The sequence below is a fragment of the Cupressus sempervirens genome, chromosome 3 (genome assembly GCF_028749045.1).
Source record: "Cupressus sempervirens isolate cs-2001-9-10 chromosome 3, ASM2874904v1, whole genome shotgun sequence".
NCBI lineage: Eukaryota > Viridiplantae > Streptophyta > Pinopsida > Cupressales > Cupressaceae > Cupressus > Cupressus sempervirens.
In genome coordinates, this window is record NC_143120.1 from 323,085,747 (window position 1) to 323,225,508 (window position 139,762).

The following is a 139,762-nucleotide window of genomic DNA, read 5'->3' on the forward strand; positions in this document are numbered from 1 at the left end:
CATCCTTATCATCCTTGGGTGTTAGCAGGGGACTTCAATTCAGTTTTAAGTCTGGAAGAGAAGCATGATGGTTTGGCTAGATTTGGGCCTTCTTCTTCTCTTCTTCGGAAACACATATCTCTTTTGCATCTCTACGATGTTAAGCTTTCTAATGGCCTCTATACTTGGAATAATCGCAAGACTGGTGTTGCTGCTATCTCAGAACGTCTAGATAGATTCTTGTTTCTTGTTTCTGGCTTAGTGGCACCCTTACTATCTCTTCAGAAATCCTTGATTGGAGGGGTTCAGATCATTGGCCAATCAAATTTTTCGCTATAGGGGCTTATGTTCTGAAGCATCCTCCTTTTAAGTTCCAGTTGATGTGGCTTCGTGACTCCTCTCTTCATGATTTTGTTTTTTGTTGGTGGAAAGATGGTGCTCCTGCATATGGTACTGCAATGTTCTCATTTTCTAAAAGGCTTCAATATGGTAAAAGGCAGCTCAAGATATGGAATAGGGAATGCTTTGGGAACCTTCACTTTATGAAGAGGCTTTCTCAAGAAAATCTTGATGTCATCACAAGGGAGATTAGAGATCGAGGTTTCTCAAAGGATCTTGGCCAGGCTGAATCCCTTGCTTCTAGAGCTCTAGAAGAATGGGAACTTTGAGAGGAAATTTTTTGGAAGCAAAAGGCTCGAGTTGATTGGCTCCAGGAAGGTGATCGAAACACTGCCTTTTTCCATAAAACAATGCAATCTCGCCGGAATCAAAACACTATCTCTTCTTTGGTTAATTCTCAAGGTATCCAACTGAATTCCTTGCCAGCTTTTTTCCAGGAGGCTATTTCGTACTTCTCTACCCTCTTCTCTGAGGACTCTCCTCCTGCTGATAATGAAGAAAATATTATTTTGTCCTGTATTCCTTCCCTTATCACTCAAGAAATGAATGATTATCTCATGCGTCCTATCTCTTTGGAAGAGCTGGAGGAGGTGGTCTTTGACATGCCTAAGGGGAAGGCTCCTGGTCCTGATGGCTTTCCAGTTGAACTCTTTTAGGAATTTTAGGACATCATTAATCATGATTTTTTGGAGGTGGTTAAAGAATCCTATGCTAGCAAGTAGATGCTTCGAGCTTTGAACTCTACATTCTTGACTCTTATTCCTAAGAGAAAGGGTGCTAATCAATTGGAGGTTTTTAGACCAATTGCCTTATGTAATGTGGTTTACAAAGTTATTACTAAGCTAATTGCTGAGAGACTGAAGTGGTGGCTTCCCATTATTATCTCAGAAGAACAAGGTGGTTTTGTTGTTGGCAGACAAATTTTGGATGGGGTGGTTATTGCTACTGAGGCTATTCACTATATGGCTACTTCAAGGGAGAGAGCCATGTTTGTTAAGCTAGATATGGCTAAGGCCTACGATAGAGTTAAATGGAGCTTCCTAAGGAGTATTCTTCTTTCTTTTGGATTTAGCTCTGACTGGGTGAGTTGGATTATGAGTTGTGTTACTTCTGCCTCTTTTTCTGTTCTTACTAATGGTCAACCTTCACAACTATTTGGTGCTTCTAGAGGCCTCCGCCAGGGTGACCCTCTCTCCCCATATCTATTCATCATCATGGTTGAAGGCTTGGGCAGATTCATTAAGCATCAGGTGTCCCAGAATTCTATTCAAGGCTGGCGGTGGGGTAATGGCTTACCTTCTCTTTCCCATCTTCAATTTGTTGATGATTCTGCTCTTGCCGATCTTGCTAGGATCAAGGAAGCTGAAGCCTTTTGACATGCTTTGGACGTTTATTTGGCAGCTTCAGGCCAGAAAGTTAATGAGCACAAATCTTTCATTTACTTTTTTAACACTCCTGATTCTATTCAGCACAGGATTGTTGGTATCCTACGGTTTTAGATAGGTTCACTTCCTTTGACTTATCTTGGCATCCCTATTGCTATTTCCAGGCAGCCACATCTCTTCTGGAAAAATTTGATTACAAAGCTTCAGGATAAGGTAAATCATTGGACTCATAGATGGCTTTCTACTGTTGCTCGGGTTACTCTTCTTCAAGCTGTTATCCAAGCTCTTCCTACTTATAGAAGCATGGTTCATGGTGCACCTATTTACTTTCTCAAGGAGTTTGATGCTCTTTCTCGACAATTCCTTTGGAGTGGTAATTTGCATAGTACTAAATGGAGCTTGGTTAATTGGGCAACTGTTTGTAGGCCTAAAAAGGAGGGTGATCTTGGTCTTCGATCTTCTCTATTGAGTAGTCAAGCTTTGGTTGCTAAACTTTATTGGCGATGGTGCTCTGGACAACATCAACTTTGGGCTCGTATTATCACTCATAAATATTTTCATGGTGTTGATCCTTGCTCTGTTTCTGCACTTCCTCTTGAAGGTTGTGGCTCAATGGTTTGGCATACTTTGAAGACAGGTGCGATGTTGGTGAAGAGGGGTCTGTTCTGCATATGTAAAGGAGGTTCTCAAGCTTTGTTTTGGTCTGATGCTTCGGATGGATTCCCTTCCATTTTATCCATATACCCTCATCTTCAGCCTCTTTGTGACTCTTTTCTTGCCACTGGATGGGATAAAGTGGCTCATTACAAGACTCCTTATCAATTGGGACCTGTTGTCGGTTACAGATGGAAGCATTCCTCTGATTGGCCTCCTGGAGGTACAGACATGGATCGTCAGGAGCTTTCTCAAATTCTGGCCTCTAGAGAGTGTTCTTCTTTGCTTGGTCTAGATGTTTTGGCTTGGGGCGGTACCTTGTCTGGTAAATATCATGTCTCTGCTGGGTATTAGGAGATAACTAGACAATTATTTGGGGATGTTGAGGTCCCTTGGTGGAAGCAAGTTTGGAATAAAGTTTCTTGGTCCAAGTGCAATTTTTTCATGTGGCTAGTGGCTCACAACCGTTGTCTTACCTGGGATAATCTTTGTAAACGTGGATTTTAGGGCCCCTCTTATTGTGTTTTGTGTGGTAATGGAGAGGATTTTGTCTCCCATCTGTTCTTCCATTGCTCCTATTCTACTCAGATATGGCACCTTTGGTGGAGTGCTTGGGGTTTCTCTTGTCAGCATGCTTCCTCTTTGCCTGAGTTCTGGGCCCACTTGGGTAGTGCTCCCTCCAAGTCTTCTTCTCTCCATGCTGCTTGGATTGCTGGCCCATATTTCATGCTTTGGCATATCTGGTTGGAGAGGAATCGTCACATATTCCAAGATGTTTGGCTTGGTGTTTTGCATCTTTGGTGGAACATATCACATTCTCTTCAGGAAACTAGTCTTCTGAAGTGTGAGCTTGATGGGGGTATGGATCTGGTTGATCTTGCTATCTGTAATCGCCTCAATTTTCATCTGCAGGATGGGGTTGCAGCTCATAGGTTTCCTTCTATGTCCAGGCAGCTTCACCATCAGAGGAAGGGTCGGGTTAATCGGGATGGGCACTAGACTCCTCCTCCCTGTGGAGTTCTAAAAATTAACACTGATGGTTCTTCCCGTGGGAATCCTGGTCCGGCTGGTATTGGCGGAGTGGCTCGTTGTAGTTCTGGGGATGTTAAATTTTTCTTCTCAGTTCATAAGGGTGATTATACTAACAATCTCATGGAAGCTCAGGCTATTTTATATGTTGTGGAACAATGTTGCTTGCGGGGATGGAGTAAGATTATTTGTGAGTCTGATTCCTAGGTGGTGGTGAACATGCTTTCTTCGCAAGAGCTTGAGGATGTTAGTTAGCAGCTGGCCACTGTTGATAAGCAGATTCTTTTCTTCTCTTCCTCTTTTCAGTTCATTAGGTTCATGTATATTCCTCGTGAATGGAATAGAACTGCTGATTGTTTAGCCAAATGGGCTTCTAGTCATGATCCGAGTTGGAATATTAGGGATAGGGGGCAACTGTCCTTTGAGATGGTGCAAGAATTTGATGATCTTGTTGCTCAGGATCGAGCTCCTTGTTGAGATCTCCTTGTTGTATTCCTTTCTGTCTTAATAAATTTTTACCCCTCTTTTTGCAAACCAATGAAACTCTAGAACTCCAAAATACTTACACATCATCAACAAACTTGACAACAATCAAGAGGCTGGTAATAAGAAGCCTGCACACATTCAAATAAGTGATACACAAAGTTAATGATAATAAAATGAGTGCAAAAGTAAGCATACTTTATACTTAAAAATGTTTTTACATACTTCATACTTAAAAAGGTTTTTCATAATTTTTTCTATCCTCAAATCAAGGTTTGAACTCAAAATACAGGAAAAGGATAAATCTGTAAAAATGTTTGGCTTCCAAATAGAAATTAAAGACAAGATTAGAAATATAAAGCATGCATGATAACTAGAAAGTGAACAAGGTAAAAGTTTTTTCAAAGAATATAAAATGAATAAAAATAAGTAACTTGCCAAAATGATAGTTATATTTTCTTTGGCCGGAAATTTTTTTTTTATCAAGAAGAAGGACTAACAATTTTTCGGTGCAAATTTATAAAATTCAGGAGGAAAGCTCCCACATATAAGCCTATCGGCTTAAAAACTTCTCTCGTATAAAAAAATCAATGTATAAAACTACTTAAATAACCTTGCAACTCAAAATAGAATAAATTTGAAAACTCAAACTATTTATATGGAAACTTTCTAAAATATCTAGTTTCTAAAAATATTTATCATTTTTTAAGGATAAATATTAATTAAAGATTTTTTAAGGATAAATCTCAATTAAAGATTTACATGGTTGAAAAATTAAAAAATCAGTGAGAGGTCTTACAAATTTTCTGGCAAAAAGTTAACTTTTAGGGAGCAAAGCTCCCACAAATAGCCTATAGACTAAATTACATTCTTATGACCCAAACTAAACAATAGAAGACAATGAAATTAAATCATGTGACTGAAATTATGTGTTTCTCTATGTTGTGTTTATAGTCTTGTGATATCTTTGGTCAACTAGGACGTGCACCAAAGGTGTCTATTGAGATTTATTTTATGATGTTTATTTGACTGGATGTCATGATGCACTTTATGATCCAAAGTGAGAATTATGTTTATGAGATCTATTTTGTTGAGTATTTATAAGAACTTGGGTTTGAGAACGAATATATTGTCAAGTTACCTATTAAGGAACCAAATTTGATCATTTTTTCTTTTGTGGTATGGGATACAATTGTGGTTTGTGAGTTTTTGAAAGGTAGTCTAAGTGCATTCTATGGGAGTGACTTGCAATGAAGGCTAGGGTCCAAAGTGGTTGCTAGGGTAACTCATTGTAAGCTAAGTTTAATAAGTGATAATCTAGTAATTAATATTTGAGAAACACATTAAAAATATAATTAGAGATCTTGCCTCACCCATGCCTTGAGTGCTTTACTTAGCTAAGGATGGAAATGGGATGATATCTAGTGAGAGGTATGACTAGTTTGCCTCATTTTCATGAGAAGGTATTCTAGTCCTGCATGTCTCATGTTGAGGGTCCAAGGTCCAGAATAATTAGTCTAATGTAACTCAATGCTTGAGGGTTTGAGGTCTACTGAGAGACTAGTCCAAGGTAACTCAAGTAGTCTGACCACATGATGAAACTCCCTAGTATGTAGCATGAGTCTCCTCCATAGACTTTATATTTTCCTATGATGGTGTATTTATTGTGAGTTGTTACTTATTGATTGGATGTCATTTATTGTTGGCAACTGACTTTTATTGATGATTATCACTTATTCATTGGTGGTGTATTTATTGTTGGAGTTATTGTCAATGATTTACTCTCCTTGATGACAATTTTTTATATGTTGGCTATTGTGCTTTTGTCATTCTGCAATTTGATTTCGAAGTGGATATTCTTTCAGTGTTGTATCTCTTTGGTTTTGATACTTGTTTTGTACTTCGTATCTGGTTGTTGACTTTGGTATGTGATGTTAGTATTGGTTAATTTTCTTTTCTACTTTGATTATTCTTTCTTTATGAGTTGTTGTGTTACCCTTGAGGTAGATTGAGCTATCAAGATTCTTTGCTTAGGATTTCATTTTGTGATTTGATATCCATGTGTGAATTGTCCATTATCTCCCATCCACGATGGGAGTGGGTCTGACTATGTTAATACGAGTTTAGAGGTGGTGACTTCTTCCCATATGGGTTCCCCCACAATTTGGAACTAATGTTGGATGTTCCTTTAATTCCGTTGTATCATCATCATCATTATCTCTTGGAGACTTTCTATTCAGTGATGTATCCATATATACATGTATCATGTATCTTGAGATCCTACAGGATCATGTATTGTATTCTATTGTACTTGTGTGATTACTGCATACCTTATGACATGTGCAGTAGAGTTCATGTATTGGATGTACTTCATTATATCAATTGTACTTATGTATTTTCTTATGAGATTATGTATTTGTTTTCATCATGGCTATGGACATTGCACTTGAGATTAAACTAATTATAAAACTTTATTAACGTGACTCAATGTGAAGGAACCTTGAGGAATGGAATTATAATTGTAATGGTTTATGTGTAATTGGTGTGTATGTGTATATTGCTTCCACATTGTTACTTTGATGTTCTATAAACCTTTTTTTAAAATGCTTCTGTAAACATTGTGACATATTAGACTAATTTCTCTTGAGTTCCAGAGCAAGGCATTACACATTGAATCTTGTTCCCTAGGTAATCAAGCACAAGGGGTATTAGAAAGTCATGTTTATCCTATCCCAACCCTTCAAAAATTTTCTTAGTAGATTTAAAAATTAGTAAGATTGTTTCATGATTTAAATTTAATCTCACTTTGTAGATTATGCAAATGAAAATAATTTATAGTGTGGAATTAGGAAGCTCCTATGGGGAAACTCCTATCCAAAAAAAAGTTATATGCAATGGAATGGTTCTTCCCCTGGGCTAATATCACAATGTTCAATGAACATGGGTGTGCCAAGAACGGACAAAAGACTCAACATGTGTAAAGTGAGCTCTTTTGGAGGAAAATAAGTAGGAAATATTTCTGACAATTATAGTTTTGGTTGTGGGAATGTTCTACAAGGGTACACTTTAAAATCCTATGTTGGTTCATGAGATGATGCAACCACATCTACCAAAAAATGTTGGCATGAAAAGTGGTACATGCTCGGTAGCAAGAAAGAGTTCAAGTGAATTGAACAATAAAAGGATTATGCAAGATTAAAATTTTGACGTGTAAATGGTTGTCAAATTTAACTTGAAAATATAAATATTAACATTAACATGCTCACACTATCCCACTCCAATCGTTCTTCCATTGTAGAATGTCTTTCGACATTAATTATAGTAACTAAAACTGAAACTATATAATAGTTTGTTAATATTTACAAACTAAAGCGACCAATATAAATGGACATGGTGTGTTGAACAAAATTAAAAGCAATGATTAAAGAAGAGGATAAATGAAAAGGCTCTACTAGAGGTATTAGTTTTAAAAGGGTGTCTCTTTTTACAATAAAATAAGCATATAAAGAAGAATCAAAGAAATATGTGAAAAGGATGTGAAATAGAAGAGATAATTGGTGGAGTGTAGTACAAGTGAGACTAATAATATATTCAGATTTATCAAATTTGATATATCTATGTCTGTGTTAGAATAATATGAGAGATTTAATATTTTTTCTGTAAATTAAAAGATAAAAATTATATGTAAAAAGGGCTATTGATTAGAAAGAAACTTGTAGTTTTATTGAAGAAAATAGAAGAAGAATATATGTATAGTGTGAAGAAATACTTTTGCGGATATAAATATCAAATTGAGAAAAAAATGTGCATGGAAAGACAATGTCCATCATCAGTTGAGTAAGCAACATTGACAAGGTGCAAAAGAAGTTTGTGTGTAGTGGGTTGGTGCTCACTAAGATGGTAGAGGGAGTTGGAGCCTCCTATAGGTCGATGGCTGTGAAGTGTGGGAGTTCAAGCCTCTAGTAGGTTAGAGCCTAAAAAATATTGTAAAATAAAAGGTTTACATAGAAGCATTTATTTTTCCAACTTACATTGGGTTTCCCCATAAACATTGTGTCATTGTGCTCATGTGCATAATTTTTTATTTTAGTTGTTGAAGCTAATTGTTTGGATAAAAAAATTAAATTGGCAAAGTTGTCACTATACTAATTCACTCCCCCTTCTTAGTTTAACTATGTGATCTTTAGCTTTATCCATTTGAAGGTTTATTTAGAAATATCTTTAGGTTTGAAATTAGTTTTGATTAGATAAGAATAATTGTTCTGATTTTTTGAGTCTGAACAAAATGTGATCAACTTCATTCATTGACATCACACAAGCCCTCTATAGAATGGAACTTTCAAGAGTCAAGGGATTACAAATTGTATCAACTACAAAAAAAATTTAAGTCTAAAATAGAGTGAGATAGATTGCAATTTTTAAGTTTAAACAAAGTGGGATAGTAAGAAGAAGTGGTCCTTACAGTTTATTTTCTTTGTCTAAAATGATCGCCATATTATTTAACAAAACTTTTACATTTGTTGGCCATCTCTTTTAGCATGATACTAGATTGTGATCAACAAAAGTAACAACATTTTAAATTTTAAATTTTTCTCTTTTTCTTTTAAGATGCTTATATTATAAATCCATGTGTACTTGAAGTTGTTAAGTAATCAATTCAAAATTTAAATGAAAATTGGGAGAACTTGAAAGTAGTTAAATGAAGTATTGGAAGTGGTGAATTAATTCATAATAAAGAATTAAAATATCAAATATGGAATTCATTACCCTAGAATCTAACCTCAATAGAAAATAATGTGAAAGATAATCCAAATGTATTGTGCATGGAGAGTTTATTTCATTGATTTCTCAACATGGTTATGGCATAGAGAGCACTTGATAAGTTAACTTCTTTTTTTAGGATACCGAGTTTCTCTATAATCTCTATCTGAGGAATAAAAATGTAAGTTGATGTTACATTCTTTTGTAAGTAAAACAATTAGTCATCTAGTATATTTTACTATTTTTTTGGCTTGCATATCATTTTAATTTTCTTGTTTGGAATCAAAGACATTTCTCTCAAGCTTGGACATGTAAATTTTGTAACTAAATTATACTCTTTCCTAGCCTGTTTTGAAAATAAATCACTATGACAATGTGTAAGTAGGGACAAGTATTGCAGAGCTTATTGCACTAGAAATAGCCATAAAGATATTACACAATAGGTACATTTAATAAAAAAATTTACAATGGCATTTTGTCATCACACTAGTGTTGGATTTTCTTACAATGTCATTTTGTCATCACACTAATGTTGGATGAACTATTTTCTATTATGCCTATGAATTTAACACATAATTGCTTCTTTTCAGGGAAAAAAAAATATTGAGTGAAACTTGCAAGAGGATATGACAAGTACATTCTAAGGTCTCTCTCAGTCTCTCCACAAAACCCTCCTTCAAAATGCCTTTGGATGCATGCACATGAATAAATGAATCATCTATAATCTTAATTAGTTTAGTGCACAAATACTTTAGATGTCATATCAAACTATCAAATTGGAGAATCATTGGAATGAAATCATTGATTTTATTGTAAACTCTATAACGAAGTCCCTTGAACACTTGAAAAAGCATTGGCCACATGAGCACAATCACGCCCAACTACCATGATCATGTGTAACCACTCTAACTATCATCATTACATATGTAAATTAGGCCATACTTTAAGGCCATCTTTTTAGATTTCACATTTTCTTAAAATACAAAATCATTAAAATTTCAACATTCAAATCCATGGTGTAGTTTCTATTCATGATCCATCTTCTCCATATGATTCATTAATCAAGTGTACAATTCAAATGTATTATTTTTAGGATTCAATTTTGTATTATTTTTCTCTTGCCAACTTTCTCATTATAATAATGATTCATTTCATTCTATTAAGATAAATCAAATTAAATATTAAACCTCTTAAGAATGTTATTAAAGACTTGATTAAATCAATAAATTTCCATTGTACTTTTCTTGACTAGTGATTAAAAAAGAAATTGAACCAAATTAGAAAAATCGTGACCAAAAACCAATGAACAACAAACCAACAAAAAAACTAACAACCGTCAAACCTCAGCAACCGAACACCCAACAACCACCACTAGAGACAAAGAAACAAAAGACCACCCAACTAGCTCTACAACTCCTTGACCCGGTCTCACCCATCTCCTAAGAAACATACAACTTAACCTCCTGTTTACTTAGAACCTCCTCCTTTCTTTTCCTCTTTTCTTTCTTGTCCTCTAGCTCCATTATGATACACCAATGATAGACTCTGTCTTAATTTGGGCAGCATTGTGTTGAGAGGCCAAATCCTTAAGTTGTTGATCGAGGTTATCCTAGGCCTTTTTCATAGAGCTAAGGGTCATGAGTATTTCATTTTTCTCCTCCTCTGATGGCAACTTGTTATGAACTTTTGACACTTGCTCCTCCAACTGCTCCCAATTATGCAATTTTTTACCCAACTCTCTCTCCAAATTCCACTAGGCTTTGTCATGTCTACCAGTGATCTAATCCTTGACTTTCTTTTCCACCTCCATAATAGCTTCCAGCTTATTGATTTTCCTACAAAAAAATTACATGTGAAACAACAACCATCTAGCAAGAGCCTTAAGCTTGTTATAGCAAATGGCTAACTCATTCGAGTGTAAAGCAATAATTTCCAGGTCCACAAAGTCATCCTCTCTTTTAGGGAAAGGACCAGGTGAATTTTTGTGAGATAGTTGGGGATCTTCAGGGTAGCTCAGATCAATTATAGGAGAGGGAGGAAAATGAGTAGAGCCAGGAGAGAGAGGGGTAAAAAGTTGGGTGGAGTTATCAGTGGTCCAAGCCGACTCAATAGCCTGGGAAGAACCCTTAGTAGAATCGTCCATGACCTCAACCATTTTTTCTTGTTGATCAGGGAGCTCATCTTTTTGTGCTTAGCCTTACAGTTTGGGAGGATACACATACCAAAAATAGGGGAGGTTTTAGGAGTAACAATGGGGCTGGACATTTGTTTCATAGAGGATGAAATACGAGGGAAAACTAGCTTATTCAACTCAACCACCAAATAAGGGGAATTCTAGGCCACTAGGCTCCTATAATAATTATAAAGCCTATACAAGAAGTTCTAATGTTTAGGGGGGGAACCTTTAACTTTGAATTTTTCCACATAAATGGAAAGAGAGGAAAAATACTAGTAAGGAGAACTGTTTGATTCCTTTCTCCTAAAGTGATTAAGCATTAAAAAATAGTTGAGAATGAAAACGCTTATACCTCCCTTCACAAGCGACAAACTGAATGACCTCCATCCTTCACCTTTTTCTTCCACACACTTATAACAACATCCCATTAAAGCCAATTATAAATTATAGTTAATGTAAATAATAATACTTTATTTTTTATTTTTACATTTTAATACAAAATAAATGAAATTGTGTCATATGTGTGCGTGTGTGTGTGATTTGATAGTATTATACATTATTAAAATATTCAAAAAAAACTTTACAATAATTATTAAATTTTAATTGGTGAGTTGAATGCAAATCAATCATCTAAATTACATGTTTAATTAAAACCAAAGGAATCTTTTATTACTTGTTTATTATTATATTAATACCATATTATATTATTTAAAATCAATGCTTTAAATTGAATTATACAAAGTTTCATTTGAGTTGCAAATCACTAAAAACAAACTTAGGCATATTGCTAGTGTAAAATTTGAAAAGACAGTTGGGGTCCCATGGGCATCCACTTCCTAAAAAATAGAGCAGGTGCCAATGAGAATTTTAAGGAATATTTAAAAGGAAGGGATCCCATGAATTTTATATGTGAATCAACTTTAAAAAATCAACTCCTAAATTCAAGGAAGCTTGTGGTGTATTTTTAAAATAAAAATTTAATTTCTTCATAAAAAATTGTGGGAAAATAAATAGTAGGTTATGACAAGTGGTAGATTTTTGCCATAAGCTAGTGGGGTTATTTCTAGCCCCACCCCATTTTCACCTGCTCAAATTGAGGGGGCTAAAAAGTTGAGCTCCTATTTTATAGGAGTAGATTCCAGATAAACTTGTAGCCCCCCTTAAAAATTATCATGGGGTCACCCGCTCCACAAAAATAGAGCCCCTCTTAAGGGACCCCTACCTAAGATGGATTCAAAACAATAAAATAGAGACATCAAACAAGGACACAAAGATTTAGGGGAGAGGACCCACTACTTGAACACTCTAAATTTGCACTTATCAAAATCTTAAGTGAAAATTTCAAATTGCTCCCTTTTTTGATAGCAACTTACTTGGTGAGTTGCCTACTTATAACTAAGGTTTGAAGTCCACATCACCCATTATGATGCTATATCAACATGTTTTTTGCCAAGTTGTTCAAAATAGCCCAAATAAAAAGTGGGACCAATGGTCGTGCATAAAGGGTACCCATACTTGAACAACTGATGTGGCATCACATCATTGGTTAATTTTTATAGCTAGGGTACATTTTATTCAATTTTGGATAGTTAACATTGTACTAACAACTTTAAAGTCACAAGTATTAGTACAATATTGTCAAAAAAATTGGCATTAAGTTAAAAGTGTAGATATCAATTCAACAACTCCTGTCACAACTATTGGAACGCATTCAAGTACTAGGTCTTCTCCCCTATCATACGAAAACCTTTTGAATAAAAACCATAGTTCAGTAAATGGAAAAAGAACTTCACCCTATACAATAATTGAACTCCAACTCAACTAAAACAATTGTGCCCTATCTACCAATGAGCCACAGCTCTCACATCCAAAATGGCTAGAACAATTTAAACACTAACTTTTCGGTGAAGAATCGATCTGATCTTCTCTAGCACAAGAATGTAAAGGAGATTTCAGAGACTACATAGTGGTGATTAGAGACAGACTCCCCTCCAAATCTGCATCCAGTTTCACAGATTAATGGAGTTGTTAAGTGGGAGATATTTCCCACAGCAAGTCAAATTGTAATGTTGCATAGTACAAGATGCAAATGTATTTGAACCTACAACTCACAGAAACATATTCAAACATGCACCAAAACACATATCCTTTCAGCGTGGCAGCTTGGTACTTCTCCATTGTGTTAGAGATAACCAAAGCATGGATAACCTTGGAATGTTTTAGCAATGATAAAGGTTGTCTATCAAAACTCCATCGTTTCATCACCAACATCTCTCCATAACACTCACTCACAACACTTATCTTGTTTGACATTAATAAGGCAAAGTTTACTTCTAACTACTAGCCAACAAAAACCTTCAAGAAAATAAAAAATGCCTATACAAATAATTGCATAGGCAATACAACTACGAGCTAGTAGGACCTCCAAAGTGGGATGATCAACAACTTCAATGAAAACAAATTGTTGACAATGTTTCACAATCATAGGTTAGAACAAATTAGGAGCATTGACAATAGGAGAAAGAATCAAATCCTCAGAGGGGACCTAATAAAAAAAGGAGAGGTGGAGATAGTTGGACCACTTACGTAAATGAGGCATCAACATGAAGAGAGTCATTTAGACGAAGGGTTGGAGGTCAAAATAGTCAAATGATCATTTTCATGCTTCTACCAATTGGAAATATTTTTACAACATGAAAGAAACAATCAATAGAGAGAAGTCACCTACATCTAAACGATAAGCTCCTAAAATCTAATGATTGGGTCCATGACCTATCCCTGACCATTAGATCCACATCCCCCAAAAGGGATGCAAAGATGTCAGGGCCCGTTTGGTTGCTGGATTAGGAATAGAAAATTAGGAATATGTTTGGTGTGCTAAATCGGAAAAGGGAATAGAGATACATATTCTCATTTTGCCCCTAAAATGAACATATGTCCATTCCAAAAAATAGGTGTTATTGGAATGAGCCATTCTTTTTCTCAATAATACTTTTCCAAAATATATAATTATTTGGATTCCATTGTTAGAATAAAACCAATTTCATTTTGGTGCTTATATTACAAGGCATCATTTTCTCTGTAAACAATGCATTGGGCTTTATAAGTTGGACGAGGGTTTATGATATTGAGTGCTTGGGAGGAGGAAAAACTATCAAACTTTGTGGGTTTCATTCACATCTCCTACCGGAATATCTTATCTTGCCGCAACAATTTGTGAATGGGCGGTCGTTAATCTGTAGGTTTTGAGTTGCTATCGATCCTTTCCATTATGCCAATTTTTTCTACAGTTGCATAGGGTTTTAAGAAGTGAAGGTATGCTTTTTTTTTGTGATCTACCAATAGTCACAAAATAAGTTGCCCCTCAATCTAATGCGAATGTAGTGAATGTGTGCTTTGTTGTTTTCTTTAATTTTTCTATCTGATTCACACAACACCAAGTGCTTACCCTCTATGCTAGCCTGGGATACATGATTTTCATTTACTTGGACTCACAACTATATCACAAGTTCAAGCATGCTCTATTATGGTATAACAATGCTTCAAAACATATGTTTCCCTTGTGATAATCTATCTCTCATGTCAATGCATTTGAAATGGTATCCATTGCACTTGGGAAAAACACCTGCCTAGATACAATAGAATTATCGACTTGTATTTTATTCACAAAATGTAACCAAATGATGTCCAAATGATGTCATTTGTGTGGTAGCAACAACTTTGTTGATTCTGTCACTTACAGCCCTACCTCCACACCTCTCGCTTGATGCCCAGATCTTTATGTGCAAGAACTTTTGAGGGCCAAGAGGAGGTTGGAACTCCTAGAGGCTAAGGAGCAAGAAAGTTACCATAATATGCAGGTGTTAATTGCAACAAATAAAACTCTTGCAGATAATAACAACATTTTAAAAGCTCAAATCTCAACACTGCAAGAAACACTTTTAGCAAGGAAGCTTGAATGGCAGAACATGAAGGATGAATGGAAAAACCTGAATGCTACATTGGAAACAAACAAGGTCACAGCAAATACTGAGTCATCTCATTATAAGGAGAGAACGATTCTTCACACTAATTCGCTGGGAAAGACAGAGGTTGAAGAGGAGAGAAGTTTTTCAGAAGTCACCAAAACTTGGGACAAAAACAACAAACACCTTGATATGGAAAGAGAAGAGGCAAATATTTGTGTGAACACACAAGACGAAGAGGTCAAGGAAAGGCACGTAGGGCATCCAATTTAATTATCAAAGGGATAAAAGATTATGGGGAAGGCGAACACACCCTCGACTTAACAAGGGATTTCCTACAAGATGTGTTGTTGTGGAAAGGAAAAATCTGTCAAGCTTGGAGGGTTGGCAAACCACACGTTGAGAGAAATAGGCCAATTAAGGTAGTCATGCCTAGCATTAGTGACAAATAAAATATACTTAACAAAAAATAGCTCTTGAGGGGTTCTCGCTTTGTTTTAGAGGAGGATTTAACCATGAGACAACAAGTAGAAATAAGAATGGAAATGGAAAAAATCAGAACAGTTAGAAATGAAGGCAAAAGAGCTTGGATGTTCAAGGGAAAAGCAATTATTGCTCATTTTGGCCACCGCTCCAATGAAGGGCAGCAAGAAGGCAACAAAGGTGTGACAACAAACACTTTAGCATGCAGCAATACAACAAGATCAGCAATCGCGCTTATCGATAATAACTCAACTTCGAGTCTTTCGCATCAAAACAAATAGCAATCAAGCTTAACCCAGGCATCCTTAAGTTTAGTTTTTTGGAATTGCAGAGGTTATTCGTGGAGACGTGGGCTTGGGTTAGGGCCTATCACAAAAGGCAAAGACATTATTCGTCTCATAGAGACACATGAGCATGAGGGATGTAAGAACCCATTGTTTGAAGGCTACTAGAAGATGGCAGTGTGGAATGAGGCAACGAGAAATGGTAAAGGTCATGGAGGTATAATGGTTCTAGTAAAAGAAAGAGAAGGCCGTGCCATTCAATTGGAAAAGACTGATTCTAATAAACAATTTATATGGCTCAAAATCATGGAAAATAACACTCTCCTCAGGATTGCAGCTTGTTACTTTGCTCCGGAAGTATCTAAAACTTATAAAAAGTGTGGCTTAGATCACAATGACCCCTATGCTGCGTTAAAGAAAGATGTTGCTTTTTTTCGTAGCGTGGGGATGTTCTTCTTGTTGGAGATTTCAATGCTAGGACAACAAATTGGCAAGCAAGTATTTTCAGCTCCAAAGTAAATGATAACCCTATTTGGCTCACAAAAGAAAGAAATCATCAATGGGAAAGAATATCCAAAGATGCTAAAGGTTGCAATCATTTTGGGGAAGAATTGATCACTCTATGTGGCACATTTGATCTCATAATTTATAATGGTTTGACTAGATGAGCTAAGTTTGGCAATTTCACTTGCAACACATACAATGGGGCAAGTGTGGTAGATTATGTAATTTGTTCGCAGAATTTGTATGAAAATATTGAAGAAGTTGAAATTGGAGAGCACATTTGGGATCTCAAATCAGATCATAGACCGCTATACATAAATTTGTATTGGGCAAAGAATAGGCGGATTGGGGCAAAAATCCAAGGCCCTCAATACCCCCCTTCTCAGGGCAGAATTTTGTTAACTTCAGAAAACAGTAACACTTTCAGAGCTACTCTTGAGGAACTTTGTATGGGATACCCTATGTATAAACATGGTGTTAACAGTCATGATTTATTAAATCTGATTCATGAGGCTCTTTCAAAATGCAAGAGAGCAAAAAATAGAAAATCTGAAACTAATTGTTTTCCAACCAATACTTGGTTTGATAAGGAATGCAAGAGGGCTAGGAGGTACCTAAGGGAGTCAAATAAAACTAACCTTGACATTAAGGCCTACAAACAAATCCTAAAGAAGAAAAAAATTGATTTTATGTTCACAAGGAGAGAGGAGCTAATTTTCTTAGGCAAAAATAACCCCAAATGTTTTTGGAAAGAACTCCAACCAAGGAGAAAGCAAACTGAAAATAATATTACTGCCACCCAATGGTTTGAATATGCTAAGAAACTTTATGAACAAGAGGGTGGAGTGGGACAACCACCTTTGGTCAACGATGATACAAATCTTTTCACTGTCCAAGAGATAGAGACAACGATTAAGAAGTTAGGTGGAGGTAAAGCAAAAGATCTTGGTGCGCTCCAAAAAGAATATCTGAAGTGGGGTATGAAAACTCTTGCACCGCACATCACTGAAATTTTCAACAAAATCTGCCAAGAAGGGTTTCCAAAAGATTGGATAATCAGCCTTGCAATACCACTTTTTAAGAGTGGTGATGTTAACAATCCCTCCAACTACAGGACTATAATGATCAATCCCCTCTTTGCTAAACTTTTTGGTAGCATGATAGAAACTAGGATCAGCAAATGGGCAAAAGAAAACCATAAACGTGCTAAAGGGCAATCTGGTTTTAGGCCAAAGCACTCGACAGTGGATCACTATGTCACTTTGAGACACATTATTAAAAAAGAGTGGGAGACAAAGGAAGAGGTTTTTTGTTGCTTTGTTGACTTTAAAAAGGCTTTTGACACCATCTCGAGAGACAAGCTTTGGTTCAGGATGGAAGAATTGGGGATTCCTATGCATCTCAGAGCTGCTGCTCATAGGATGTACGAAGAGGTGAAAGTCAAAATCAGTACTTCAGATGGCATTTCAAAATATTTTAGGAGCGATATTGGGGTCAAACAGGGATGTCCTTTATCTCCTACTTTGTTTGCTTTATATATTGACAAACTAGAAGACTGGTTAAACATGCAAAAGGGTGAAGGCATTCAGCTAGGTGAATTTGTTATAAAGCTGCTCTTATATGCGGACAATCTCATTTTAATTGCCAAATCTGTCGGTGGTTTGCAAGATCATCTATCTTCTCTTGAGTGCTTTTGTGGAATGGTGGGGATGCAGGTCAATATCAGCAAGACTAAGGTTATGATTTTCTCTAATAATAAAAAACAACATCAACATGAATCTCATTAAAATGGAAGTGTTCTTAAAGAAATTGCGAAGTATAAAACCTTGACATCGATTTCAACAAAAAACTAAGCTAGTCTAGTTGCATGTATAAAAGGATATTAGGTGGGTGGAAGGCTTTTTATGCTCTTCAGAATAGGTGTCGTGAAGCGGAGTTGTGGGATTGAAAAACTATTCAAACCTTGTTCGGTCTTCTTGTGCTGCCAGTTGTTCTTTACGGGTGTGAATTATGGACCAACAACACTACTATAGCACAATGGAAACAAATCGAAGGAATCTAAAAGTGCTTGATCACAAGCAAGTTTAAAATCAAAAGCATTGTTTCGTACGATATCATGCTAAGTGAAATGGGGGCTACTCCTATTGAGGCACTTGCTATGGTTCGCCTTCTAAGCTATTGAAGAAGAATAAAAAAAATGGAAGAGGATAGATGGCCTAAAGTTGTCTTTAGTGACACACTATGTAAGCGAAAAAGGACATGGATGTAATAAAACATCAAATGGATGAGTAAATGGAATATTCAATTCAATATGTGCCCCACAAATAATAAAGAAATAAAGGTCTTTGTTATGGAGAAATTCTACAAGATAAATTGGGGAAGCGAGATCGAGAGGAAGAAACTATATTATATAAATGAGCTCAACCCCACTTGTGATCAACTCCAAAAAGCATACATAGGAGCCAACATTTCTTAGAGGGCTAAAATTCTTATTGCTCAGCTAAGAATCAACTCTCACCAACTTCGGTGTGAGACCGGACGTTGGAAGAAGCCAAAGGAGGCTTGGGAAGAGAGAATCTGCAGATTCTACAACTTTGGGAAAGTGGAAATTGAACAGCACTTTATTTTAGAATGTGAGGCCTACAAGAGTAGCAGAGATAAATTTGTGGATACTATATGTGACAGTTCTTGGCATAACTTATTCAACGAAGAGAACATTGAGCAATTGGGTGGACTCATCATCATCCTGCACAAGAAGCGAACAGTGCTACTTAAGTCTGCTTGAGTTGTCTGGCTGTCCCATAGGCTATTTTTAGCCTCGTGGACATTAAAATTTTATCTATCTATCTTATTCACAATGAAAACCAATGCCCTTTTTTTTGCAAAAAGAGGGGTAAAAATTTATTAAGACAGAAAGGAATACAACAAGGAGAGCTCAACAAGGAGCTCGATCCTGAGCAACAAGATCATCAAATTCTTGCACCATCTCAAAGGACAGTTGCCCCCTATCCCTAATATTCCAACTTGGATCATGACTAGAAGCCCATTTGGCTAAACAATCAGCAGGTCTATTCCATTCTCGCGGAATATACTTGAACCTAATGAACTGAAAAGAGGAAGAGAAGAAAAGAATCTGCTTAACAACAGTGGCCAGCTGCCAACTAACATCCTCAAGCTCTTGCAAAGAAAGCATGTTCACCACCACCTGGGAATCAGACTCACAAATAATCTTACTCCATCCCCACAAGCAACACTGTTCCACAGCATATAAAATAGCCTAAGCTTCCATGAGATTGCTAGTATAATCACCCTTATGAATTGAGAAGAAAAATTTAACATTCCCAGAACTACAACGAGCCACTCCGCTAATACCAGTTGGACCAGGATTCCCACGAGAAGAACCATCAGTGTTAATTTTCAGAACTCCACAGGGAGGAGGAGTCCAGTGCCCATCTCGGTTAACCCGACCCTTCCTCTGATGGTGAAGCTGCCTGGACATAGAAGGAAACCTATGAGCCGCAACCCCATCCTGCAGATGAAAATTTAGGCGATTACAGATAGCAAGATCAACCGGATCCATACCCCCATCAAGCTCACAATTCACAAGAATAGTTTCCTGGAGAGAATGTGATATTTTCCACCAAAGATGCAAAACACCAAGCCGAACATCTTGGAATATGCGACGATTCCTCTCCAACCAGATATGCCAAAGCATGAAAGATGGGCCAGCAATCCAAGCAGCATGGAGAGAAGAACACTTGGAGGGAGCACTACCCAAGCGAGCCCAGAACTCAGGAAAAGAGGAAGCATGCTGACAAGAGCAACCCCAAGCGCTCCACCAAAGGTGCCATATCTGAGTAGAATAGGAGCAATGGAAGAACAAATGGGAGACAGACTCCTCTCCATTACCACACAAAACACAAAAAGAGGGGCCCTGAAATCCACGTTTACAAAGATTATCCTAGGTAAGACAACGGTTGTGAGCCACTAGCCACATGAAAAAATTGCACTTGGACCAAGAAACTTTATTCCAGACTTGCTTCCACCAAGGGACCTCAGCATCCCCAAATAATTGTCTAGTTATCTCCTGATACCCAGCAGAGACATGATATTTACCAGACAAGGTACCGCCCCAAGCCAATACATCTGGACCAAGCAAAGAGGAACACTCTCTAGAGGCCAAAATTTGAGAAAGCTCCTGACGATCCATGTCTGTACCTCCAGGAGGCCAATCAGAGGAATGCTTCCATCTATAACCAACAACAGGTCCCAATTGATAAGGAGTCTTGTAATGAGCGACTTTATCCCATCCAGCGGCAAGAAAAGAGTCACAAAGAGGCTAAAAATGAGGGTATATGGATAAAATGGAAGGGAATCCATCCCAAGCATCAGACCAAAACAAAGCCTGAGAACCTCCTTTACATATCCAGAACAGACCCCTCTTCACCAACATCGCACCTGTCTTCAAAGTATGCCAAACCATTGAGCCACGACCTTCAAGAGGAAGTGCAGAAACAGAGCAAGGATCAACACCATGAAAATATTTATGAGTGATAATACGAGCCCAAAGTTGATGCTGTCCAGAGCACCATCGCCAATAAAGTTTAGCAGCCAAAGCTTGTCTACTCAATAGAGCAGAATGAAGACCAAGACCACCCTCCTTTTTAGGCCTACAAACAGTTGCCCAATTAACCAAGCTCCATTTAGTACTACACAAATTACCACTCCAAAGGAATTGTCGAGAAAGAGCATCAAACTCCTTGAGAAAGTAAATAGGTGCAGCATGAACCATGCTTCTATAAGTAGGAAGAGCTTGGATAACAGCTTGAAGAAGAGTAACCCGGGCAGCAGTAGAAAGCCATCTATGAGTCCAATGATTTACCTTATCCTGAAGCTTGGTAATCAAATTTTACCAGAAGAGACGTGGCTACCTAGAAACAGCAATAGGAATGCCAAGATAAGTCAGAGGAAGTGAACCTATCTGAAACCGTAGGATACCAACAATCTTGTGCTGAATAGAATCAGGAGTGTTAAAAAACTAAATGAAAGATTTGTGCTCATTAACTTTCTGGCCTGAAGCTGCCAAATAAACGTCCAAAGCATGTCAAAAGGCTTCAGCTTCCTTGATCCTAGCAAGACCGGCAAGAGCAGAATCATCAACAAATTGAAGATGGAAAAGAGAAGGTAAGCCATTACCCCACCGCCAGCCTTGAATAGAATTATGGGACACCTGATGCTTAATGAATCTGCCCAAACCTTCAACCATGATGATGAATAGATATGGGGAGAGAGGGTCACCCTGGCGGAGGCCTCTAGAAGCACCAAATAGTTGTGAAGGTTGACCATTAATAAGAATAGAAAAAGAGGCAAAAGTAACGCAACTCATAATCCAACTCACCCAGTCAGAGCTAAATCCACAAGAAAGAAGAATACTCCTTAGGAAGCTCCATTTAACTCTATCGTAGGCCTTAGCCATATCCAGCTTAACAAACATGGCTCTCTCCCTTGAAGTAGCCATAGAGTGAATAGCCTCAGTAGCAATAACCACCCCATCCAAAATTTGTCTTCCAGCAACAAAACCACCTTGTTCTTCTGAGATAATAACGAGAAGCCACCTTTTCAGTCTCTCAGCAATCAGCTTAGTAATAACTTTGTAGACCACATTACATAAGGCAATTGGTCTAAAAAACTCCAATTGATTAGCACCCTCTCTCTTAGGAATAAGAGTCAAGAATGTAGAGTTCAAAGCTCGAAGCATCTACTTGCTAGCATAGGATTCTTTAACCACCTCCAACAAATCATGATTAATGATGTCCCAAAATTCTTGAAAGAATTCAACTGGAAAACCATCAGGACCAGGAGCCTTCCCCTTAGGCATGCCAAAGACCACCGCCTCCAACTCTTCCAAAGAGATAGGACGCATGAGATAATCATTCATTTCCTGAGTGATAAGGGAAGGAATACAGGACAAAATAATATTTTCTTCATTATCAGCAGGAGGATAGTCCTCAGAGAAGAGGGTAGAGAAGTACGAAATAGCCTCCTAGAACAAAGCTGGCAAGGAATTCAGTTGGATACCTTGAGAATTAACCAAAGAAGAGATAGTGCTCTAATTCCAGCGAGATTGCACTATTTTATGGAAAAAGGCAGTGTTTCGATCACCTTCCTAGAGCCAATCAACTCGAGCCGTTTGCTTCCAAAAAATTTCCTCTCGAAGTTCCCATTCTTCTAGAGCTCTAGAAGCAAGGGATTCAGCCTGGCCAAGATCCTCCGAGAAACCTCGATCTCTAATCTCCCTTGTGATGACATCAAGATTTTCTTGAGCAAGCCTCTTCATAAAGTGAAGATTCCCAAAGCATTCCCTATTCCATATCTTGAGCTGCCTTTTAACATATTGAAGCCTTTTAGAAAATGAGAACATTGCAGTACCATATGCAGGGGCACCATCTTTCCACCAACAAAAAACAAAATCATGAAGAGAGGAGTCACAGAGCCACATCAACTGGAACTTAAAAGGAGGATGCTTCGGAACATAAGCCCCTATAGCGGAAAATTTGATTGGCCAATGATCTGAACCCCTCCAATCAAGGATTTTTGAAGAGATAGTAAGGGTGCCACTAAGCCAGAAGCAAGAAACAAGAAATCTATCCAGGCGTTCTGAGATAGCAGCAGCACCAGTCCTACGATTATTCCAGGTATAGAGGCCATTAGAAGGCTTAACATCAGAGAGATGCAAAAGAGATATGTGTTGCTGAAGAAGAGCAGAAGAAGGCCCCAATCTAGCCAAACCACCATGCTTCTCTTCCAGACTTAAAACTCTATTGAAGTCCCCTGCTAACACCCAAGGATGATAAGGATGACAATTTCTAACATATTGAATATGTTCCCAAAGTTCCTCCTTTCCCACAAGATCAGTAGGTGCATACACATTAGTAACCATGATTACCTCTCCTGAGTCTAGAGCAGAAGCTACCATAGAGAGAGCTGAGCGAGAAGACATCCAGCCAAGAGGAGAAATTTTTTGAGGATCCCAAAATATAGCTAAACCACTAGCACTACCTGTTGCCCCAACACACTGGCATTGGCCACGAGACCAAATACTAGAGGCATGTTGGACCATAGACTCCATAGAGAGCTTAGTCTCTTGGATACAAAAAACATCAGGACTATGATCAACCACCAAGTTATGAATAGCCTTTTGTCTAGGGATGCTATTCAACCCCCTTACATTCCATGAGAGAATAATCATCATTGGGTAGATTTGGAAAAATGAGAATCCAAAGGTTTCACTGAACCAGACTCAATCAATATATCTCCTGTGAGTTTAATCTTCTCTTGGTCTGTTTTGCGCCCACTCCTTAGAGGGGGAGAAGAAGAAGCCCGCTTAAAGGGTCGAGGCAACAACCCCAAGGGGAGAGGAGATCCCTTGCCCTTACCTGATGGTAGCACATCCTTAACCAAGTCAACCAAAACAACATCATCATCTTCCAACACTGCAGGAGTCACCAGAGCCGCCGTCACAGGAGCTACAAGAACCTCACAATTCTGATATACTACAACTTGAGATGCCCCACAAGCATCATTAGGAACAGATCTCTCATCTGGGCAAGCTGGATCAGAAGAGATAGGAGGAGGAATACCCTCCTCTAGAACCATACTATCCAGCACCTCAAAACGGTTAAAACCTGAATCAGATAATCTTTCTTTCAAAGGCCTCTTTTGACCGCGTCCCTTAGCTCGAGGACAAACAGGGGTAAATCCATCCTTATCCTGCATTGGAGCCTTACCCTTACCTGTAGCATCTTGTGGATTCATCCCCTTGGTAGTATTAACCATTTGAGATTGTCCTTTCCTTGTAGTATCTGCCAAACCACCAGCATTTCCAGCTGTAGACCGATCCACTCCTTTGAAACTCGAGTTACAGGGGCACTGCCGCAGTAAATGACCATACTCATGACAAATCCGGCAACAGAAAGGGAGGGATTCATAATCTAACTGCTGCACCCAAGAAGAATCCCCCAGACAAATTTCCAAAGAATCTGGTAATGGGTTAATCAAATTAATTTCAACACAAATTCTAGCAAAAGAAATAACCTTTTTATCGAGGGTTTGATGTGCGATCGCAGCTGGCTTCCCCAACAAAGCAGCAATTTGTCGAAGGATGTCTTCACGCCAAAATTCCAAGGGAAGACGAGGCAAGCGAACCCAAACTGGCACTGTTGAAGGGAGATCCTCAGCAGAATTAAAACCTGAATGCCAAGGTTTGACAAATAAACCCACATTGTTGTAGAAATAAGGGCCTCCTTCAAAAACACGATCATGATCAGACATGCAAGAGAATACAACAAAAAAATAACTATTCCCTGCCAACATAATCTCCATATCGCCTTCCACCTGCCAAGAGCGGCGGATCCATGCCTCAAGAGCGGATAGGGAAATTCGGATTCCAAGAAATTTGCATATCAAAGCATGCTTGGTCCAATAATCAATGTCCTCCATTACAGTCGTTGGAGGAATAACCAGAACAGGGCGATCATGGCTACGCGGAAGACAACCATTAACTTTTTTCAGCTTGGAGCTCTCCCCTGAATAAAATGATTCAGATCGCATTGCATGCATAGTTGGAGTAGAACCATCTGTTCTCACCAACGGAGAAGAAATCCCAGGCCCTGCCATGCAAACAATAAAACCCCCAATCCAAAATTGACTGCAGAAGATCTCCAAAAACACCAACACAAATTATGTCCAGTAGCTAACAATCCAAACAGAACAGAAAAATAGTAAAGATCAAACACCAAGAATAGGCTAGGGGAAAAACTCTAGCCCAGTCGGCAGCCAACGCTTCTCAGAGACTCCATCGCACCTTTTTTCTCCAAAACCAATGCCCTTGTTGCTAAAGTGGCACAATCTGGAAATTTGGACCACAGTTCATAGAGTTGAGAAAAGGGTACTCAAAATCACTATATATTTAAATCCATTCAAAATCATAAATTTTCCTATTATGTAGGCCCTTCATCACTTGGGTGCAGCTACACTCTTTACACACATCGATATTTACATTATTTGCTAGTTCCTTATTAAGAAAACGAGGCTCTTGTATATTTAATTTGAAACAAGTTCTAATTAGAATCAAGTGCAATTGCACTTTAAAAAATAACGCTTATTGATCAATTGATTTTTCAAAATGATAATAGTGCCCCTTGATTTCATCACATCCAAAAATCTCTGAAAATGTTGGGTGTAGAATCATTATGTAATAAACACCAAACATCTTAATAAATAGCCCAACAATGGAAGATGTAGATTCATTTCAAGAACCCAAACTTGTCACACGAACAACTGGTCAAGATTAATTGATTTCAAATTAACTTATTTACAATTTTTTAAATAATTAAGCAAAAATAATTATATAATTAAACAAATTAAATAATTTTAAAAATAAAAAATGTAAACTTAATCTTATTGCAATTCCAATTGTGACCAAACAAGGGATTAAAATATTCCCTATCAAATTCTAGGTGAACCAAATGAGATTGGAATATTTTTCATCTCCCTTCCCCATTCCCATTCATGTTCCCATTTGGTATTCTAATTTTCATTTCCTATACCTGCAACCAAACAGGCCCTCAATGTCTATAAAAATGCAAACAATTGCAAAATATACAAGGCTCTAGAAATAAGTTTCCCTTCTTGTTTCAATATTTTGTTTCTATTTCTTTCTTAGATTTTTAGTCCACAATTTATTATTAGTACTATAACCTCATTGTATAATGCAAGAGAATTGAAATTCTAAATAGTGGTCACTCCATTTAAATAGCAAGAGATTGTAGAACATAATGCATTTAAGCACCTATACATGAACATAATGTTAAAATACTTAATTTCACATTTATATACAATTTCTTATTAAATGATTTATTTTCTTCTTTTTTTTTTTTGATCGGTAAAAGGTCAAAGCCAAGATTAATTATTATGTATTATTATTAATTATTATTTTATTAAGCACGAGTAGATTCAAACCCAAGATCTCTTCGATAAGAAGCTCACAATTTACCATTGTGTTGTAGGTTCTTGACTGTTTTCATTTTATATTTATCATTGTCATTAAATGTAAATAAAACTAATATCAAACATTATCAATGATGTTTTTAAATAATATTACTTATATTATTAAATAAAATTATATATTGAATTTCTTTAGAGTTCTTAAGACAATCAATTTAAGATAGGATTACAATTAGATTGTAGTTACGATTTGGATGAATAAGAATTTTGTCTCTTATATTTTAATTTAAAAATATAAGGTATATGTATTTAGTCCTTAAATTAATTCAAGATATATATGCATCTGACATTTACATTTTATGTTTTGAATAAAAAAATTTATTTCAATTTAATATTTTAATTTTGACATATTTTAAATCATTGTTATGATCTCGATCAATAAGAAATATGATTGGGATTATCTTCAATCTTATATGTAATTGAATATCAAACTAAAAATAGAAACCTTATCTTGAATTATAACTACCTTAATTTTAATAAAAATATAAATCAAACTGAATCATAACCCTAGTCTTTTGGAAAGCCATGTAACATTAGTGTTAGAAATATTATAGGTTGGTAAAATTAATATATGCCATGATTTATGATTTCAAATGTTTAAATACCATTTACACATTTATTATTATGAAACTGCATTGTATTGCAGTGTTTAATAAGTGTCTCACATTTAGAATTATGAAACTGCATTCTATTGCCATGTTTAATAAGTGTCTCCTTAGTATTTAAGGATGATTTATTTATTTATTTATGAACGATTTCTCCCTTGGACAGTGGTGGTTTTAAATAAAATAGATGAAAGTTTGTACACCTAGAGGCCAGAAAAAAAAACCCTTCTATTTAATTAATACTTTCTATTCTACATTAGCAATAATAATATGATAATAATATCATAATAATATAATCCTTGATAATAGACATTTAAACAAGAATGCAAACCATGACTATTGCTATTGCCTCTTGCCAATTGCTAGGGACTAAGCAAAAGGACGAATATAGTTTTCAGCATGGACTTACGATAACACCATGCAATATTACCTCTTCGACAACGCTGAGAAACATAACATACCCGGATTTTTTACGCAAAACCTACATGAGTGTGTGTTAAGATGAAGATGGCAATCATTTGACCGTAAACAATATCTATACACCTCTATCAGTTATGCTTTCCCTATCCATCTGTGAGGGCAAAATTGTTAGTGCATTCCACTAAGAAAGCCATCACAACGGTTATTTGTTAATAGTCTTGTTATCATTATTATTAATCAAAAGTAATGATTATAACAATTCTCTGATCCTTTAAAAATACGTTCATATTGCTTTATGTTTTTATCTAGACGTCGAATTTTAAGTGGAATCATCCATTCTTATGAAAAGTAACTGGAAATCGAAATCTGGGTTGTGCCCATCAGTGGTAAGGCAGCAAACTAATTCAAAACTTTCACGCCACATCTCAATTCAATAGACATTTTTATGGTCTTCTATGTCTTCTGATACAGGTACAAAATAGAATTGCAAATATAATGCCAAAGCGTATTCTCTGAAGGCACTGGCAAACTAATTGTCAACAGATGAGTGGGCTCTTCATGATCAAGTATCAAGATTATAATCAAACGAATTACTCAAATATGATTGATTATATAATTGCTGTCTCAAAAGGTTCTGCGCAAAAAATTTGTTGCTTAGTTGCATAATAAAAGTTTATATTTTTTATTTTTATCAACATTATCCTGAACTTGATTTCAGATCAACCAAAATGTAACTCTGTTATTATTTAATCAATTTACATTCAAATGTTGACAATTTACTACAAAAACATCAATTTCATTACATACATGGATTATTTTACAGATTACACGCATTCTATGCCCCACTGCATCTCCAAGAAAATCACTAGTAAAGAATTGCATACTCCAATACATTTCAATGATGTTACCGATGTAATGCCCCAAGCAAATCAGTGGCTTGGCTTCCACATGCTCCTCAAGGATGAAATGGGTCCTTCAAACAAGCATTCGTTGGTCTTTATATTGAGAGAGTACCACTTCTAGCTTGTTGGTTTTTAGAAACTGATGGTTCTCAGAGATCAAATCTCTTTGAAACATAGATCTCCAAAACTTTTAAGGTCTCTCCATTGGCAGCTTCTCTGCAAAAGCCGACATAAATAGATCCTTAGTTCTGCAGTATATTTGTCTATCACATTTTGACCAATGAGGGTTTCCAATTGATTGACTGGAGTTCTACAACCATTATTCCTCTACAACCCTTAAATGTAAAATAAACACCCTCTTTGATTTTGATAAACAACCTCAAAATCCAGTGTTAGTATTGATGGCCTTTTAATTTTGACATAAGTGAAAATATTCTGTTGCACCGGATATCCAAATTACCATTAGCTACACAGCTCCATCGGTTTAACAAATGTAAACAACCTGCTCCCATAAGTAAACCTATTACACAGAACGTAAAAATTGTGCTGTTGTCCAGGTTATGATAGTAGCCACCCTACAAAACACAAAAGCAATCATTATAATATCCAAACTCAATGAATTTTCAGATTCTATTTAACATGAACGAATGTTTTAACTACTCAGAGAACATACCTTGATCAGAACAAATACAATGACTGCATTTGCTGGCACACGGGATAAGCTTATCATGCTACCACGCAGATCATTAGGAACATATCTGTCTTGACAAAAAAAATTGAAACAGATTAAGCATTCGGTTTCTTGGCATTCATGTGTCTCCAGTTATATTAACATTTTTGCAAGAACTACAAAAGAAATGCTTGTATACTTCTTTCTTTTATGAATTGGATTGCACCTTTAACTTATTAGACAAATCACAGCGGTAGTATGAAATGCCTGTATACTTATTTCATTTATGAATAGGATTAAACCTTTAATTTATTAAAGAAACCATGCAGCAGTAGTATACATTGAGTAATTATTTATCTAAGCAGCAAAACTTACATGCTTCTCAATCGTGCAAGTGAAGGAGAAATGATCCCAACACAGACATTGAAGAGACAAAATAATGCCACCAGCAGTCCAATCTCCTACAAATAACGGTCATCTTCAATATTAAAAAATACATTCTTTCTCATAAACTACTTCATCATTTCCATCCTAATTTAGTCTCAGTATGACAAATTTAAATATAAATTGTACATTTGATTACAAACAAAAAAATATATCTTAACTCAAAACAATTTTAAAAATGAACACTAATAAATTCTTTCTCACATGGCCATGTCAGTTAAAAATGAAAGCAATTTGTAAAGCCGACAGTAACCTGGTAGTCATAAGCAGGTATTGCTAACGAGAAACTTGCAGTAACAAACACTGCAGTAAGGTATATTTCTGGCCTGAAAAAATATGGTCCGCAAAGTAGCCATGAGGCTGCCACACTTCCAATCATTATAGAGCCCATCAAGCAAGGATAGATCATACTGATGTAAACCTCTCGACCATCTGCCTGCAGTTCATAATTTGTTCACAGGAATTAACAATGCATGTAATCTCCATTCCATATTAGGAAAAATAGTTTATGACATACCTAACAAGTATTATGTCAAGAAGTCATATCAGTTAAATTAAACAGCACTGCTAGAGACCAGATTGGGAAAGATAGGTAGTTAAATTAAATAGCTTGCATTAAAAAGCATACAAGCAATCTGCAGTAGGTTATCTGCCTGTAGAAAATAAAATGTTTTATGCCACAAGGGTTATAATCTACTTAAAAAGTACACAGACAGTATTAAAAAAAGGCCGAATAAACTTGACTTTGAGTTACCAAAGCATGCAGGAAATTTTCCATGCAAGTAAGATCTTAAATGAAAAAGTAATCAAAATCATGCAGATAAGATCCTGCATGAGACCGAGTCTTTTCCTTGTAGATAAGGTCTTACATAAGCTCAATTATTGCAATGCAAATAAGTTACTACCTGAGACTAACTACTTGCTTGCAAATGATATAATAGGTAAAACCTTGTCTTTTTCACTAGCATATAATCTAACGAACAACCATCCAACCCTTACAAGACTACTTAGTGATTATGCCAAGAAGGGGTGTGTTCATGTGCAACAGTGGACAAAGCCCAAATATCTATTCCAACTATTAAAAATTATCTTCTCTCGAATAGTTGGACATGGCCAAATCCTTGACAAATTCATCTTTGAGTTCCCACCTAGAATCTTCTTCTTATACCAACTGCACCATAGTAGACTTATTTATTTTTTAATTTCTTTTTCTTTTTCCACAAGCTTGACTTTTTATTTTATTTGTTTATTTTCCACAAACTCCTCCATTAGATTGGAAACATGAAATGCATAATGGCCTTTTTACCCCACTGAGAATTTTTGAGATGCAAATAACCTGTTCTACAATACCAAGGGCTTAATGAAGACCATACAAACAAAGAAAATACCGTCCCATCTTGCTTCTTAACCTGGACACTCAGTAAGCTTCCAACCTGATGTATATCAAGCTTACTTTCATTCCTACTTTTATCAACTTGTTACTTCATGGAATTCTACTTATCCCTAGATTCTCCTTCAGCAGTCTAGTACCTAGTTAAGCTCATCTACAAGATTTCTAGCAGCAGAATCTGATGAAACATAATTCTATCACATTTTTCGCACATGGTGATTCATACCCATCAAACCCATTAAGGGAAACATGGCAATGTGTGGCAACTGATATTATTGCAGAAACTTTTGGCTATTTTAGCCACTTAACCAAAATGAACAAACTATATACTAACAGATAATTGGCCACTTTGCAAAGTATCTATTAGCTTGAACTGGAAATTTTAGTAAATGCACTAACATGATATAATTATAAAATATCAATTCAGATACCAATATTCACAATGACTTTTCAAACATTAGTCCCAAGTAATCATTCTACTTAAACCTTAGGGCAATTTTATAGCTGTTGGACTCAAACTCAAACTCAAATTTTATAGCTGTCCACCTCGAACTCGAACCTGTGATGTAGCCTAATTCCAAGGTGATCTAACTACAGGCTATTGACCTGAACATAACTGCACCTACAAAGCCAAACTAAGGAACTGTCATCATTACATCAGAATAACAGATCCACATCAAAATATAGCCCATAACCCCATAAATAGAATAAACTAGAAATATTTCATCCAAATTATTTTTAAGCATTTACTGAAATCAATTTGACTATTTGGAGAGAAATACTAGTCCTAGAGCCACTCCCAAAACTCTCTCTTAACATTTTGTATGTCACTTAAATTAACTTCAAATGCCCATGTATTGATAGAACTTCCTCAAGAGTATATATAACAACTAAGTTACAGAGTACACCCCCAGCCCTGTGCACTCAAACCAGCTATGCCCATGTATGGGTACACTCAGGTGTGCCTAGGGCAGATGCACTAAGTAGACTGTGTGTGTAACAACTAAATTTATTATATCGAGTAAAAGTATACTAGCTACTCATTCACTTGAAGAGAACTAACAAAAATAACTGACTAACTGCATTTTCATGAGAAGCCTTAACCACAAACTGAAAGATTAAGTAACTTTAGTAGAAACGACCCAGTTAGATTAACCAAATATATTACATGTGAAATTGAAACAATATATAACTGCAACATTATAACCACCATTCAATATAAACAGAAAAGTAACTACATAAGATATATAGCTGAAACAGAAATAAGATGCTGATGAAATGCTAGCAAGGTTCAGACCAAACCATATCAAGTGAAGTAGAATCCAACTTGTTCTATACAAGTCTTGGCATTTCGAGAAGACAAGAAGCATTGTCAAAGGCTTAACGTCCCAACCATTCATCTAGTGTAATCCCCACTCATTTTGAACTAAGAATGGCCCTACCCTGCATGGGATATGTACACCATCTTGTCTCGCCCCCTGAGCATCCTGGTGTTAGAGTTATCAACTACATAGTCAGCTAGATTGTGAAATCTTCTGAACTGACTATCCATTTGACTATGAGTTATCCTGACCTCTAGTGATCATAGCAGCATCATTCGCCACTAAACCTAGCCTACCTAGGGATTTCAAGGACACTATCTACCCAATCTCCCACTGCTCAACTTGACAAACCAGACAATACCCTTTTTCCCCACCATAAGCTTACTAGATTATCGATTTTCAATGTGTGATTCGTCTCAAATTCCGATAAATTTCTTTGTTTTCTACAGGCTATTTGTTCTATCCACTTGATAGGGACTACACCATTCATCTCTGCCGTTCTTGGCTATCCTTGATGACTTCCGGTGTACTTTCTAGCTTTCATTATGTTTGTAATGATATAATTTCATCCTTCGCCTTCAAGAGGTCTATGAATGATAAGAGAAAAGAGCTATGGTTTCAATGCAACTAGTCACCTTTCAGCCATGGATAGGCTTCCACAATCTCAAAGACATATGAATCGATGTCTTTGTATTGGGGAGCTCACAACATATACATAGGATTCTTTCCATTACATTTCATAAGCTTTCAGAAGATGAAATATAGTAAAACTAGAATCAAATATAAGTTGCATGGGCTCCTTGCATGACTGATATGACAATCCAATTGTAGTTCAAACTGGCTTGCATATATATTTACGGGGTTTGACTGGACCATCATGAGGAATTATTGGACCCGTTGGTTCCCAAAACCGCAGATTGGAATCCTACAAGTCTTACCCACTCGATGCTGGGATATCCAACCAGTTATGGCCAACTTGACAAGACCAATCAATTCAATTCAAGTCTTCTGCACTTCTGGCTCTACAAGGCAAAGGTGGGTGCACCTGATCCTGAACAAATCACTTAAGCCCAAGATGCTTACAGCAGATTTGTTAGAATGCGAATGCAATGAAAGTTTCCCAAGTGGCAAGGATTACAGAAAACTTCAAACTTGCAAATTACACATTAAGAACAAAAGTGAATGTTTATGTAAATGTGAGAATGTTTTAAATAAAGGATAATTATTATGGATTATTGCAACAAATGAATATATTAATTCTTCAAAGGAAAAATATGAACTAATAGCCAGCATATGGATTATGAATCATGAATAATATAATGACCAATGCCAAGATTTAAGGGCAAACAAAGTTACTATTATAAGTTATTACGTACAACTTAATAAAGTTCTATGCACCTTAACCATAAACAATTTAGTAATCAAAATGTGAGGGATCAAATATATAGACGCAATTTTAAATTAGTCTACAATGCACTTTAACTCCTAAGATTGGGAGACAAACCAGACATAGATTCAAAAGCAATTAAATATTTCATAATATCTGCGATAATTGAATTTAAAATGCTATAATTGACTATCATATAAATCATTTATAGAATGTAAAAAATAATTATAAAGGACAACTTAATAATATTTCAACTCTAGAATTTAAAATAAATAATTATGCTTACAAACTATGCTGGAAATAAAAATGCAATAAAGACACTCTATACAGATGATCCATCCACTACAAATTTATCCCAGAATCACATAAAATTATATCCAGTAATCCAAATCCACAAGCTTTGCTCAATCATTCAATCGTTGCCAATAGAAGAACATAACACATTGAATGTGCAATAATAGCTTGAGTATGTAAAATTTTTAGGAAATTATTTCAAATTGTTTCCTTCATTTTGGTTTACACCATAATTTATAAATGTATAGAATCACTCAGTTAGCGCCAATTGATGTGACTTTTCAGAACAAAACCTAATAACATAATTCCCATTAAATATAATGTATTTGGGCCAACAAATTGAAACTATTGCCTCAAGTAAGGCATGGATTATAAATATATTTTGGAACAGCCCTCATTCACCAAATTGACGAGACTATTAACTTCGAATGCAAATCCACTTAATCCTTCTCTTTCTCGGGACAAAGATGAGGATGTTATCCTTTATTCAACTCCATATTCAAGGGCCTCCATTTTTTTAGAAAATCCTCCACTCCTCATCCACATATGAGTTTTACATGAACCTATGACAAAAACAAAATTTAGATTTTCTAGTAGTTGGATAACAACAAGAATCCTTTGTTCAGGGACTTCATCTTTCCCTGTCTCCTTGGTAACATATTAGCAACCCCGTAACAAGGTTCGTCACCGCTCTTGTCGTTAATCTCTGCTTCATATTGGTGGTCGCTGCTATACTCATACGCTCAAAATCATCTCTTACTTTGCATACTTATCACATCTTACTATTTGGTCTTGGCATCTCCGATACATCAAGAATTAACAAGTCTTGTAATATTCACACACTTTGCAAGCATGTCTACCAATTTTAATGGCACCAGAGTGTAATATTTTCTTGTTTGCGCACTTCCAAGCTATTGTCGTTTGTACTAAGTAGTATATCTATCCAATGTTCTTCAAACCAGTAAGTTCCAGACTTGTTGCCTTTCTATATTCATATGGTTCTGAGTCCACAAGGGAGGTGCCCTTTTCCCAATTCAATCACCAAATGGTTCTTTAGACTTGCGTTGTATTTAATACAATGAGTGTTCAAGGATGACGGACTACCAAGACGAAGATGTATTTAAGTTCAACTTGTACAGGATTATAAGTGCTTGACTATCCTTCTCAAGCATAGATAAGTAACTCGAGTATCCTGGATGATCGCATATCCACAGATTTTAATATGTATTCAACTTGGTAATGGTTAAGTTTTTATTCGCAGTATTTTCATATGACTGAGAATCAAATTCCTAGATCTCTATCTTGTGCATCATCGATTTCAATCCATCATTGCTGTCTAGAGTATACTCATGTGTATGAGATGACATTTGAATCCTTTATGGTCTTTATGTTCATCTTTTATTGTTATTTCCTTTCTTACATAGACTTAGTGGCCTCTGGCCATTGAAAACTTAAATGATACAAGGCATGATTCTCTTTTTACTTTAGTTCTCAATTCAACAAATCTCGTCTCTAGCAACAAAACTTCATTTAAACACAAATAAAATGTTTTCATTTCCTTTCTCCAATTCATTTGCTACATCTTTGATATTTGAAGGATATGCTTTGAAGGAATGCATTAAATTTCTGAGGATTTCAGCAGTGGCTATGGAAGATTCAATTGAACAACCAAGAGTGGCACTGTGTAATACTGCAATAATCTCCTCAATAATTTTATCATCTATCTCATTGTTGTTGGTTGTTCTAACCATCGTATGAACATGAACATCAATTCTATGCCTTGTGATAGGCGCCTAAAAGCCATAAATATATCAACTCCAAGGATGATCAAAGGTTTCGGTCTATCATAGCTAGACTGAATGAAGATTGCGAACTCCTTGTATAGTTAAGGCTAAATATGCTTTTATTTGTTGAACTACCTTAGTCAAGATATTATCAAGATATTTCCCATACTGGAAGCATGTCATGTTGCCTTGTAGGATTTCATATTTCCTTTGATGCTCACATCTTTTCCTTAACTCTAATGAATGATACCTCCTTTAATATGCCACTCTTCACCATAAAAAATGGAGACTAAAATTGGGCTCCATCAAGACCGTGACCAAATATCGTTTAAGCATGACATAACATGGGAAAATTTAGGAGAAAACAACCTTGCAAGAGGGCTGCAATGTATTTATACTTCACTTTCTTTTCTTTTATTGCCCAAGCTGCAAGCTCCAATGGTACTCAATCAATCACACTGACCAGCAAACGCTAGCAGAGAAATCAATTGTATGTGTATTTAAAACTATTACTGTAGATTGACTATAAAGGATGAACGAACTGATAACCAGCCCCTGCGTGATTGACATTGTAAAATATATAGAAGGAAGGTTCAGCTAACATAAGAACGAGAGGCACAAGGAGGAGGCATGTGCATGAGGCACGCAAGGTGGCAAGACATGCGTTTGCAATCTTGATAAACTATGAAAAATGTAAGGCCAAAAAAATTAAAAGAATCATAGAGGCCGAAATATTAAAGGGATTAATAAGAGGCCGATAGATTTTCATGCATTAAGTTAAACTAACATGAAAAAGAAAAATACAATCTTAACTGAATGAAAGGAGTAACAATTATAACAATTACTCTACACATTCAAAAGAAGGGGAATTACGAGTTTAACTATAACTTTCAATTCATATAACTCAGAAAATAAACTAACATTCATATTCTAGGTTCACATGAAATACAGATAAACATCTAATACATTTCCATCTTACAGTTAATCCATGTACTTGATTCCCGGCATCTAATATAAAGAAATAAAAGAATTTAAATACATGACGATATATAAATATATATCAAATAAAAATGCAGAAACATGAAATAAGTACCCAAGAAAATGCAAATAATGTCCCTGTGTTGTGCAAGCCTTGGCATCTGGAAGAGAGGAGAAGCATTTCCATGGGCTTAGCGGCCAAACCACGGACCCAAGTATCCCCACACAATCTCTAACAAGAAAGGCCCTCCCTACCTTGGGATTAGGCTTGGGACACCACTGTCCTACCACTGAGCATCTTAGTGTTAGAGTGTAGGCTAGTCAACTAGCGAGGCTCTAAACACCTTCCATCAACCTATCTTCTAAATGCTAGCACTCTGACCTCTAGTGATCACAGCAGCAATCATGTCACTTACCCACCTTGGCCAAGGATTTTGGATGGGCATTATAAGCCTGATCACCCACCACTCAACATGAAAACAAGAAAATATACAATGGACTACCATGAACTGACTTGGTTATATAGATATGAGTATTGTTACTGATTTATGTTTACTTTTCTTGCAGGGGTATTCTCATTCACACCCTTCATCTCGACCATGCTGGTCCTCGTGGATGAATTTCTAGGTGATTCCTTAAGTGATCTCTGGTTTTTGAGAATAGACACTACCATCTCATTATGCGCAAACTGGCCTTTGGCATTACAAATAAGAAATATAATTCTTTTCAAATTGTTCCAATATCATATAGGTGTTGCACTCATCTCAGAGCTATATTGACAATACCCCTATGCGAGTTGGCACTCTTGACAAAGAATCATTAACTATTCTAATCATATTCAAAAAAATATCATGGACATATTCTTTCCATCAACATGATGGCTCCTTCTTATATCAATACATGAGAAAACAAATGAATGAATACACCGGCTGTAGATCATTCCAAACTATAAATTAAAGAAAGATATCCATGCCTTCTTTGATAGGCTAATCATGTAATTCTTTTGTTTGATTTATGAAAAACATAAAGATGAACAAAGTATAAATCATGACTTGAGGAAATGTAAAGCTCAACTTGGGCATTGTATGCAAACAATCAATGCTGATTATGGTCGACACTCCCATCCAAGAATAATCACATGTCTTTGTCCTATAGATGGACGTTGGTAGTCTTAGCCCATAACTGGCTCACTTAAAGAAATCAATGGAAATGAATGCGCACTAGCTTTGATATAAGAACAAAAGCTATGGGTGGAGAGATGATTCATGGCAAGGAGCGAAAGTAGAAATCGAACTATAGACCGAAATGGGATAAGTAATAATAATAACCCATCGTTGAGAGGTGAGCATTTAATGCAAAGGCTCACTGAAAACATGCTCAATTAGGCAAGAAGTCTAAGGCAGCAAGGCACTCAACAAGGCCATCGGTTCAAAAATATAAAAAAATTATGACAAACCATTAAACAATTATAAGGCTCGATGGAAAAGAATTATGAAAGCTACACATGAAATAATATTAATCCTTAGCTTCACCCTCATAATGTTTTAATATAAGGACATCATTGTACTTACCTATACTCATATGTGTATGTACACATACATGCATATATGCGTAAATTCTAAACATAAGTATTTTATGTATACGTTCAAAATAGGCATATACATCTTAATTGACTTACGTATATATACATATATATGCATGTACATGTATGAGTATACACAGGTATCATGGTGTCATTATATTATAACATGCTTTACACAACAGAAGGTTCTCAAATTATAAAGGTAACAAATTTATTAATGCTTGGTGGTTTTCCTTTATTATTTAATGATATATGATAATTGGTTAGCTCATGGTAGTCCAGGGTTTACTCTTGCTTGCCAAGTCATCTATCCTTAGTTAAGGTGGTTAGATTCCATGCCTGATGGTTTGTCAGTAGATTTGGTGCCCCATTCCTAACTTCCATTTTGGCAATATTTCCCCCCTCATCGTGCTCCTACAAATAGGAAAGGTCCCAGAGTAATAACATATTTCCATGATTTCAAAATATCAAATAAATTTCAAAATGTCACAATCATTTTCAATTTCCATAATATTCATTTTTGATTTCAAGCATAACGATTAACTAACATTTCATATGAAATTCAAGTATAACAATTAACTAACATGTCATCTGAAATAATAACAAACAACCCATATTCCATTTCACACGATCAAATATTTCAACAACTTTACCGGTCAACTGACTTCATATGAATTCTCAACAGCTATGAGATTATTTTAAATTAGGCAAAAATTTGGGATGTAACATACCCTTACCCTTGTGTTTCATCGTCCTCGATTAACTTTGCAAGACAAAGAAAACATTCTAACTAAAACATATATAAATCCATAATGCATTTTAATTTAGAGTTCTTTCATAGTTCAAATTCTTGGAAGAAGATGTGGGAACTTTTGGAAGATCTCATCATAATCTTCCCAAGTGGCATTCTCCTTAGTTTACTGATCCCACTAGACCTTGCACTGGGTTATATCCCATTTCTGCAAGTGAAGCTTACGCACCTCAAGTATTTTGAGTGACTATTTTCAACAACCCTGGGTCTTGCACCTACAAGAGATTCCAATCAATAGCATGCTCATGTTGGGTTATATATTTCTTAAGGTATGACACATGGAATACATTATCCATTCTGGCAAGGGTTGGAGGTAGAGCAATTTTATAGGCTCTCAGGTTTATGACTTCTAACACCTCAAATAGTCCCACATATCTTGGGGCTAATTTGGAGATTATACCAAACTTGATAGTGTAATTTTGTGGTTTAACTTTCAAGAGGACCTCCTCTCCTACTAAGAACTCTCTAGCGATCCTCTTTGCATCTACATAACTCTTTTGTCAATCATTTGCCTCCTTCAATCTCTAACGAATCTGAACTACCCATTCCTCCATCTCTATAAGCATCTCAGGCCCGATGATGATTCAGTCCTCAATTCTATTCCAACTCACAAGGGTTTTGCACTTACACCCATATAGAGCCTTGAAGGGTGTCATCTTAATAGAAAATTGATAAGAATTGTTATAGGCAAGTTCCACCAATGAAAGATACATTTCCCATTGATAATGACGATCCATACAATATACACTTAAGAGATCTTCTAGTACTTGGTTTACCCTTTGAGTTTGACCATCGATCTCAAAATGGTAGGCAGAACTAATATTCAATTTGGTTCCAAGGCTGAGAATAAGGTTTGCAAAATCTAGATGTTCTCCTAGTATCTCTATTAGATATAATCTTCTCTAGGACTCCATCGAGTCTGAAAATTTCTCACAACTTGTGAGTAATTTTTGGTGCTCCAAATATTAGGTTACCTAGTTTAAAATGAGTAAAATGAGCCACCTTGGTTAGCCTATTCACAACCACCGAGATGGTATTATGTGTGTTTTGGGTCATGGGTAGCCCTTGAATAAAGGCCATGGGGATTATTTGCCATTTCCATTGTGGAACCTGATTTGGGTGTAATAACCTAGCTGTGTAATGATGCTTTGCCTTGACCCTCTGACACTTGAGGCATCCTACCACGTATTTCGTTGTTTCTTTCTTCATTCCTTTCCAAAAGTACAAGGGTTTCATTTCGGACAACATCTTAGTCACCCCAAGTGTCCTGAGTATAGGGCAGCATGAATTTCTCCTAAGATCATTCTTCGAATTTCTCGATCCTTAGGTATATACATCCTACCTTTATATCTCAAGAGCCCATCTTTTTCTAGTTGGTATCCTCCATATTTGGGGTCTTGAGGATCCCTTTGAAGAGCTTGACAGATCTCGTTATAAAGATCATCTCTTGGAAAACACAGTACTAATTGCTTCTTGCACCCAGTATTTATTGCCACCCTAGCTGATATATGCCTTTTCCGGCTCAAGGCGTTTGCTAGCTTATTGTCTTTACCTTTGACATAACTTATCTCAAAGTCGTAATCTGCTAGAAACTCTAACCATCTTTGACGAGCATTGAGGTTAGGTTGGAAGAATATCTACTTTAGTCCATGATGATCCAACCAGAGTTCAAATGGTTTTCCAATTAGATAATGTCTCTACATCTATAAAGCATGAACAATGGCCACTACTTCCAAATAATGCAGTGCATAATTATGTCCATAATTTTAATTTCTTGGATTCATAGACAATGGCCCAGTCTTCTTGCATCAATATGCCTCCCAATCGTTCTCCTGATGCATCTGTTATAACCATGAATTGACCCTTGAGATCAGGTACCCTAAGTACTGGTGCGGTAGTTAATTTATCCTTCAAGTATTCACAGGTTGGTTGGCATTTTTCAGACCAAATAAACTTCTTCCCTTTTCTTTGAAGCGAGGTCATGGGGTATGCAATTCTGGAGAAATCACTGACAAGCTTTCTGTAAAAAAATCCTACTAAGCCCATGAAGCTCTTGACCTTCGACACATTCTTAGGCATTAGCCATTCTCTAATTGCCTTGATCTTGGTAGGATCTACTACTATTTCTTGGGTAGACACAATATGCCCCAAATACTAGATTTCCCTCTAATAAAAAATGAACACTTGGATAGTTTCCCATACTACTTATGTTCCCGTAGTCTCTGCAAGACTATCTCTAGATGTCTTTGGTGTTCTTGATTTCGGGAATAGATAAGAATATCATCAATAAAAACTAACATAAATTCATCCAAACAGTCCTAAAATATACTATTCATGAGATTCATAGAAGTCATCAGGGCATTAGTTAGCCCAATGGGTAATTCTATGAACTCGTAGTGGCCATAATAGGTTCTGAAAGCAGTTTCTCTTCTTTGATCCAAAGCTAGTGATAACCCGATCTTTAGTCGATCTTCGAAAATACTATTGTTCCCCTCATCTGATCGAATTGATTGTCAATTCGAGGAAGTGGGTACCTATTCTTGATGGTGACCTTGTTAAGCATCCACAATCTATGTGCAACCTCATAGTTCCATCCTTTTTGACAAACAACACTGGAGCTCCCCAAGGCAAGACACTTCATCGAATGAGTTTCTTGTCCACTAAATCTTGCAACTGCAATTGTAACTCCAATAATTTGGTAGTGGTCATTCGATAGGGTGCTCTTGATATGGGCTCTACTCTAGGCACCATGTCTATGGCAATATCAAATACCCTGGAACCCTGGAAAGGGGTAGGCCAAACAGTTCTTCTGGAAATACATCCTAAAAACTCTTAAGATATGGATACTTTTACTCTAAGGATTCATTCAAATTTTCTCTAATTTCTCCCTCAAAAAATTTGATCATCCTGATAAGTGGTCTCTAAAGGCTCCTTTAGATCTTCATTCTTACGGCAAAAATTTCACACCTATTTCTTCTGCATCTTTTAAGCTGCATCGCTGAGATCTGACAAGATTTTATCTCATGCATTATTCCTTGAATGTTTATGGGGTTTCCCTAATCATCTAGACACTGTACTATCTTGGCAAGACAATCTACTTTTGCTTTGTGTTCACTGAGCCAATTTATCCCCATGATGATATCGTCTAACACTAGAGGTGCTACGCACAGATTAACCTCAATAGAGAAGTTTGAAAAGTCTACCCTGTTCTGATTTGCATACTCGACAGTCCAAGGTTTTGCCATAAATCCAATTCTCTTGGGAAATCTACTCAGCAATTTTGTCAATAAAAAGCATTATGTTGCTCCTATATCAATTATTATAGAGATGGGGTTTCCATAAATCTTACCTGAGTTTCTATAGGGCCCAGTTGATGTTCGCCCTGACAGTTGTCTCGTGTTGCATGTATCCTTTGTTGATAGGTTGCCTACTATGGAGGCAGTGGGAGTCATGGTTGTTGGTTGTTGGTTGGTACTAAACTTGTTGGGGCATTGATTGGTGTAATGGTCCCCACCACGTGTAAAACATCCCTTAGGTGGTCCCTTCTCATTTCCTTTGTTGCCGTCATTATTACTAGAGTTACCCTTAAACTCCTTACCGTTGTTTCCCTTGAATTCTCGTTTGTTGGCTTGAAGTTCTTAAAACTCTTTTTAGGAGGCCCTATGTCTGAACTATCAGTGTTCTAGCTGATCCTTCCTCTTATTATCTCGGATAGAATCATCCCTTTTGATTTTGTGCTCTTGTTGGATGGTTCTCTCGCGAGCTTCCTCCATGGTTCACAAAGAAAGACATCCACAGTGCCCTCAATCCTATTGTTTAAGCCCATGATGAACTTTCTAATTTTCAGGTTTATGTTTTGTTGATAAGGGGGAACGTACTCTAGCAAATAGGTGAACTTCTCCCAGTACTTGTGCAATCGAATCCCCTTGCTTGAGATTTTGGAAATCTAGCATTTTTTGGTCGTAGAAGGTTTGGGGCAGCCATCGGTTTTTGAAAATGGAAACGAACTTGTCCCAAGTGATTTCAGCAGTCTTAATGTTGAGCTCTACTTTGGTGTTTCCCTACCAAGTGGCTACTTTTCCTGAGAAATAGTAAGTTCCCCACTATGTTTTGGATGTCCAAAAAAACTCCCAATTTTGAAATATTGTTCCATTTCAGTTAACTAGACCTCAGCGTGTCTTCACCAGAATCGGAGCCTGAGAACATTGGGGGTTCGATCTTCTTAATAGCGTTATATAAGTCACTGATTATCTCATGTTTCTTTTTTTTTCAAATGGGGTTAACGAAGCTTGATTTTCTTTTTCACTGTGGCCAAAATTCTCAGGTTTAGTCCTAGGAGGAAGCAAGGAGTGAGTCTCCTCCTAGCCTCGCCCAATTTGAGTTGCCATTTCGTTCATTCTCTTTTCCATATTTTCTAATTTTGTTTGTGTATCTCGCAAAACCTGGACCAACAAATCCAACGAATTTTGAGGGTTGGCCACGTTGGTCACCTCATTCTCTATAATGTTTCCATTGCCGACCATGGTTTAAGATTGAGTTTCCTGAAATATACAATTGTTTTCTAATCAATATCATGCTCACATTTGTTTTCAAAACAAAAAAGTATGTAATTGCTTAGAGAGATTTAGTACAACAAAAGAACAGAATTTGCCAATTGCTCATTTTTGTTGTTTTAGAATATTCAAGGAATTATGAAGGTTGGCCGCGCTGGTCACCTCATTCTCTATAATGTTTCTGTTGCTGACCATGGTTTAAGATTTAGCTTCCTGAAATATACAATTGTTTTCTAATCAATATCATGCTCACATTTGTTTTCAAAACAAAAAAGTATCTAATTGCTTAGAGAGATTTAGTACAACAAAAGAAAAGAATTTGCCAATTGCTCATTTTTGTTGTTTTAGAATATTCAAGGAATTATGAAGGTTGGCCGCGCTGGTCACTCATTCTCTATAATGTTTCCGTTGCTGACCATGGTTTAAGATTTAGCTTCCTGAAATATACAATTGTTTTCTAATCAATATCATGCTCACATTTGTTTTCAAAACAAAAAAGTATCTAATTGCTTAGAGAGATTTAGTACAACAAAAGAATAGAATTTGCCAATTGCTCATTTTTGTTGTTTTAGAATAATTTTGCTTGTTGCAACTGCACCTACATTATTTACAAAATTTTCTATTCTAAGGACACAACAAAAAGAAAATCTTAACATAAATTAAACACCCTATTCCTGGGTATTCTGTCCATTTTCTATCTTTGGGCTTAATCTGCCCCTTTACATTGTTTATGATAGATCATAAGAGACTTGGTTTGCATGGCATTCCATGCCTCAATAAGTTTGTTTCTCATTATTGCCTTCCTGGCAGGAGTCCACTTGACCCTCTCTTTCTTGATTCGCCGCAATGCTTGAGCTAAGGTTTAATTATCCTTGCGTGTGGAGCAGTAGGAGTAATCATGTTTCGACATGTTCTTAATCAGGTAGAAGAATATGAGGTGTCAGGGTTTCTTTTGTGGACATCTTGCTTAACATTTAAATCTATACTTTTAGTTTCCTTGGTTAAAAGAGGGATGAGCCTCAGGCTCAGAGTTGAATCCAACACTCTAATACCATATGTAACATGCTAATTTCTAGTAGTCAATTTATCCATTACTATAATGAAATACCTTTATAATCTTAACCAAATGAAAGGAGTGAAAGTTATAATAATTACTCTACACATTCACAAGAAGGGGAATTACGAGTTTAACTATAACCAAGGTTGCACGGGTACGTGGGTACGGGAACGGGGACGGGTATGGGAACGGGTACGGGTACGGGTACGCATATTTTTCAAAACAGGGGACGGGGGTACGTGTGTATGCCTATTTTTTCTATATTATTAATATTTTATAGAAAATATAAAAATCAAAATATATGTCATGAGTCATGACATTGAGCATTCAAAACAAGAAATTTGAAATATATATATATATATATGCTATTGCTGAATGTTTAATGTTTAAAGTATTTTTCATAATAGGGGACGGAGGTACTTGGGTATGTCAAACTTATTTAAAAATTATACCTTTATATTTATAAAAACTCCGAAATTATGAGTCATGACAATGGTTTTTCAAAACAAGAACAGTGATAAAGTTTGCAAATGTAATGTATTGTTTTCAGTTTCAGATTTGCTATATGTTTGAAATAATAGTACATGATAAATGCTTAGATGCATAATAAAGAAGGCAGACTTTAAACATGAACAAGAGGATCCTAAATCATATAACAATGACATATTGCAAATGATAAACTTATGACTTGAACAGTGATAAAGTTTATTGTTAATGAGTATCAAAGTTTCAAACTGATTTGGTATTGAATTAAGTTTGATAAACAACAAGCTAATACAAAAATAAAAAACCAAAATCAGAATCTTAATCAAGGTCCTTAGCTATGATGCTCTCCACCGAGTACCCGGTACGTGGGATACGTGTACCCGGTACTTGGGTACGTGGGTACTCAGTGGGTACGAGTACCAGGGGTGTGGGTACGAGTACCCATGCAACCTTGACTATAACTAACATTCATATTCTAGGTTCACATGGAATACAGTTAAAACTAGCACATCTAATACATTTCCATCTTATGGTTGATCCATGTAACTGAATCTTGATATCTAATATAAAGAAATAACAGAATTTAAATACGTGTCGATATATATCGAATAAAAATGCAGGACCATGAAATAAGTACCCAAGAAAATGCGGATAATGTCCCTATGTTGTGCAAGCCTTGGCATCTGGAAGAGAGGAGAAGCAGTGTCATGGGCTTAACCTCCCAACCACAGACCCATAAGTATCCCCACACAATCTCTACCGAGAAAAACCCTCCGTAACCTAGTATTAGGCTTGGGACACCATTGTCGTGCCATTGAACATCTCAGTGTCAGTGTTGGCTAGTCAGCTGACAAGGCTTTGTAACCTTCCATCAACCTATCTTCTAACTGCTAGCACTCTAATCTCTAGTGATCACAGCAGCAATTATGCCACTAACCTACCTTGGCCAAGGATTTTGGATGGGCATTATAGAACCCGATCACCCACCGCTCGACTTGAGAACAAAAAAAATATATAAAATGGACAACCATGAGCTAACTTAGTTATTTAGATATGAGTATTGTTACTGATTTATGTTTACCTTTTATTGCGGGGGTATTCCCATTCACACCCTTCATCTCAACCATGCTAGTCCTCATGAATGAATTTCTAGGTGATTCCTTAAGTGATATATGGTTTTTGAAAATAGACATTGCCATCTCATTATGCCCAAACTGGCCTATAGCATTACAACTGAGAAATATAATTCTTTTCAGATTGTTCAAATATCATACAAGTGTTGCACTCATCTCAGAGCTATATTGACAATACCCCTATACGAGCCTACACTCTTGACAAAGAATCATCAACTATGCATAATCATATTCAAAATGTTTTCATGGACATTCTCTCCATCAACACGATGGCTATCTTATACCGATACAAGAGAAAACGAAAGAATAAATACACAGGCTATCAATCATTCCAAACTCTGAATAAAGAAAGATATTGATGCCTTCTTTGATAGGCCAATCGAATGATTCTATTGTTTGATTTCTGAAAAACATGAAGATGAACAGAGTATAAATCATGAACTGAGATACTGTAGTTGTCAACTTGGGCACTATATGCAAATAATTAATGCTGATTATGGTCGGCACTCCCATCGAAGAATAATCACAAGGCTTTGTCCAGTAGATGGACGTTGGTAATCTTAGCCAATAATCGCCTCACTTAGAGCAAAGGATGGAAATGAATGCACGTTAGCTTTGGAATAAGAATAGAAGCTATGGGGGGACAAATGATTCACAGTAAAAAGCAAAAAGTAGAAATCAAACTATAGACAGAAATGGGAGACGTATTAATAATAACCCATCACTAAGAGGTAAGCGTATAATGCAAAGGCTCACCAAATGCATGCTCAATTACGCAAGACATCTGAGGTGCCAAGGCCCTCAATAAGGATATCAGTTCAAAAATTTTAAAAAATTATGATGAACCAATAAACAATTATAAGGCTCGATGGAAAAGAATTCTGAAAGGTACACATGGAATAATATTTATCCTTAGCCAAAGTGAAGGAATAACAATAGCTTCATCCTCATAATGTTTTAATATAAGGATATTGTCGTACTTACGTGTACTTGTGTATGTACACATACATGCATATATGCATAAATCCTAAACATAAGAATTTTAAGTATACGTTCAAAATAGGCATATACATCTTAATTGACTTACGCATATATACATATATATATGCATGTACATGTATGAGTATACATAGGTATCATGGTGTCATTATATTAAAACATGCTTTACATAACATTAGGTTCTCAAATTATAAAGGTAACAAATTTATTAATGCTTAGTGGTTTTCCTTTATTATTTAATGATATATGATAACTGGTTAGCTCGAAGTAGTCCTATTTTTACTCTTGCTTGCCAAGTCATCTATCCTTTGTCAAGGTGGTTAGATTCCATGCCTGACAGTTCACCAGTTGATTTGGTCTCCCATTCCTAACTCCCATTTTGGCAATACTCGTGCTCCTGCAAAAAGAAAAGGTCCTAGAGTAATAACATATTTCCATGATTTCAAAATATCAAATAAATTTCAAAATGTCACATAATCAGTTTCAATTTCCATAATATTCATTTTCAATTTCAAGCATAATGATTAAGTAACACTTCATATGAAATTCAAGTATAACAATTAACTAACATGTAATATGAAACAGTAATGACAACCAAAATTCCATTTCACATGATCAAATATTTCAACAACTTTACCAATCAATTGACTTCACATGAATTCTCAATGACTATGAGCTTATTTTAAATTAGGCAAAAATTTGGGATGTAACATATTTATATATACATATTCATCACATTTCAAATATACATATACATTATATTTCAAATCCACATATACACACATATATGTTATATTTAAGTATACACATACATAAATATATGTAACACGTACAAATGTACATAAGTACTATAGTTATTATTTGTATGATAAGTCATAACTAGCATCACAAGAAAAATGCAAAGCATCCAAGTTCCAAATCAACGAAAAAATTTGTATTTCACTTAATGTTCATATATATATATATATATATATATATATATATATATATATATATATATATATATATATATATATATATATATATGACGACCTAGTCAGCTCATGGTGGATACTTGGCATTATCATAGTTAGACGTAGTTTTCGTTACCCTAACCAAAGTAGTTTAGACAGATACCTAATAACTCTGTGGCAAGTTGGTGCTCATGCCCTATTGCCTCTCTGCCAATGCTTCCCCCCCTTCCTCGTGCTCCTGCAAGGAGGAATAACATGGTGAAAGCATATTTCCCTAATCATACAAATGCAATTAAAGTTACCATGACAAATAACCATATTAACAAACCATTTCCAATCCATATAAGATAATAATGATTAACCAATATTCTAATTCACGTGAAATCATGAACGAATAACCAATTTAACCAACCATTTCCAATTTCATATGAAAACTCAACAAGCTATATGGAACATTTTAAATTTAGACAAAATATGGGATGTGATAGTGTGCGCATTGACATACCCACACCATGCACAAGGCGAATTGGGGATACCCTAGGCACACCCAAACATATCTGTGACAAACCAATAGCGTAATTGCAAGACCCAAGTAAAAAAGGTGCCCAAATATTATTTTTTAAAGCAAATTTTCAACCCTAAAATAAAACACATTTAACTCTTTTTTGGCTCTCATCTCATTTTTGCATTTTGAAGGGAAGTTTTTTCAAAGGGGATCGATCGAGGAGTGCCAAATAGCTTGCACAAAGGAGATTTATGAATCTAAGGTAAGCATTTAAATAGTGAAACACGAGGATGTGTACCCAAGTCTAAAACCCTAGAAACAGGTGTTGGGACATCCTCAAGACAGGTATGCCACGCACTCGAGCACCCCCACCATCAATGATTGGCTGCCCAAATGTTATTGCGGAAGACGATACCTAGGGACTGCCCACGTGTCCCTTGACTACACCCAAGAAGGGACGAGGTGCAACCAGCAACGAAAGCTCCAAAAGTTTAAAAACTCAGTTTTAAAAAAAAAACAATTTCCTATTGGTTCTTTTAGAACCCTAAGACTATGTGGGTCCCATATAGGGCCCTCTAAGCCTTCAAAAGGCCCATATACTTCATTGTCCATTCACATTTGGGATTCCTTTTTTTTTAAAGTTCCCGGTTTGAGTTTGATTAGAAAAACATGTAAAAATTATAATATATATATATATATTTTATGAAGCCTAGAAGCATGAGTTACAATTAGAATGTCACATAGTATCATAAAAATCATATGATTTAAACTAAAAAAAACCAAAAACTTTAAAACTTCATAGCATCATGAATTGTGATCATACCATCATATATTTCAAGTTCAACATCAAAGATTCAAAACATTAATATTAAATGAAAATCATAACAGCCAGTTGAAGTTCATTATTTGAAGTTCAGCTAATGGATTAAAAAATTATTAATATTCTACTACTTCTTCTTCTTCTTCTTCTTTTTCTTCTTCATCATCATCATCTTCATCTTCTTGTTCCTCTTCTTCATCTTCGGCATTTGTTGAGTCAGCAATAGATCTAAGGTCAATGGGATCAGCAACAGCAGCAGTAATAGTATTGACATAAAAATCTTCAATTGAAAGCCGAGAAGCAAAAGCATACAAGTCTACAAGCTCTGCATTTATATCCCACCTCTTTGTCTCCCCTTCCTTTTAGTGTTTACTCTTGTGTGAGGGGAAACACAAGTTGTAATGCACAAATACCAAGTTCTTTGCTCTTTTTTATTGCAACCCACTGCAGGATTCAACTATGTAGTTATTTGAGTCAAACTCATTGACCAATGTTTCATGAAGAAACATGGAAGAAACTTTGTAGTTAAGCACGCTCAAGTTGTAGTAGTAGGATGGGTGACCTCCTAGGAAGTCTAAATGCTTCCACCTATATGAGCATCACCTAGAACCAGTGAGTGTTATGTGTTCCATTCATTATCATGATAGACGAATTCATATGAACCACTACTCATGAAACATGGTTCAACTTGACTCAAAAACTACACAATTGAATCTTAATAGAAATATCACAACTTGACTTGCTGTGGAAAACATCTCTTACTTATCAATTGATGAGCTTAAGGGGCTTCCTAATGAATGGTTTATAAGGCACAATACTTGGTGAAGGTTTTGCAAATGGGGTGGCAAGCAAACTAGGTTTAACCATGAAGGAAGCTCTACCTCTATGAGCATCACCTAGATCCACAGAATGTTAAGCGTTCCAATCATTCTCATGAGAGATGGTTTCGTGTGAGCCACTACTCATAAAACATGGGTCAAAGAGTTTGACTCAAAAAACTACACAATTGATTCCTAATAGCAATATCATAATTTGACTTGTGGGAAATATCTTACTTATCAAATATATATTAATATCTCACATAAGAATAAAGGAGCAAGGATAAATATTAGGAGTTCACTCAAGAATTTAATTTCATTTATTGCACTTGTTCAACCAAAGCTACAAACCATCAACATTCATCCCATACTTTCTTTATAATTATTTCATGTCACTTGTCAATCTTTGAACTTAATGAAAATTTTCTTCTTGCTTTGAAAGGTGAATACTCAAGATGGAGGCAAAGGCAAATCTGAGCTCAAACTCATGATTCCAAGTAAGAAGAGGGATCCAACATTGAGACCATCAAAATGGAGATTTTAAATTATATCAAGGCAAGACTAGAGACTTCAAGAACAATCAAGAATTGCATCAAGTTCATAAACGTAATCACATTTTGGATTCAAGTGCAATTTCAAGTCAAGTCATGAGGAAAGCTTCCAAGGGTTGGAGAAGATTTGAAAGTAACAAAGTCAAGAACGTTGACCATCACAATCATCCTTCAAGAGCCAAAATTTTTAGAAGAGTTAATCACGTTAAAAAAAAGGTTGGACATCAAGTGATATCTTTTCTTCATCAAGAGTTACATTCTAACAATCGAGCAAGAAATATTTGCTGTTTTAATAAACACCTTCATTGAGTTAGGATTCAAAGCACATGAGATTAAACAAATCTCCAAAATGAGGATGATGAGGTGGCAATTGGTTGTCTCCTCCAGTCAGAAAGTTTCTGATTCAAGCACAAGCAACCACAACATGCCAAGTGTCCTATATTCTCATTAGTTGTAAAAGGCAATGCAATTTTCTTATTGGCATGTGGATTGGTGCCCTCATGTAATTGATATTAAATTTGGAAACCCTAATTAGGGTTTGTAAGAAGAAATCTTGGCCCTTCATTATAATTGGATATCTATAAAAGGCCAAATCTTTCTCATTTGTAAGGTGTTAGCAAGTCACAATCAATAGATCAAAAGAGAGAAGAGTAGATTAGAATAGTCTAGCTAAGGGAAAGACTTGATCACCTAGTTTCTATGATGCTTTTGAAATAATGGATAATTCATGTTGGTTCTTCATGGTGAATTACTTAATAGTGCTTTGAAATTTTACATAGTTTCCTCAAACTTTCACTTGGAGTAGATTTCATTTCTTGTTAAGTTACTTTAGTTAGATAACAGATTGTGGATGTTTACTTGAATGACTCGACAAATTCAAGCCACCAACCTCTTGCCGATGGTAAGAGTGCCTTCTATAGTAAGTTGATTACTGAAAGCACTTAACTTCAATTGATATTCAATCTCTAGTTTACAATCATTTGATGGGATTGACTTTAAGAGATATTGATGTCAAAATCACTTAAACTTTCCTATGAAGCCTGTACTAGGTGGTTGGAGTCGTTGATTACATTGCATCTAGTAGAGTCTAAGTTCATCTATGATTCCTTACATTCATAATTAGAGGTAGGAGTAGCAGTAGAAGTAAGTTTAAGTTTGAGTTGAAGTGAGAATTGGAAAACCAAATCATATTTTAATTGCACATTGTGAAGTTAAATCTTTAGAACTGCAAATAGTTGATATCCATTGAATGAATAGTATAAGTCACCTAAATGATTACCAGCAAATTACATTAGTTCAACTGAGCAAGTGTTCACAATAAAAGGAACCTAGAAGTCATTTAACGATCTTATGTTGCAAGCTTAGCATGAGAGATGGCCTTGTATCAAGAGAGCATTAAGTGTTTGATGTTTCACTACGAGATGTTAAGAATGATTAAGGAGGTGAGGGAGGGGGGTGAATCAGTAACTCGAGGTCCTTAAGTACCATTTGAACAATTAAACATAAACACTCACTGTTTTGCTTATCCTTTTGTTGTTCGGTCTCTACTGTAATGATGAAAATACTGTCTTAAACATAACATGCCTTGCTTAACGAAAACATCGACAAATGTAAAACATTCAACATAGATTTGACACTAGGATTTTACGTGGAAACCCAATTTGGAAAAAACCACAAGCAACATGTCACCATTTTTTCACTCTTTTGAAGTGAGCTTTGTTAGGAGCCAACCCTAATTAAGGTTTACAACACACGCTATTAAATGTGACCTAGTTAAAGGATTTAATCACCCTGTTAGGAGTGGCCTTGTCAAAGGACTTTGATCATTCCATTTAGAATGCCACCTAGTTAAAGGATTTACACAGACTATTAAGCCTTTCAAATGACTATTAGGTCAACCTCTGTTAAAAGAATTTCAATACAAATTGTTTACAATAATTAGAAAGAAAATAGTAGGTTTTGATCTATATGATTACAATTCACTTTGCAGATTCAGATCATTGTTTGGTTCATGTGTTGATTCACTGATAAGTCTTCCATTGTCATCTCTGTTTTGATTCACTTGGCAACCCTTCAAGTAATCAACCTCTCCTTTCACCAACACTTAAGCCTTTTGCTCATATTCACTTATCAACATCAACATCTACGTATGCAATCTCCTTTAGCCTCGCATTCACTCTCTCACTTGTGCGTCTTTGATCAACCTTCTATTGTATGAATCTTTCTCATATGCACCACACACTTCTTGTTCGGCTCTGTACCTCTTTAAATAGGCAATTCTTGCTTAACCGTTCTCCACAATTACTGTAAATCTTAGGGTTTACGATCAGGTTTAGCACGATTCATTGTATCTGTCCATCTTCTTGATCTTCTTCTAGAAACTTCTCTAGAATCCGTCTATTAGGTTTTTTCCTAATCCTCAACTTGAATTTAATGATCCAACTCATCAATCTTATCTTCAATAGGTTTACATCTCCCAAGAAATCAACTGAGTCAGCTAGATCTCACTATTTCTTCATATTCATTATCATACTGTTACTCGGCAAACTCTAAATTTTGACACTCGGTAATCATTGAATTACTCGGTCACTGTAAAACTTTTGGATCGGCATTAATTATCTTGCTCAATCAATACTAACGCTTGGTCAACACTAGATTTGCTCGGCCTGTATTGTGGCTCGGTTGACACTGGCATCACTCGGCATTCCTTAGCCTTTTACTCTATATCTCGGCTTGGCCTAACTTTCTTGACATAAACAATCACTTGTTTTATCAAAGTCTATCTAATCAAATGTTCATTGTAGCTTCCTTTTCATAACTCAACCTTTCCTTTAAGTGCTATTGTTATGAGCAATTTCTCAAATCCTCTTCATCAATCAAATAGATATGACATTAGATTAGGTAGCAATATGTCTTACCAATAGAATGACATCAATAACATAACAACAATTGTTCTAATTATAAGTTTCCAACAATCTCTCTCTTTGGCATTGATGGCAACATCTCTTCATCTCATTATTGACAATATCTCAATGTATCAAATGTATCTCACTTGGGTACCATACAATCCAAAAGATTTCTCCCTTTGAGATAATAGTCTCTTTTCTGTATTCATATTCTCCTTCTCTGACTTTTGTATATCTCCCTCTTGCTCTTTATCTCAATATCTCTCTCTAGATATCTTTCTTAGACAACAATCTCCCTTTTTACTATATTACTGTATATCTCTCCTTCTTTGACAACAATGCCAAAGACACTTAGCTTTCATAGCTTCAATCCCTTCACACATCTAAAGTATATAGATTTTGTATGTCTCACTGATTTTTGTCATCTATCTATGACGATCTATTATGTTGTAGTTAACTATCTACCTTAGGCATTTCCCAAAGTAGAGTTGTATTGCATCACTATGTAGGATATTTTGATTAGCACATGTAATGCAATGCACCTTGCCTCCTTAAGTAGCTTTGTTTAGGGGAGTCACCCCTAATTTACCTCTAAGATATTCATGAGCATCTTTAAGTAATACTTTTGTGAATATGTCAGCAATCTATTTCTTGGTGTGCACATATTCTAGCTTCACTTCTTTGTCTTGAACTAGTTCTCTCAAGTAGTGATACTTGATAGCAATATGCTTTGTCTTAGCGTGCATCATTGGATTCTTTGAAATGTTGATAGCACTTGTGTTATCACAATAGATAACTACTAGATTTGTAATTTCTTCTTCCATACCTTTCAGTAATTGTTTTATCCACATAATGTTTCAAAGTTTGAACAGTTCACTGCAGCTGCCAAATACTTGGCTTCAGCTGTTGATTAGGAAATACACTTTTGTTTCTTGCTTGTCCATGACACCAAACTCTTTCCTAGAAAGAATACACCTCCACTAGTGTTTTTTCTATCATCAATTTTTTTTGCCCAATCTGAGTCAGTGAATACCTTCAATTCAAATTTATCATTTCTCTTGTAATACAATCCATAGTCTTCTCTACCTTTCAGATATCTCATTATCCTTTTCACAGGCATCATGTGAATTTCTTAAGGATTTGCTGAAAATCTAACAACTATTCCAACTACTAAAGCTATATCTGGTCTGCTATGAACAACATATTGTAATTTTCCAATCATGGATCTGTATAAAGTCTGGTTCACTTCAGCAGATTCATCATTCTTAGATAGCTTATGTACTATAGACATAGGTGTAGTCACTGGCCTTGAATCTTTCATACCAAAACTCTTTAGTATCTCCTTGATGTATTTGGATTGAGTGATAAAAATATCAAACTTCATTTGACATACTTGTAATCCAACAAAGAATTTGATTTCACCAAACATAGACATTTCAAATTCCTTCTTCATTTCATCGGCAAATGCTTTGCACAATGCTTCCCTTCCTCCAAATATAATATCGTCAACAAATATTTTAGATAACAATACTTCATTATTCTTACCATTCTTCAAATATAGATTACTATTATCATTTGTCCTTTCAAAACCAATCTTTACCAAATAGTTATGTAACCTTTCATACCATGTTCTTGGGGATTGTTTCAATCCATAAAGGACTTTGTTCAATTTACGTACCATGTTCTTCTTGTCTGGATCTACAAATCCTTCAAGTTGTTCAATGTATATTTCTTCTTCAAGTATACCAGTTTAAAATGCAGATTTGACATCCATTTGATATACCTTGAAATTCTTGTAGGCTAAATAGGCAAGCAGAGTTTTGACTCCTTCAAGTCTTGCCACATGAGCAAAAGTTTCTCCATAATCAACTCCTTGAACATAACCCTTGCATACCAGTCTTGCCTTGTTTCTTGTTACTTCTCCATTTTCATTGAGTTTGTTCCTAAAAACCCACTTTATCCCAATGACATTTTTGTCTTTCGGTCTTGGCACTAAAGTCCAAGTATTGTTCTTCTCAATATGGTCAATTACTTCGTTCATTGCTTGAAACCAATCTTCATTGTCTACAGCATTTTTTATTGTTTTGAGCTCAAACTAACAAAGTAAGCATGCATCATCTTTGAATCTTTTTCTTGTCATAACACTTGATTCAGCATTACCATTGATTTGCTCAAGTTTGTGATGTCTTCTCACATATTTCGCTAGCACAGGTAGTTTCCTTCTTGGTTCTTCTATAGGTTCATCTAGAAAGATAATCTCGAGCTCATTTGCTCTTTCTTGTTCAAGTTTTAGCTCATGCTCTGTAGGCTCAACATTTGCTATCTGATGGTCGGCATTCCCTATCTATAACTTGGCATCTTCAGCCTATTGCTCGACACCCACTCTCTGCTGGTTGGCAATTTGTTTTTGCACTTCCTCATTTCCTTTCTGCTGAGAGACTACAACTTTATTTGCTTGTTCATTAGGAGTGCTAGGAGCATCATCATCCACATAGATGAATGTACTCTAGTCTTCAAGTTCTTCTTTGCATGCAGTGTCACTTCTTTCTACAAACTCATCAACTTTCACATATGCATTTTCCACAACTTTGTTAGTGTTAGAATTCAAACACTTGTAAGCTTTGCTCTTGGTGGAATATCCTAGAAACATAACTTCATCACTTTTTGCATCAAGTTTTCCATTCCTATTATCTTTTAAGTATATAGCATCTACTTCCAAAGGTTTTGAAATATGTTACATTAGGAGCATATCCATACCACAGTTCAAAAGGTGTAGCATTTGTACCTTTCTTGACTTGTACTGTATTCAAGGTATAGAGAGTAGTACTAACAGCTTCTCTCCAATATTTCTTTGATATGCTCTTCTCTATCATTAATGTTCTTGCACAGTCTATTATTGATATGTTTCTCCTTTCAGCTATCCCATTTTGATGAGGGGTTCTAGGTGCTGACATCTGTCTCTTAATTCCTCTATCATTGCAAAATGTATTGAACTCATTTGAAATGAATTCACCACCTCTGTCAAATCTCAAGCACTTCAGACTCTTTGTTACATCCCAATTTTTGACCTAATTTGAAATATAGCCGTTGAGGTTCACATGAAGTCAGTTGACAGTTAATTTGGTTATAATCCTATGAAATGGAAAGATGGTTAGTCGTTATAATTTGAAAATGAATATAATAAGCTAGTTGATCATTTGTCACGAATTCATGGAATGGAGAAGATGGTAAAACGTTATGATTAATTATAATTAAATAATTTATTATGATAATATAATTTAACTGCGGAGAACTTCCTTACAGGAGACACGTCGAAGGAGTGGAAGCATTATCAGAAAAGAATTAGGCACAAGAGCATCACCATCACTGGGCAGATGCATTGATAACCTAGCGACTTGAAGCATTGATAACCTAGCGACTTGAAACAAGATACATCTGTGGGACCCACATGAGCTATTTAATTAAATAAATTGTGAAACATAAAATAATTGAGTTAAAATATAATACATACCTTTAGAGATTGTTTATTAATCTTTATCTTATCATTATAGTAAAAACTTAAATACGAACACATAAATATAAAAATGAATTGGCACCAATAAATTATAATAATATAATCTAATGATGTCACCTCATCAATAGACTTATGTGAATGTATATAAGAATGTATTATAATAATAAAATAAAGTCTATAACTCTTCAACTCCTTAATTCTTTTTCCTCTTTATTTCTCTTCTTTTCAAATCGAATTAATGTCTGAAATAGAATGGACATCTTGAGAAACTGATGGGAGCTGCGAAAGTCACTGCTAGTTCCTTAAGAGAAGCTATGATAGGAGTCAAGTCATATCAAACCTCAGCTTACATCTTTTTCTGCTACGATTCTACACATGTTCTGTTTGCTTAAGCCGAGTTATATACTATTCTTTCTTATTTCCGCCATTACTTGCAACTTTTGAACCAAATCCATAATCAAGTCAGGCAACACACGACTCCTAGCCTTGCCATTATTCTGCAATCATTTCTGTATGCATGCTTGCAACAAGTCGAGTTCCAAGATATTCCAGTTATTACCTATATCCACCGCACTCTACAAATGTTGTATCCAGCTTGATTTGAAATTGTGTCTCAAACTAAGCCGTGCAAGAGATTCGGCTAGAAGACGTGTGGGTATCAAGTACAAGCCAAGGCCATCAATAACCAGGTTATGAAATGCTTCCAATATTTTTTTTATTTTTTTTCTAGAATGTAAAATACAGTGCAGCCGGCTAGGCATGGTAAATCCTTATTTGGATAGAGATTATCATTTGTAGCATTGTTGTTGGCCACCTTCAATTTCATAGAGCCTTTCATGTTTGTTTTTCTATATGTATATTTTCATTCATTGTATCTCAGACCTTCAATAAAGAAGTCAATGGTAACTTAGGGATCTCAAATAAAAAAAGAGTCATTACAAACAATATGAATATCAACAGCAATAATTATTCTGTTTCTGAACCATGACACACATAATATAAGAGAAGTATGGATTATTATGCCATTGGATATTATTATATTACATAATCATGTAACCATAGATAGCGCAATGCTGGATGCATATAATCTTCTTGTATAATTGACAGAACCGATTGTTTTGAAAATTCCGAACACCTAGGACTCACCCAACTGTGTAGCCAAGGAATAGGGTGAAGAGGTGAGAGAAAGGAATCTGCAATAACATGAAAATAGCATCAGTTATGACATAACAATGTTTATCATTTTTAATATGAATTATTTAATAGCTCATGCATGATCCTGTTATTGTAACTCTTGTTGTCAAGTCTAGTATTGTGTTTAAATATCAGGATGCTCGGTAGATGATATATGATCCCTGTCTATTCCGAGTAGGGAGGGCTTTTCTCATTAGAGATTGTGTGGGATATGTTATGGTCTGAGGTTGAGTGATTAAGCCCCTCACAATGTTTCACCTCTTCTAAAGTTGTCAGACGTACAACAGACAAAGATAAGCTATACATTCAATTGTTTGTCGGAAACAAGTATTATCACTTTTATGATGTATATGCAAGAAGGTAAGATTAATTAAGTTAATTCATCGTTACAATTATTTTACACCTAGATGTGAGAGATAGAATTATGAATTGTTTTTTCATTTATATGAATATCGAATATGAGCATATTTTCTAATCTTGAGTTATTGCCATAGTTAAGTAACTAGAAGGAAAGGAATGATACAATGGTATTGGAAGCCCTAATTGAATCAGTGATATCGAAAGCCCTAATTGAATCAATGGTATCAGAAGCTCTAAGTGATGCAATGGTATTAGAAGCCCTAAATGATCCAATAATAATCGATGCCCTAATTGATACAGTGGTTTGTGATGCCCTAAATTTATATGGTGGTTTTTAATAGTAATTGTCATTTGATTTTGATATAGTAGTATTGGATGGTAGTCGTTATATGATTTTTGTAGACTAATCTGGGTGATTGCAGAAGCCTTCTTACAATGATTTATCAGTTCAAATTCCCTGGTATGTGGAATTAAATTTCTATAGCAAATTCTTTGATGGTGTTTTAAGTTCTAGTTAAGAAAATTTGTCTAACTGATTCTAACGGTAAATCTCATTCACATGAAAATGACTGATATAACTATCTTCCTATGAAATTGACGTAATAGCTATATTTTTTTTTACTATGTTAATTGTTAATTAAGACCCGGGAAATTTGGTTGTTACACTCTTAACTATTTCTTTTTCAACTCTAGCTAAATACCACTTAAATAACTGCAAAGCATCAGATTTAGCTTTAAGAAACATCACAATTATCATCCTAGAGTAGTCATCAACAAATAGAATGAAATACTTATCTCTATAGTAACTTTGAACATCAATGGGTGCACATAGGTCACTATGAAACAATTCCAAAATATCACTAGCAGTGTATGTTTTTCTCTTAAAACTAGATTTGGTCATTTTTCCCAATTGACATTGTTTACACATGGCATTGTCGGGCTTCTTTAGTTTAAACATTGTTTACACATGGCATTGTCGGGCTTCTTTAGTTTAGGCAATCCTCTTACTTTCTTCATCTTACTGATATTCACCAAATTGTCAAAGTTTACATGGCATAACCTCTTCTACCATAACCAAACATCTTCTTGTTGTGCAAACAAACATGTCTCATTTGATAACTCTAGATAGAACAACTTACCTATTGTCTAATCACCAATTTCAATCAGCTTACCATCAACATCACGTATCTTGGCTTTCCTGTTATGAAATTCAACTCTATAACCTGATTTGTTTAGCTATGAAACACTCAACAAATTATAGTTAAGTCCTTCAACCTAGTAAATATTGTCACATTGAGTCAATTGAATACTACCTTTACCTTTTACAACACATGGGATATCATTACCAAATTTAACACATCCACCTTTGTATGAACCAATATCCTCAAATTTATCTTTATCACTAGTCATATGATTGGAGCATCCACTGTCAACTATCCATCTATCACTCTTGTTTATATATGAGATTAATGCAGTTTTCTCATCTTCATTAGAATCTTCTTTTATAGCAACATAGACGACATCATCATTACTCTCAAATTCATTGTAAGTTTTTTCTTCAACAATATAACAAGATTTCTTACCTTTTTCATCCTTGTTTCTCGTGAAGTCTTGGTCATCCCTTCTTTCTTTGTACTTGCTTTCCTTCCTTTCATCCTTATCCTCTCTGTCAAGATACCTAGCAGCAATATCACCTACTTTGTTGCATGAAAAGCAAATAATAGGCAATTTACCTTTGTATTTACCATTTCTTCTTCCAAATCTTTTTGCAATAAGAGCTTCAAGTTCATCAATCTCATCATTAGAACTATCACTGTCACTCTTCACATGTTTACCTTTTCTTTTGCTAAGAATATTTGTGACTTGAATGCAAATTCAATAGTAGCAAGTGTGTAGCTATCAAAGTTAGACATCTCAAAAGCACTACCAATTACACATTTTAAGGTCAAAGTGTTACATGTTGTGCATCTCAGTTCTTGTTGTGCATCTCAGTTCTTGGATTGCAGAGACTCTAATGGCATATATAGGGAGTAGAATCCTCAATACCTTGCTTATTATTGTTTCATCTTTGATTTCTCCATTTGCACCACAAATAGCATTGGCAACCTTTTTGACTCTTGTGCAATATTGTACTATATTCTCACCTTCCCTCATTCTCATGTCATCAAATTTACCTCTCAGGCTTTTTGATTTGGCTCTCAAGACATTGTCATCACTTCCATATATGGTTTTCAATTTTTCCCACATTTTCTTTGCATTATCACAATATTTTAACTCATCAAACTCAACATAGCTTAGGGCTGAGGCAATCTCCAACATTGCATGATTGTGTTCCTGCTTATGCTTCAGTTGATCAGCTATCAGAGTAGTGGTTACCTTTACATACTCATTATCCACAAAGTTGATAGCAGCATCACTGGTACTACATATGTACAACCTCATCAAGGTCTGCCATGCATGAAAGTTTTCCTTGTTTAGCTTGGGTACATCCCTCTTATGAGTCATGATCTTTGGCTTTAAGTACCTTCAATTTTTCCTCTGTAAGCACTGAGCTCTAATACCAATTGTTAGAAATGTTTAGAATAACTAAGAAGAGGGGGTGAATCAATTACTCAAGGTCCTTAAGTACCATTTGAACAATTAAATATAAACACTCACTGTTCTGCTTATCTTGTTGTTTCTCGGTCTCTACTGTAATGATGAAAATACTGTCTTAAACGTAACATGCCTTGCTTAATGAAAACATCATGAAATGTAAAACATTCAACACAAATTCAACACTAGGCTTTTACGTGGAAACCCAATTTGGGAAAAATCACCAGCAACATGTCACCACTTTTTCACTCTTTCAAAATGAGCTCTGTTAGGAGCCAACCCTCTTAAAGGTTTACAATACACACTATTGAATGTGACCTGATTAAAGGATTTAATCACCCTGTTAAGTGTGGCCTTGTCAAAAGACTTTGATCATTCCATTGAGAATGTCACTTAGTTAAAGGATTTACACAGACTGTTAAGTCTTTCAAATGACTGTTAGGTCAACCTTTGTTAAAAGGATTTCAATACAAACTGTTTACAATGATTAGAAAAAAATAGTAGCTTTTGATTTGTATGATTATAACTCACTTTGCAAGTTCAAATTACTGTTTGGTTCATGTGTTGATTCACCAATAAGCCTTCCATTGTCATCTCTGTTTTGATTCGCTTGGCAACCCTTCAAGCAATCAACCTTCTCCTTTCACCAACACTTAAGCCTTCTGCTCAGATTCACTTATCAACATCAACATCTACGTAAGCAATCTCCTTTAGCTTCACATTCACTCTCTCACTTGTGCATCTCTAGTCAACCTTTTGTCGTATGCCTCTTTCTCATGTGCACCACACACTTCTTGTTCGGCTTTGTACCTCTTTAAATAGGCAATTCTTGCTTTACCATTTTCCATGATCATCGTAGATCTTAGGGTTTACGATCAGGTTCAGCACGATTCATTGCATCTGTCCATCTTCTTGATCTTCCTCTAGAATCTATCTATTAGGTCTTTCCTCACCTTGAATTTAATGATCCAACTCATCAATCTTATTTTCAACGCAGTTTACATCTCCAAAGAAATCAACTAAGTTGGCTAGATCTCATGATTTCCTCAAATTCATTCTCATACTGTTACTCGGCAATCTTTAAATTCTAACACTCAGTCATCACTGAATTACTCGGTTGCTGTAAAACTTCTGGCTCAGCATCAACTATCTTGTTTGGTCAATACTAACTCTCAGTCAACACTAGATTTGCTCAGCCCATACTGTGGTTTGGTTGACACTAGCATCACTCGGCATTCCTTAGCCTTTTACTCTATTTCTTGGCTTGGCTTAACTTTCTTGACATAAACAATCACTTTGCTTTATCAAACTCTATCTAATCAAATGTCCATTGTAGCTTCCTTTTCATAACTCAACCTTTCCTCTAGGTGCTATTGTTATGAGCAATTTCTAAAATCCTCTTCATCAGTCATATAGATATGACATTTAGATTAGGTATAAATATGTTTTACCAATAGATTTGACATCAATGACAAAATAAAAATGGTTCCAATTGTAAGTTTCCAACACTTGTCATAATGAAGGATCAATTGAAAAAGGGGTTAGAAATTTTTTAATATAATATTTGTTAAAGAGGCTAGCAAAGTTTTATTCTAGAAAGCCTTAATAGGTGACTCTATCTTGCAGATAACAGTCTAAAACTATAGAGAACCAGAAACTAAGCTGCAGATAATGGTTAGAAGGTGCAGGAACAACAGCAACCAATGCTGCAGTGTCATGTATACATGTCAAAGAGCCAAGTGCTAAGCACCAAGCAAGAGTGTGTGTCATGTATACTATGGTGATTGAAGAAAAAACGGTGGCTGAAGAAAAAACATTAAGGAGTTGGGAAAGAAAGTAGATTCTCTTCAATCTGGAACAGCTGGAAAACAAACCATTTGACTTACATCCACTCATGATTTTTCCAATTTTGACACCGAATTTTTCTCTTTTATGCAATTCCTGTGGATTTGCTTGTGCTGAACCCTTGAAAGTCCCCAGGCTCTTACAGAACTATACCAACACCCATACCATATTTCAGCAATTCAGTAGCCTATTTCAGGGAATCCAATAACATAGTTTCACTGTTATCCATTAATCTTTGTTTCCAAAACAAACAATTTATAAAATGTGAAGAACCAATTCAACTTCATTCCCATAGATAGGATTCATCTACAACTAAATTAGATAGCTAAGCAAAGGGAGCTTGAATTTAAAGATTTTGACTTTGTTTGGACAGATCAATATAAAGTGAACCAGAGACCATGGGGGATGTGCACAGCAAGCATGTGCATAAGCAGGAGTAGGCTCATCGGCAAAGTGTTACAATAATTGATGGGGACAACTATAGGATTTGAGCAAAAGTGCACAACAAATCCACGAAGCCCAAGAAAACCTACATGCAGAAAACTTGTCACGGAGAAGAAAAAGACAAGAAGAGGCAAGGGTTTGATCTGAAAAACTCAGACGAAGAAAATATTATTCAACGGATCTTCATAATAAAAAAAAAACAAAGAGATCAATCCTTATAAAAGAGATCGAAACCCGAAAAAGGTAACCTAAAGCCTAAAAAAGCTAGGGTTGCACATTATAATTAATAAAATATTAATTATATGCACCTACAAGATAGCTTAAGCAAACTAGAAATTAATTAAATCAAAGTGATTTAATTAGTAAGTGAAAACAACTAATTACTCTAACACCCCTCCTTAAGCAAAGCTCAAGAGGTAAGCTAACCTAGCACAATTATGAAAGCAGGAAAATTGGGTCCCGGCAACAAGGCCTGATCAGGTACCCAATCACAACAAAATCTCTATAAAGAGGAGAAATAAAAAAAACCACATGGGAAAAACCCTACTCCAAAAAGAGATAGCAAAGAATGTTCCAAAAGAAGGAACAAAGAGAGATCAGAAGAGAATCACTGAAGCATGAAGAACCGCAAAACTCTGTCAAAAAGCTGATCTGTAGAACCTCCATGGAAATAGAAGGCACAAACCGAGCGTGTCTATATGGTAGATGATCCATCTCACCGAAATGCATAGGTAGCCAGCCACTGCAATTGCCTAGTATGTAGGATCAGGTACTAAATACATAGCTCACACCAACGAACCATCAACCAAAGAAGCATAGAACAACAATATAAGCCCCCCTTAATGCAGGTGAGGTGACAGGCAGCTGAAAAGGTGGGCCAAAGAATCTCCTACAACACAGGAACCAAACACATCGAGAGTGAGGTACAGACACCAATAAAGGCACGTGTCATCGACACTGCATGAGGCAAAAGAGAAAGAGGGCCTATAAGCGGCAAACAACTATCCCTCCCATGGCACTTTATAAAATAGTGCGAGTACAACGAATCACAATGATGAAAAGGATCCTGAAACGCAAGAGTGGCACTTTATCTCAGTGCGTTGCATAAAGATGCTTACAATGAAAATCAATAATGATCAGAAAAAACATAAGGCTGAAACAACAGAAGGAGAGCCCAAAACAAAGCAACTAAAGCAACAAAATCGATCCCCGGACCTGAAACAAACAAGATATCCACCAGAATGCTAAAACGCAAAAGACTGAATAGGATGTGCCTGGAACGAAATCTGGAACAACAACCAGCATCACTGGAAAGAGCACAGAAAGAGCTTTCCAGCGATATAAAAAAGTCCAAAATCAGAGATTGGATGCTCAAGATACGCCTCCCGGAGTGCAAAACAGAACATCCGGCTTTGACTGCCAAAACGGGCAACCAAACTGCATCAAAACCCAAAAACACCTGTACGACCATCTCCGTCTCAGAACTAGCTTTCCGACGCATTTTTCGGATTAAAAAAATACGTCTGTATGCTCAAGTTACGGAAGAAAAACCAACAGGGCCTCTGAAAATGCATGAAAAAATTATTTTTTTTAAATAAAAAAATAATAAAAAAACAAAAATCTCACACCACCCCTGCACCGCTGGCAGAGCAGCGGCTGGGTGGTGGTCGGGCGGAGGGAGAGCGGAGCACGGTGGGGCTGCGACGGACGCCGCTGGCGGGGATGGCTGTCAGCGGTGACCGCTAGCAGCTCCTCTGCGGGTTACTAACCGCTGCAATAAAAACCGTGCAAATATTTTTTTTTTTTGCAATTTTTTTTTGTAAAATTCTGCCTCGGAGTGCGTGCAGAGGTCGTACGGCCCTGCTGGGCAAAAAAAAATTGCCTCTCAGATCAACGTTGTCCAAATCGGACAAATTTTATATCAAAATGGGAGTTTTGACGCCTTCTGAATCCATCCGTGATGTCCGTTTGGCCTCAAACTGCTCCGAAAATCGGTGACCCCCCTGTTTTCTCAAGAAAAGCCCAAAAAAACACCAGATCTGATCCACCAAACCCTTGTTCTCCCTTTTTTTTCAAACACCGAACAAGCTACAGTAGATCTGGCTCTGATACCATGTAGGATTTGAGCAAAAGCGCACAACAAATCCATGAAGCCCAAGAAAACCTGCATGCACAAAACCTGTCACGTAGAAGAAAAAGACAATAAGAGGCAAGGGTTTGATCTGAAAAACTCAGACAAAGAAAATATTATTCAACGGACCTTCATAATAAAAAAAAAACAAAGAGATCAATCCTTATAAAGGAGACCGAAACCCAAAAAGGGTAACCTAAAGCCTAAAAAAGCTAGGGTTGCACATTATAATTAATAAAATATTAATTATATGCATCTACAAGATAGCTTAAGCAAACTAGAGTAATATGCAACTTAATTAATTAAATCAAAGTGATTTAATTAATAAGTGAAAACAACTAATTACTCTAACAACAACGATATGAACATATCCTTCTCACACAATGAATCGCGATTCATGGATTTTGTATTCAAAGATTAAAGTAAACATTTTGATTTTTAAATATGAACCAAAAAAAACCTTTCAATTTCAATTCATGTTTAGTATTTGATGTGGTATTAATTAATATACTTTTAGCTTAGTTTTGAAAGAGCATACCTATCTTGGTATCTATCAAAACAATTTCCCACAAAAACAAATAAATATGTAAATTATTCCAATATCTTGCGTACTTTTTAAGTTCGTTATCTTTGGGCAAGTCTTTTTGCTAAGTTTCAGCCAACAGAGTTTATCTGGATTGCTCAAATTAGAAAAAGGCACTAACAAATCCAAGTTGTGTAACACTAGCAATAAACAGATCCTAATTGCCATATCCAGTTTAACAAATGAATCCAAAGTATTGGAAACGCCCTCACAATTTTAAAGTGTTTTAATAAAAGCAAAATGTTCATGATACAGTCAAAACTGGATTAGACAGAGGATTATGATGAAAAGGAACTACATGTTCCAATGCGTTAAAAATATACCATGAAATCTGAACAGTTAGTGAAACTGAGTTAAGATTGCACATTAAACACAACAAAATGTTTAAGAAAGCATACCACAATGGTAGGAGTCCAGAGAAACCAAAAGGCTGTGACAGCAAAATCAAAGCAGGTTTGAACCCATGCCAATAGCAAAATCCTTTTATCTGCCAATCTTCAGTTTTATTAGAACAGAAAAAAATGATAGCAATGCTTTGCCGTTTTCAAAACAATTACAAGTCATAGCAACAATAAAAAATCAAACACGTTAAATCACTCATATTAGAGGCCAATGACTATACTTCTTAGTTGCATCAAATACATTGGATTTAAATACTCACAGCACACTACTTTGATGTCACAAAAAAGCAGAAGAAAAGAAAATCGAACTTCTAATGTAGAAGGTCGATACTTATCAGTGTGTAGTAAAAACTTACTGTACTAACCAGCCATCAAATATGCCAAAGACAAAACAATTTTTCGAGTCTTGATTTTGGAAGTTGCTGTATTTTCTTCCCATCCTTTGGTAATAAATATAGCACATAAAACTGCAACAACAGCAGCTGCTGCTGATGGGAGAGCCATTCCATGTGGACTCTTCAAATTTACTAAAGCATTTGCCAGTGCTGCACTTCCCAAAGATGAAGCTGCTGTTCCAAAGCTCATTGTCCAGAATGTATCACTCAACCAATCTTGCCGGAAACCTAGCTGCAAATACAACCAGCTAAGAAATGTAATGCACCAAAAAGAAGCAATATCACATCCTAAGTAAACTGCATTACTCTAGGCAATGAAGTCAGAAAGTACTAAGACACTCACCTTTTCATGTTCAGTTGTCATCCATGTTTCAAAAGTGCATGAGAAAAGGGAAGAGGCAAGTGATATGGATGAAGTTCCCATCAATAGAATATTATAGTTGTTGAATAGTCTAGCTAAGCAACCGATGAGGTGTAAGATGCAAAAGACTATGCAAGCCTTCTTCCGACCTCTGCACAACACCAAGTAACTTTTCTAACGTAACCATCAAACTTCTAGAAGCCATCAACACATAAAAGATACAAATTAATCTTTTGCCCTTGACCTGATTTAATTTCAGATCTAGAACAGTGAACTATCTTCTCTCTTTGAATTCATGAGTTAATGAAATGTTCAATCCCAACATAGAAACCAATTATTGGCAATTCCTTTTCCACTTTCCGTAGATTTAGGTTTCAGGAATTTCATCAAACAGTTTGCACTTTGCATTCAATCACTGAAAAATAACATTGACATGCTGGTCTAAAAATCTCAGTTTTCTGGTAGATGTTTTGTTTGTTTGATTGAGATTTTAAATAACAATGCACAACTATCCTCAAGAAAATCACCATCATTAATCACAGAGAGCATATTGCAAACAGAAAGTTTTTCTGACCTTTAATGCAAGCACCAGTCCGAAAATATATACTGCGATGTTCAGAATTACACAATCAGTTTAAAACTGAGAACTGCAGCATACAGAAGATGGACAGCAGCAATTACAAATCTCAGCTATTCCTTTCAAACTTGAGCCAACCTAGAAGCACTGGAAATGATTATTCCCTTTGCCCAGAAAACAGCCATCTACAGGAGACTATAAGACCTCCACACACAGGTCCAACGTACATGGGAAATAAGCTTCAGTATGCTCACACTGCTCTGAGTATTTTCCCACAAAAATGATTTCAAGGATGTATCAAATACTCAACAACCTTCTTCAAGGCCTCACACACCAGCAAAGGCATCAATCACCCCTTACAATCCACTGCAGTGACGATGGCTCCCTTTCAGCTATGGATATGAGGCCTGCGCAAGGTGAAATACTCAAAGAAGGTAACTCAATAAACAGATCAATCCGACCCAGAATAATACTCCAGAATTAATTATTGAAAGCTTCCACTGGGGCTCTTGATGATAAACTGAATCTTTAAATTATCAAATCTGAGCAAGTATAATCTTTGCGGCCGTTATGTCCAGCTTCAATAGTCAACAAACTCATATCCAATAGCAAAGTTCAATATGAAATATTTACTCTAATCAATGTCTTCAAAGTAAGGATATTAAAATTGTTTGCTCTTGCCAAATGAAAGGATTGGGTTCCACACAAATTATTATGTCAGCCTTCAGACCCGCAGCAACAAGATTATACTTAGTATTAAATTTTTCAAATCAGACACAATATGGAATACCTCCAATTATCATATTTTTGCAAAATTGCCCTCGGATGAAGACTTCACAAATGTGGCCCAGATGTAGACTCCATCATGGATCCACCCCTTTGGAAGAGCTAGGTTTTCGCCCAACCCTCTGAACAACTCCTAAAGGTTTTTGTCCCCAAACGTCATAAATCGTTTTCATATCCAAAAGCATCCTGGCTTCCTCTATCCAACCTCCTTATAAAGAACTCCAAGAAGCATCTAGAACATTAGAACGACTTCAATATATTTGGAGAACTTTATTTAATAAAACAAGACTTTATGATATTTTATTATTATTTAATTAAATTAATTAATATTAAATCATTATTTCAATGTTTCATTTATTTTTTACTAACTTGAGAATTTGAAAATTTTCTGTGCAGTAAAGAAAAATCTCTGGTGGTCCGTTATTAATTATGGTCCTCACTGCCTTGCCATAGCACATGGGAAGCATATTAATGAGCTTACTGCAATACTTGAGTGACGGGCTTATGGTGTAATGATATTGGGAGAGACATTCATTATGGCATAAACAATAATCAAATATCCCAAAGCAATAGGGCAAACCACATATCAGGTTGTGGCAAAACAATTACAAAGTGCATTAAAGCATAACCGATGTTTACAGATATTACGAAGCCTTGTTCAAGATTTCATTAAAAAAGAGAAAATAAAACTTGCAAGAATTGTAAATATGAATCAACACTTCAAAAGATTTGTGTAAGTCAGATTGGTTAAAATGAAAACTTACATAAAATCAGAGGCAATTCCCAAAAACATGCCCGCGAAAAGTGAGACAAAATATCCGAAGGCAAACAGCAATGCCATATCCTCCCTCCCAATGCCATACTGCTGGAACAGAGACTCCCCATAGACTGCTTGAAGCGCTTCTGCCACTATTAAATGCAAATAATGTCGTCAAGGTATTTTTATGGGATATTTTTCCCAGTCAACATGCTTCTAACAAAAATATTCAAAAAAAAAATTGACAATTAGTAAGCTTTCCAAACAGAAACCCAAAGTTCTTGTATAAAACATAAATAAGTTTACTAGATTCAAGAGATTATACAATATACTAGTAATTAATCGTACATTTCTCCTCGATGCTCCCATATCACATTCCCAACAAAGAGATTATGAGCAAAGTTGGCACAAGGAAACAGGTAGAATAATATTTATCTATAATTAATGGTTAATAATGTAATTATTAATTAATTCGTTTAAATTTCTTTCAGTCTAGTTAGAATACAATGTTTCTATTCTTGTCTTCAGTAGTAAGTAGTTTCATTTAGAAACATCTTCATTGTGATTGTGTATAAACAATTCCTCATTCCTCAATAATAATCATGCAATTATTTGGATCATTTTGTTTTCAGGTGATATCAGAGCGGGAACTTCTTTAAAAGAATTGTGAGCTTTTGCTAAAACCAAGACCCAAAAATTTTATTCCTGTGAGTTGTTTGTTCTATTTTTTGAAAGGTAATTTTTTCTCTAGACATTCAAAAGGCCTCAGTTTGCCTCTGTGTAAATTTCTTGTTTCGTGTCTAGGGCCATTCATGAAAGATTGTTTATGGCACATGCAACTTCATTGTTATCTCATGCAAAATTGTTCGTGTTTTGTTGTGACAGCACGATTTTCTCTGTCCATTTGAACCTTATTTCATGTGGCCTGTGTTTGGATATCAGAAAACCATATTTTTTCTAGCTATATTTGTGTGATGCACTTTTGCGAAGGCCTTGCGAACCCAACACATCTATGTAACCCGTGATTTTTCCAACAGACATGATTTTCTTGTTGGAGTTTGTAGCTGCAATAGAAATCTTTATCTCTGAGTGTCAATTCCATTATTGTCACCTTCAGCTGAAAAGGACGTTTATGAATATTGTAATATTAAATATAAAGATGTGGAATTCATCATGTGTTAAGGCATGGAAATACGAAGAGTTGTTAAATTGGGAGTTTCAAGAGACCTTCCGTTGTAAAGTGAAGAGTCTCTCTAGTGTTATATATATTGCATCTAGAGGAAGGCATTGTACACTTGAATATTTATGATCAATAAAAAGATATTTTTGTTGTGTGGCTGGATTTTTCCCTTTATTTTAAAAGGTTTTTCCCAGGATATTTCTGGTGTTTATTGTTTCAGTTTTGGCTCTTTATTATCGTTGTTTATTATCTTATTTTCTAAGCTGACAATCTATCATGGTATCAAACCCAGGTTTGAATAATAGCAAGTTTTAGGAGCTCTTCTTACTTATGCTATTTGATTAGCTTTGGTTGTCAATCTCACAGACCTCTGTCATTATGAGGTTATGTGCATCATTGTTTCTTAATGAATGGCATGACTATTTCTTCATGTTCTTCCTCTTGGCCGAATGCATGATCTTTGATAATGGAAAATTGAGGATTTCAGACTCTTTATGCAGAACATGTAGTGGTGATTGTGAATATTACTCATGACTATGTGGTGGTTCTACCCCTTGTGTACATCATGAGGAAGTGACGACTTCCAAATGATCATCACTTGAATTTGCAAAAGTTATTGAAAGTTGATGATCTTACAAAAACTTAATTTTCTATTATGATGGATATCTTACAATGTCTATGCAGATCTTAAAGTGGTTGCTAAAGGAATCAATCAGATTATTTCTGCTATTTGATTAGCTCTAGTTGTCAATCTCACAGACCTCTATCATTATGAGGTTATGAGCATCATTGTTTCTTAATGAATGGCATGACTATTTCTTCATGTTCTTCCTCTTGGCCGAATGCATGATCTTTGATAATGGCAAATTGAGGATTTCAGACTCTTCATGCAGAACATGCAGTGGTGATCTTAAAGTGATTGCTAAAGGAATCAATCAGATTATTTCTTACATCTAGAGCCATCCATCATTTATGGATTATATTATTTTGCTTCCTATCATCGTTGATGCCTGCAATGTTGCTTGCATTAATGCAATTGAGATTTATGGTGATCATATTGCAGTCATGCAAAACCTTATTGAAGACTATTTCTGCAAAATGAACGATTCTCGAGTCTTAGATGCAATGTTGATTTGCAGAAGCATATGAGATATGTCAACCATTCTATCAAATCCCTGTTTTCTGTCAAGTAAAAGTGTCAAATGGAAGCAGTATAGATCCAAGTGGTTTCTCCGGAGCAAGAAAAAAGACCTCTTGTCATGATTTATTGGATCCAGGCTTTGTTGAAAAAAAAAATCATGAGATAAACCTGTTTTTAATTGGTTGTTGTCATAATGTATATATTTAACATGTTTCTTTAAGATAAATTGATTTCATTAATCTCTCTGGATTGTTTACAAGATGCAACTAGATAAGGGTTACATACTCAGCGGGAGATGATCAGATGAGGAAGTTGCTTATTGAGTTGAATTAATATTTGCATATGAGATCCAGAGGGAGATGTTCAGCTCCAGAGGGAGTTGTTCTTAGTTAAGAGTGGGGCTTTATAGTATCCCCTCCTTTCTTATACATGATGTTTTGAGAATCTTATTTGAAACAAGTTTCAGATGGGTATGGTTAACTTTGAGACTTAAATGGAACAAAGTCTTATTTTCGTTATGCCTATTTGTATTCTTGTTTGAATAAATAAGATTGTAAGAATCAGCTGTGATAACTTTTTCACTATGGGAAGTGAACATCATGTTGGGAGAGTCCATGATGACATCATGTTGAGAGATTTTGTGATGCAAGTTGGATGTCATGTTGAGAGCTTCCATGACAGTTCACGTTGAGAGAGTCTGTGATTAAAGGCTTAGTTGTGATTCTTACAAGTCTATCATGTTGAGTGATTCCATGATTATTAACCAAGAGTAAACTGTTCTCTTAGTGTCACGTTGAGAGATTCCATGACAACATCATGAAAACTATTTGCATTTTCTGCGGGGTTTTCATGTTGATTGATTCCATGAAATTTTATACGATCTATGTGATTAGATATTATCATTGACAATTTGGTTGCAGCCTTGTGCAATTGTTCAGCTAAAGATTTCTCTCGCTAAGAGGGAGTGTTAGAGTTGGTAGCTGTGATAGAAATCTTATCTCTAGGTATTATTTCTGTTATAGTCACCTTCAAATGAAATGGACGTTTATGATAATTGTAATACTGAGTTACCAGATTCTCTCCTAAGCCTAGGAATATTACGATAATAGATAGTTTCTATTATCTCTATTTAGTATCTAATAGTTTTCTATTGTAATCTTCTATAAATATTAGAATGTTTCTAATATTTAGTTTTATGTTTCTAGAATAGAAGGTTTCTATTCTTTACAGTTGTCTCTTAAGGAAACATTATTCAGTCTCTTGTATAAATTGATCTCTTGATCACTGTTTATTACAAGCAAATATTTTTCAATTCCTTCGTAATAAGGAATTCCAAATTCAATTCTCTCAAAAGTCTAGTCCTTGTCAGATTCTGTCAAAAGTCTACCACAGAGACCAAATTTTGTTTGGAGTTCTCTCCAAGGAACCCTAGCAGAATTCAGATGACTTTTGAGCGACTTTGGATTCCAGCATAGGAACCTGGACAGAATTTTGGAGAATTTGGTCAAAAAAGACCTTATTGTTTACTTATTCAAAAAAAATTAATGCCAAATTAGAATCAAGCACATGATTCGACTCAAATTACTAAATATTTTAATTTGAATTAAATGTTACTTTAGAAGAATCAGGATGTATAAATGTGCCACGCATCTATTATGTAATGTAAGTAAATACACCATAAATTGTGCATATAGGCTAACATGTATGGACAACTATGGATTGAGCAAAATCTAAAGAAATCTTTACTATGGCTAAATCTAGATCCAAAACCTGCTTTCTTGGCTTCATCTAGTCTGATTGAAAGTTGCTTTATTTGAATCATTGAGTATGACAATTAATGTGTGAAGCTTAAAATATGGCACTATCACAACATTGGCCTTAAACGGGCCTATAACATTAACTTTTGTACTTCTAGTTTGCAACAGCAGAATGATGATGATTTGTTTGATGGTTTTTTATGATATTTGATTGTGATGGCTGATTTTTAATGTTGATATTATTGTTTCTAGACTAAAACATTGATATGGTGGTGCATTTTGCTATGTTGCTTTAAAATTAGCATAGTGGTGTATGAACTTATTTGCTGCTGCATATTTGTATACACACACACATATATATTAAAACATATATTTTTGTATAGACAAACCCAAAACGAATCTGAACCCAACCAAAAAAAAAAAAATTGAACGAATTTTGAACCCGAATCTGAACCGGAACCAAAACCGACAACTTTGTTGTAATATTAAATATAAAGACGTGTCATTCATCATGCGTCAAGGCATGGAAATACGAAGAGTTGTAATATTGGGAATTTCAAGAGAACTTCTGTTGTAAAGTGAAGAGTCTCTCCTGTGTTATATATATCGCATCTAGCAAAAGGCATTGTACATTTTTACATTTATGATCAATAGAATGATATTTTTTTGTGTGGCTGGGTTTTTTCCTTCATTCTAGAAGGGTTTTCCTAGGGTATTTTTGGTGTTTGTTGTTTCAGTTTTGGCTCTTTATTATTGTTGTTTATCATCTTATTTCTGGGCTGAAAATCTATCTTGGAATTAGAGCCAGGTTTGGATAATAGCAAGTTTTAGGAGCTCTTCTTACTTATGCTACTTGATTAGCTCTAGTTGTCAATCTCACAGACCTCTATCATTATGAGGTTATGTGCATCATTGTTTCTTGATGAATGGCGTGACTATTTCTTCATTTTCTTCATGTTGTCCATATGCATGATCTTTCATAATGGCAGAGAGGATCTCAAACTCTCCATGTAGAACATGCAGTGGTGATCTTAAAGTGGTTGCTAAGGGAATCAATCAAATTATTTCTTACAACTAGAGCACTCAATCATTTATTGATTATACTATTTTGTTTCCTATCATTGTTGATGCCTGCAACAGTGCTTGCATTACTACAATTGAGATTTATGGTGATTATATTGTATTCATGAAAAACCTTATCGAAGACTGTCTGGTGGTTAGTGGACATCGTGTGACTCTGCTAAATGAAGGATTCTTGAGTCTTATAAGCATTGTTAAATTGCGGAAGCATATGAGATATCTCAACCGTTCTATCAAATGCTTGTTTTCTGTCAAGTAATAGTGTCCAATGGAAGTAGTATAGATCCAGTTGGTTTCTGCAGAGCAAGAAAGAAGCCCTCTTGTCATTATTCGTTGAATCCAGACTCTATTGAGATCACCAAGAACGATCTCAAACTTAGTCGTTTGGGAAAGAATCTTCTTTTGCTTGAAATCGAGCACTCGACCATTTATGTTTTCTGGAGCCTGCCTTGTCACAATGTCTTTATCGTGCATAAGGCTTTGTTTTTAATTGACATCATGATTATCTCGCACTGTCATCATTGTCTTTCCTCTTATGCTTACAGCTCATATATTGTGTGAAGATGGTTTACCACTTTATCATCACTGTCGGTTTTCTTATCTTTACCATTTCATGAATTCATTATTTTTGAATAAATGAATTTTATCACCAACAGTTTCATTTGTGTAGTGCTCTAGGTTTCAATTCAGTATTGTCTCGATAGGTGTAAGTATTATTCACACAATCTGAAGCAACCCCCAATGTTGTCATGTTGACAAAATCTCCAATGTATTATTTATAATACATAAAATAGCGTAACATTTCAAGTCACATCATGTAACTGATGTCGGGTGTCCGCTAGATAAGTAGCGTTACATTTGGATGTCTAACAAGCTTACGACATTGAAGGATCTCCACTTTTATTCTTCACATTGTTCAAGTTTGGAATCATAGCTGATGTGGCCTTAGTTACAAATCACAAGAAGGATCACGTGAGAAAGTTTTTGGTTGAAAAACGTTTTTCTTCTTGGTTGGAGATATATACATGAGCTAAAAAAATCTGTATTGCGTGGGATATATTCAAAGTGTTCTATCGTATTCATCTTTTGTTGGAGTTAGTATTACTAAGTAATTGTTAAAATACTTGCTTATTATTAAGAGAGATTGAGAGGTCAATTTATACACAAGAATGGAATGATGTTTCCTTAGGAAACGATCATAAAGAATAGAAACATTCTATTCTAGCTGAAAGAAAGCTAAAAATGCTACAGCTAACTCAAGCTAACTTAATATATACAATAGATTACCATTAACTAATAATAGACGATTATCTACTATTGTAATACTCTTGCTTAATGTTTAATCTATCTATAACACCAAATTTTCCTCTAAATTTGACAAACTTATCAAGACCAAGAGGCTTGGTGAGAATGTTTGCAATCTGATTTGTGGTAGGAACATACTGCAAATCTATTGTCTCGTCTTCAACCAGTCGTCGTATGTAGTGACAATGAACATCCACATGCTTGGTTCGTTCATGGAAGACTGGATTTCGGGTTAACTCGATAATGCCTTTGTTATCAACAAACAAAGTAGTCGGTCCTGTTGATGACATCTACATATCCCCGAGCATCCGACAAAGCCAAACAACTTCACATCCTACCTTAACAGTCCCTCTATATTCGGCCTCTATAGAGGAGACAGAAACTGTCGGTTGCTTTTTACTGGTCCATGTGATTGCACCAGATCCCAAACTGAATACATATCCAGACGTTGACTTTTTATCGTCAATAGAGCCTGACCAATCTAAATATGTGAACCCACTCAGTTTAGGATTAGAACTTCGAGAGTACAAAAGTCCATAATCCGAAGTGTACTTCACATAACGAAGCACACACTTTGCGATTATCCAATGATTAGCCTTAGGAGTTGTCATAAAGCGTGAGATGTAGCTGACTGCGAAGCTAATATCAGGGCTAGTAGCAAAGAGGTGGATGAGGCTACCTACTAGTTGCTTGTATGTAGTACCATCAACGGAAGGAGAATCAGACTTTGCGGATAACTTGGGACCTTTGTCCATAGGTGTAGATGCAGGGTTGCAATCCTGCATAGGGAATTTCTCTAATAGAGCCCTAGCATATTTGGATTGAGAGATGAATATATCAAAAGACTGTTGCCAAACTTAAACACCTAGGCAATAATGCATGAGCCCAAGGTCAGTCATATCAAAAGACTAGCATAATTTCTGTTTGGTTCCCTAAATCAAAGATGTCAAACTGCTAGTGATGATCAAATCATCCACATAAATAACCAAAAGGATGATGTCATTGTCAATAATCTTGATGTAAAAATTTGAGTCTGAAGAACTCCTCTTGAAGCCTTAATTACTGAGGTTCTTATCAATTTTGATGTACCATGCCCAAGGGGCCTGCTTCAAGCCATAGAGAGCTTTTCCCAATCTACACACCTGGTGGTCTTTACCAGCAACCTTGAAACCAGGAGGCTACATCATGTAGACCTCTTCATGGAGATCACCATTCAGGAAAGCACTCTTGACGTCCATCTGATGGACCTTCCAGCCAAACTGTGTTGCTATGGCTAGGACTAATCTGATGGTGCTCACTTTTACAGTAGGAGTAAAAGTCTCCTCATAATCAATGCCTTGACGCTGAGAAAAGCCATGCCCAACTAAACGAGCTTTGTACTTATCCAAAGTACCATCAGATTTGTATTTGATTTTGTAAACCCATTTGTAGCCAATGGGTTTCTTCCATGGTGGAAGATCAAAAAGGATGTAAGTATTATTCTTCAACAGGCTCTGGGGTTTAGATGTCATGACCTGTTCCCACTCTGGAATTCCTTTAGCCTCGGAATATGTTTGAGGTTCAAACACACTATGAATGTTGGCCATGAAAGTAAAGTTGACAGACTTTGTATATTTGCTCTTTTTCCGAGCAATTCTCCCATCAATGAGCTCATCATCATGAAGATTAGCAAGTGTCTTAGCCCACCACTTAGGCCGAAGAGGAGAACGACCGTGATCAAGTTCCTCATCAGAATAATCTAGATCAAACTCAAGTGAAGCATCTACAAATCGAGGTGATCTTGCAGGAGAAGTTGGAGGTGTTTGTACAGGTATCACTAGTATAACTAGAGCTGCAGGAGCTACTGGAGCCCTCCCATTAGATGGACCTAATGGAAGCCTAACTCCCAAATCATGAGCCTTCATAGGCTGGTATGTTGGATCAGGAACAGGAGAAACACGCATGAATGGTCCTCGCTACTCATCAAAGACTACATCACGACTCTAGACGAGATGAGATGTCTCAACATCGATCAGGCCGTAAGCATTGTGAAGACTATTGTATACAACAAGCATGAGTTTCAGACTCCTAGCATCCAACTTGTTGTGTGACGCATCAAGGATCCAAACAAAAGCAAGGGAGCCAAAAGCCTTCAAGTGACTGATTTTGGGCTTGCGACCTGACCAGGCCTCTTCTAGAGTTTTACCTTTGACCACCACTGTGGGTGACTGGTTCAAAAGATAAACTGCAATGTTGACTACTTCTGCCCAAAACTTCTTCAAAACATGTCTGTGTTCGAGCATGGATCGAGACATCTTGATGATTGTTTTGTTTCGACGTTCAACTATATTGTTCTGTTGTGGTGTGTGGGGTGTTGTTAACTGGCGTCTGATGCCATGAGTATCCAAGAAGCTAGAGAAAACATTAGAATAAAATTCCTCCCCATTGTCTGATCTATGACTAATAATAGGTTTCCCAGACTCTTTTTCAACTAAAGGTTTAAACTTCTGAAATACAGGAAATGCATCTAATTACTTTTTAAGGAAATACACCCACATTTTTCTACTGAAATAATCAAGAAACAACAGAAAATACTTAGTCCCAAGAACAGAAGGAGTGGCGATAGGGTCGTAGATATCGGCATGAACAAGCTGAAGTACCTGAGAAGCTCGCCATGAATCGCCACTAGTGAAAGGTGTGCGATGTTATTTGCCAACCTAGCATGCATCACAAACTCCAAGTTGTTGAGTCTGAATCTCTCGCAATCCAAGAACAAGCTCATCCCGAGCAAGCTGTGAGAGATAATGCACATTTAAGTGCCCATACACTTATGCCAAAGTGTGCTAATAGAAGACCGCCGAGCAACCATAGCTAAGTCCTGAGAATCACCAGAAATAATAAGCCTAAAAAGACCATGATCCTCAAGACCCTCTACAACAGTAGACTGATTCGCCCGATCAGTGATGGTGCACTAATGTGAATTGAAGGTGACATCCAAGTGTGGGGAATGTCGTAATAACTGACTGACTGAGCGTAGATTTAGTTCCATCCCTGGAACATAGTACACATCAAGGAAAATGAGATTCCTCTGAGTAGATTGAATTTGAATGTTGTCTTTGTTGTCTTTGCCGACAACTATGTACTCTTCACTACCACCAAAAATAACAAATTCTAAATAAAGATGGTAGTCAGTGAACCAGTCTTTGCGGCGAGTGAAGTGACCAAAGGCACCTATGTACCAAGCAGACAACTTGATATGATCTACAGGTCTTTTAGCCATGAAGGTATAAAAGGTAAATTTTGTATGCTCAGTGTGCTTTGCATTGTTCGCTTTTGACTGCAAACCTGATTGCTTAAACTGTGCGGCTAAGCGTCTCCGACATTCAACCTTCATGTACCCAAACTTGTGGCAATAGTTGCATCGAATGTTCTTATTCCGAGAACCATCTAATGCTAGAGCAGAAGACTTCTGCTAAGACGGTTGTTGAAACTTGCCTTTATCCTTCTGAAAGGATTTAGCAGTGAAGGCTTGCTCTATGGAGGTGGAGTTGGAGCTACTATCGAACTGTTGTTTCCACCGATCTTGCTAAAGCAAAAAGTGTGCAGAGATCAGTGAACTTCAAATCAACACCAAAAGACATAATGTTGAGTCTTGATAAAATGCTCATAGGACTTTGGTAAACTCCGAAGAGTGATAACCACAAAGTCCCCTTCCTCCATTTTGCGATCAATGGCAAGCAACTGATCATGGATTTCCTGAATCCTATTCAGGTGTGCCTAGAGCGAGGTTACCTCATCCATGACAATAGAAAACAAAGTGTTCTTCAAAAAGAAAGCTCTGCTTTTGTCAGAAGTCTCATGAAGACCTCTAAGATGTGTCCAAATCTGGGTATTTGTCTTGCCGGATAGAATCTGAGAGAGTTGATAATTAACCACGGATAACTTGAGAAGCATCACGGCCTCCCGATTATTCAAATCCCATGTATCCTGATTACGACCAAGAGCAGTCGAGCACTTCGTAACACCCAGAACAAGTTGATCAATGTTCCGATATTCAAAAATGGCGGTGATTCACTGCTTCAAGTGCCATAATTTTGACCATTAAATTTTGAGTTGTGCTCGAGCAAAATGTTTGTCAGAGATTCCATGGCATGTTTTTCAATGAAAAATGTGAATATCTGTGAAGGCACGTTCTTCGAGGCAAAAAAATGGAAGAACAAAAAAATTTGGAGAGTGACCCAAAAGATAGCTCAAAATACCCAAAAGGAAAATGTTGTCGTTTTCTAGATCCGTTGGCTCAAAAATCGAGGCACCCAGAAAAAACAGACAACCCAGTTGAGCTCTCGAAAAACTCACCAAGAATTTCTTATTAAAAAAAAATTCGTGGTAAAAAACTAGGGTTTCAAAGAAAACCCTAGTTGACAGCCATGAATAGTCGAAGTTGCAGAAAAATGGAGTTTGGAAGCAAAAAAATGACAATTTGTGGTAAAACAGCCGATCTGAGGTTGTCTATGGCTTAGGGGAGCAAAAATGACACCAAAGATGGTGTCTAAAGTGTGCATGTGGGATCAAACAATGGCCAAAAATGTGACAAACAACTCTACTTGCCCACGTTTCTTTGTGATCATGCCAGCATCTCGAGGTTGTTACAGTCGTGATTAGCAAAGAAACACCCAAAGAAATGCACGGAATATGTGTGATTTGCAGATGAACATCCAACAAAAAAAATCGCGATTTACAGGCTGGAAAAAAACAATTCGCGATTTTCAAACCTGTAAGCCCTAGCCATGATCAAACAAACTGAAACCCTAGACAAAATGAGAAAAAACTTAGAAATAATTTCAAAATTTTAAAGCAAATAATTTCGAAAGAAATTATAAAATTTCCGAAAAAATTTGAAGTATTGGCTCTGATACCATATTACGAAGTAATTGGTAAAATACTTGCTTATTATTAATAGAGACCAAGAGGTCATTATATACAAAAGAATGGAACAATGTTTCCTTGGGAAACGATCATAAAGAATAGAAACATTCTATTCTAGCTAAAAGAAAGCTAAAAAAACTACAGTGAACTAAATATATTCTTGTGCCTATTTGTATTCTTGTGTGAATAAATAAGATTGTAAGAATCAGCTATGATAACTCTTTTACCCTAGGAAGTGAACATCATTTTGGGAGACTCCATGATGACATCACGTTGAGAGATTCCGTGATGCGAGTTGGATGTCATGTCGAAAGCTTCCATGACAATTCACGTTGAAAGAATCTATGATTAAAGGCTTAGCTGTGATTCTTACGAGTCTATCATGTTGAGTGAATCCATGATTATTAACAATGAGTAAATTGTTCTCTTAGTGTCATGTTGAGAGATTCCATGACAACATCATGAAAATTGTTTGTATTTTCTACAGGGTTTTCATGTTGAGTGATTCCATGAAATTTTATAGAATCTATATGATTATATATTACCATTGAAATTTTGGTTGCAGCCTTGTGTGACTATTCAACTAACGATTTCTCTTTTGCTAAAAGGGAGTGTTGGAGTTTGTAGCTGCAATAGAAATCTTTATCTCTAGGCATTAATTTCGTTGTAGTCACCTTCAGCTGAAAATAAGGTTTATGATAATTGCAATATTAAATATAAAGACGTGTCATTCATCATGCATTAAGGCATGGAAAAACGAAGAGTTGTATTATTTGGAATTTCAAGAGACCTTCTGTTGTAAAGTGAAGAGTCTCTCCTATGTTATATATATCGCATCTAGCAAAAGGAATTAAACTTGAACATTTATGATCAATAAAATGATATTTTTGTTGTGTGGTTGGGTTATTCCCTTTATTCTAGAAGGGTTTTCCCAAGGTATTTCTAGTGTTTATTGTTGTTGTTTATCATCTTATTTTCTGGGCTGAAAATCTATCATTTCTAAATTGTACTTTCTGATCTTTTTATGGACATGAGTTTTTGCTTGCATTTTTTTATGGTTGGCGAGTCTTGTTTGTTTGTGCATTCTCTACAGCCTCAAGCAAGGGCACGATTTCTAGTCCACTACTAGCATGACCTAGGGTTTGCATTTTTTGGTAATACGAAAAAATATTGGGTTTTGTTTTTGTGTTTTTTTGGCACAACCAAGGGTCTCTAGGTTTTTGTACTTGCAACTAGGACCTATTTTTATCCATTGGGATTTGTGCTAGGATGTCTTGAAATTTGTGTCATCATTCTGCCTTTTCTTTAGTGCTTTTGAAAGTCTGCGAAATGGCGTCATTAACAAATATAATGCTTGAAAACAGTCAAATAAATATAATGAAAAAAAATAGGCAAACAAACAATGGGAAGAATTATAACACCTAGAAGTAATGCATGTTGACTATCTTTGAGTATCAATGTCTTGATGTAATTGTTTTGTGCACATCTACGCGTCCTACAACTGCTGGAAAGATCAAGACAAATTGGATAAGGGAAACCAAGAAGCTATCATGTCCATCAAACTCACAAACTCAAATGATCAGCTCCAATAGGTGCCCTTTGGTAAAATTATTAAGGAAACTGGGATCATTTGAAGCACCTTATGAAACCTCTAACAAGAGTAGTGCTTTCATTCTTAAGAACATGTCAGTTTCCATCATGATGAATGAGAAATGTCCTTACAGAAGCATCTGACAAGGATTAAGGACATTTGTGATCAATGGGAGATAATTGGTTAGAAAATGGAGGAAGACATGGTAGTCATTACTCTAAAGAGTCTACCTAAGTCTTATGAGCACTTAGTCGAGACACTTAACATTACCTCAACTAATGTTGATCTAAAATTCTCTGAGCTTTGTGCCAAACTTCTACAATAGGATCCTTGGAAACTATAGTTTGATAGCGATGTCATCTCGTCCTCTACTCGGCAAGTGTTCTTTTCAAATTTTTCTGCCAAGGACATAGGAAAGGCTCAATCTTCTCAACCGAAAGGATCTAGTTCTCAAGACACAAAGAAGAAAAAGAGTGTTCGATGTAATTATTGCCATAAGTATGGTCACATAAAGGTTGACTGTTAGCTTCAGTTAGTTTCTAAGAAAAAGAAGCGAGAAGGGTCTCGACCCAAAGAAATTGTTGTAGAGCACTCTGATCAGAAAGAATCTACACTCTATGCTTTTAAGGCCAAAAGGACTACAAATCCAATGAAATCTTCTACTTGGTATATAGATTCAAGGGCTTCTTAGCATTTTACTCATTGTTGGGATTGGTTCACAAAATTTAAACCATTCTCTGACTCATTAATTTTTGGAGGAAAGCATTATATGGTTGCCAATGAGGATAATGTGCAGATTCAGTCTGGAGGGAGAAATTTAATATTTCTCGATGTGTATTATGCTCTAGGCATGGAACTTAATCTTTTCTCAATCATCCAGATCGTGAGCCATTCTCCCCAAGTGTGCATTGTTTTCAATTCACACACCTACAACATTATTGATAGGGAGACTCACATTACAATCACTATGGGACTTGAGGATCATGGTCTCTATAGACTTGTTTATTCTAGTGATTCTTAGGAACATTTATGTCAACTAGGAGTAATTCCATTAGTAAACTCTGGCATAAGCATTTATAGGCACTTGAATGTGCACTCTCTCTCTCAATTATCTCAGGAGGGTTTGGTCATTGGTCTACCTAAGATCCAAACTCAAAATCATGGAGTTTATGGAGCCTATCAAGTTGGGAAGCAACAGCAAACACCATTCTCAGATGGCAATCCTTGGCAAGCCTCCAAGGTACTTCAATTGGTTTATGTTGATGTATGTGAGCCAACAAACACTCTTTTTGTTACTAGTTCCAAATACTTTTTATTATTTATAGATAATTTTAGTAGAAAATGTGGGTGTATTTTCTTAAGAATAAGTCAAATGTGTATTGAACATTTCAGTAGTATAAGATCTTACTTGAGAAGAGTTAGGTCTCAAATTGTTACTCTAAGGTCAAATAATTGGGGAGTTTTGTTCATCTGACTTCTCCACTTTTTGTGCTACAAATGGCATTAAGCACCAACTTGCCACACCATACACCACTTAGCAAAAAAGTGTCATTGAGCGTAAAAATCGCACCATTGCTGAAATGGCTAATTTTATAATGGATCATAGAAATGTTCCTAAGAAATACTAGGCTCAAGCAAATTAAACTGCAGTCTATCTCTTGATTTGATCACCTATACAAGTGTTAAGAAAATGACTTGTGAAGAAGAAGCCTAGTCAGGATGTAAGCCTAAGGTGGGCCATCTAAAAGTCTTTGGTTCTATACCTCATGCGTAGATTCTAGAAGCCAAGCGTGCCAAGCTAGATTCCAAGAAGCAAAAACTTATGTCTATTGGTTACAATGACAATCACAAGGCATATAGATTGATTGATGTGGAGCTAGATCGTCTCATATTTAGTTGAGATCTTGTGGTTGATGAGACTTTTGTTCCATTTCTTTCTACTACCAATCTTGTGGATTAGCCTGTAATGGTTATTGATGTGGGTGTTTGTCTTCCTCCAGATTCCCCCTAACGGGAGGGCGTCAAATCATTTTGACTCTAGACATGAGGAGTCTACCAGTCATGATATAGCACCGCGTAATTTTCCTCGCGATTCAAATCCAAATGATTTTACTCTAGCCTCCCCAAAAGATGTTGTTTGCCTTGCGCAAAATGTTTGTACTTCTACCCTCTGGCCTATGTGGTGGGCCAAGGCTTTAGGGGATCTTCGTGATGATGAGTTCATTGAGGAGAGATTAGTTCATAGAAAAAGCAAGCAGAAAAATACAATCAACTTTTCTCTTATGGCCAACATACATGGTATCTATGAGCCTTAGACATATTTAGACCCTAAAGGAATTTTAGAGTGGGAAAAGGCTATGGAGGTAAAATACCAAAATCTTCTGAAGAATCACACATGGGTTCTTTTTTATCTTCCTCTTGGGAAGAAACCTATCAGCTGCAAATGTTTATAAGTTTAAGTATCATGCAAATAACACTTTGGATAAATACAAGATCAGATTGGTAGCTTGCAGATTGACACAGTGAGAGGGAGGAGACCTTTGTTCTTACTACCAAGATGAGCACAATTTGTCTTCTCTTTGCAATTGCAGACCAGTTTTGATGGACAGTTCAGCAGATGGATCTCATCTTTTCTCAACAATGAGTTGCACGAAGAATTCTACATGAGACAACCTCCTAGTTTCAGGGTTGCCCATAAAGAACATCAAGTTTGTAGACTAGTGAAAGTACTGTATGGACTAAAAGATAGATCATGGTTTTCAGCACAGTCCTTCTAACACTAATCTGTATGTCAAACACTCCAGTGATGATATTCTTTTTCTTGCTGTCTATGTTGATGACTTGATCATGTTGGTATAATTTAGAATAACTGAGAGGGGGACTTGATCATGTTGGAATAATTTAGAATAACTGAAGGGGGGGGTTGAATTAGTTATCCAAGGACCAAATGTACAAATAAACTTTTCAGTACTCAGCAAATACATGTGCATGCATTGATTAGATCATCCAATGTCTCAAACCTTTGTATATTACTATCCTAGGTCAAATGAACTTTGCAGAAATGTAAACATAAAACATCACAAATTCAATCACACAATTTGACACAAGGATTTAACGTGGAAACCCAATTTGGGAAAAACCACCCGTAACATCCTCCTAATTTTCACTCCTCTAAAGTGAGCTCTGTGAGGAGCCAACGCTGTTAAAGTTTACAATGCAGACTGTTAAATGTAACTTTAATTAAAGGATTTCAATCACCCTATTAAAAGTAAATCTTTTAGAAGACTTTAGAACATTCCATTAGAATGTCACCCAATTAAAGGATTTACTCATGACTGTTAGGTCAACCTTAATCCAAAGGATTTATCGAGACTGATACAATTCCTAAAAAGTAACAATAGGGCTTGATTTGATAACAAAACAACTCACTTGCAAATTTCAGATCTCTCATTCATTTCTCCATTTTGCTTGGCATTCATTCCCCTTCGTCTCTAATTGTTTGTTCACCCTTCAAGTCTTCACCTCCTTAAGCCTTCTTGCCTAGTATGCCAACTGCAGGTTCATTCCTTCAGCCACCATATGAAGCAACACCTCCAGACTCCTCTTTCTTGCTTGCACTTTGCTTCTGGCCTTGTATCTTCTTATATAGAGAATTTTGATCTTTTGCCGCTTAATCACAATCGTCCATCTTAGGGTTAGGTTAGATTCGTTGAATTCTCCCTTCTTTCCATTATGTTCCCTCTAGGAACTCCTCTTCAAATTTGACTCAAAACAGTTTATCTTGAATTCTGTGCCACCAGCTTATCATACTTATCTTCAACACACTTCACATAATTCAAGAAATCAACTTTGTCGGCTCAAATTCATCAAATCTTTGTTCAAACTCTTTATATTGTCACTTGGCAATAACTGACTTCTGATGTTCGGTCAACACTAGGTTGCTCGGCATAAGCTAAATGTTGCTCAATCAATACTGTCATTTTCTAATGCTCAGCACAACCTGACTTTGCTCGGCACATATTGAATTTCGCTTTGCTCGGCACATACTGAATTTTGCTCAACCTACACTGTCTGCTCAATCAAGCTTGGCAAACACATACTTTTTGTATAGTATTCTTGTCTTTGCTTCAATATCCTTTCATTGTAGCTTTAAGTAGATAAACAATACACTATATCATCAAAGTCTTACTTGGTTTTAGTGCTCCTTTTATACACCATATAACTCAACGTTTCTCTAGGTACTCTCGTTATCCTTTCTTTTCAAATCCTCTTCATCAATCAATCAAATGATGGCATTCTAACCAAAGTTAACAATTGTCTTACCAGCAAATAGCAGGTTTGACATCAGTGACAAAATAATGATTGTTCCCATAATAGGTTTCATACTACAACAATCTTCTTTTTCAACAGATCATTACTAGAAGTTCAGCACATTTAATTGTAGCAATCAAAAAGGATTTGTGCTGGGCTTTTGAAATGATAGATCTGGGGCTTCTCCGTTATTGTTTAGCTATTGAGTTTTGGCAAATAGCTAGTAATGATTTTATCTCTTGGTTTAAATATGACAAAAGTTTTCTTAAGAAGTTTCAAAAGTAAGACTGTAAACCTGCCTACATACCTATGGAGAAGGGGTTGAAGTTATTAGCCAAGTCTGATTCACCTATGGCAGATGAAACAGCACTCAAGCAACTATTGGGCAGCCTCATCTATCTCACTGTGACAAGACCTGATCTCAGTTTTGTCATGAACTACATTTCTTGCTTGATGATAACCCCAAGAGATAATCATTAGGTTATAGCAAAGCAAATGTTGAAATATGTAAAGGGCACTTCCAATTTTGGCATTTTGTATAGCAGGTGCAAGTATCCAAAGGTGATTGGTTATACAAACTCAGATTAAGTACATTCTGTAGATGACAGAAAATCCACTTCTAGGTATGTATTAAGTTTGGGTACATGTGCTATAACATGAACCAATAAGAAGAAATAGGCATTGGCTCTTTTCTTGATTGAATAAGAATACCGAGGAACAGTTAAGGCAGCTTGTGAGGCAATTTGGCTTTGAAGGATGCTTTCTAACATGCAAATGTCACAAGCAAGTCCTTCTCCCTTGGAAATTGATAATCAAGGGGTGCTCAAACTGGCCAAAAATTCAGTCTTCCATGAACATACCAGGTATGTTGAGCTTCATTGTCATTGCATCCACAAACTAGTTGATGACGGATCAGTTCAGCTGTAGTATGTTCTAGCAAAGGATCAAACTACAGATAGTTTCAACAAGTATCTGAACCCGGATAAGTTCATCAAATTCAGGGAGCAACTTGGCATAGTTAACAGATTGACCATTACGGGAGGGTGTAAGCATAGACACTAAAATTTATCCGATCGTTTGCACGCAACAATTTTACAAATATTCGTCTTAGTTGATTAAATAGTCTTTAATATTTAATCAATTGGTGTCCTTCAATTTCGAATTTTAAATTCATCATTTCCCTCCAATTCCAATAGTTGAATAATTTTAATTAATTGTCTAATTATTTAACATTTTCTTCTAAATTCTTTAATTCTAAAACTTAATCAAATAATTTTTATTATTTAATTAAATCAATTCTTCTCATTTTTGTCACCATAATTAAATGACTATTTTAATTATTTAATAATTATGTCTTCTAAAATTAAATAAATTATTTATTTTATTTAATTATTCCATTTCTCCTATGCAAACTTATGCTTCTGAAAATAACTAAAGTATTTATTTTATTTATTCCCACTTATGCACAATTAAATAGTTGTTTAATTTTTTAATGCTAATTATATTCTTTGGTTAGCACCCCTCAATCTGAACAGTTCATTGAAGTCCAAGATTCTATGATTCCTCACAATTTTAACAACCAAAATTCTCAAAGCTTTGTGCCATCATACAAAGGAGAAAATCTGAGAGTCCACAAAGAAGAGATAAGCAAAGGAGAAATTTGGTTATATTATTGTGCATTAAATTATTGGTTAATTTAACATGCATGATTGATTGATTATTGGACTCTCTTTTGAATGGGAGTAACTTTATGCATAAGATATGATTTTTGTGGTTGGATATTTTCATTTTCAGTTCAGTTTACAGATCCGTGATTTTACCCATACACAGGTAGCATAATATTTATATATAATTAATGGTCAATAATGTAATTAATCAGTTTAGGTATTTTTCAGTCTAGTTAGAATATAATGTTTCTATTCTTGTTTTCAGTAATCAGTACTTTCTTTTAGAAACTTCTTCATTATAATTTCTTATAAATGATTCTTCATTTATCAACAATAATCGTGCATTTACATGGCTCATTTTGTTTTCATAGTAACAAGCTATATGATCCCACCATCCACTGGAACTCTAGATAACAAATATGATAGTGTAGAATTAAAGACCAAAGCAAGATAATTTTCTACTATTATTTAGCTTTGGAATAACAACTAACAATCTAGTAAAGGCTAAGGCTTTGTGGAGAGGATTGTGGACTGCAAGAGAGAAAAACTAACTCATGAGTTTGTGGTCAAAGCCATGTGAAAAACCATCTGTAAATATTGGTAGTTGAAGAACATTATAGCTGACTGTTAAATTATGTTTTCAGAATTATAAGAGAAAGCCATATGAGGTATTTTAAATATTAGAGAAGTAATTTAGGTTTAGAATGTGCCTATTGGGAGGTTAAACCATTAAAGATTTGGCAAATAAAAACTTGGAGCTGTCAAAGGGGTTGAGCTCGTATATATCTTTAAATTCTTGTTGTGTAGACCAGTTCAAGTCCCCAAAGTGACATCTAATATAGATATCTAAACTGTGTCGCTCAAGCTTTCATGTTGCCGTCTAATGTTGATATCTGAGTTCTATTCTAATGTTAGAGCTATGTAGGAGTTAGTTTTGGCCTCATTTGTACTTAGAGTAATAAAAATCTACAAATGCACTTGCATGGATAACTCTTATATTTGGACTTAAGCTTGCTGAGGTGTGCTTTTCAGTTGGAGTTGCATGGGCTTCACATGCCACCAGATTTAGATTAGTCTCCATGCCTATTCTTAGGCTCCTTCACTGCTATTCTAGATGGCAGTTGCTTTTCCATTGCAATCTTATTGTGAGTTACTTTATCCAGCTATTGTATTCAATCTTGTGCATGTTGCATACCCTCATTTTTTATATTTTACAGGAGTGCCTGATTATATATATCTTGTGGCTTGATTGGTACCCTATATTTTGCCAGCAGATCTCGATTCTCATAAAGTTGCTTAGAACAGCCATATTTGTAAGCTTTCTTCGAGCTTAAAAAAAAATTGAAGCAACTGCTCTCCACAGTGATTGAAGGGAAACACATCTGACAAGTAACGAAGGCATTTAATATTTTTAATGCCCTGACATTGCCAGCTGGCATTTCTAGTAAGCATGCACTTATAGGCACTCTTTTCTTACTGTGTTGCCATTCAAATGATGTAAACTTAGGAATTCCTATAGCTGAGTGGAAAATTTCACTAACGTATGCTCTCAGGCCTATGCCTGCTCTTCCATGCTGCTTGCCATCTGGTTTGATCCTTGCTTCAACTTATGTGTGGCCCACTATGTGGCTTTATCTTGTCTATATCTTTCTCTAGTTTGCCATTTGATTCTGCAACATAGACTTTTAGCTGGTGGCTTTAATAATCTCTTGGAAGAATTTGTAGTAGAGAATAAAGCAATATTGTATTTAGCACTTGTTAAGCTTTGAATATTATCTCAGCTTCCAACATCTTTGTGATTTCTTCCTGAACCCTGGCTGCATAGTTTTTATTCATTCTGTAAGGTCGTTTTTGTACTGGTCTTGCTTCAGGTATCAATGAAATCTGATGGACACATAGCTCCGAAGACGCTCCTTTTTAGTCCCTGTACGTCCAAGCAAAGACGTCCTTGTACTCCAGAAAGATTCTAAAAGTTGCAGCCTTTAACACTGGGTCCCAGTCATCCCCTATCAAAATCTCTTTGGGTTGATCCCCTTCCCAAGGTTTAAAGTTTGGAGTTTGCCTCAGTGTATTCTACCTCTTTCTCAAAGATGTGTACTAGTGCCCTGCTAAGGGTTGCTGCACTCTATATACCCCTCTAGGTACCTTTCCTCCTACTCTAGTTCTTGGATTTGCAACATATTACATTCTTCTTGAAAGACTTCATAATCCCCCATTTGCCAGTGGAATAATCCGTTGAGAGAACTCGTTTCATCTTCTGAGCATTCCCCCAACTTGAGCACTCCTTCCTCTGGTTCCATTGCTTCATGGTCTTCCCCCTTTGAATCTAATGCCATGTCCTAACTTACTGACTAGTTCTTTAGGTCTATGATGTACTTTCTTCCTTATGATTCAATAGATAGAGTGTTTTGTTTCCAATTATGGGTGGCTTTCGCTTAACCAGCCATCCTCTTCCTAATAAAGCATCGTACCCTTTCTTCTCTAAAGTAATAACCACAAAATCAAGGAAAATTTGTTGTATACCAACTATAACTTTTTGTCGCATCAGGAAACCTATTGTCTTGATTCTATGTTGGTCTGCTCCCACCAATTGAAATCCAGGTGGCCAGAGTATGGGTTTCACTATCGCCTTCCAAATTTCTTCAGATAAAACATTTACACCAGAACCTCCATCAACAATAGTATTTGAAAGTTTGTACCCAAATATCTCCATTTCTACTATTGTTGGTGTTCTCCCCGTTCCTATAGTGAATAGGCTATTGTTTTTTGTCCTGACCCTCTCAAGCTTGCCCCTTGCATTAATGCTACCTGCAGTTGGGGTAATGTTTCCAATAAATCGGTAATTTTCATGGGAATATCTGGTACACCCCTATCTGTAGACAGTTTATCCTGCCTTGCCTTCCCTTCCTCTCCCATGTTATCTTGAATGTCTTGCCTCACTTCCTGAAATCATTCCTTCTTCGCAGTAGCATCCCGATAGGCCAATTTCTTGGCTTGCATTCTTGTGATGGCAAGGATTTCACTTTCGGGTTCTGCAATGTCTATCATATTCACCCCCTTTTGTCTAGGGCAATTTGCATCTTCATGATTGCCTCGCCCACACCATTTACACAGCATTCCTCCATTCTGTCCTCCCTCAATCTGACAATCTCATGCAAAATGTCCCCATTCATTGCACCTCCTACATTGGATCATAGGTTTTCCCTTCGAATCAAACTAGATTGCCTGCCGAGGTGTGTTGTTATTGTTGTTGTTGTTGTTATTATTATTACTTCCTCTTCTGTTATTCCTTTATCCTCCTGGTGAGGCTTCCATATTTGTATTCTTTGGAGTGGTGGAGGGTGGTGTAAATTGCTCTCTTTGGGTGAAGAATACTTGAGCGCTCTATGTTTCTAGATTGTAGGGATAGTCTTTGATTGCATGTCCCAACACCTGACAAATCTTCCAAAATGCTTTCTTTGGACATGCCCCTTTTGTATGGCCTTGTTTTTCACAATTAGTGCACCAAAGCTCTCTCCCTTCTTTTTCTTCTTCGTTGCTCCCCGTTACCTCCTTCATTAATCACCTCAAGTCTTTTCTCAAGGCTTGGATGGTTTTCGATTCTTCTTCACTTTCTTTTGAACTTTCACTCATGCCTCCATGCCTTGGAAGTTTTGCTCTCGCTTTCTATGTCCATTGCACGAGTACATGCACCCACGAAGGTTGATGGTGGGATTATTGTCATCTTTTTCCTAAGGGACGGTGTCAGTCCTTCAATGAACCATCTTTTCTTTAGTCCATTTGCAGGCTTGTTGTCAAGTTTCCCTATTAGCTCTTTTAGCCTTCTACTATAGGCTTTAACGGATTCACTCTTTCCTTGCCTTATGTTATAAATCTCTGTCACTATTTCATCATCGTCCCTCAAGAGTTTGAATTCTTCCTCAAAGGTTGTGTGGATGTTATTCCATGTGTTTTTTTCCTTGCCTCTAAATTTGTATACCAGTCAATGGCTATACCCCTTAATGTGACAGGGAAAGCTTTTAGCCACTTGTCTACATTATTTTCTCTGTTAGCTTGCCATATGGTTATGCATGTTTTACAGTGGCACTCGGGGTCCTCTAAACTGTCCCCCGTAGACCTAGACAATTTTTGTTTATCTATTACCATTATGTTGGTTTTTTTCCCTCCTAGCGGAATACCCCCTCTCCGCGGTTTTCTTCCGACACTCCCTCCAGACAGAATACTTCCTCCTAATGGAACTCTTCCTCCTGATGGAATACTCCTTCCCGATGGAACACTTCCTCCAAATGGAACACTCCCTCCTGATGGAACATGTCCTCCTAACTGGAAGTTCCCTTTCGACGAACTTGATTCTTGATTACTGGAGGTATCCTCTTCCCCAAGACTTTGCCCTTGTCGAAGTTCTCTCCGTGCAGGTGTCTATGGATTTTTGTACACTAACTTTCTTCCTAGTGTCACCGAGATGGCCAAAATGGTTATTCCTTCGATTGTATGCTCAATCAACCCCTCTTGGATTCTAGCAAGATCCCCTTGTCCTCCCCTTAGGTTATGATGCCTCTCCTCATGATGTTGGAGACATAGTGTCCTCAAGGCGACATCCTCTTCAGTTTCTTCTCCTGGTGCCCACCTTGGATATTTGTTTGGAATCAGGGGCATGAATTGGTTTAGTGTTTGTTTCCCTTCTTGGGATTATCACGTTCCTCCAAGTTGTGTTCCCTTGTCCTCCTTTCAACGAACTATTGGAGTACTTGTTGCCTCCTCCATTCCCTTTCTGTCTCGGCTCTTTCGTCCTCCACACATAACAAGTTGCGTGCCAACAAGCAAGGAACCTGTCCCAATAGATCGTACACCGCTAGTGACACCAAAAGTCTGTCGCGTACCGTACCTTCAGGAACCGTTCTCTCACAGGCTTCCCTTTGTACGTATTGATCGACTGCAACTTGCCAAGTCGTCACCGGATGGCGTGTCAACTGATCTTCCCTGGTTATTTCCTCCTCTTCTCCGTCACTATTTGTTACTTGTATACGTGGTAGAAAGGGTCTTCCCATTACTCCATCCTACCTTGCCAATGACCTCCAGGTTTGGACTTAGGCAACGGCGCAAAAAATGTAGAATGGAAATACTACTCAAATTCACAAGATAATATAGACATGTATACAGAGCCAAACATAGAATGTACCATAATACCACAATACCAATTGGCAAGGAAATGATTTACTTTATTCTCTAATACAGAATTTAATTTGATTTGTTCCTATTTATTTATGTGGTTGAAATTTTTTTCTGAAATATGGATAAGAGGAATGTGGTACTTGCTAATTCCCAAAGGGATCATATTCCCAGATTTTAGTTTTCTGTCATAACTGTGGAATAGAAAATTAGAGTGTAGTTCAAGGTGGCTGGTGAGAAATTTCTTCCTTTTTCATTGACCAGTTCCAAAGTCCTTTTTAACTTGAACCAATTTGAACTTCTTGCATGGAGTAGGGAAAGAAAGAACGAAATTTGGGGTTTCTATCTAACCCTGTTTTCAAGGAAAAAGATAAACTTGTATAAAGCCATCCTTGTAGATTTTTGCAGTCCCTTGAAAATCCTTTGGAATCTTAAGTGTTAAATTTATGAGCCGGAATATACAGAAATTCAATGAACTGAAACTCAAAATCAAAGAACAAAGGACACAATAGATTATCCTGGAAAAACCCTCCGCCTGAGAGTGAAAAACCCAGCCCCACAAAAATATAGATCCTTTATTGAATGCAACACAAATACAGAGTTCTCAAGCTGATGGTTGATGACTCTTATCAATCAAAATATAATCATTACACAGAGTTTGATCACTTCGCTATGCAAAATAGAGAATATAAAATTCTTCAAGTATCTCACAGATACTATTGTCAATGATATTGACTCATACACATAAAACTCTAGTTCACCAACCAGAATGATACTGCCACATATAATGCACTAACTACAGAAGATGAGCTTCTGCTCCAGGCTCGAGAATATCAAATATATATATACCAAAGTCACCCTTGTCATGTCCCCTTTTCAAATAATTAAAAATAATAATCTTTGCTAAGGCAGGCAGGCCCAAAAAGGTGAAGTTTTGGAAAAAGCGGATAATCTTTGGAAGCTAATGGACTAATAAATGAAGATTATTATTAAAATATGTTTTATTAACCCCTCTTGGGCGTGAGTTAGGGTTATGTCCTCTTTTAAGGGGTTTGGAGGCATTTTGGGCTAATTCCAGAACTTGATTTTTGCTCATTTCTTTGTTATTCTTCAGAGGCTGCCAAACCTGTGAAGAAGGAGACCCAAGAATGGGAGTTTGCAAGTTTCCAGGGAGACCCAAGAACGGGAGTTTGCAGGTTTCCAGGAAGGCTAAGGACGGGAGTTTGAAGCCATTCCATGTGCATGCTCATCCAGAGTTTGCCTTTGTGCTGAACAGTGCAGATTTGTGAATTTTCGGGTGTATTTTTTTGTAAGAGTTTGGTGTTTCCGGTTGAGTATTTCATATCAATTTGTGTTGCTGTTGTATATCAGACTTTTAAATGTTAAAATAGAGCTGAATATATGTATTGGGACATGATTAAACTTCTGACATAGATTATTAATATTTTTGTGGTGTTTCCGGGCATTTTTGTGTTAATTTCGGGAGCCCGATGAGCATAGTTTTTGTCCTACATTTGTAAACTGTTGTGTAAAGGCTATACAAATCTGGAAATGTCATTTTGTAGGCTGTTATGCTGCTGAAATTTCTGTAAAAATGTCCATTTTCATATTTATTAATAATTTGTGAAGTTTTTTGGCACTATTTCAGACATACCCGATTTGAGTTTTATTGAGAAATTGGTGGATCTTTGTAATATTGGTTGTTTGATTTTAAAGATCTGATTTGAGGCTTGAAATATCATATAAAATCAGTAAAGGGACATTTCAACCCCCCGCTCTGAAGATGATCAACCTTTTTAATAATCAACCCACGCAAAGCTGTATACAATCAAACCACAAAACAACACTTATTTTTGTTGAAAACCAAAAGACATTTACCGTTACTGCAAATAAATTGACAGTAGTATGAATTGACAACAGTTAGATGACCACGTGAACACAGCGCAGCATATCCATGCGGCAAATCCACCTAAACTGAACGCTTAATGATGCTTCATAAATGCGGGTGGTAACAGTTACAAGTGAATGTGATGCACCAGCAGAACACATACCGGAAAATACATGCAACTGCTGAAAGGAAACAGAAGGACAAAGTTTGTCTCCAATAATGTGTACATAGAGAATGAATAAGGCAGCAAAGTAGCCACGATAGTGTCCCTGCTGAAGAAGACGACCAACAGAGAACAAGAAATGTAGATAACATCAACAGGTATGAATGATATCTCACGCAGCTCCTAAACATTAACAAGGAGGGTGGCTATAGGATAAGTAGTTTTGTAAATAGAAGATTCTGGGTTTGGCACCTTATGTATTGGCTATTCTATAAAATATCTCATCTTTTGTAAAGCTAAACAGTTTAGTTCCCACATGGTGGAGGGTTGAACATAGAGTTCGTACTCTAAAAAATACCTTCCAATTCCATACAGATTGAGCAATGTTCAACCAAGAGGCAAAGTCAAAATGGTCGAAGATTCTTCTAGAAATATCTTCAGGTTCGGCCAGAGCAAGAAGATCCTCAGAAAACATAGCAAGATGATAAGGAGAAACAAAGCTTATTTTTATGATTTGAAGGATGTCCACAGGTTTCATGTTGGCTTGGTTGAAGACTTGAAGCGCCGGAAACTCCTAGATAATGGAGTTGTAATGGAAAGCCCACTAGACTTAACGCTGATGTTGATCTAGAAGTTTGGAAGTCAGTTCCAGTTGAAGGATTAAATTGATAACAAGCTCAAGCAAGCAAAAATGAACCTATTTAGAGCAAGACTGTTAACTTGGAACAAAAGAACTTTGTGGATGTGGCTTTGCATGTCATGAAAAACTTCAGCTAATCAACAGCAAGGTTGAACATATTCAAGGTGACTCACATAATTGAGATCTAAAGTTTAATGAAAATAACACGCATCAAAAACATCTGATCCATCCAAAAGGGAATATTTAGCAAGTTGGCAACATGGGAAGTCGAAAAGGCAGCTTCCCAAGAGAATTTGCCTCAGTAAAATGGTGGAGATGGTCTATATGAGACTGCAGATCAACCATAAGGGTTATCAGATGGCAGCAGAAGATGTTAGTGACCTGAAAGCAATGATGAGAAGGGTAGCTCTGGATGAGCACAAAGAAAATATTGTTGTTCCAGATTTATGCCGCAGTTGATGAATGATGTCTTATTTTTAAGCTAAAAATCCTCCATTTATGTCTTTGGTCTCATCATAGAGAAAGGAAGGGATTGCATATTGGCAGCCACATTTTGCCCCTTCACTCAATCTACTTCTAGTTTTATGTAAATGTCCTGGTTGGTTGATACAATCTATTTTTGAAATTATAAGTGTTAGCATAAATAGTGACTTTATCAAACTAGTTAACTATTAGCATATCTAGAGATAGTCCTATTTGCATTGTCTCCACTTAGATTCTAGAGATTTGTCTCACCTCAATTAGTTGAAACATTTCTACGTACTTAGTGAGACACCCAGTGCATACACACTTGCCACTTGCTCACAACATTGTAAAGTGAGCTCACAAGTACCCCATATATGGAGGGGTAACCAATCAATATTTCATACCTTCTCACTTCTCTACCTTGCCTATATATGTGAAGTCTCTATGTACATTACTTACACTCTCCTTGTAAAAGATTGACATTACTGTTTAAGCTAATTTGATTTCACTCGTAGAAGGATGTTGTGCAATCTGATTCTGGCTAATCCCAACAATAATGTCCATCTTTTTTTTTCTCCTGCATAACACACATCTGATTTCTGCAAACTAATTTCTGGTAAATATTGGCATAATGCACATCTGAAGTTCCTTCATCCGTGCCCGTTCCATTTGGAATCATCATCATTGTATTTGTATGAATTGTTTTCTTCTCAATTGTCTAATTTCTCACTAAATTTTCAAAAACTAGACTGCCAATTATTTATTTTTTTGAAATCAAGTTTTCATATAAAATGCACATAATTCTACTAGATTTACACACATATACAATATAGTCGGTCTATGACTCGGATTTGAATGCATTGAAAAAGCTCAGACAAATCTAGGTGAAGGTTGGAAATTTTTAAAAATATAATATAGATTAAATGCTAAAACAATTTGGGTAGATTTGATTTACATTGACAGTCAGATCTTGAAAGCCTTGGCTGTTCGACTTGAAAAAATCAGTAAATCTTGCTGCAAACTCAGTGAGAGTGACTTCGACTAGGATAAACAACTCCTCCCAAAGACTTGTCGAGTCTCGAAAAACTAATATCGATACTATACGCTATTTCTTATGAGATTGTCTTGGTGGAGGCTAGGCCTTTTCCTATTGAAGCAGCAGCTATGTGCCAATTGCTAAGCTATGTAAGAAGATTAGCGAAATTGGTGTGGCGCCATTGGCCAAAATTGGAAGCAGTAGAGAAATTAGACAGAAGAAAGAGCTCGTAAATAAAACAAAACAACAAATGGTTAAATAAGTGGGGTATTAAAATAGGAGAGTGCCCAAGCATCAGCGAGGAAATAAAGAGTACATTCAAGGTCAATTCAAGAAAAGCATGGGGACAAGGTATCTTGGGAGGAAAAAGGAGTACTACATCAAACATTTTAATCCCATGTTTGATCATACTGAAGAGAACTACATAGGAATGGAAATAAAACGTATAGCAAAAATGTCAATTGCCTAGATAAGAACTAGTTTGCACCAACTCAGATGCAAAGCTGGAAGACGAGCAATCCTAAAGAAGAGTGGACAGACAGAAGTTGATGCTAGTTGGTGCAGGAGCACCATGACATGGCAAGGAGATCCTGATGAACCGAGACCGTAGGATGGAGCACAAAGGATATTTGTTAGATGATGAGGTTTTAAGAGACCTAAAAGTCCTAAAAATATGTAAAATGGGTCATTAGTACCCCTAGATATGATAGAATGCATTAATGAAGCAAATTTGTAAAATTTGCATTATATGCAAAATATGGCCTAGAAGGCTAATCATGGGAATGTACGGGATTATAGTGTTTGTGGACCTATTTAGGGTGCAAAAGGTCTTACTAAAGCCTTTAGATGTCGTTTAGATCAAATAATGGGCAAACAATGTAATATTGTGCAACTTAAAATTACAATTAAAACTTGATAATAAACTGTCATCAATCGGTTCAAAGGGAATTGAAGTTGGTTAGAAGGGAAGTTGGTCAGTTTTTAACTCTTTGAGAGTCTATTTAAAAGCATCATGGGTGAAGACAAGGCATAGAATGGTCAATGTAATCAAGTTTTGAGAGGAATAAAGAATTAAATCACTGCATTTTGTATTCTTCTCTGATTACAATCAACTTTGGAAGTGCTTACAGTAGGTTACATGGGTCTATTTTGAGTAAATTTCATTTGTAAAGGATAGTAGGTTGAATCTAAAGCATTTTGATTTTTGAATGAGTCCATTTGGCCAAGCGTAGAGAAAGTTATCACTGTTTGAAGGAAAACCGGTAAAAAAACCACTTCAAGGGTATCTAGTGACATTAACAATGTAGTTTCCTTTCATTAAAATGTGCAATTAGTCTCCTCATTGGCAGGGATGTTGGAAGACAATGTAGATAACCTGTATGTGAAATTGTAGGAGGAATTCACAATAGTTGGGCACGTGATCTGATGAGAAGGCAACTATGATAGCCAAAGAGAGGGTTTTCCATCACAGAAATTTGCGTGCTGTTGCGAGGGTCATATCTCCTTATTCCACCGTTGAATTTTTCTGAGTTTTGGATATGTTGGTGGGGGTCAAATTACGCCTAGAATCAACAGTTCACTTGAAGAAAAACGTTATGGTTCAAAAGTTATGGACCTCTCTGTACAGGTCTATAGAAGAGGGCAGTGAGCAGATATATTTTGGTTTATTTACTTTCAAAGTTGTGCTTAATGGATCAAAGGATTATGGAATGTCTGAGTAGGGCCTAGAAAGCCTTATAAAGTCTGAATAAACGTTTGATAGATGTCTCAAAGAACAAGGATGGATGGGACACAAAATGGGTACAGTGGGTTGTGTGACCATGGAGGGTTTGAAGAGTGCAGAGAGTTGTACAAGATATTGTGGTCAATGCTAGATTGAAGGTGGTGTCATATAAATGTTGATATGCTGATCAGTGAGTTGAGTTTTGAGACTTGTAGAATGAGGTGGATTTATGGTGGGATATGACCATTGAAGGTCTTATGCTACAGAAGGTTAAATAAATGGTTAAGGGAACAAGATGTCCCTGTCATGAAGAATTGAATAGTGTTTTGGTATATGATATTTGATGTGAGAAGTTATATCTCACGATTTGTTGGAGAAGTTTGGTACTATAATGGTGCACGAACCCTCTGATGTGAATTTTCAAGTTGATTGTCCCTTGGGAAGTGTCCCAAAGGTGTAGCCCTGCATCAAAGTGGTATCAGAGCTTGAAGATCTTGAGTGTGTGGGTAGAGCGCCGAAGGAGGCAATCCACACCAGGACAAAGATGTTGGCTACAAGGTCAGAAAGAGAGTTAGCCAAGTTGCTGAAAGATTGGCTAAATGATGAGAGGAAAAGACATGAAGAAAAGAAGAAAGAGGAAGCAAAGAGGAAGCAAGGAGAAGAAGAAAAGAAAATGTTGGAAGAGATGAAAAGAATGAAGAAAGAGTTAGAGAAAGGTGAAAAGAGGCTGACGATACTTGCTAAAATGTTAGAGAAAGCAGATCTTGATGATGACAAGGTTGAAAATGATACAAAATATAAAAAACCTACTGCTGAAAAAGTTCAAGAAGATATGGAAGAAGAGGTTGTTGGTAAAGACAACATAGGAACAAGTCATGAAGGTCTTGTAGATGGTGAGATGGTTCTGATTGGGACAGTGCTATGTCCTTTGAGTGGTGTGAAGGGTACAATGCTGAAAAGTACTCCTATGAAAGAGAGTTTAGAGGCTAATAATGTATCCTTAAAGGTGAATGAAGACTTTGAATGCCAAGGAGAATGGCATGGTAATGAGGTGGTTGAAGATTTCTCATATGGAGAAGAGACAAGCATTAAGATAACAGTAATGTTGAAGGGCCAAGAAGAGGCTCCATTGATGATTCACTCTCCAAGCATGGAGAAAGGATGGATAGAAATATATGAGTCTCTTGAGAAGGCACCTTGGGTGAGTTTGAAGAAATATGCAACAACAGAGGTCACAAGTATTTGTTGTTTTTCTAGGATCGTTTCTGCAAATATAGTAACATTGCCAATGTGATTGATGATTTTCAAATGCAGATTGGATCTCATATATGAGAGAGAAGGAGACACGTCTCTTCAAGAGACATGTCCTTAATCATCATTAGTTGATAAATAACTATATGTATAACACACCTTTAAGCATATATATAATATTAATATATTAACCATATATGTAGTATATTATTATATTATTATATAATAATATATAATGCATAATATATATAAGATATACAATGCATAATATATATAATATATATTATATTACATATAATATATATTATATATTATATGTAATATAATATATAATATATATTATATATATAAGATATTTATCTTAAAGATAATTTACCATCAACCAGATATCTCATGATAAAATAAAACCGACAAAAGCTATAACAAAGTCATGACCCATAGAGACATGATTCTACTTGGCCAAAGGCCACGTAGGGTCATGTCTCAACTTGATCACCGTCGATGAATAAGCAAATACAATTAGTTTGTTTCTCAATCGACAATCATGTGGAGGTAAAAAATTACATTCAAGAACTTCATAACATAATAGTCTCTTCTGATATAAGAGCCCGATTAGTTAAGTAAAGTCATTTATAAACAAATAGACATAAATACGTACATACATATATATTCTTATCAATAATATAAGACATAAAACAATGTTCATATAAATCATGAATACAAATACTCAAAATAATGAGTATATCACTTCAACTGATGCTATAATTCAACATAGCAAGGGAGAAGTAACAAAAACATTTTATGAGACATCAGTATCAAGGATATCTATACACAACATATTATCTGACTTTAACACTCTGAAATAGTGACTTGTCAAATAACTACAATCACAATGTTATGAACACTATCATAACATATATTATGATTTCTAATTGTCTGAAACAATATCTAGAGTAATCACAATGCATTCCTTATCAATGATCTCTAATTCTCTGAAACATATCTAGAATTTTCATGATAACAGGCCTATCATTTGCAAGATCATCATCTTACAAAGATTACCTTCTGTTTGTTCATTATCATGGTGTCCGACAAAAATCCAGTCCAAAGAACCATAATAACAAGTCTAGCATTTATAAAATCGTCATCTTATAATGGTTACCTTTTGTTTATATATGTCAATGAAGGATCATCACCTTTCATTACATATCATATGTGAAAAGGTACAAGGGATTTTCACCTCATATTTCTCTCTCATAGAGGAGAGCGCGTTATAAATAATTTCTCTTAGAACTTCTCCTCATAGAGAAGATATCATCCACAAACAATTGCATCTCAAAATTTCTCCCTCTGAACATTGATCCTGGGAGGTCGGGTCCTCTTGTTACTTCCTTAGAAACTCTCTTTACCCAAGGATACCTGTCAAACTCATCACTCCCTCATGATATACGTAGGAGTAGGCCCATCAACGTCATGCAGTCAACCACATGTATTTCTAGACTCCCTTTAATATAAATCTTATAAGCTCTTGCATTGCTTATGAAGAAGTGTTCTACTCCCTCTTAATGTAGAAGAATCACATAATCTCAATCATCAAGGATGAGAGCCTTATTTTATCCATCTTGATCATTAGGGTTTTCGAAGTTACTATCATTAGGTTGAGTTTGCCCAATATCTGGTAGCATGTGTAAAGTACCAACTTTCTTTTCTTGTAAGAACATCCTTAGACATAAAGGAAAAGATCAAGGCAAATAACCATTATAGTATGTATAGAATTACAAATTAGATAAATGCAAAAGATAAGAATACTTATCTGCACGTGAAGATTCAGAAATTGTCTTCTTAGATTATTTGAGAATAGAACATCTCCCTTCTAATGAAGGTTCAAGTGGGAATGAAACATTGACTAATATAATTACAGTCTCTTGATTGTTATAATCTATCGATCATTGAAGATTCCACCATAGCATGGTTTACTCCCTCTAAATCAATATGATCAAGATCACTGAAGGTTGATGAAACCATATCCTCTATCTGCTCCCTCTCTTTCAAGGTTGCAACTGATGAAATGTCAAATGTCCAGCTCCGTCTTAATCTCAATCTCCTTCTTCCTATAATAACAAACTCGAAGAAAAAGATCAAGGCACATAGCTCTTATAGTACATATTGAAAATAAATAAGATAGATATAATTATCAATAATTTAATAAAAATTATACTTTGAACATATATTCATATATTCAATCTTCTATATATATACACTTTAATCTAGCTATTCATACAGCAACAACTTCGCACTCTACACCGGCACATAACTATGTACCCATTCATATAGGAGTGATCATAGTTCCTTCACTAGCACTATATAAATTTTAATTGATCTCATATATAGAATTATACTTCTATCTTACCATACATTCATTTTACCTTTTAAAAATATCAAATGATCAAATCTCATCATATATATGTTTTCATATTTATTTACATGTCGTATATCTACTAACACATCAATGATATAAGAAACATAAATATTATAATCCACAATACTATGAAATGAAAACTTAAATCACATGTGCTCACCTTTAAGGCATTTCTACCTGATATGTTCTTTCTTATTCTTACCTATTGCATATGTTGCCTATTATTTGGATGACCCTCTTCGTTGGATAGTTGCCCATCACCAAGGTCTCCATATAGCTATGTGTTCTATGTACCCAATGTTGTATCAATGTCCACGAAGATAACTATAATTTTCTGCCACGTATTAATGATTTGGGCCAATAAGGGGGTCGCCCCTTATCTGTTTATTTTATATTTGACTAGGTGGCAATACTTATGGCCATAGTAACTCGATAGCAACTATGCAAGGGGAATATGTGATACAGTCCAAATATTTATAAATGTTCCCAAGATATGGCCTGTGATAGTGTATATCTTGCTCGTATGCAGTGGGATCACCTTGCTTGAATGCTCTTGCAACTTCGCACATCAATCTGTTAGGCAACAGTGAGCCCAACCCCCTAATCGACATGCTTCAAGTTGACATTGCTCCTCCAAAGCCAATCTAAGCTTTTGTAGATTCTTCTCATTAATAGGTGGATTAACATCATCACTAAAGAGAAACGCAAAAAATGAATCCAGGGGTAGGTGGTGGTTGTGATTGAAGGCTATTTTTTTATTTTATTTTTTCCAGCTCTCAAAGCATCTCCTTCACCCGTTGTGCACCATTTTCAATGGCACCATGTTCGTTGAGAAACCTCTGAAAGACCTCTGGAGCCATGGAGCCTTCCGAGTCACAATAGGTCTTGTAGAGGGTGCACACATCCTAGGGAGGCTCACGAGGGTCGTTGGTGAAGTGGCGAGTGAAGCTTTGCAAAATAAAGAATTTTTCAATTTCGTGATCTTCTTAACTCAGCTTGGTGATTTGGGGACAGATATTTTAGGTTTGCCGAGACATCACCATTTTCTAATTTGGAAGTAAAATATCAATCTTGTTCACTCGTGTTATTGATAAATTTATTGTCTCATTCATATCTCATTTTCTAATAAAGACCTTTGCTCATAGTTCAAAAGAAATCTGATGCTGCTGAGAGTAGAGTGAGTTGTCAAAGTCAAATATGGTGCTTTCTTTTCTTTATTTTCCATCCAACAATTTTCACCAATCTTCATCAATCTCTTTCAAGATTGTCAACACTTTTCTCATGACAACTCAAGCTGCACACCATGCATCTGAGGTTGAAAGAAATAAAACAATTTCCTTCAGGGGAAGGATGCATTTGATAAAGTGTGCAGGCATAGACTATAAATACTGTGAATTTTCAAATGCTTAAGATTCCAGTGTATATTGTCTAAACACAAGCCTGTATAATGCTCAATCACCAATGGTTCAAATTTTTCAGGAGCTTTATATCAAGTAATTGGTAAGCAATTATTTGCTTAGACTGTTTATTCTCATCCTTAAACAATAATTCGGCTCCCGGTGTTTTATTTAAAATTTTGTGCCTAGTTACTACCATATAGTTCATAAAACATTCAATTAGTCTTCCTTTGTTATGCCGCATCTAAATCGGTCTTTTCCTTGATAAGACTCCACCATATTATTCTTCCAATGGGGTCACGTGTCCTTTGTTTTGACGTGGCTTAGCATTTCTTGCTTTGCACTGTTTAATATTTGCAGAGGATAGCGGAAACCATTACCTACGAAGGTGTATTTCAAAGTCTAGTTACTTCTGCATACACCAACTGCATCACAATTTTCTATGGATCTTTGATATAACATCCGGTTTTCCCAAGTCTAAATTAACATCTAACATACTCAAAGAATATAGTTACTACTTTGTTTCATAGGAAGACAGTTATATCATTTCATGTTCATGTGAATAAGATTTATCGTCAAAAAATCAGTTAGACAAAATTTCTTAACTAAAAAACTTGAAGTACCACCAAATGAAACTATTACAAAAATTGAAAACTACATACCTTGGAAAGCTAAGATTGAAATCAAGTAGGGATGCTTCTGCAACCACCCAGGTTAGTCCACAAATACCTCTATAACAATACCACAAAACGACTTCTATCCAATACTGCAAAACCAAAATCAAAAGACGATTATCATTAAATACCATTATATAAAATTAGGGCATCACATACCACTGTATCAATTAAGGCATTGTTTACCTTCGGTTCATTTAGGGCTTATGATACCGCTAACTCACTTAGGACTTCCGCAACCATGGATTCAATAAGGGTTTTTGATACCACTGATTTAAAATAGGACTTCCAATACCACGGATTCAAATAGGGCTTTCAATACCACGGATTCAATTAGGGCTTCCGATACTACAGTATCATTTAGGGTTCTAATCATTTCTCAATCAATTAGGGCTTCAGATTCCTTTCCCTCTGAATATTTAACTGCGATAGTATCTCAAGATTAGAAATATGCTTATACTCGATATTCATATAAAAGAAAGCAATCCATGATTTTATCTCTTATATCTAGGTGTAAAATAACAGTAACAATGAAATAACTCAATTTTAATCTTATCTCCTCATAAATAAGAGTAATATTACATGTTTTCCGATAAACAGTTGAATGCATAGCTTATCTCTGTCTAACGTACATCTAACATCTTGGGGAGAGGTGAAACATTGTCAAGGGCTTAACCACCCAACCTCGGACCACAACTTATCCCCACACGATCTCTAACGAGAAAGGCCCTCCCTACCTGGAATAGGTAGGGGTCATCTTGCCATCTACTGGGCTTCCTAGTAATTAACTCACCATACGATTTGGCAACAGGAGATCACATTAACAAGGATATGCATGAGCTATTAATTAGTTAATATTAAATTGATAACATTGAATTGTCATATCTGATTACTGATTCGTGTTACTACAGATTTCTCTTTTCATCTTGTCACCCTTTTTCTTGGCTACACAGTCGGGTGAATTCCAAGTGTTAGGAATTCTCAGAACAACCAGTTCTGTTAATTTATTCAAGAAGACTACATGCATTCAGCATCTCACAGTCTATGATTAAAAGATTCCAAATTGAATGTTTAATTAATTTAATCATAACCGATTTCTCTTTAACTCCACCTCTTCACCACATACTAGCGTCCACCTGGTGAATTCCTTGGTGCTCTGGGTTCTTTATCTCATTCTTGGATTATTTAAATTTATAGCAGAAAGTAATTGATTTCATTTGGGATGATAACTTACTTTAAAAAAAGTTCAGAGAAATTACATATTCGAATATATGAAAGAAAACGTTAGATTTTGAATATAATCATTGCAATGTTATTGTATAAGGTAGTCCGCAGGCTTCCAAAGAACATGACAAACTTTTAAAGGAAAATGACAGGATTCAAGCATTAATCATAGTCATATACCACAAAAGGTAAAACGATAACCTTTGTAATGAAATACGGTAGTATTATATGCAAATCGGGTCTTATTTATTTTCACATACTATTACTAAGTGAAACTATGTTCTGATTTGCTGGCTTCAAGGAATAAACTTTGTATCCATAATATAAAATGGAAAGTATAAATGATTACATGCATTGAATTCAGATAGCTTACATGCCTTCAAGCTCAGTTTGTTGTCTTATATCTTAGAGGAAGATTGATACACTTTGCAAATGAGAAATGATGAACCTATTTACAGTTATGGTTCTACTTTCACATACTTATAATAAAAGAGACCATGTTCTGATCCGTCGATTCTGTAATCCGAAAAAGAAAAGTAAAGTATAAACGATTTCTATGAATCGGATTAGAAGTCTTACATGACTCCCTCTCTGTCACCCGATTCCGCAAGAGCTGCACTTATGTAAGCTGCCTGTCTCAATCATTAAACCGTGGTAGAAGGTATTGCAAATGCAAGAATGATCCTTGAACTGGGTTCAGCCGCTAGAGCTAAAACAAGGATCTAGACAGCTAAGGAATTAAGAACGCTGATGAAGAGTTGAATGTTGAAGGAGAAAGAATGGATGTCGATATACGTTTAAAGGTTTCATAGTATAGACTTGAGCCAGACCTAACGACTTCCTTCAGTTACAAGAAGCCATTCGAATACCTCAAAAAAATCAAATTAAAGATAAAGAAGAGAAGTTGGAAAAACTGAAACTGCCAAATGTTTAAATCGATTAATTATGCCAAATGCTATCAAAAAGCAAATAATATTAAATTGAAAAGAATAGGGTTGGAAGGTTGTAATTCAAAAATAATTCAAATATTATTATAATTCGAATATTATTAAAATCTTATATGTACTTATAAACATCACTTAATTAAAATATAAAAATGCCAAAACATTTTTATATTTAAATGCAAGTATATAAACAATTATTTAAAAAAATACTACGACGAAAGATAATTTAAAATCCTTTAAGATACTTAACCCAATTATTTTAATTAAATTATTAAATAACTCATGCGAGTCCCGCAGATGTATGTCCTTTACCCGTCTGCCCAATGATGGTGATGCCCTGCCTAATTCTTTTCTGACAATGCTTTCACCCCTTCGACATGCTTCCTGCAAGGAAATTCTTCGTAATTAATTTATATATTATTTAATCATAAATAATCATAACAGTTAACCATTCATCTTAATTCCATGAATTCGCGATTAATGATCAACTAACATGTCACCTTCATTTAAAATCATAACGACCAACTATCTTACCATTTTGCCAGATTATATTAAATTAAACCGCCAACTGACTTCATGCAAACCTCAACGGCTATATTTCAAGCTAGGTCAAAAACTGGGATGTAACATTTGAGATTGGCATTTAATGAATCCCAACCAATTCCAACTTTTGATATTCTATTATGTATTTATTTCATTACATATGCAATCCTGCTCTGATACCATGTTGTTTTTCTAGGATCGTTTCTGCAAATGTAGTAACATTGCCAATGTGATTGATGATTTTCAAATACAGATTGGATCTCATATATAAGAGAGAAGGAAACACATCTCTTCAAGAGACATGTCCCTATATTTTAATCATCATTAGTTAATAAATAATTATATGTATAACACACAATTAAGCATATATATAATATTAATATATTAACCATACATGTAATATATTATTATATTATTATATAATAATATATAATGCATAATATATATTATATATATTATATTACATATATAATATATATATTATATATATAAGATATAAAATGCATAATATATATAATATATATTATATATATAAGATATTTATCTTAAAGATAATTTACCGTCAACGAGATATCTCGTGATAAAATCAAACCGACAAAAGCTATAACAAAGTCATGACCCATAGAGACACGGTTCTACTTGGCCAAAGGCCACGTAGGGTCATGTCTGAACTTGATCACTGACGGTGAATAAGCAATTACAATTAGTTTGCTTCTCAATCGAAAATCGTGTGGAGATAAAACAATTACATTCAAGAACTTCATAACATAATAGTCTCTTTTGATTATAAGAGCCGGATTAGTTAAGTTATAAACAAATAGACACACACACACACATATATTCTTATCAGTAATATAAAACATAAAACAGTGTTCATATAAATCACGAATACAAATATTCAATGTAATGAGTATATCACTTCGACTGATGCTATACTTCAACAGTATTATGTCAGAGTTGCTGATGCATGACAAAGAGCAGCAAAGATTCATAAACCCAAAGTGAAGATAAGAGAGGCATTGCAAATTAATAGAGACAAAGGCCAAGCAAAGACAAGATGGAATGATGAAGACAAGTTCAAGCCCAAGCTGTAGATGAAATTTTTTCTATTGCAATTTTTGGTGCAGTTACTTCCAAGAGGACTTGGAAAGGATTCAAAGGTGGGGAGTATGGTACATGAGCACCATGACATGGCAAGGAGATCCCGATGAAACAAGACCATAGGATGGAGCACAAAGGATATTTGTTAGATAATGAAGTTTAAGAGACCTAAAGGTCCTAAGAATATGTTAAATAGGTCATTGGTACCCTTAGATATGATGGAATGCATTAATAGAGCAAATTTGTAAAAGTTGCTTTATATGCAAAATATGGCCTAGAAGGCTAATCATGGGAATCTAAGGGATCATAGTGTTTGTAGGACTATTTAGGGTGTAAAAGGTCTTACTAGGGCCTTTCAATGTTGTTTAGAATCTTTATTTAGATCAAATAATTGGCAAACAATGTAATATTGCCAAAGTTGACAAAAAGTTGTCAACTTGGCAACTTAAATTACAATTAAAACTTGATACAAACTGCCATCAATCGGTTCAAAGGGAATTGAAATCGGTTAGAAGGGAAGTTGGTCAGTTTTTAACTCTTAGAGAGTCTATTTAAAAGCATCATAGTCGAAGGCAAGGCAGAGTATGTCAATGTAATCAAGTTTTGAGTGGAATAAAGAATTAATTCACTGCATTTTGTATTCTTCTCTGATTACAGTCAACTTTGGATATGCTTGCAGTAGGTTATATGGATCTATTTTGAATATATTTCATTTGTAAAGGATAGTAGGTTGAATCTAAAGCATTTTAGTTTTTGAATGAGTTCATTTGGCGAAGTTTAGAGAATGTTATCACTATTTGAAGGAAAACTGGTAAAAAACCCTCTTCAAGGGTATCTAGTGACATTAACAATGTAGTTTTCTTTCATTAGAATGTGCAATAAGTTCCTCATTGGCAGGGATGGTGTAAGACAATGTAGATAACCTGTATGTGACATGGTAGGAGGAATTCGCAATAGTTGGGCATGTGATCTAATGAGGAAAAGGCGACTGTGATAGCCAAAGAGAGGGTTCTCTGTCGCAGAAATTTGGTTGTTGTTGTGAGGGTCATATCTCCCTATTCCACCATTGGATTTTTCTGAGTTTTGGATATGTTGGTGGGGGCCAAATTACACCTAGAATCAACAGTTCGATAGAAGAAAAACATTATGGTTCAAAAGTTATAGACCTCTGTGTACAGGTCTATAGAAGAGGGCAGTGAGCAGGTATATTTTGGTTTATTTATTTTCAAAGTTGTGTTTAATGGATCAAAGGATTATGGAATGTGTGAGTAGGGCCTAGAGAGCCTTATAAAGTCTAAATAAAGGTTTGGTAGATGTCTCAAAGAACAAGGATGAATGGGACACAAAATGGGTATAGTAAGTTGTGTGACCGTGGAGGGTTTGAAGAGTGCAGAGAGTTGTACAAGATATTGTGATCGATGCTGATTGAAGGTGTTGTCATATAAATGTTGATATATTGATGAGTGAGTTGAGTATTGAGGCTTGTAGAATGAGGTGGATTTATGGTGAGATATGACCATTGAAGGTCTTATGCTGCAGAAGGTTAATGAATGGTTGAGGGAACAAGATGGCGTCCCTGTCATGAAGAACTGAATAGTGTTTTGGTATATGATATTTGATGTGAGAAGTTATATCTCAAACTTTGTTGGAGAAGTTTGGTACTGTAATGGTGCAAGAGCCCTCTGATGTGACTTTTCAAGTTGATTGTCCCTTGGGAAGTGTTCCAGAGGTCTAGCTCTACATCACTAGTGCACTCAAGAAGTGGTGGAGATAGAATGGTATTGCATCATGGAGTGCTTGGGCTACAAGGATATTTGGATCAATTACATTGACACGCTACAGGTAAACACCTTCAGTAAGTTGTTTGAGGAAGAAAAGATAGTAAGGGTTGCAGATTTACTGACCAAGATACACAGCAGAAGATCTGAGTTGCATAAGATAAAAGAGATCTAGTTAGTGAGGGCTTTCTGTTTCGAGCTTCACTTGCTTTTTTTCTTTGCTAGCGAGCCGTGGGTCCCATAGGCCATTTGCCCTCTCAGACAATATTAACTACATTCATTCATTAAAATGTGTTTCAGAATACAAAGAGGATTGAACTACTAGTGAAATAGCTGCCTTGAATACATGCGATGTAGAATTCAATCCATTGAGGTGCATGATGTTGAATTTGTGGTACTGTAAGACAGTTCATTTCTACTGCCATCAAAAAAGGATGTATTTTGTACCTTTGAGAAATACCTTGTTTTTCCCTCACTTCAAAATAAAAGACCTCAATTTTTCTTCCCTCCACATAAACTTAATTATTTGTGACCTATTTCTTCTAGTTTCAGCATATCTTGAAAGTTTCTTTTGGACAAGGGTTGCTATATAGTTCAAAGCTTAAGACTACATGGATCCATAGAGATGTTGATTGTTTGTCAACTGTGCTATGGCCTAGGTGGTGCTTGCTCTCCTTGCTTCTGTAAGGAATGACTTTCAGTCAGCAAAATATACAACATAATAACATTTAATCCTCTATTTTCCATTTGAGTTGTCAAATAACGCTTGCTTTTGATTTCTTCAAGTTTTCCGTTCTATACCCATAATAAATTATATAATTCATGTATTATTCCCTCTAAATATTTCTACAATCTAATTTCTGCTGAATTTCAAAAAAATGTCCTCTGAAAATTCTTATAAATCGGGCAGAGTGGCTTTAGTGATTGATGCTCCGACTACAAGATAAAAATATTGATTGGCAAGGGTATTAGAGCTTGCTTAGGTAGGAGGGAATAATCTAGTAACCCTATTGATTATCTAATGCAACATACTTGATATTTTAAGTAATTTAAGCTGCATTTTTTTAAATTGAAAAAAATCAAATACATTCTAAATTATTTGACGGCAAAGTTGGAAACTCACCAGAAGCCATAAAGTAGATACACAAAAAGGAACGCTGGAATGAGAGAAACGGCAAGGGAAGGTAGATAAATGAATTGGATGAGGGCTCTAAATTTAGCGGGACTGTTCTGCTGCGTTTGTGGATTACATGAAATCTGCCATATATAGCAGCTCCGCAACATATCACTAGAAATGTGTATAACCACTGTGGAGGTTGCCAAATCTCACTCTCGATCACCATGGCCATTTTCACCCCAAATTTATTTCCTGTGAAAAAATATTGAATGTAGTTAAACCTTAATTGTTGCAAGTAGATCTGATTTCTTGCATTGCCTATTTATGAAGCAAGGCATCATTCATAAATTTTGGACATCAAGTGTAACAGAGAGGAGGAATGAGAAGTTACGTAAACCTACATAGATTGCAACAGTTTAGAATAGCTGATGATTCCATACAACAGCACCTGCACAGCTAAGTAACTCGGAGGGTTTACAAATCGGCAATACGAACATCTGTCAATTGAAATTGTTTCATTCAATTGAGAAGAACGGTTTTTAATATCTAGAGGCAAACTTTTGACGGCTGAATAATATTTGGGGTTTCAAACTTTGGGAACTAAATTTTGGGCTTTATTTTTATTTTTTTTAAACTTAAAAATCATATTAGTGTACATTACATTTAAATTAGTGTTTATGGTGGTGAGCATTCATTTTTAAAGTATTGTAATTATAGCCTTTGTTGGAATTATGGTATATTATTCTTGGAGCATATAAGATAATAGTATGAGATCAAAAGATTGTAATTGTATTGGTCTAATTAAAATTGTAGTTTGTTTCATGGTGCAAGATTTTTTAATCATTTATGAGTGAATGGTTAGTTAGTAAACATCTTTAGTGATTAATTTGTTAATTTTGAGTTGATTTTAACATTTTCAAAACATAATTTGAGTCGGTTTGATATTAAACTATAAAATATTTTACATTGTGGGAAGTATTTCACTTTGTTATGTCTAGTTGATAGATGGATCATGGCTCCAATTTAGAAGTATGCTTTATAATAATTAAAAGATCAACAAATTCATATAAAACAAATGTATTGTGCTTTTACTAGGTTAAATATTGCACTAGCTAGAGTTGACCTTGATAAATTCACACTAGGCACAAATGTAGTTTGATTGATTGATATTGAGTTTGATAGACAAATATAAGAAGAAAATGATAATTCTTGAGTTGTTTAAAAATAATATAGAGTAAGTTTAAAGTAAATAAGACAACTGTAGAATGCTTAATATGATATATAGATATACATATACATATACAAATGCATATATAGATATAGATATACATACACATGCACTAATATCATTGTGTTCACAAGTGTTTAAAATTGACAACGAGATGCATGACAACCTAAAAAATGTTGAAAAGGTGGAAAAAAAACTTTTAAAAAAACTATTAAGTAAAAAAATCTTATAAGAAACTAAAAATAACTTTCCAAAACCCTTGCTCATGGGATTAGGAAGGTTGAACTTTTTTTATTCAAACTATTCACTAATTATAGTGAGCCCATTCAATCATTTATTCATCCAAGCTTTAACTTTTTTAATCAGCAAGTTACTATAAATCAACATGCAAGCATAACACATAAGAGATCAACGCATAACACAATGATTTACGTGGAAACCCAATTTGGGAAAAACCACCAGTAACATGCTACTCAATTCTCACTCTTCTGAAGTGATGCCATGTTAAAGGCTTACAACACACTATTAAATGTGACCTTGTTAGAGGATTTAACCACCCTATTAGAAGTGGGCTTGGTTAGAGGACTTTAGAAAATTCACTTGGAATGCCACCCTGTTAAAGGATTTACAAATGGCTATTAAACCAACCTAAGTCCATAGGATTTTTCTGATCTAATACAATTGCTAGAGAGCATTAGAAAATCTTGACCTGACTACAACATACAACTTATCTTGCAGATCTCAGATCACTTCTCAGCTCATACTCTTACCTGGCCTTCAATCTCTGCAACTCTGATAGCTTGCCCTCCTTTCAAGCTTAGTATCCTTGAGTCTCCTTGCTCAATGTACCAGTGCAATCATATCTTCATGACCACTTATAGAAGCAGAGCCTCTGTGCTCTTCCTTCTCCTAGATGTCTCTCCCTTGACACCCTACTAACCACTTCGTAGATTTGGCTCTTCAGCAGCAACAATATTAGCAGCTCTTTGCTTCTTGGTCTATGACTCCTTAAATAGAAGTCTTGGAGTTCCTTTTCCCACTCGATTCTTCCATTCTTTAATTTCAATTTGTATGGATTAGGTAGGATTCATTGCATCTAACCCATAGTTTTGTTCCCTCTAGAAACTTCTTGAATAATCCTTTAGAATTTGCCCAAAAACGGTTTACATAGGATTATGTGCCACCAGCTCATCATCCTTATCTTCCAACTTGTTCACAAAATTCAATGTAACCACTATGTCAGCTCAAATTTGATGAATCTTCGTCATTTGAAATAATGCAGCAGCTCGGCACTATTGAAATACTGGTGCTCAGCACATACTATGTTACTCGACATCAACTGTGTTTTTCCTAATGCTCGGCACCTAAAGATCACTCAGCGCCAACTAAGAAATTTATGATGCTCGGCCCCTGATCTTCACTCGGCAAACACTAGAATTTCTTGTTACTCGGCTCCAACTAAGAATTTGCTCGATTTCAACTAACTTGTTCGGCACCCACTAAAGATCTTAGTTTAAGCTTTGCAATCAACCTTGTTACAACTTTTTCCTCCAATGTTTCTAAGTGTGACCTTCCTCTATATCCTTGAGTATGCTATCAATACATCATTTAACCATTGTCTTAACTGATCCTTGCACTTCATTACAACATCATAACTCAACCTTTCCCTTAGGTTCTCTTGTTACATCTTGTTGATCAAATCCTCTTCATCAATCAACTAAGTGATAGTACTTGGATCTTATAAGAAAATATCATCCCTACAAATAACAGGTTTGACATCAATGACAAAACAATGATTAAAAATATTATTTTAACAACAATCTTCCTTCTTTCCAACAATCTCCCTCTCTAATCTTCAACAATGAGCTTTTCAATTAGATTTCCAACAGTTTGGTCGTCTTGTTTTCTAATTTTCCTACCAAGTTTTCATTTTGCATAGGTGCACAATATGTGCAAGACCTCTGTCTCCATGACTCTTATGGACCTTGTGAAGGTGTGCACCTATGTAGGTGTATAGGTTTGCTAAGTTAGCAGGCCTTTGAGTGCCTATAAATAAGAGGGGGGATCATCATATCCATTTATTCACATCCATTGGGTCTTAAGTTGCAGAGTTGCATGCATCTTTAGGTGTGCAAGTTTGCATCGACTTCTCCACACATCTTCACTTGCACATATGTACACTTGTACATTTCTACAAGTGTGCAACATGCACATCTAGCTATCTGCATAATCTTTAAACATACAACTCAAAGGTTGCATAGTTGTGCATCTGCACACCTCCACAAGTGCGCAACCTATGCATCTTCACCCTTCCCCCTTGCTTACTTCCATATTGTGCATGTTGTGTAGGTTGCACAAGTGTAAAACTCCCCATTTTTGGCCTTATATGCTTTATTGATAGTTTTGTGCCTCTACTACTTGGTTTTTTGAGGTCTTTTTGAATCATCTATTTGTTTAAACTATCAACAAGTTACTGATAGCATGTTTGATGTAGGTGACCATATCTTCCATCTCATCCTCAACAATAAAATCAAATATCTCTCTGAAACCAATAACCTTCAAATTTAATGGCATGTCGAAGAAGTCAAGGTTTATAGATCTCCATTTAGAAATTAGGGATACATAACTAGGAAACATCGACTAGAATGAGCTCTTAGTTCTGTGTAATAAACCCCATGAAATATTGGATATGATCTCAACACTTAGACATAATGGGCTTATTAATATGTAACCTCACACCCTATCTCTACACAATCATCAAAATTGATCATGACTTTAGCGCAACATTATGTTCTTGATGAGAAGGTAGTTAAAAGCATCACTAGGAAAATTTTCTTGGACATAAGGCCAGACAATATAGAAAGGGTCTTTCACTTTAAGAGGGGTAAAAATTTATTAAGACAGAAAGGAATACAACAAGGAGAGCTCAACAAGGAGCTCGATCCTGAGCAACAAGATCATCAAATTCTTGCACCATCTCAGAGGAAAGTTGTCTCCGATCCATAATATTCCAACCCAGATCATGACTAGAACCCCATTTGGCTAAACAATCGGCAGCTCTGTTCCATTCACGGGGAATATACATGAACCTAATGAATTGAAAAGAGGTAGAGAAGAGAATAATCTGATTAACAATAGTGGCTAGCTACCAACTAACATCCTCAAGCTCCTACGAAGAAAGCAAGTTCACCACCACCTGGGAATCAGACTCACAGATAATCTTACTCCATCCCCGCAAGCAACACTGTTCGACAGCATATAAAATAGCCTGAGCTTCCATGAGATTGTTCATGAAATCACCCTTATGAATCGAGAAAAAGAATTTAACATCACTAGAACTACAACAAGCCACTCCCCCAATACCAGCAGGGCCTGGATTCCCCTGGGAAGAACCATCAGTGTTAATTTTCAGAACTCCATAGGGAGGAGGAGTCCAATGCCCATCTTGATTTACATGACCCTTCCTCTAATGTTGAAGCTACTTGGACATAGAAGGAAACCTTTGAGCTGCAGGCCCATCTTGAAGATGAAAATTGAGGCAATTTCATATAGCAAGATCAACCGGATCCATACCCCCATCTAGCTCACACTTCACAAGAATAGTTTCCTGAAGAGAATGTAAGATCTTCCACCAAAGATGCAAAATACCAAGAAGAACATCTTGGAATATTCGACGATTCCTCTCCAACCATATATGCCAAAGCAAGAATGATGGGCCAGCAATCGAAGCAGCATGGAGAGGAGAAGACTTGGAGGGAGTACTTCCCAAGCGAGCCCAAAACTTAGGCAAAGAGGAAGCATGCCTACAAGAGCAACCCCAAGCACTCCACCAAAGGTGCCATAGCTGAAGAGAATAGGAGCAATGGAAGAACGTATGGGAGACAGACTCCTCCCCATTACCACACAAAACACAAAAAGAGGGGCCCTGAAATCCATGTTTACAAAGATTATCCCATGTAAGACAGCGGTTGTGAGCCACTAGCCACATGAAAAAATTGTACTTGGACCAAGAGACTTTATTCCAAACTTGCTTCCACCAAGGGACCTCAGCATCCCCAAATAATTGTCTAGTTATCTCCTGATACCTAGCAGAGACATAATATTTACCAGACAAGGTACCTCCCCAAGCCAAAACATTTGGACTGAGCAAAGAGGAACACTCTCTAGAGGCCAGAATCTAAGAAAGCTGCTGATGATCCACGTTTGTACCTCCAGGAGGCCAATCAGAAGAATGCTTCCATCTGTAGCCAACAACGGGTCCCAATTGATAAGGAGTCTTGTAATGAGCCACTTTATCCCATCCAGCGGCATGAAAAGAGTCACAAAGAGACTGAAGATGAGGGTACATGGATAAAATGGAAGGGAATCCATCCCAAGCATTAGACCAAAACAAAGCCTGAGAACCTCCTTTACATATCCAAAAAAAACCCCTCTTGACTAACACTGCATCTGTCTTCAAAGTATGCCAGACCATTGAGCCACGACCTTCAAGAGGAAGTGTAGAAACAGAACAAGGATCAGCACCATGAAAATATTTATGAGTGATAATATGAGCCCAAAGTTGATGTTGTCCAGAGCACCATCGCCAATAAAGTTTAGCAGCCAATGCTTGACTACTCAAGAGAGTTGATCGAAGACCAAGACCACCCTCCTTTTTAGGCCTACAAATAGTTGCCTAACTAATCAAGCTCCATTTAGTACTATGCAAATTACCACTCCAAAGGAATTGCCAAGAGAGAGCATCAAATGCCTTGAGAAAGTAAATGGGAGCAGCTTGAACCATACATCTATAAGTAGGAAGAGCTTGGATAACAGCTTGAAGAAGAGTAACTTGGGCAGTAGTAGAAAGCCATCTATGAGTCCAATGATTAACCTTATCATGAAGCTTGGTAATCAAATTTTGCCAGAAGAGATGTGGCTGCCTAGAAACAGCAATAGGAATGCCAAGATAAGTCAAAGGAAGTGACCCAATCTGAAACCGCAGGATACCAACAATCCTATGCTGAATAGAATCAGGAGTGTTAAAAAAGTAAATGGAAGATTTGTGCTAATTAACTTTCTGGCCTAAAGCTGCCAAATAAATGTCCAAAGCATGTTGAAAGGCTTCAGCTTCCTTGATCCTAGCAAGACCCACAAGAGCAGAATCATCAACAAATTGAAGATGGGAAAGAGAAGGTAAGCCATTACCCCACCGCCACCCCTGAATAGAATTCTAGGTCACTTGATACTTAATGAATCTACCCAACCCTTCAGCCATGATGATGAAAAGATATGGGGAGAGGGGGTCACCCTGGCGGAGGCCTCTAGAGGCACTAAATAGCTGAGAAGGTTGCCCATTAATAAGAATAGAAAAAGAGGCAGAAGTAACACAACTCATAGTCCAACTAACCTAGGCAGAGCTAAAACCAAAAGAAAGAAGAATACTCCTTAGGAAACTCCATTTAACTCTATCATAAGCCTTAGCCATATCCAGCTTAACAAACATTGCTCTCTCCCTTGAAGTAGCCATAGAGTGAATAGCCTCAGTAGCAATAACCACCCCATCCAAAATTTGTCTTTCAGCAACAAAACCACCTTGTTCTTCTGAGATAATAATGGGAAGCCACTTTTTAATTCTCTCCACAATCAACTTGGTAATAAATTTGTAAACCACATTACATAAGGCAATTGGTCTAAAAAACTCCAATTGATTAGCACCATCTCTCTTAGGAATAAGAGTCAAGAATGTAGAATTCAAAGCTCGAAGCATCTACTTGCTAGAATAGGATTCCTCAACCACCTTCAACAAATCATGATTAATGATGTCCCAAAATTCCTAAAAGAACTCAACTGGAAAGCCATCAGGACCAGGAGCCTTCCCCTTAGGCATGCCAAAGACCACCTCCTCTAGCTCTTCCAAAGATATTGGACGCATGAGAGAATCATTCATTTCCTGAGTGATAAGGGAAGGAATACAAGACAAAATAATATTTTCTTCATTATCAACAGGAGGAGAGTCCTCAGAAAAGAGGGTAGAAAAGTACCGAGTAGCCTCTTGGAACAAAGCTAGTAAGGAATTTAGTTGGATACCTTGAGAATTAACCAAAGAAGATATATTGCTTCGATTCTGACAAGATTGCACTATTTTATGGAAGAAGGCAGTGTTCTGATCACCTTCCTAGAGCCAATCAACTCTAGCCTTTTGCTTCCAAAAAATTTCCTCTCGAAGTTCCCATTCTTCTAGAGCTCTAGAAGCAAGGGATTCAGCCCTGCCAAAATCCTCAAAGAAACCGCGATCTCTAATCTCCCTTGTGATGACATCAAGATCTTCTTCGGCAAGCCTCTTCATAGAGTGAAGGTTCCCAAAGCATTGCCTATTCCATATCTTGAGCTACCTTTTAACATATTGAAGCCTTTTAGAAAATGAGTACATTGCAGTACCATATGCAGGAGCACCATCTTTCCACCAACATAAAACAAAATCATGAAGAGAGGAGTCACGAAGCCACATCAACTGGAACTTAAAAGGAGGATGCTTTGAAACACAAGCCCCGATAGTAGAAAATTTGATTGGCCAATGATTAGAACCCCTCCAATCAAGGATTTTCGAAGAGAGAGTAAGAGTGCCACTAACCTAGAAGCAAGAAACAAGAAATCTATCCAAACATTCTGAGATAGCATCAGTTCCAGTCCTTCGATTATTCCAAGTATATAGACCATTAGAAGGCTTAACATTAGAGAGATGTAAATGAGATATGTGGTGCCGAAGAAGAGCAGAAGAAGGCCCCAGTCTAGCCAAACCACCATGCTTCTCCTCTAAACTTAAAATTGAATTGAAGTCCCCTGCTAACACCCAAGGATGATAAGGGTGACAATTTCTAACATATTGAATATGGTTCCAAAGTTCCTCCTTTCCCACAAGATCAATAGGTGCATAGACATTAGTAACCATGATTACCTCTCTTGAGTCTAGAGCAGAAGCTACCATAGAGAGAGCTGAGCGAGAAGACACCCAGCCAGCGGGAGAAATTTTCTGTGGATCCCAAAATATAGCTAAACCACCAGCACTGCCTGTTGCCCCAACACACTGGAATTGGCCACGAGACCAAATACTGGAGGCATGTTGGACCATAGACTCCACAGAGAGCTTAGTCTCTTGGATACAAAAAACATCAGGACTATGATCAACCACTAAGTTATGAATAGCCTTTTGTCAAGGGATGCTATTCAACCCCCTAACATTCCATGAGAGAATAATCATCATTGGGTAGAATTGGGAAAATGAGCATCCAAAGGTTTCATTGAACCAGACTCAATCAATATATCTCCTGTGAGTTTAATCTTCTCTTGGTCTGTTTTGCACCCACTTCTTAGAGGGGGAGTAAAAGAAACCCGCTTAAAGGGTCTAGGCATCAACCCCAAGGGGAGAGGATATCCCTTGCCTTTACCTGATGGTAGCACATCCTTAACTAGGTCAGCCAGAACAACATCATTATCCTCCAACACTGTAGGAGTCACCAGAGCCTCTATCATAGGAGCTACAGGGACCTCACAGTTCTGGTATACTACAACTTGGGATGCCCTCCAAGCGTCATTAGGAACAAATCCCTCATCTAGACAAACTAGATCAGAAGAGATAGGAGGAGGAATACCCTCCTCTAGAACCATACTATCCAGCATCTCAAAGCGATTAAAACTTGAATCAGATAATCTCTCTTTCAAAGGCCTTTTCTGACCACGCCCCTTAGCTCATGGACGAGCAGGGATAAATCCATCCTTCTCCTACATTTGAGACTTATCCTTACCTGTAGCATCTTGTGGATTCATCCCCTTGGTAGTATTAGCCATTTGAGATTGTCCTTTCCCTGTAGAATTTGCCAAACCACCATTGCCAGCAGTAGAACCATCCATTCCTTTGGAAGTCAAGTTACAGGGGCACTGATGTTGTAGATGACCATACTCATGACAAATTCGATAGCGAAAAGGGAGGGATTCATAATCTAACTGTTCCACCCAAGAAGATGTTGCACCCAGGAAGAAGCCCCAAGACAAATTTCCAAAGAATCTGGTAATGGGTTATTCAAATTAATTTCAACACAAATTCTAGCATAAGAAATAACCTTTTTATCGAGGGATTGATGTGCGATCGCAATCGGCTTCCCCAACAAGGCTGCAATTTTTTGGAGGATGTCTTCACGCCAAAATTCCAAGGGAAGGTGAGGCAAGCGAACCCAAACTGGCACTATTGAAGGGAGATCCTCAGCAGAATTAAATCCTGAATGCTAGGGTTTGACAAATAACTCCACATGGTTGTAGAAATAAGGGCCTCCTTCAAAAACATGATCCCGATCAGACATGCAAGAGAATACAACAAAAAAAACTATTCCCTGCCAACATAATCTCCATATCACCTTCCACCTGCCATGAGCGATGGATCCATGCCTCAAGAGCAGATAAGGAAATCCAGATTCCAAGAAATTTGCAAATCAAAGCATGCTTGGTCCAATATTCAATGTCCTCCATAATAGCCACTGGAGGAATAACCAGAACATGGCAATCATGGCTACGCGAAAAATAACCATTAACTTTTTTCAACTTGGAGCTCTCCCCTGAATAAAATGATTCAAATCTCATTGCATGCATAGTTGGAGAAGAACCATCTGTTCTCACCAATGCAGAAGAAATTTCAGGCCCTACCGTGCAAATAATGAAAAACCCCAATCCAAATTTGATTGCAGAAGATTACCAAAAATACCCACGCAAACTATGAGCAGCAGCTAACAATCCAAACAAAATAGGAAAAAATAGTAGAGATCAAACAACAATAACAGGCTAGGGAAAGAGCCCTAGCCTAGTCGGCAGCCAACGCTTCTCCTCATCATTTTTCTCTGCATTCATTATTCATAGAGAGGGTCTTTCATCTACCCATCTCAAATCAATATTATGGGATCTCTTGTGAGAGAGTAGACAAGTGGTACAAAGAGCACCAAGAAGAAGTAAATGATATAATAGAAGAAGTACTTGATCACTCAGACCTCCCATAGCAAGGTTAACAAAGTCAATATGACTAGGGGTTGTATAATTGTAGATATTGGTTACTGCATAATGCTCTTCAGTCAAGCAATGGGTCTTCCTACAACAAGCCATCTAGAAACATGAATGGTGTGTTTCATTGAATTGATTATGATGAGGGCCGATGAGATTGATTAGGGCACTATTATCAGGGACTCCTTGGATGAAGAATTGACTTCAATCAAAATTGATCCTCACTTCTACATGAAATCATATGCAGTATACTTGCTTGTCATTGGGGCAGAATATCCAAGGCTTACTAGGAAGGGGAACATATAGAATCCCAATGCATGGCCTTTCATTTTGTACCCACAATTCATGCAAAAGGAGTTGCAAGTCGATAGCCCTAAATATAGAATAGTCAACGATGATTTCATTTTTGTTGTGATAAAAATTTTAGAAGGTGATTATGAAAAGAGGCTTCCAGTTGAGGCAACACCAAAGATAACCTTGGAACTTCGAGGATACTGTTGGAAATATGAGAGGAGTAACTGAGAGGGGAGGAGTGAATCAGTTGCCACTTAAATAAATTCTAGATCCCTTTAGATGTTAGTACAAAATAAACTTTGAAAATTGAATACTGCTAATGCTTGACAAACACACATAAAATGTTGTAACTCGATAAATATTGAATATGCTCGATAAGTACTTAACATGCAAATCTTAGAAGTTATTTGTGATTACCATTACTTTAACTTAGATACAAACATATGAAAGGAAATAGCATGAACATAATTGACACCAGGATTTAACGTGGAAATTTAATTTGGAAAAACCACCAATTACAACTAGTTAATGTTTTCACTCTTTTGAAGTGAGCCATGTTAGGAGCCAACCTTGTTAAAGGTTACAAAACACATTGTTAGGTGTGACCTTGTTAAAGGATTTAATCACCTTGTTAGGAGTGGCCTTGTCAGAGGTCTTTAGACAATTTAATAGAACTGCCACCTTGTTAGAGGTTTTACAAATAGATATTACGCCAACTTTGTTAAGAGATTTAGATCACTACTACAATGGTTAGAGAGTAACAATGAGATGACCTGATTTTTGATGCAACTGAATTGCTGATTACAGATCTCTATTATGGCTTATACTTGATCCCTCATGATCGAATATATCTCTTTTCATCTTTACAAGGATATTTTGCTTATCCTTATGATTCACTTCCTTACTGCATTATTAGATCTTCAAAATCTTCCATGCATTCACACTCTTACACACTTTCAAATTCACAACTTGACTTTCTATCATTCATATTGTCAAGTTGGCTCATATACAACTTAATATTCATCACCTCAATCGACTAGAACCAATAGATAAATTAATTAAACTCAATATGCCAAAACAAGAAAATCCATTTTTAGTTGACCCTGCTCGGTAGACACTAACTCATAAATGATTTTCCTATGTTAACCAAGTGAACTCGGTTAACATTCCATATTTGTGAAGATCCTTTGGTAACCAAGGGAGCTTGGTTAACACTGGTTCCATCTAACATTTCCTTCATTAACTCAGTGAGCTTGGTTAACACTCATCTTCTATGAATTTTCCTTTGACCCCCGAGTGAACTCGGTAGACACTGCCTTCTGAACTAGGCAAACATAAGAATGCTCAATAGACACAAAAAATTGTCTTCACTTTCCAGGTGAGCTTAGCATGCACTAATTGATAATGATATGACATTTGTGTAACATCAAAGACAATACACAATTAATCAATTGTATTCAACAATCTCCCTCTTTGGCATTGATGGCAACACAACATATCATAACACAATAAAAATTTTAGAACAAGAATAAAGTAAGGAACATATTCTTAGTTTCATTCAAATTCACATCTATGAGAACTTTCTTTGTTAGTATGAACTCTTTGTACCTTTAGTTTCTCCCTCTATTAGAAAACTTCTATCAACAACTATTACCAAGTTCATTCTCCCTCATAGACATCTCTATGATAGCATACTTCTCCCTCTGTCAGCAAACTTCTCCTTCTAATTGAAATTTCTTATGAGATATGACAATAAACTTCTCCCTCTTTGACAACACATGCCAAAGACAACAATTATGTTAATATCAATGTACCTTAAGTACTGATTCATTTGCAATATGACCTACCAACTGATTCATCTTCAACATGTTCTGGTTGATGCATCACTAAACTTCATTTAGTGAGCTTTAGATAGGGGAATGTCCCCTAGCTTACCTCTTAGGTATAGAAATGCATCCTTAGGTAATGGCTTGGTGAATATGTCTACAACTGATTCATCTTCAACATGTTCTGGTTGATGCATCACTAAACTTCATTTAGTGAGCTTTAGATAGGGGAATGTCCCATAGCTTACCTCTTAGGTATAGAAATGCATCTTTAGGTAATGGCTTGGTGAATATATCTACAATCTATTCTTTTGTATTTACATATTCCAATTTGACTTCTTTATCTTGCACTAATTCTCTTAAGAAGTGATATGTTATTGCAATGTGCTTTGTTTTGGTATGCATCATTGGATTCTTTGATATATTGATTGTACTAGTGTTATCACAGTATATGACTACCAGATCTTTGATCTCTATCTTCATTCCTCCCAACAGTTGTTTGAACCAAACAATGTTAGAACAATTAACTATTGCTACCACATATTCTACCTTTGTTGTGGATTGAGAGATGCAATTTTGTTTCTTGCTTGTCCAAGACACTAGTCTTTTACCAAGAAAGAATTCTCCACCACTAGTGCTCTTCCTGTCATCAATACTTCCTACCTAATTAGCATCAGTGAACACGTTTATGTCCATATTGTCTCCATGTTTGTACCATAAGCCATAGTCTTTAGTACTTTTTAGATATCTCATGATTCTCTTGATTGCCATCATGTGATTTTCTCTAAGATTTGTTGAGACTATTGCCACCATACCAATTGCTAGTAATATCAGGCCTTGTATGTACTACATACTGCAATTTTCCAATCATTGATCTATATTTGGTCCGATCTACTTTCTTTGAATTATCATTTTTGGAAAGCTTATGTCTAGTAGACATAGGGATTCCAACTAGTCTTGAATCTTCCATTCCAAATTTCTTTAGTATCTACTTGATATATTTGGATTGAGTGATGTACATACCATTTTTGTTCTACTGAATCAGCAATCCAACAAAGAATTTTATCTTCCCAAACATAAACATCTCAAATTCTTTACTCATTTCTTCTGAGAATGCTTTGCATAAGTCATCATTTCCTATGAATAAGGTATCATCAACAAATATTTTTGCCAACACAATCTTCTTGTCTGGTCCTTCTTTGATATACAGACTACTGTTATCATTTGTTCTTTGAAAGCCAATCTATATCAAGTAATTATGAAGTCTTTCATACCAAGCTCTGGGAGCTTGCTTGAGACCATATAATGCTTTGTGTAATTTGTAGACCATGTCTCTTTTGTTAGGATCTACAAAACCTTCTGATTGTTCAATGTAGACTTCCTCATCAAGAATTTTATTCAAGAATGCAGATTTAACATCCATATTTAAATCCTTTGCGTGTTGCATATGCTAATAGAGTTCTAACACCCTCTAATCTTGCAATAGGAGTAGAACTTTCACCATAATCAATACCTTCTTCTTGAGAATAGCCTTCGCACACCAATATTGCTTTATTTCTAGAAACTTTTTCATCTTCATTCAACTTGTTCCTAAACACCCATTTTGTGCCAATTATGATTTTATCCTTGGGTCTAGGAACAAGGGTCTAGGTTTTTCTCTTCTCTATTTGTTCTATTTCTTCATTCATTGCTTCAACCCAACTTTGATTATTTAGAGCATCTTTAACATTTATAGGTTCAAATTCAGCAAGTAAACATGTACCTTTTAATTTTCTTATTGTCATTGTTCCATCATATTTGTCTCCAATGATTAGATCAGGTGCATGATGCCTTTTGACATATCTTGCTAACACAAGTTCTTTGTATTTGGAATGAGTTCCACTGTCTTCATCATGAACTTCAGTATCAAGCTTGGGTTCCACTGTCTATGACTCAGGTCCATCAAACTCAATTTGAACTAGCTTGGTAACTTTTGATTGTGACTCGGGTCTTTTAGACTATGACTCGGGTTGCACTGTCTGCAACTCGATAATTGTTGGAGATTTTGGGGACTCAAGGGGTGAAACTTCCTTTCTCTTGGATAGATTTGGCAGGGTATCAAGTTCATAGTAAACAAATCTTTTGTAATCCTCTGACTCATTGAAGCTTTCTTCTTCACTATTTTCTACAAACTCATCAATTCCAACATGTGCACTTTCTACGATTTTATAAGTAGAAAAATTCAAATATTTGTATGCTTTACTTCTGTAGGAGTATACTAAAAATATGCCTCCATCATCCTTGACATCAAATTTGTCTTTTCTAGATTCTTTCAAGATATAACATTTTTTACCAAATACTTTCAAGTAACTTACATTAGGTTTGTAGCCATACCATAGTTGATAAGGAGTTTTGTTTGAATCTTTCTTCAACTGTACTCTGTTCAAGGTATGAATTTCAATGTTGATAGCTTCCTTCTAGTATTTGATTGCAACATTATCTTCAATCATCAGAGTTCTCACACAATCCATGATGGATCTATTTCTTCTTTCAATTATACCATTTTAATGAGGAGTACGAGGGGCTGATACTTGTCTTTTGATCCCTCTTTCAATGCAAAATTTATTGGATTCATTGGAGATGAATTCACCACCTTTGTCTAATCTTAAAAAAATTAATCTCTTTCCAATTTCTTTTTCTACTCTTGTCAGATACCACTTGAATTTTTGAAAAGCTTTGGATTTTTCTTTTAGATACATTATAGTCATCATTCTAGAATAATCATCATCAAAAAGAATGAAAATTTTTTCTCCATTGTAACACTCTATTCCAATAGGTCCACATAAGTCTCTATGCACAAGTCCTAAGACTTCTCCTTACTGATAGTTCTTTCTCTTAAAACTAGTCTTTCTCATCTTACCAATTTCACAATTTTTGCATAGACCCATATCGAGCTTCTTTAAACTAGGAATACCTCTTACTCTTTTATGTTTGCTTATCTTAACCAGATTATCAAAGTTTACATGACATAATCGTTTGTGCCATAACTAGATTTCTTCTACTTGAGCAATAAAATATGAACTTTCACTAAGATCAAGATAAAATAGATTACCTTTTGTTTGCTTGCTAGATCCAACTAGATTTCCTTTGCCATCTAGTAGTTTGGCTTGTCCATCCATGAATTCTTCCTTGAATCCAATGTTATTCAACTATGCCACACTCAGTAGATTATGCTTTAGTCCTTCAACCCAATAAGCATTGTCACATACAAGTTCCTTTGTCAAAGAAATACATCCTTTTCCTTTTATGTTACAAGGTTCATTGTTTCCAAATCTCACACTACATCATGTTAGAGTAATATTTTGTTTTCTTACTACTTTGATTTAATTAGTTAAGTTATTACTCTTTAGTGCTTAAGCTTTCTCTTAGGTGCATTAATAATTAATCCTTATATTAATTATTAATGTGCAACCTAGCTTTCTTAGGCTTTAGGGTTTTGTTCACCTTTAAGGTTGAATGCTTGTAATTTTATTTTCATAATCTTGGAATACATTTTTCTCTCACACCGTTGAGATTTTTCGAGCTCTGCTTTTTTCCTTCTCTAGTTTCTCTTCAGCATAGGTTATTTGTATGCAGGTGTTCTAGGCAATTTGTGAAGTTGGTTTTCACAACTTCTACACTTCCATCATAATATTCCATGTGCTCAAATTTTGTTTTGTCTCCAGTCATATGATGTGAACAACCATTGTCGATAATCCATGTATCATTTTTGCTAACATGAGAGATAAGTGCCAATTTATCTCCTTCATCATCAAATTCATCTTTTACTACAATATATACCATTTCATCTTCACTGTTATCAGAATCTTTAGCCATAAAACAAAATTTCTCACCTTTGTCCTTGTAGTTCTTGGAATCGTTCTTTCCTTTGTTCTTATTTCTTTTCTTTTCATCTTTTTTTCTCTATTTGGACACCTTGCAACAATGTGACCAACTTCTTCACAAAAAAAGAAGATCAAAGGTACTTTACCTTTGTACTTTCCTCTGCCTTTGGAATACTTTCTTGCAAGTAAGGCTTCAACAACTTCAAGATCACTATCTAAGCTTTCTTCTATTTCTTCTTCTTCACTTTCTGATTGACTAGACTTTGATTTCTTACTCTTTTTCTTGAATGAGAGTTTAGCTTTAAATGCAGACTCAATACCTTTTAAGCTAGGAGCATAGTTATCAAACTTATCTAACTCAAAAGTTGTCAATCTTCCAACTAGAGCATCCAAAGATATTTTATTATTTGGATCACATATCATCTCTTGAATAGTAGATACTCTAATTACATAAATAATAAGAAGAGTTCTAAGTACCTTGCTTACAACTATTTTTTCTTGAATGTCTCCTCCAAATGCTTTGATTACGCTCACACTTTCTTTGATTCTTTCCACATATTTTGCAATGTTCTCATCTTCTCTCATTTTCATTTGATCAAAATGACCTCTAAGACTTTTAGCCTTAGCTCTTCTTACATTGTCATCTCCTCCATAAATGTCTTTTAATTTGGTCCACATTTCATGAGTTGCTTTACAATCTTTTAATTCATCAAATTCAACATAACTAAGAGTAGATGCAATATCAATTATCATGATGTTATGGTTCTTCTTTTCACTAATGTCTTCAACTAATAATGTTCCAGTGGGAGTCTTGTATTCAGCATCAGGATATTTACAACCTAAATCACTGATGGTAGCCAAATGTAACCTCATAAGTCCTTGCCATGCTGCAAAATTGTCTCTTTTCAACTTGGGAATCTCTCTTCTGTAAGACATCCTGATCTTTAGCTTAGGTCATTGAAACTTTCTCTATAAGCACCAAAAGCTTTGATACCAATTGTTGGAAATATGAGAGGAGTAATTGAGAGGGGAGGGGTGAATACATTACTATTAAAATAAACCCCAAATCCCTTTAGATGTTAGTACAAATAAACTCTAAAAACTGAATATTGTTGATGCTTGACAAAACACACACAAAATGTTGTAACTCGATAAGTATTGAATATGCTTGGTAAGTAATCAACATGAAAATCTTAGATGCTATCTATGATTACCATTACTTTAACTTAGATGCAAACATATGAAAGAAAATAACACAAATACAATTGACACCAGGATTTAACGTGGAAACCCAATTTGGGAAAATCACCAATTACAACTAGTTACTATTTTCACTCTTCTGAAGTGAGCCCTGTTAGGAGCTAGCCCTTTTAAAGGTTAGAAAACACACTATTAGGTGTGACCCTATCAAAGGATTTAATCACCCTATTAGGAGTGGCCTTCTTAGAGGTCTTTAGACAATTCAATAAAACTACCACCTTGTTAGAGGTTTTACAAATAGTTGTTGAGCCAACTCTGTTAAGAGATTTAAATCACTACTACAATGGTTAGAGAGGAACAATGAGATGATCTAATTTCTGATGCAACTCCATTGTTGATTATAGATCTCTATTCTAGCTTGTACTTGATCCTTCTTGATTGAATATATCTATTTTCAGCTTCGTAAGGATATTCTGCTTATCCTTTTGATTCACTTCCTTACTACATTATTAGATCTTCAAAATCTTCCATGCATTCACACTCTTACACACTTTGAAATTCTCAACTTGACCTTATACTTATATCGTTCATATTGTCAAGTCAGCTCATATACAACTTAATATTTATCACCTTAGTCGGCTAGAACCAATAGATAAATTAATTAACCTCAATATTCCAAAACAAGAAAATCTTTTGTTAGCCAACCCTTCTTGGTAAACACTAACTCAAAAATGATTTTCATGTGTTAACCAAGTGAACTCGGTTAGCACTACATATTCGTGAAGATCCTTTGGTAACTAAGTGAGCTTAGTTAACATTGGTTCCATCCAACATTTCCTTCTTTAATCAAGTGAGCTCGGTTAACACTCATCTTTTGTGAACTTTTTTTTGACACCCGAGTGAACTTGGTAAACACTGCCTTTTGAACTACGCAAAAAAAAGAACACTCGATAGACACAAAAAATTGTCTTCACTGCCTGAGTGAGCTTAGCATGCACTAATTGATAATGATATGACATTTGTGTAACATCAAAGATAATACACAATTAATCAATCAATCTATACCAAACAATGCAACTATCAATCTACACAGTTGTAACCAAGAAAAGTATTCACCAAGTTATAGCATAAAGAACATAGTATTTTTTGAGTAATACAAAGATTGCATCAAAGTTTGAATTGAAAATTAAATTGATGAGACATGATCATACCAAATGGAAAAATGGTTTACTTGGATAAAGGTAAATATTTTTAAAGTCTTGAAGAATGTGAATTGATTATTTGATGACTTCAAGGTAAGGACAACCAATGAAAATAGAGGATAAAAATGAGAGAAAAATATGGATTATTTTAGATCATTGATTTCAATTAAAGATGTATTTTGGAATGTTCTCAAACCCCAATTAGGTCACATGTCAAAAGGTAGAAGAAAAACTATAAAAGGACCTATCTAGAACAGTTGTAAGGTTATTGTTGTTGCCAAGAAAAGTATTAATGCAAAAAGGAGATTAGAGATTAGATAAAAGTACATAGGATATCAAAAGTTAGATATCAAATATCAGACAAAATTGAGAAGGAATTGTAAATCAATTGCACAAAATTATATATCAGTGAGCAAAAAAGGGATCTAATCAAGCCAAGTATGTTGTTATCTCAAAGATCGTCTGTTGCTACTTTCTCATCATCATATTAGTTCTAAATCCTTGAAAAAGGTGGACCTAATAGTCTTATATGTAAATCACTTGACTGAGTACACACTTGAAGAGTGTTGTAGAATCCTTGAGAAGGGTAGATCCTAGCAGATCTTGTTGTATACTCTTAACAGAGTAAGTCACTAGAAGTGACGAAATATTGTAGTCCTGACCAGGCACCCTCTTACTGCAGTAATGATGGATTTGTGGGTATCATCCCCACTGTACTTTCCCCTCTAACCAATGGTTTTTGCAATACCAAATGAGTGTGTTATGTTTTATGTGTTTATGAGTTTGTGATTGATATATGTTACACTAGCGATATTACTTTCATTTGCATATAATGCGGTAAAAGTTCAATGATTACTGAGTGACAGAGGAAGTAAGGAGAACTCTAAATTTTTTCAAGAATATTATTTTTTGAGGATATTGATTCATCCCCCCTCCTCTCAACATCCTACCTTTCCTAACATTCCAACAATTGGTATTAGAACTTGGTTCTCTTGATTGAAGGTTTTACCCCCTAAGAGTAAAAGATTTGAGCCATGGAAAGGTACAAACTTGATAGGACTATTGAGAATCAGATACTAGAGACAAGGATGACCATGAGTCAGATCAATGAGATTAAAGATGCACTAAGATAGTCCTTAAAAAAGGAGGAAGGAAATAGCTCAACAAACCAATGAAACAACATATCAAGAAGACGTTATCGAAGAATTGTCTGATGGAAACATGTCTGATGAATCTCATGCTACCATAGCTAACCAATAAGAGAAAACCAATAGTCTTACCGAGCATGTCAAATCATTGAAAAGAGAACAAGAGTTGCAATCTACTAGGATGTGTGAAGTAATAGAACAAAACATAAAATTTGAAGATGACAAACAAATGATAGAAGAAAAAAGAAAATTCATTGCAAGATTGGATGCTAAGGATGAAGAGATCATAAGGTTGGCATAAAATCATCATGATATGGTAAATCAGGTACTTGGTGCTAATCATGAGATTGGTAGGAAAATAAAAGAAACTATTGAGTTAAGAACTAAGAATGAAAAGTTGAAAAGTGAACTAAAACCTAAAAATGAAATTATTAAGAGAATGAAAGGATCAGAAGAAAGTGTTAAGATATTGGAACGAGTCAGAGGATAGAGGTGGCTAAGAGATACATCCAAACTAGGTTACACTGAGCATTCTACTACCAAGAAAGGAGAATCATCAGAGAAAGCCAAACAAAGGAATGCATACACTAGTCTAAGGCCAAAGAAACCTAGTTTCTACCATTGTGGAAAGTCTGGACACTGAAAATATTTGCAAGAGCAAAATTGGTTGGATCAATGTTACTCCCAAGTTTGATGGTTATTTTTATCATTGCAATAATTGTGAACATCAAACATATGAAGTATGCATTTAATGGTTACTTCTATACTTTCAATAAGTTTGGACACAAGTACGAGAATGTAGATCTTAGATGAAGTCTAACTGGAAACCGAGAAAGAATGTAATGCAATAAATTGGTATTATTGCACTGTGTGTGGAAACTAGAAAGTATGATCATACTATTGAAAATTGCATGAGATTACACTTTGGAGGAAGATCTAGTAATTGGAGGAACTCTAGAATGGCATGCTATCATTTCATAAGGTCAGTCACTTAAGCAAGAAATGTAGAAATTGAGTGTCAGTATCTAAACAGGAAAACCCAAAAAGTAAAGGAAAAGTCAATGTGGATGAAATTCATAAACAAATGAATGAGACATGGATGATGAAGTCAGAAGAGAATGAGACATCAAATGCAACCAATAGTGTCACCTCATCCAATGAATTAGGTGAAACCTCCAATTCTAACTAAGCCTTAGAAGAAGGTAAGGGACTACGCTTCTAATGACATCTCTTACATTAGTTCCTAGAATAGATGGAAGAAAGTCCACATATGCATATTACATGTTGCACAAGGATAATTCATGAAGCTTGGAAATTTAGCATAAATAGAAAGTCACATTGAGCCAGTCGGCAACAACAAAAAATTGACACTGTTGACCGAGCAAGTAAAATTAAAAGGATAACGTCACTTGAGTTTGAGATAGCTCTACTATGTTAATTGAGTAAGTGATGTAAATGGAGCATGATTGAGTAATCAGTGGTAATTGAGTTCATTAAAGATGATAAGATATGGAGTATAGAACATTTAATCTACCCTAATGCTCAATTAAAGTTATTTTTGCATATTTAATGGGAAATCATGTTTTATCTTATTCACCATACATTTTGAGAGAACAAAAAAAAATTGAGAAAATTATGATAGTTGAAGAATTCAAAAGCTTATGAGTGAGAATTTTCTAGAGAATCAAAGGGAAATGTGAAATTTTCTATAATGAAGTAAGGAGTGAAAAAGTTTTATTTGCTAAAACCCTAATTTATGAAAACAACTTCAAGATTTGCAATTGGAAAGAGCAACTCGAAGACAAATTCAACAAAGTTAGTCCAATATGATGCATGCGAGGAACCAAAATACAAATTATACCCAGGAGTTGCTACAAAAATTGATAAGGTGGTTGTGTTTTCTTCTATACCACCTAGGGTTTTGTTAGTAAATGATATGTGTTCATTCTACCAGTACAAGATTGGTGAAATTGGCGATTTTGAGCTTTGAGAAGCATATAATGAATTTTGTGTGGATGAGAAACTAAAAGATGAGCACAAACATTCGGAGACCAAGGGTCTTACACATGCCCTACATTTCTTGAAGGAATTCAAAGAAGACTGGATTCATGTTGTTTTGAGTCATATTCATGACATGAAGCTGTGATTGGATGAGCCAATCAAAATCATAAGGGATATAATACATATGGTGATTGGATGCCCAATTATAGATAAAATGAAGATATTTTGAACAACACCAAGAACATAAATTAAGGAAAACACGAAAGCACAATGGGATAGCCAAGGTTTTAAAGTGAGCACAATTACAAAATCTAATATAAAATTTGGTGTGTATTTTGTTACACATAAGATATTTGAATCAATTAGACCCAACAATGATCCATGCATGGTTGTTGATTTAGGGTATAAAATTGTGAATAAGGGCCATAAATATGACATTGTCGAGTTATAGTTGAGGAAACTAGCAGAAAATATGAAGACTATTCAGGTTGTAAGTTCTAATACTGGAAAATTTGGTTCATTATTGGTATGTATTTCTTTTATTTGCAAAACTATTTTCCCTCTATTGGTCAAGTGAATTGGAGAATAGATACTCATGTAATCTATCAAATCAATGCATTTATTTAGACACTAGGCAAAAACTTTGATAGTGTAATGACGTAGGATTTTGAAATTTTCAAAGATAGGATGCATCAAAGGTTAACATTCCCCCACAATTGTTTGATCAATATCATGATGATATGTACTTTATGGTTGATACTGACAACACATTGGTGAAAGTAATTATTCATAGGGTTGCATGGCTTGCACCTATGGATTATGAGATTAATATAGATCAGGCCACAAATACTATTGAAGCTATATTAAATGAGTTAGTGGAACTTATGAAGAAGTAAAGCAAAGGATTAAGATGGATATTTTTGCCCCCAAGGTAATGAAGAAAACTAAGAATATGATTGATAATTTGGAGAATAAACTTGGTATAAGTGATGCCAATCATCCCCCAATGATTATCGAAGGTAAAGGTGAAGATATTGATGATGAAGAGAATAAAGGAAAATCTATTGTTGTTGTTGAGCCACAATCCTAGAAGGGAAAGAAATGACCTTTGGCAATGCCAATAAGTCCAAAGAACACAAGGTCAAGGACCCGAGAAGCACAAACAGTGACACCACCATTGAGAAAGGGTACAAAATAATTACCAAGCCCTCACAAACACAAATAAAGGCTTATTAAAAGAGGAAAGAGGTACTCGAGTCTTCAAGAAAACCTATAAAGAGAGCTACTCAAAGGAGAAGAAAAATGTTTTTAAAATATGATGATGATGAAGCCAAGGACAATGAGAGGACAGAGTCAGATGAACAAGGCCACTTAAGAATTTATGTGCCTAAAAGACCTAAGATCATTAATGAACAATAAAGAGCATCAAGAATGGTACAAGTTTGTCTACATTCAAATACTACAAGTATGAATGCTTGAGGGAAGAGGACAAGAAAAATGTTGCAGATGATGTGATTGTCATGATAACAAGGATCAAGTATACACCATTGAAAAAAGGTAATCAAATACTAGATTATTTATATAAAAACATTGATAGTTATTAGAAGTATGCTTTGAGAATAGAGAAAGAAATGCAAGGAAGAACATTGGCTTCTCTTACACCAAATTTTGGTCTTTAGGATATAATTGAAGTGTTGGAGCATTATAAGAATAGATTTGTTCAAAAATATAGAGTCATTTATGTTTTGTCTAGTAATCTAAAACTAGTTGCTGAGAATTCTAAAATGATTTGGGAACATGTTTATAACATCAAGGATCCGCAAGAAGTAAATCAAGTAGATAATACCAAGCCCAATAAGATATGGAACTAGATAAAAAAGAAGAAGAATATGTTAATATTATAGTACAAGAATGGGCAGATTCAGTACATAACATGGTTGAAGACATAATTGGAATATCTATAACCATTTAAGATGTCCTAGATGAAGACCCCATAGAAAATTTTAAGAAAGATGAAGATATGATGACCAAAATAGAGCAAAAAGATGAAGGTATTGTGTCCACTGAGCCAACATTTGCACATATATTGGGTTATGCACTTGTCATTGGGAAAATTAAATCATACCTGAAATCTGAGCCACATGAGAACCCATAGAATAAAGATGATATATCCATTGGCTCATTGTTTACACTTGCCAATACTATTCTAATGTTAACAGAGGAAGAGAAGAAGGATGTAGACACCAATCAATAGGGTCAAGACACACAAAAGGAATGAGGGGGAGATGCTATAGATACTATCAACAAAGAACAAAAGGATACCAATACTCAAGTTGAACATGCTCAAACTGGAGGAGACTCCACAGAGCACAATGCAGAGAATTATACTACAGGTGATGAAGCACCAACCCACAAACCTCTGAGTGAGCGAATTATTGGGCATAGACACCAAAATTTTGTAATTGTTAGTAATCCAAAAAATTTATCATGATTTACCTGCACACTAAATATTGTATATAATCCAATGTTGTTATATCCACTCTCTTCCTAATAGATAGAAGAACAAAAGAATATGGAAACATAGGATAATGTTACATCGAGTCAGTCTGAGGAAAAGTCTCAAATGCCACAATTACAAATTGTTACAGTTCCTAGCATTGCACACGATGAACAAATAAATGAGAAATAGGATGAGGAAACAAAACAAAGTGAAGAACCAAAACAAACATATCAAGAGATCACAACTCCCATGTCATTGCAAGTCTCACTGACCACCAATCATACAAACTTGAAAGGAAAGGAGAAGAAGAAGAAGAAGAAGAAAGAAACTCAAGCATTTCGGTCTAACCTAGTAACATTAAAGGGGGAGATGTTCATGCCTAACTAAGATCCAAACATGTTAGATGATGAGTGAATGGAAATTTATACTGAGCCTTGTGAAAGGAAGAAGGAACAAGCAAGATTGTGAAAAGAACACAAATAGAGCCAAGTGCTTCATGATGTAAATGATATACTATTGGAAGTCATGCTAGACATTGCTCTAAATGAGAAGGCACCTAGACTAGTTCAACTTAAAAAAAAGTTGATAAACTCAATGATTCAGATATAGTTACAGTGTCAAAATTATTGTAAAGAAATAAGAAGAAATTTGAGAATTATGTATTGATTTTTTTTGAATGACATTGTTGTTCAACAAGTGGCATTATCCATTCATGTTACTGAATTGGAGAACCTTGTACAAATTGTTTTATTATCATTTAGAAAATTGTGTGATATTCTCTCTCTTACCAATGAAGTCAAGGATAAACTACAAAAGGACAATGTTGATATGAAGACAAGTGTAGATGCATTAAAAACTAATCCCAGTATTGCATCCCTACACTATAGTCAAGTGAGATTTCACATTGGCCTTCAACATAATCTATTAAGAGAGGACAACAATATGAAAATGGAAATCAATGAAGTTCAAGTGTTGCTATTACCTCATTTGGAGGCTACGCAAGGACATCTCAAGATTGCTAAAGAGCTCATTGCTATATCTAGTCTTTCTATTATCGAATACATGCCAAGTTAGCAAAAAAGTTTTAGATTAAGAAGAAAACACTTGAGCTAATCAGGACACATTGGAACAACACCATGATAGTCATGTTGAACAATCCAAAGGATTTTATTGATCTCTTTGGATTACATCCAAAGTAAGTATTTTTCATGTTCTAAGCCATTTTGACATTAGTGTCGAAAAAGGGGGATAATATTTTCTTGTCTATATGTTTGTTTGTATTATGTTTTGTACTTAAAAATTTATAAGGAGTTGATCTAACACAAATAAAAGAATTTTGAATTTTTTTGGCAAATAATTGTTATCGAGGAAGTATATGCATAGGGGGAGTTGTATTTATTCTGTACATATTATTTTTCTATGAGTTGTATTTATTTTGTACATATTGTTTTTTTCTACTAATGTCAAAGGGAGAGAATGTTACTCCCATATATTATCAAGTTTCCAATTAGTGTCAAAAAGCTAATTGACAAAATGCATAGTAATTGAGTTATTGCATTGACCGAGCGATGCAAGACAAAATGTATTGGTTTAGCAATTATGCTCGATCTTAGTATTTATTGAGTGTTTATGTCCTTATCGAGCAGAGACTTAACTGAGTTAGAAGACTTTACCGAGCTAGTTAGAGCTTACTAACCAATGTGACAGTCGAGCTACACAGTATTAACCGAGAAGAGTATTCACCAAGCAACAACACGAAGAACATTGTATTTTTTGAGTAATACAAAGGCTACATCAAAGTTTGAATTAGCACTAAAATTGATGAGACACAATCACACCAAGTGGAAAAAGGGTTTACATTAATCGAGGTAAAAAAATTCAAAGTATTTTTGAAGAATGTGAATTGATTGTTTGATGACTTCAAGGTAAGGATGACCAATGAAAAGAGGATGAAAAAAAGAGAAAAGATGGATTGTTTTGGATCAGTGATTTTGATCAAAGATGTATTATGGAATGTTCTCAAACCCTAATTAGGTCATAGGTCAAAAGGAAAAATAAAAACTATAAAAATACCTATTGAGAACAATTTTAAGGTTATTGCTCATGCTGAGAAAAGTATTGAAGAAAAATGGAGATCAGAGATCAGAGTAAAGCAAAAAGGATTCTAAGATTAGATATCAGGAAAAAATTGAGAAGGAATTACATGTCAATCACACAAGGTGATATATTAGTGAGTAGAAGAGGAATATAATCGAGCAAAGTAAGTTGCTAGCTCAAATATCATTTTTCTTATACTTTCTCATCATTGTAGTAGTTTTAAATCCTTGATAAATGTGGACCTAACATACTTATATGTAAATCTCTTGATTGAGTACACACTTAAAGGGTGTTGTAAAATCCTTAAGAAAGGTATATCTTAGTAGATCTTATTGTATACTCTTAACAGAGTAAGTCAGGAGAAGTGGCAAAATATTGTAGCCCTAACCGTCACCCTCTTACCACAATAGTGATGGAGTTGTGGGTACCATCCCCATTGAAGTTTTCCCTTTGACCAAGGGTTTATGTGATACCAAATGAGTGTGTTATGTGTTATGTCTTATGTGTTTATGGTTTATGATTGATATATGTTGCACTAGTGATATTACTTTCATTTGCATGTAATGTGGTAAAAGTTAAGTGATTGTCGAGTGACAAAGGAAGGAGAACTCTAATATGTTTAAGAGTAAAAGTTTTTTAAGATACTGATTTACCCTCCCCCCCTTTCGACATCCTACCTTTCCTAATATTTTAACACTCCCAACATCCTAGATCACACTTATAATAAGAATACAGTGTTTGATTACTTGATAATGATAGATAGTGAGGAAAATGATGATATCTAATACTGAGCTTGACATGTGATCAAGATGAGCAGAGGGTAGGTACATAGACCCTTCTTACTGGAACACTGTACCATCGCTCAAAGCACCAACACAACCCAAGAAAGGAAAAGGGGCCAAGGTCGTTACCACCACTTGGAAAGAAAAGTCTTTGATAAGACTTGAAATGACATACTGACATGATTAGGAGATAGTCTACTACTATAGGGAAGATAATACCAAAAGAAAAAATAGGAAGACAAGAGTGGTAGAGGAAGAAGCATAGCCAAAAGAGCCTTGAGCTCAATTTGAAGCCTCCCCATTAGTTTTGAAGAAGAAGAGGACTAATATGATAGTCATTGGAAATGAGGGAATATTGAAGAAGAAGAGTAGTAACAACATGACGCCCTCTATCCCCGAAAGTATATTAGAAGATCTAAAAGAAGGGGAATAGGATTTGATTGACTACATTCCTTTAAATAGGAGGAAACATTTAGAAAAGGATACAAAAGAGTAGGAAAGGAGGAGAAGTTAGACCCAACCTCTACCCACCTTTGAAGAACAACTGATTCAAATTTAGGAATCAAGTGATTGGGAGAAGGATGGTGGATAGAGACAAAAAAAGGGCATGACTGAGATATGTTTGATTTTTTAAAATTTTGATTTCAT

At 35.8% G+C, this 139,762-nt stretch overlaps 1 protein-coding gene across 3 annotated transcripts; it reads right to left on the reverse strand.

Annotated features, from left to right (window-relative positions):
- Positions 1–27,904: 27,904 nt before the first annotated feature.
- On the reverse strand, positions 27,905–112,517 carry LOC149566299 (Major facilitator superfamily protein). Of its 3 annotated transcripts, none has more exons than XM_089819711.1 (11): positions 112,351–112,517; positions 111,956–112,201; positions 69,488–69,632; positions 67,343–67,511; positions 66,970–67,231; positions 66,602–66,690; positions 29,462–29,644; positions 29,140–29,225; positions 28,768–28,852; positions 28,555–28,669; positions 27,905–28,310 (listed from the first exon to the last, which is right to left on the reverse strand). In XM_089819711.1, the coding sequence occupies exons 2-11, from the start codon at positions 112,179–112,181 to the stop codon at positions 28,285–28,287; spliced, it is 1,386 nt and encodes a 461-aa protein (XP_089675837.1). In that variant the 5' UTR covers positions 112,182–112,201; positions 112,351–112,517; the 3' UTR covers positions 27,905–28,284. The 3 variants fall into 3 exon arrangements, with proteins under 3 accessions (XP_089675837.1, XP_089675836.1, XP_089675835.1); XM_089819710.1 differs by having other exon boundaries at positions 112,341–112,473; XM_089819709.1 differs by lacking the exon at positions 27,905–28,310 and having other exon boundaries at positions 28,350–28,669; positions 112,341–112,473.
- Between the last annotated feature and the right edge of the window lie 27,245 nt (positions 112,518–139,762).

Coding starts and splice junctions, on each gene's coding strand:
- LOC149566299 (XM_089819709.1), bottom strand. CDS start 112,181: ATGGCCATGGTGATCGAGAGTGAGATTTGGCAACCTCCACAGTGGTTA. Junction 29,226..29,461: donor TACCTGCTTATGACTACCAG/GTTACTGTCGGC, acceptor CGTTATTTGTAG/GAGATTGGACTGCTGGTGGC. Junction 28,853..29,139: donor CTTGCACGATTGAGAAGCAT/GTAAGTTTTGCT, acceptor TTGTCAAGACAG/ATATGTTCCTAATGATCTGC.